General features: G+C 38.9%; 3 protein-coding genes across 8 annotated transcripts in view; 1 reads left to right on the plus strand and 2 right to left on the minus strand.

Moving 5' to 3' along the window:
* Positions 1-1,655: 1,655 nt before the first annotated feature.
* Positions 1,656-13,481, plus strand: CCNE2 (cyclin E2). Of its 3 annotated transcripts, none has more exons than XM_055546631.1 (12): positions 1,656-1,752; positions 2,774-2,813; positions 2,910-3,006; positions 3,088-3,141; positions 4,064-4,215; positions 5,127-5,262; positions 7,366-7,512; positions 8,624-8,719; positions 10,387-10,521; positions 11,520-11,631; positions 12,324-12,481; positions 12,880-13,481. In XM_055546631.1, exons 2-12 carry the CDS (start codon positions 2,800-2,802, stop codon positions 12,991-12,993), a joined length of 1,215 nt encoding a protein of 404 aa, XP_055402606.1. In that variant the 5' UTR covers positions 1,656-1,752; positions 2,774-2,799; the 3' UTR covers positions 12,994-13,481. The 3 variants fall into 3 exon arrangements, with proteins under 3 accessions (XP_055402606.1, XP_055402608.1, XP_055402607.1); XM_055546632.1 differs by having other exon boundaries at positions 1,726-1,760; XM_055546633.1 differs by lacking the exon at positions 7,366-7,512.
* Positions 13,482-14,315: 834 nt separating this feature from the next.
* Positions 14,316-60,036, minus strand: INTS8 (integrator complex subunit 8). 3 transcript variants are annotated; one of them, XM_055546628.1, is made up of 27 exons: positions 59,768-60,036; positions 57,310-57,484; positions 55,538-55,678; positions 55,162-55,233; positions 54,389-54,440; positions 52,842-53,024; positions 49,495-49,602; positions 47,825-47,980; positions 44,603-44,703; positions 44,013-44,154; positions 40,463-40,533; positions 39,902-40,077; positions 38,676-38,809; positions 37,035-37,145; positions 35,048-35,249; positions 31,888-32,009; positions 27,501-27,685; positions 27,079-27,112; positions 26,250-26,306; positions 26,099-26,160; positions 22,910-23,028; positions 21,536-21,639; positions 20,734-20,784; positions 18,405-18,478; positions 18,266-18,330; positions 18,052-18,095; positions 14,316-14,515 (listed from the first exon to the last, which is right to left on the minus strand). In XM_055546628.1, the coding sequence occupies exons 1-27, from the start codon at positions 59,895-59,897 to the stop codon at positions 14,399-14,401; spliced, it is 2,988 nt and encodes a 995-aa protein (XP_055402603.1). In that variant the 5' UTR covers positions 59,898-60,036; the 3' UTR covers positions 14,316-14,398. The 3 variants fall into 3 exon arrangements, with proteins under 3 accessions (XP_055402603.1, XP_055402604.1, XP_055402605.1); XM_055546629.1 differs by lacking the exon at positions 18,266-18,330; XM_055546630.1 differs by lacking the exons at positions 55,162-55,233; positions 55,538-55,678; positions 57,310-57,484; positions 59,768-60,036 and adding an exon at positions 55,029-55,118.
* A 16,016-nt stretch (positions 60,037-76,052) lies between these two features.
* DPY19L4 (dpy-19 like 4) overlaps positions 76,053-144,179 on the minus strand; it is a 68,455-nt gene continuing 328 nt past the window's right edge. Inside the window, exons 1-19 of one of the 2 annotated variants that reach the window (XM_055546639.1) lie at positions 139,887-140,421; positions 139,093-139,203; positions 131,374-131,498; positions 128,744-128,834; positions 128,350-128,471; positions 128,098-128,243; positions 116,537-116,660; positions 112,153-112,287; positions 109,376-109,507; positions 109,178-109,276; positions 108,571-108,644; positions 101,467-101,625; positions 100,643-100,789; positions 97,452-97,572; positions 95,038-95,094; positions 94,234-94,316; positions 90,558-90,690; positions 85,227-85,385; positions 76,053-77,791 (exon numbers count right to left, since the gene is read on the minus strand). In XM_055546639.1, the coding sequence (XP_055402614.1) occupies positions 77,537-77,791; positions 85,227-85,385; positions 90,558-90,690; positions 94,234-94,316; positions 95,038-95,094; positions 97,452-97,572; positions 100,643-100,789; positions 101,467-101,625; positions 108,571-108,644; positions 109,178-109,276; positions 109,376-109,507; positions 112,153-112,287; positions 116,537-116,660; positions 128,098-128,243; positions 128,350-128,471; positions 128,744-128,834; positions 131,374-131,436 (2,100 nt within the window). In that variant the 5' untranslated portion in view covers positions 131,437-131,498; positions 139,093-139,203; positions 139,887-140,421 and the 3' untranslated portion in view covers positions 76,053-77,536. Of the gene's footprint in view, positions 77,792-81,663; positions 83,043-85,226; positions 85,386-90,557; positions 90,691-94,233; positions 94,317-95,037; positions 95,095-97,451; positions 97,573-100,642; positions 100,790-101,466; positions 101,626-108,570; positions 108,645-109,177; positions 109,277-109,375; positions 109,508-112,152; positions 112,288-116,536; positions 116,661-128,097; positions 128,244-128,349; positions 128,472-128,743; positions 128,835-131,373; positions 131,499-139,092; positions 139,204-139,886; positions 140,422-144,179 lie in introns of those variants that run through there. The other variant, XM_055546638.1, reaches the window with a different exon arrangement.

Raw genomic sequence — 144,179 nt, forward strand, 5'->3', positions numbered from 1 at the left:
GGCTTTGCCTGAAGCGCACGCGTGATTTCGAGGCTCCGCGGGCCGCGCGGCACAAAAGGCGCGGAGCCGAGAGCCCGGGGCAGCCGCCTCCCGGTGCATCTCGGGAAGGCCCCGGGCCGCGCCGCCGCGCCGGGGCTCCCGGCCTCCCCCGGCGGCTCCACCCGGGCCCAGGCAGAGAGGCGAGCACGGCCTGCCGGCGTCCGGCGCGAGCCGCCGCGGGGCCCAGGAAGCTTCCGCCAGGCTCCTCCCGCCCCAGGGGTCTTTGTTCCCGCCGGGCGTCCCCCACCCCACTTTCTTGCCCCGCAAATCAGGGCTGCGGGAGGGTCCACGGCTGGTCCTACTTGGAGATACCCCGATCTTGGGGGCGCGCCGGGGCGGACGTTAGCAGAGGCAGCGAAGGGAACCCCAAACTTGGATGCTAGGGGAAAAGGAGGGAAACACGCGCTGGACCGCCTCCTCGCCTGACCGCTCGGAGGCGGGCGGCGAGCTCCCGCGCTGGCGGCTGGCGCGGGCTCCTCAGGGCGCGCTGGCGGCTGCAGCGGCGGGGCGGGGCGCGGCGGGCCGGCCCTGGGCCTGCACGTGGTGGAACCGCTGTCCCCGTCGGGCATGGCCCCCGGAAAGCCACCGTTCTCTTGGGGAAAGGCAATGCCACCCGCCCACCCACACCGGCCCCGTTCCGGAGAGATGTCTACGCTTCCTCTTGAAGAGCTCCAGATTTGGAGGTTGGGAGGAGAGAGGGACCGCGCGGCTCGGCGCGAGCGTTTTGTTTCCTGCGCTGGGACCACTGAATGGGGAAGCTGCCGGCAGGGGCTGGGTGACACGAGATGGAGGGACCCACCCCCACGAAAAGCCGTGACCGAGTCCGCAGAGCAGAGGGCGGGGAAAATGAGGGTTGATGCATACCTCGGCGGGGGCGCTGGAGCAAAGTGCAAGACAGGCATCCCTGAGCGTGGCCGTCGTGGGGCTCCAGGGGTCCCAGCAGGCCCGGGTGGGGCGCGCGGCGACACACGCGGTCCGCGGCGCGCCGCGCTGTGTTTACATTCTGCAGCAGCTCCACGTTGTGCCGCCATCCCCGCCTCCCATTGGCCAGCTCGCCAGGCGGCTCCACGCTGTGCCGCCGTCCCCGCCTCCCATTGGCCAGCTCGCCAGTCCCCCTGGTGCCGCGCTCCGCCCGCAGGGGGCGGGCCCTTCGTGTCCTCGCGTCTCCTTAGAAAACCCGGGTTCCTGGAGGCCTAGGCGGGACAGCCAGCCTGCGCCACAGGATGGCCACTTCCTAGCCGCTCTGTGCCTCCCGCCCCCCATCCCCACCCCCGAGCCACCTCCACAGTGCCGTACGCCGGGGCCGGGGGCTGCGGCCTGACACCCCCGGTCTTCGAGAGTTGAGAGAGGAGGGAGGGAATAGAAACGTACTGGCGGGAGATGACGAAGTCGAGCGGCGGGGAGCAGGGCTGAGGCGGCGGCGGAGGAGCGGAGCCCTCTTGAGAGGGTCTCCCCTGCCGCCGGGCCGCGCGGGCAGGGGAAGGGCAGGGGGCCGCGGTGAGCCAGCCCTGTGGGCCCTCGAGCCGGGCGGGCGCGGACGGAGGCCAGGGCGCGGCGCGGCGCGCGCCGGCGGGTGGCGGGCGCGCGGGGGAGGGGAGCGCGCTGTCCGGAGGTGTCAGTCTGCGGCGCATGCGCGCGGGGCGGGCCCGGCCCGGCCTATATATTGGGTTGGCGCCGGCGCCAGCTGAGAGCCGAGCGGTAGCGGGTCTGGCGGTGAGGAGGTGCCGGGGGCAGGGCGGGATGCGGGAGGAAAGAAACCCCCCCCACCCCTACCCAACTCCTCACCCCCGGGTCGATCCATCTCGCGGGCGGGACCCTGGGGGGCAGGGAAAGCGGGCAGGGCTGAGAAGCAGGCGTCTGGGGACGCCGGGTTCCCGCGTTCCGCGTCCCTGTCAGGACCCTTGGCAGGGGATCTGGGAGGTGGCAGGGGATGGAGGGCTGCCCCTAAGCGGGAGGCCCACGGAGCAGCCCCTCCATCTCGGGGCTTCTCTGTGCCGCCCCCATTGGGGGAGCTATCCCCTTAGGAGAGAGGGTTGAGGGTCAGGGTCTCCTTCACGGGGAGAAGAGTTCCCAGAGCCGACCGGTTTCCCCACACCACCCCGTTTTCTACGCCACCCCCACCCCGACTTTTTAAATGGAACTGCCTTTTCTTCGTCTTCATCTCCCATCTGGAGTCGGGGTCGCACTGCCCCTCCAGGCGGTGGGCAGGGGCCGGCGGGGCCGGGAAGGAGGGAAAGGAGACTGAAGGACGTGACACAAGTTCCCTCCGCCCCCTGCTCCCCCGCCACCGCCGCTCTCCAAATTGGCGCGGAACCGGCTTCTCCTCAGCGTCTCGCCTCCACAACCCCCCTCTCCCCGCGGCTTGTGCAGGGTGGGAGGTGGGGGAAAGTGGGGACGCTGCCCAGGCCCCGCTCGGAGTGGGGGGTGGGGGTCCGGGGGAGAGGGGTGCAGGACGCAGAAAAGATCCCATCTGCTTCCCTGCGCGTTCTGAGTGGCTCTGAGGGAGCTTTGCAAAATGTGTTTTGAAGACACTCCCGTCCGGGCTGTACCTTGAGTTGAGGGAATACAGGCATGTGTCTAATAAATCATGCGCTAATACAGTGCAGAAGTCATCGCGGTAAAATGGCTCAGGTCATCTCCTGAGGAACCCAGGTGTAAGCCTCTCACTGGCACTTGGGAGTATGAATGACACGTATTTGACTCTGGTTTTTCCTCCCCACCCCCGCCCCCCCAGAGGTTTCCTTCACCTGAAAGAAGAGAATGTCAAGACGCAGGTAACATTATTTATCTTGAAAATATGTTTCAAAGTTAGTTGCTGCCTTTGAGACGAATCACTTTCTAATTAAACGTCCTTCTTAAAAACTCTATAGTAGCCGTTTACAAGCTAAACAGCAGCCCCAGGCCAGTCAGACGGATTCCCCGCAAGAAGCCCAGATAATTCAGGCCAAGAAGAGGAAAACGGCCCAGGTGAGTTAAGGAGGGGAAGAGAGGAGAGAGAAAATTCCTTGCTGGGACCTTAGTGTAACCATGACTTTTTTTATTTTCCAGGATGTCAAAAAAAGAAAAGAGGAGGTCACCAAGAAACATCAGTATGAAATAAGGGTAATGCAGAACTGGGCTGGGTTTGGGGGACACAAATGCGGGACAAAAATAAAATTGTGTTATTGCTTTGAGGTAGGAAGATTCCTCTGACACTTTTAATGCCCCTAGGGGTCAGCAGAAAGGCGCTTGTCTTTGGGTGGTTTTTATGTCCCTGAATCCTACTACAGCTGCAGAGTAAGTTTGCCTTGACGCAGCTGGTTCCTCTTTGTAAATCCCTCCCTCTAGGAGCTGCCTGGTGCACCAGGGCCCGCCTAATCTGTCCAATGTAGTGCTCTTTGTTCCCTCTCTGACTATAGTGGAGGGTCCTAATAGTGCTCCTAGGGCATAAATAGGATGTAAAGTCGGTGACAGACTGGCACCCAGCCCTTTGCTATCTACTCTGCCTGTGTGTTGTACAGAAAACACTGTAGAAATAGTGGTCCTCTTTGAAGCCAGCATTGATAGGAGAAAGGGCCCTTTAGATATTTAAGTAATTGTTTCTACTTTCAAGGTTTTGCCTTCCTGTATTCTAAAGTTTAAGGCCTGAAACAGGCCTTAAAGGAGTGGAGAGAGTGGGGAAGTGCCCTGGACACTATTGCTAAATATAGAGGGAGAATTTTATAATATTGAAAGTGGTATTTGACTACAGATGCATTTTGTTGTTCTCCTCTCCCTCAATACCTAATGTCTTGTACTTCCAGAATTGTAATTTGTTGTCTAAAACATCCTGTTACTATTTATGAACACTGATATGAGTTATAGGGCTAATTATTAAATATGAATGTCAGCTTAAATTAACTAGACTGTCAGCACTGTTAGCTAATGATGGTGTTTGGGGAAAACTATAGACTGTTTAGAAGTATTAGCTTTCATTTAGAAAAGATCTCAGACAAATGCTGGTTTCTTACTGTACAAATATATTCTTGTTTTTTTTAAATAACAGAATTGTTGGCCACCTGTATTATCAGGGGGGATCAGTCCTTGCATTATCATTGAAACACCCCACAAAGAAATAGGAACAAGTGACTTCTCCAGATTTACAAATTACAGATTTAAAAATCTTTTTATTAATCCTTCACCTTTACCTGATTTAAGGTAAGAAAAATTTCAGTAATTTAATGTCAAAGATTAAAATTTACTAATGTAATATATGGTGCTATTTTGAGGGGTTTTTTGCCTTCATTGTAAAATATAAAAACTTGTAAAAACTGCTTATTTTAAAACCAGTCTTTAAGCATATGTTTTCTGGCAGTAGTCCTATTGCAGATGACATAGGTATTTAAAACATTGATTGTGTAACATTATTTTCATTGCTTGCTGAAGACTGTAAGCCTTATCAGAACTGAATCACCTTTTTAATAGAGTTTAAGTAATTTATGTACATTAAGTTGGAAGTATTTTAACATGTACAGCATTTTTATTTGATAGATTAGCTCCTCTTATTTCTTACCAAGATTAGTTATTAAGGTCTATACTTTTTTATCGTTAATGAATAAGAGGTACAGCTTATATAAAATATGTAGTAATTTATGTTTGGCTTTAATAAGCAAATTAATGGACTCAGATGTTTAAACTCACCCATCTTCCTTTTGTCCTGTCCCACCTAACTCCCACTGCAGGGTACTGACAATCTGTTTGGAGGTGATTGAGACTATATCTACTGGGATCATATGTTCTAAATATTTACTTTTTTAGTATTATTCTTGATAAGACACAGTTATCTTAAATTGGTGCCTTTGTAAAATATAAGTAAATGGGGACTAGAAGGCATTCTTGCTGCTGCTGCTGCCAAGTCATTCTTGAAATCTGTCAATTTAGATTATCATAGTCCAAGTTCTTTGTATAATTTCATGTTAAAGAAATGGTTTCTTAAAGTAGCAATTTTTCCTAATTTAAGAGCCGTTCCTTCCAATTTCTAATTCAGTGTTTGGAAGTTCAGTTTACTCAATGTGAAACAGGTAGCTGTATATTATGTAGATCACACAATATTTTTCGCCTTTCCATAGCTGGGGATGTTCACAAGATGTTTGGCTAAACATGTTAAAAAAAGAGACCAGATATGTTCACGACAAACATTTTGAAGTTCTGCATTCTGAGTTGGAACCACAGATGAGGTCAATACTTCTAGACTGGCTTTTAGAGGTATGTTCTAGCAGTACAAATTTCCTTTTTCTCTGTATGATGGGAAAGTATTTAAACATAATATGCCTTCCATGTGCCCTAATGGTGTATTACCTATTGCCAGGAGCCCTTTTGTTGTTGTTGTTTAGTACTTATTTGGCTGTACAGGGTCTTAGTTGTGGCATGTAGATCTTCAGTTGCAGTACGTGAACTCTTAGTTGCAGCACGTGGGACCTAGTTCCCTCAAATCCCTGCATTGGGAGCACAGAGTCTTAACCACTGGACCACCAGGAAAGACCCCAGGAAGCATTTTTTGGGTGCTGTTCACCAGCAGATGATACCAAATGATAAGAGTAAAATCTTGACACAGCCACTGTATCCCATACAACCCAAACACAATTTAGAAATCCTGGTATCTGAGTATTGCTGTGTACTAGGCACTGTTCTAGGTGCCAAGGATACTCGAGATGAACAGAATTTGACAAGGTTTTGAATTCTTTCGTGCAAAGTGAAAAGCCAGGACTAGGCTTCAGACCTCAGAAGTCCTTCATCACCAAAATCAAATTATGATTTGGAATCCTAATTTCTATATCCTAAATGATAAGGAGGCTTTTAATATCCAGTAGCCCTAAGCCCACAAGACTCCATGTAACTTCCTTTTATTATATTCCTCTGTTCCTTTCAGAAATAAACTGTACCATTAAAGAAATAATTAGTGATCCAGAAGTCCCTAAAAATCTGTGCCAGAATGTCTATTCTCTTTTAGGCCCCATATCCTTTCTGGATAATAATTCTGAAAGAATCTCAAATTATTATTGAGAAAATGATTACCTGTATTGGTAACAAACTGATTTTCCCACAATCCTTGGATATTTGCTCTGTAATTTCCCTGTTTTGTATAGAGACGGTGATCTTTAAGGGGGAAGTACCACATGGCAGAATAGATCTCAGAAGCTATCAGAAAAGTTCTTACGAGTACAAAATGTTGTCCTTCTGAATCTGGTCATCTTATTCCTTATTCTGACTAGAAGGGAAGATTATATTTCAATCATATGTTTACAAGACTGTAGTTGATTTCTGACTTTTTCTGAATATCTAGTTATCATGAATGCAACTTTTCAGCATAATTATGTTGATTTTATTTTTCCTTTTTATGTTAAATTGATTTTTATTCAGTGGTTGTCTTATCAAATTTATCCCTATTTTCCCTTAAATATATGATTACATATACAAAACCAAATAGAATATAGTAAGTCAAATCCAACAGAGCACTAATCTCTACTCTGTCTTAGTATATTCTTTCAGTCTAGGAATGCAAAAATGGTTCAACATTTGAAACTCTATTTATAGTTTAAGGAAGAAAAATCATAAGGTTATATATCATGGATGTAAAAGGTATTATTTGAAATTCAATATACATTGCTGATTTTAAAATGTGTAATTAACTAGGAATACATTTCCTTAACACGTTATATGTTTATTAGAAACACATTGATGTCTATCCCTGTTTCCTCCCTACTTCATGAAATTATTTTGAGAATTAAAAGCTTTCCCTGTATTGTGGAAATGACAGATACTACTCATTAGTGATAGTAATAGTGTAACATTAGGGGAACTCCCATTACAGTCAGAAACAAGGAATACAATAAAAATTTTGACTATCACCAATGTTATCCATTTCAGTTTTCTTCTTTACTTCTTAATGAGGTAAGAACATTGAAGAAACACCGCTGTCATTTTGTAGTTAAATGTATATCTAGAATGATGAAAGGAATCACTTGGAACTATCAGAAGACAAACTAAGCATCATGAAAACACCCACCCATTTATCATCAATAAAAATTTAAAAGTTAATAGGAAAAAAGTTCTTATCCATAGTTAGCAAAATGTACCTGGAATAAACACATTAAATCCATGTGGGAAAAAAGCCTATGAAACTAATTAAGAGTCAGTGAGGATGGTAATAGATTTATTTATCCTATTAGCACGTTAATTTTTTCCTGCATTTGTGATTTGGTATCCTAAAAAAGTTGGGCTTCAGAAAACCCTGTAGTATGCTAAGAGGAACTTTGTAATGTGGAGAAATTAATGGAATAATATTTAAATGTTTGGATTCTTGTCTAGGTATGTGAAGTATACACACTTCATAGAGAAACATTTTATCTTGCACAAGACTTTTTTGATAGATTTATGTTGACACAAAAGGATATAAATAAAAATATGCTTCAACTGATTGGAATTACCTCATTATTCATTGCTTCCAAACTTGAGGTAAGCTCTCAGAGTTTATCTGTAGATATATTTACCCCAAACTCTTAAATTATAAGTCTCTCTGGTTTGATTCTGGAACTAGATCTAGGTGAAATGTTCCATGACTCACTGTGCCAAACAAAACCACCAATGCTGTCTCTATATACCTAGTTATGGTGCTTGGATTCAATAGAATGGTCTCTGAAACCTACTTAACCAATCAAATGCAATAAATGCTATGTTCAGTTAGAATCATGATCTAAATTCAGCCTAATATTTCTGTATCTGATAATAGTGCCAGGGTAGAAGGAATTAACTTTTTTGCCTGAAATCTTTTTTCACATAGTTTCAATCTACATTTCTTAAATTCAACACAGATCATTAGTAACTTCATCCGATGTTTTCAAAGCCTGTACAGTTTTGAGAATACGGGAGGGACTGAATCATGCATTAATTTCCTTAAGTGTATTTTTCTTCCACATTTTGTCTTTTGAAGTTTACGGGCTATCCCCAAATTTTATAAGTTTATATTTTCAGTATCTCCTTACCTGGAATAATACTGTATGTTTCAAATATTTTTCTAGACTTAATCTTGATCTTTAGCCTGTTCTCACCTCTGGCAGGCATCTCTTCTACTCTTCTGATCATTCTGGTTCTTGTTCTCTGAACTGTTAAGACAGATCTGTCATCAACAAACTGCACAAATTATTGTTTGACTAACCATACTTTTGTACTAGGGTAAGGTTAACATTTTAAGTTTCTAGACTTTGTTGAGTATCCTGTTTTAGTCTAGTATGCTAGGCAGTCCTAAAACAAGTTTGGCTTTCTGTTTTAACCAGTCACTGAAATCACTGGTTAAAATACTCTAATTGTTTATTAACTAAGATTTTAAATCAGTTCTATAAAAATATTTCAATCAATACAAGTTGGCTAATTTAGATACCTAGATATGAAAAATATCATTAAATGTAAGGTTGCTTTGGTCATCATAGAATTATTTTATAAAGATTTATAATCACTTTGTGAAGCTGTCTTTTAAAAACGAAGCCTAGATGTGGTTTGTATGTGTATATATGTGGTTTGTTTTAGTCTGTCTCAACTGTGCTTGATATTAATTAAATCCATTTTAAAGGAAATCTACGCTCCTAAGCTCCAAGAGTTTGCTTATGTCACTGATGGTGCTTGCAGTGAAGAGGATATCTTAAGGATGGAACTTGCTATATTAAAGGTAATAATATCTTTATTATTTCTACTTGCAATTTCATAACTGTAGTTTACTAAATCTCAAAGACTACAATGTAAGTAGTGAAAACTGAGGTTTTAGTATTAGGATCCAGTTCTAAGATGGGAGAGGAATTTGCTTAACCTGTAAACTATTTTTCTGCATCTTTTAAATTTCCCTATATTGAGAATATTATTTGTTAATTTAAAAGTGTTTAACAATATTTTTAAAACTTATAGGTAGTTAGCACACTATGTGTACTAAATGAATCTCAACAATGATTCTCAAATCTTAGTTGTTTTTCCACTTCCAGCAGATAGAGAATGAGAAATATTTTACTGCCTTTTTTTCTTCTCTATATGTATGGCAAGGGCTATTACTAGAAGGGTAGGGGAGAGAAGCATAAAGGTGTTTAATTGGGCCTTGAATTAGAAATTAAAGGGTGAATGTTAGCTACTAGAAAGTATGTTATGAAATTTGAGCATCATGGCTTTATAAATAGGACACAGAGAACACAGTATGACTTTCATTTGTAAGTTATCTATAAACTATATGCATTAAAATATAAATTACAAATTTGTTGTAAAATATTTATAAACATTCAGATTGATAGCTCTATGTTAGAATGTGATCTTGTTGGCATGCTGATTCTGTTCTTTTTAAAAAAATTTTATTGAAGTATAGTTGATTTTCGAATGTTGCTAGTTTTAGCTGTATAGCAAAGGTGATTCAGCTTTATATATATACAGACACACACGTTCATATTATTTTTCAGATTTTCTCCCATTGTAGGTTATTGTATTAGTATAGTTCTGATATGTTCTAATAATAAAGTTATCTAGATTCAGACTTCAAGTATAGTGTATGCATACATGTATGCTAAGTCACTTTAGTCATGTCCAACTCTTTGCAACCCTATGGACTGTAGCCTGCCAGGCTCCTCTGTCCATGAGATTCTCCAGGCAAGAATACTAGAGTGGGTTGCCATGCCCTCCTCCAGGGGATCTTCCCAACCCAGGTCTCTTGCATCTCCTGCATTGGCAGGTGGGTTTTTTACCACTAGCACCACCTAGGAAGCCCGAAGTATATTATAAGAAGGATATATAAAGATAAGATGGAATTCTCTGGGTGGTCCTACAGGCATTAGGACTCTCTGTTCTATCCTAACTATTGTAGACTTATAAATGGTAAAGTCCCAGGGCTTCGTGGAGGGAAAGATATCATAAATTAGGATGTCTTTTTTTTTAACTTTTACACTTTGAATAGAAGCCACTGGAGATCACAGAAAGAAAGAAAAAGTGTAGAATCAGTTCTTGGAAGATTTGAATGGAATTAGCTGTGGAGTCATTGAATACAATTAAAAGGGCAGTTTCAATAAAATAGAGAACACTTTTGGAAGACAAGGGGCTGCAGGAAATGAGAAAAATAGGAATGAAAAATAGGCCCAATGAACTTTGTAAATAAAGATAACTAGAGTATAATAAAGGGGTCTATATCAGTAATAGACAAATACAAGCCACTTTAGATGGTAAGATACCTATAAATATATCCATTAAAATAAGAAGAAATAAGCCTAAAGAAAGTTTCTTAAAACAGCTATTTAAGGAATTACCCATATAATGTGGTGTATATATAACTACACTTATTAACAGGCATTTTAATTTCATTAACAGGCTTTAAAATGGGAACTTTGTCCTGTAACGGTCATCTCCTGGCTAAATCTTTTCCTCCAAGTTGATGCTCTTAAAGATGCTCCTAAAGTTCTTCTACCTCAGTATTCTCAGGAAAAGTTCATTCAAATTGCTCAGGTATTGATATTTTTATTGTTTATATGCTAATGTTATTAATTACAGGTTTTGTTTAATGTATTTCTTTAGTGTTAAATAGGCTATACAACAAAATGACAGCATACTGAATTAAATTCACTCCTTAACTGACTAGAACAAAGCTCCTGATGCATAAAATTCTGTCCCAGTATTTATTTACATTGCTAACTGAAAATTCTAGAAAAGTTTTTAAACTTGAGTTTAAATATATCATGAGCACTTTTCACCAGGAGTATGAATGAGGTAGACAGTTAAATACCTCTTTTTGATTTAACAGAGAAATATTTTTCGGCCAGTTGTTTCAGGTTTTAAATGGTATAAAATGATTGCAATATAATTATCGTACCGTCTTATATTTGAATACATATGGAACCTATTTTACATATTGGAATTAAAATCACCTAGTTATAACATTATTTAAAAATTTAAGTTTAAACTTTCCTAGGCCAGTGTGTAATAAATATTCTAACAAAGTACAGGAGGAGGGTACTATTCTTTCCTGCCTGCTTCTCATAAGTAGAATAATCAGAACTATAAAGGTCTGACTTCTTAAAGACCTTTTCTAGGCCATAACTCTCTAGCAGCTCCCTTTTTAAAAACATGAGGGAAAGATATTCCTCATTTCATATTTTTTGTGTTCTGAAATACTGGAGTTCCACAGAAAATACTTTCTCACTTATCTTTGTAAATTCTGTTTCCTATATCTAGAACATTCTCTCTCTGGCTGCCTCCTCTGTTAAAGACTGATGTAAGCCGAGTCTTCCCTGCTCTGGATGAGGGCACTATAGGATATGCATGCTACATTGTAACAGTCCTTTGTCTGTTAACAAGACTGGAACTTCCTTTGGATGGCGGTTTATTTCTCTTTGGATCCCTGCAGTTTTAGCAATTCTTGGCTTATGGTCCACATCATAAGCACTCTAAAATGCTAGCTGTCTGATGACATGTAGTACTCATTCTTATACTTTTTCCTCTGTTAGCTTTTAGATCTGTGTATTTTAGCCATCGACTCATTAGAGTTCCAGTATAGAATACTGGCTGCTGCTGCCTTATGCCACTTTACCTCTATTGAAGTGGTTAAGAAAGCCTCAGGTAAGACCGTGTATTTTGTTCTTTTCTTACCAATTTACAACTCTTGAAAGGACTATTTATGAACTTAGCATCCTGCTAAACAAGACTTTAAAATTTTAATGGAAAAAAGCAGTTTAGCAATTATCTTCCCTTCTATTATAAGTAGTTTCTAATCCAGTGTATATCCACAAGTAAAAATTAAGGTTGGGACGTCCCTCGTGGTTCAATGGCTAAGATTCCACGTTCCTGATGCAGGGGCCCAGGTGCCTCCCTGGTCAGGGATCTAGATCCCACATGCTGCAACTAAGACACGGGGCAGCCAAATAAGTAAATATTTTATTTAAAAATGAAGTCAAATGGAATTTAAATCCATTTGAAGTTAGTCAGTGTGATTACAGCTCTGCCTTAAGTTTTTGGGTTTTGACAGTTTCAATTCCCTACGTAGCATGTACTGGAGAAAGCTCAAAGTCTTTTTCTCCCTCAAAATAGTCACATTATAAACAGTTTAAGAGGAATAATCTGTTTTGACTTGCTAAACTTGTTGATTTTGGTTTATTTATGTGCTTGTTTTGGTTTCCTTTTTACATGAGTTTTTAATTAACTTGAAATTTTGAAGCACAAGCAAATACAGTAATCATGTTTCTGATATAACAGAAACATATGTATGTATTTTTCTAATGATGCATGTATTTTTCTAACTTTTCTTTATCTAGGTTTGGAATGGGACAACATTTCTGAATGTGTAGACTGGATGGTACCTTTTGTCAGTGTAGTAAAAAGTACTAGCCCAGTGAAGCTTAAGATTTTTAAGAAGATTTCTATGGAAGACAGACACAACATACAGACACATACAAATTATCTGGCTATGCTGGTATGTTTCTTGTATTTTTTGGTCTATTTGATAAGGCATTGAAACTGACAGTAAGGATACTAATGGAATAATATTTCAGGCAGTTATATAAGATAGTAAGGGGATAGAAAGTTCCAGTGAGGACATTGATTTCAAATGTAGAAAACCTAATAAAAATTAGCTTTGAAGTCTAATCAAGATTTGTTAAGTGTCTCAAGATAATACCAGTACTCCAGGTATTTTAAAAATACAAGTCGCAGGCAGTTAATATTGTTGAACCTCTAGAATATAACTAGTCACAGTTGTAAAGACATAAAGAGACCATTACATTAAGCCTAAGAGTCTGGTTTGACTTTGTTTTATCATATCAATGCTTTATGTTAGCTGTTAATCTCTACATGATTTCTTCACATGCATAGGATGAAGTAAATTATGTAAACACCTTCAGAAAGGAGGGACAGTTGTCACCAGTGTGCAATGGAGGCATTATGACACCACCGAAGAGCACTGAAAAACCACCAGGAAAACACTAAGGAAGTTAACTGAGCAAACAACTTGGAACTGATGAAGTGCTGCACAGCACTTCATGGAACTTAACTACTTACGTTTTACAGGAAAATAGTGCTGTGACTGTCTTGCCAATTCTGAAGTTTCACTGCCATTCTTTGATTTAAAAACCACTTAAAATTGGCACTAAGGAGGAAATGTATTTCATTCCCATGTTAGCTGTTTAAAGAAACAGCAGTACTTGTTTACAAAGATGACTTCATTCCCAATACTGGCTGGATAAAAGCCAGCCACGATTTATGCCGTAACAAGTCTTTTGACCCAGTGTTGCTATGTTTATCTTGATAAACTAGGAATTTCATCATTGGAATTTTCAACTAGATAACTGTTACCTTAAAGGGTGTATTAAATGATACAGTACTTTGAATCTAGTTTTTAGATTCTCAAAATTTATAAACTCTTAACTAGTGCAATTTGGTTCCTGAAAATAAAATTTAAACTTGTTTACAAAGGTTTAGTTTTGTAATAAGGTGACTAATTTATCTACAGCTGCTTTAGCAAGCAAGCTATTATAAAACTTGAATTTTTAAAAAATGGTGAACTTTAATCTGTTTGACTATTTTTATTTGCCTTGATATATGTAACATTTTTAACCAGTAAAGCTTAGATGAACATGGTGTTTAAACTGTACTCTGAACAGTGGGAATACCAAAGAAGTTATAAACAAGATAAATGCTGTGGCTCCTACTTGGGGCTTTGACATAAAGGTTGCTTTATAATAACTCTTTGTACATCACAATTGGGGCGAAAAACTTAAGTACCCTTTCAAACTATTTATATGAAAAGTCACTTTATTACTCTAAAAAAAATCTTTAGGGTTATCTTAATTTAGTGTGACTAAGGCTTTATTTATATTTGCAAAACTGCTAAGGTCCTTTTTAAATTCTTACATTATGAGTTAAGGACAGTGTCAAAGTGATAAAGCTTAACACTTGACCTAAACTTCTATTTTCTTAAGGCAGAAAAGCAGTAAATGTATACTGACTCCTAGAAATCTATTTATTTAAAAAAGCAACAAAACCTTGACATAGAACTTACTGTATATAGCTACTCTTACATAAATATTCTAGTTTTTTTAAAAATGAAATGTCAGCCTCAAAAGTCGATTAGAAAATTATCCTAGATTTACTAGTTTATTGTTATTGAACATGTGACTCTTTTTCCTTGGAAGAAATTATAAATTTAAGCTATTGTTATGGTATGAAGTCTTCTGTATAGTTTTCATTTTTAAACTAATATGTTTCAGTATTCTGTCTGAAAAGAAAACGCCACTAAATATGTACATATGTATTATATAAACTTAATCTTTTAATACTGTTTATTTTTAGCCCATCATTTAAAAAATAAAAGTTAAAAATTGTAACTAACTGCTTAAAAGTAAAGTTTCGCCATTGCTTGGAGAAACTTTTTTTTCCTTCTCTGCGCTGCCAGCTGTAACACTTCTTCTGGGTTGCTCGCGTTCAGTTCTGTCTGGCCGATGGCTTTGATCTTCCAAAACAGAAAAGTGATGTTGTTAGAGGTCTGGTCAAAAACAAAGCTTTGCTAGTATACATAATATAAAACTACCTATTTGCTAACAACGATAACTGAACCTCTAATTGTAGACGCTAAGAGGTGTGGAAGAAATTAAGACTGGAAGCACTCAAGGAAAAGACCAATTACTATAGTTTGTGGAATTATATTCAGAATATTAAGTACATTCATTTAAGTTTATCTGACTAAAAATATCACTAAATAAAGTCTGCATGTAATCTGACATATTTTTAAAAGATTCTAAAAAATAATTCAAAAAAATAAAAATTCATGTTTGGGGGCTTCACTTTCTATATATGTAAAAATAGCTAGTTGCTCAGCACTAAATATAGTGACCCATCTCTTTCATGATTAGAAAGAAGTACTTCAGCCTGATAAAAATCTATAGTAGCATTCTGCCATGGAATGTTTTGTGAGAGCATGTTTTAAGATCTTAAAATTACTTTTAAAGAAGTTCTAAGGTTTTTTTTTTTTAAAACAACAGACTATTTGAAAGGTAGCCTGAAGGAAGCCAAGACTATTCAGAAATGATCATCAGGTTAGTGGGTAGGAGGACTTGCTAATAATGCTATTTCAATATGAAAAAATGCATATGAAAAAACCTAGTAGTGAGGAATAACTAGAGTTATTTCGAACAAAATATCCTGAAGACAACTGGCTAAATAAGTCCAAAGTATAAGACAAATCAGACAGAGAACAAACTGATGGATAACGGTGTGGGGGGGATGAATTTGGAGATTGGGACTGACATATATACACTACTGCATATAAAAAAAAATAAGAACCTACTGAATAGCAAGGAAACTACTCAGTGCTCTGTGATGACCTAAATGGAAAAGAAATCTAAAAAAGAGGGAATACACATATAACCGACTGACTCTGCTGTACAGCAGAAACTAACAGAACACTGTAAAGCAATTATATCCCAATAAAAATTTTAAAAAGACAGAAATTGGAATAGGAGGCAGATATTTGAGAGAAATAACACATCTTAAGTGGGTAGTGGTCAAAACCATAAGTGGATGAGGTTACCTAGGGAGAATGAAGGGCAATCATGAAATACCCAAGGACTAACTTCTTGACAAAAACGGAAGTTTCGGGGTAGATGGGGAAATATCCACAAAGAAAAGGCTGAAGAGTCAGGGAAAAGAACTGAGTTAAAAATGGTGTCAAGGAAGCCAAAGGAATAAAGAATTTCAAGGAAGGAAGGAGGTGTAAACAATAGAATAAAGACTGAAAAGTATTCACTGCCTTTGGCATTTGGTGTCCCTTGAAAACAGTGGGGGACAGGAGAAATCAAACTATTGGGTAAAAGAGCTTCGAAAAACTAGGCAGAGGGGACAGAAAGAGAGGCACAGTCAAGAGACGTTTTTATTAAGGATGAAATAGTTCATAGCTTTAATAGGAGTGCCTGACAATTTAAGAGGGGAGATAACCAACTGAAAGGGATAGAATGACTGAAGGGATAGAATCAAAAGCATAAAAACGTATCTTCATAAAGGAGTAGCATAAACATACTGAGTACAGTTGGCGATTATTTCAAAGGTGGAAAGTAGGGATCTGAAACAGGAATTTGAAGCTGGCACTCACAGGGCCGTAACTCCCAAGACTATAACTTTCACAAGGACAGGAACTGATCAGTCTTTTTTTCTTGTCTACTTCAAACACAAGGAAGTTACTGAAAATGGGAAAAGGAGAGAGAGGACAGGGCCTAATAGGGCAAAAATCTAAAATATTCCCTAAAAAGAAGGCAGACCGCTGACTACTGGCAGGTGGACAAAAGAAATCAGGGGCCAACTAAGGCTGCAGGCCATGGAGTACACAAGCCAGGATCTGCGGTACTCCAGGCCAGTAGGAAAGAAGGCAGGTTGGGAAAGGGTTGACAGACTGGGGACTTGGTCATGAAACTTGAACATCTCATGATTATGAGAAATATGAAAGTCAACAGGTAAGAAAGGGACGGATTACTGGCAGATCTTAATAGAGTAACTCTGTCAAAAGGCCTGGCTATGGATACTGGAGGTTGATGAAGAATAAGGTGACAATGAAACTTGGAATGTTGGGGAGCTGGGTAAGTCGATTATACATCTTTTGATGCATGTAGAGGAACAACTAGGTTAGTGTTTAGGTGAGCTAATAAGGAGGTAGGTTTACGCTTCCAAGAAGGGGCTTAAAAAATGATACAAGTAGAGGTAATCTGGAAATCTCATCAGGGTACTGACAAATTTTCAGCATTACCTTCCAACCCTGGTTAAGTTGTAAACAAAAGAATGAGTAGCTTCCAATAAAGTGGAACTGGCACTACATTCCTTGCCTTTCTCTCTTTTTTTTAAAGATGCTGTTGTCACTCTGTGGCCCTAAATAATGGCCATACAGTTTAGTCCAAATAGAAAGCTTTAAAATATCAACAACCTCAGATACACAGATGATACCATTCTAATGGCAGAAAGTGAAGAGGAACTAGATGGCCTCTTGATGAGGGTGAAAGAGGACAGTGAAAAAGCCAGCTTAAAACTCAACATTCAAAAAACTAACATCATAATATCTGATCCCAACACTTCAGGGCAAACAAAAGGGGAAAACATGGAAGCAGTGAAATTTCATTTTCTTGGGCTCCAAAATTACTGTGGATGGTGACTGCAGCCATGAAATTAAAAGACCCTTCCTTCTTGGAAAGAAAGCTATGACAAACCTGGACAATGTATTAAAAAGCAGAGACATCACTTTGCCAACAAAGGTCCTCATAGCCAAAGCTGTGGTTTTTCCAATAGTCAAATATGGATGTGAGAGTTGGACCATAAAGAAGGCTGAGTGCTTAAGAACTGATGCTTTCAAATTGTGATGTTGGAGAAGGCTCTTGAGAGTCCCTTGGACTGCAAGGAGATCCAACCAGTCCATCCTAAAGGAAATCAACCCTGAATATTCATTGGAATGATGCTGAAGCTCTAGTACTTTGGCCACCTGATGGGAAGAGCCAACTCATTAGAAAAGACCCTGATGCTGGGAAAGACTGAAGACAAAAGGAGAAGGGGGCAGAGGATAAGATGATTGGATGGCATCACCGACTCAATGGACATGAACTTGAGCAAATTCCAGGAGACAGTGAAGGACAGAGGAGCCTGGCATGCTGCAGTCCATGGGGTCGCAAAGAGTGGGACACAACTCAGCGACTGAACAACAACAGGAAAATAATGATTTCTAAGAAGGTGACAACTGAGGAGAAACCTGAGCGAAGTTAAAAAAGAATGTTCCTGAAAGAGAAAATTTTATAGACACTTTGGTGGTGAATGTTCTTGGCATGCTCAAAGAAGGGTAGGGGTACTGGGGTAGCAGAAACTAGCAAAGGGGAGTCAAGTGACTAGCTAGAGGTCAGGTCCCTCTCGACCTTGCAGACCATGGTAAGGACACCAACACTGTATTAAGACAAGAAATAGTTTAGTATTAGGGAAATTAAGTATATCATTGAAGAATCAAAGCACAAAATAACTTACTGCAATTTGTCTTTTATCTGTTTCTCCTCTTTTATGATGAAGATCTAAAGGAATCAGTTAAGAATAATAAATTTAATACTATTACATATCATGATATAGAGTCTCTGTTCTGTTCTTCATTTTTTATTTAGAAAATACACAATATTAAATACTTCTTTAATTTACAGAAAATGAACTGTTCTAGTAACACACACATATGTTAATGAAAGGATACAAGTCAAATATTCCAAAATGGTAACATCCCATATGTAGTCATAGTAGGAGTCCATTGCATCATGACTGAAAAACAGAATTCAGTTATTTAATCTTCCTTAAGCAGAAAATTTCAACTCTATTTTAAAAACCATTCATACCTGTTTTGTTCCTGCAGTGATTTAAAGGCTGTTTTGTAGTCAATCTCTCTGAGGAACTGACATAAAATTGCCACCTACATAAACAAAGAATTGAAAATGGTTTCACATACTGAACTTATGGTTGCTGTGGGGAAGGGATAGTTAGGGATTTAGGGAAGGTCATGTACACACTGCTATATTTAAAATGGATAACGAACTACCAAGGACCTATTATACAGCACGTGGAACTCTGCTCGATGGTACGCGCCAGTCTGGATGGGCGGGGGCCTTAGGGGAGAATATATGCATGGCTGAGTCCCTTCACTGTTCACCCGAAACACCACAACGTTGTTAATCAGCTATACCCCAATACAAAATGAAAAGGTTCCAGTTTGGGGAAAAAATAATGACTCCTGGTTTTGCAGGGATAGTTTTTAATGACTCTCATGTCCAGAATGTATGCTTTGTCGCTCAGTCGTGTCCAGCTCTTGGTGACCCCATGGTCTGTAGCCTGCCAGGCTCCTTCCATGGGATTCTCTAGGCAAGAATACTGGAGCGGGTTGCCATGCCCTCCTCCAGGGGATATTCCCAACGCAGGGATTGAATCCTGCTCTCTGGCAGCAGGCGAATTCTTTACCATCTGAGCCACCAGGGAAGCCCTATGTCAAGAATATATTCTCTAACTTAAGAGGCCTTGCAGATCAGGCTGAATAAATGAGCTCGTATGTATGGAATCCATCCAATTTTAATGGTAAAAATCCTTACACATGTCTGTCTGCCCAATATTTTCTTCACCAGTAACTTAAAATCATAAAATTTTCAGAGCTTTACTTGAATGAGAGGCTGACAAAAAGCCAGTTTAGAAAATCAAAGGAATGGAAAACTGACCAAAGTGTTACATGTTCAAGGACATACATCCAATGGATGTTCCTCCAATTAGGCCTTTCACAGCTGGCAAGTACAGAAGCTCATTTGGGCAACATGTAAGCTGCCAGTCTGCTTAAGATTAAAGACAGATCCATTTCAACCGGGTATGTAGGTCATAATGCTGATCTCTTTCTTAAATATTTATAGAAATTTTAAAATTATTATTCACATACCAAAACATGAACCCTTTCAGAGTATAAAATTCAGTGGTTTTTTACTATATTCACAAAATTGTACAACCATCACCACTATCTAATTTCAAAACATTTCATTCCCCTACCCCAGAGAAAAAACTCTATATCCATTAGCAGTCCCTCTCCAGTTCCCTCCCACCTCCTCTCCCAGTCTCTGACAACCACTAACCTACACTGACTCTACCCATTTGCTTATTCTGGACATTTCATATAAAGGGCATCATACAAAACAAAGCTTTTTGTAATCTGGCTATTTTTTCACTCAACATAAAACGTATAGGATTCATCTCTGTTGTAGCATATATCAGTACTTCATCCCTGTTCATGGCTGAATAATATTCCACTATATAAATCTACCAGATTTTGTTTATCCATTCATCAGCAGATGAGCATTTGGGTTGTTTCCACTTTTGTCTATTATGAATAATGAATGTGCTGTGCTATAAACATTTCACATATAAATCCTTTCGTGGACAAATGTTTTCAGTTTTGTTGGTTATATACTTATGAGTGAAACTGCTGGGTCATACGGTAGGGAATTGGATGTTCACTTTCTTGAGCAGGCAGCAAACTGTTTTCCAAAAAGGCTGCCCCAATGTATATTCCTACCAGCCACACGAAGGTTCTAATTTCTCCACAGCCTCACCAATACTTGTTTCTGTCTTTCAATTACTGCCTCCTCATATGTGTGAAGTGATATCTCATTGTGGTATTGATTTACGTTTCCCTAATGATTAATATGGAACTTCCCTGGTGGCTCAGATGGTAAAGAATCTGCCTGCAATGCAAGAGACCCAGGTTCAATCCTTGGGTCAGGAAGATCACTGGAGAAAGCAATGGTTATCCACTCCAGTATTCTTGCCCAGAGAATCCCATGGAGAGAGGAGCCGGGCAAGCTATAGTCCATGGGGTCACAGAGAGTCAGACATGACTGAGAGACTAACACACACACAGTGATTAATGCACATATTACTCTTAAATATTAGATATACTTGAGAATGGCTTTTCTATTTATAAGGTTCAAAGGCCAATGTTTTGTAACCCACACTTTCATTTCGGTTAAAATTCTGTAAACTCTTAAAAAAAATTTAAAGATCATGCCAAATTCTTAAATGCCATAAATTTAAGGAATTATGACATGGAAAATACTTCCCAGTGCAATGCCTTGTATTTACTATAAACTCTAACTTACAAGACAATAGACCAACATCATAATTTTATAAACTAACCTGTGTGTGGCAATTCAGCAAAGAACAGCACTTTATCATTCGTTTTATTACCTATAAAAACAAAATTCTCATTATTTTAAAAAACTAATTGATAAGAATTGTAACAAATGTTCCACTCTGACGTGGGATGTCAATCACCAGGTAGGTTGTACATGTGCAGGGATAGGAAGAATAGAAGAACTCTATTATTTTTCACTCAATTTTGTTGTGAATCTAAAACTACTCTAAAAAACAGAACTTCTAATTTTAAAAACCTAATTATTAAAAGATTTTAAATCCTATTTAAGTCATTATTGTAAGTATTAAAAAATGCCATTTATTACATTATGATATTGGTAGCCTAAGCAGTACAGCATTTTGGGAGAAAATGAGTAAAATTTGAGATTGAAGAGACAGAATCAACATTAAAGGTTGAGTGGATATTGGTGGAAGGATTAGAAAAGAAAAGAGGATGACACTCAGGGTTTATGCTTGGTCAACTCAAAGGGCAAAACAAAGCTGACTGAAATTTCAGTGGGGGGTTATGTTTTTGTTCTGGTGTGGGAAGGTCATCAGGACAGACTGGTAGAGTAAGATGCTGAACCAGCCCTGGAGAGGCGGAGTTTGAGGTGTTTGGGGAAATCAAATCAGCAATGGCTTTGGGCACGGGAACCATGAAGGCGGTCTGACCTGGAGCAATCAATCCATTTGGGAGTTACCACCACATTTATGGAAAAGAAGAAACTCAGGCAAAATGAGGCCCAGGAAAAAGAATGTTTTCAGACACTTCAGAAGCAAGCAAGCGCACAACAACAACTTTTACCTGGTCTGTATAAACATCTGGAGGCACAGCCTTGTTAAAGAAATCAGAGCACACAGCTCCTGCCTGAAGATAATAGTGAAGAGCCGCTGAATACTGATTTGTTGCTTGAAGCAGAAAACAGAGATAAAGATTATCTGTCATTAAATATGCAGCTAAAAAGACAGGGCCTCTTTTGTGAAGGGTCAGGTATTACTACTTCATGTGTGACAAAGCAGATTCAAACCACAGACCTAGGGGTAACGCTTAGCCAGGGCAAGAATGAGAAAAATGGGCTTTATTATTTCAACCACTTTAAAGAAGCCCTATATATAGATTGTTTTCTTCTAAGACTGATTAGCCAAAATTTTACCTCAGATTTCTTGTCAAACTTACTAGTGCAGAACTTAGTACTTGGAGGCATTTATTTCCCAAATGCCTATACTAGAAACAGATCTTATTTTTCTGAGACAGTTTAGAATCAGAAAATTTACTCTGAATAAAGATATTAAGATCCTGAAAATAAATTCTTTGCAGGGCTAGGGTAACCATAAGCATTAAAGCTGGCAATTATTGGGCTTCCTGGTGGTCCAGTAGTTAAGATTCCGCCTTGCAATAATGCAGGGGACACCGGCTCCATCCCGGATCCATGAAGATCCCACATGCCTGGGAGCGACTACGCCCAGGCACCACACACCCACTGAGCCTGAGCTCTGGAACCTGCGGGTCACAGCGCCTGAGCCCGCGTGCAGCACCACTGAAGCCCCCAGGCTCTGGGGCCTGTGCTGTTACAGAAGAAGCCCACGCACTGCAACTGGAGAGCAGCCTCTGCTCTTTGCAAACAGAGAAAAGCCCTCAAATGGCAACGAGGCCCAGCACAGCCATAAACAAAGACCTGTTTGTTAATTGGCCATTGTTTGTTCCAAAAATAATACAGAAGAAAGCAAGGATGATGCAGGTGAGGGTACAGATGAAATAAGACTGGCCCTGAGTTAATTACTGCTAAAACTGGGTGGCAACAAATCTCTTCCCATGAACACAAATAATTATCAAGAGTGCCTGGACACATTTTAGAACCTTTAAAATAGCAATTGTGCAAACTAAACTTAAACCTCCTAAGAATGTTTTACCAACTTTTCAGATGATCACTTACTATGGGGAAAAAAAAAAAAAACCAGAAAAAAGGTGGTCAACATAAAATTAAAAACATCTGAATCAAAGACTCAGAAAAATGCATACATATAACAGTAACAATTACTCTCCATTTCATCTTGGAAGATTTAGAGAATGTCAAAAATAAGACTCAAGTTTAATAAAGTACCGTAATAGTAAGTGTAACATATTTATTTTCACTTCTAAAAGAGTTACAAACACATAGCAGTGACACATGTCACTTACCAAAATAAATGTCCGCCTGAATAATTAACCAGGAGTGGTTGTTTGGGTTTATACTGAGGGCATACCGAACTAGCTCTTTCACTGTGATTGCTACAGCTTCAAAATCCACTGACTGGAGGCTGCAGGAAAAACAATACGCGTAATTTAGGAGTCAACTTCACAAATCTATACACACATTTATTAAAACAAACAAACAAAAGAGTCAAAATTTAAGTGAACATAAATACAATGCTAAATATTACTAGCAGTAAATATTTTAAAACTATCAAAACAACTGAATCAGAGGACGTGTGATCAGCTAACTTTTTATATGGGGCTGAAAACAATCTGATTTTTGTTTCCTTTCCCCAAAATGCCAAAGAAGGTAAACCAGGCCACTCTAAGAGTATCTTTAAACATTTTACAATGTAAAGCACAAAAAGGTGGTATGATATGACCCTATCTCCACTTTTTATGCATAACTTACAGGCAACAAAATTTTAAAGAGATACACTGATAAAAATTTTCCAAATGATTTTTAAGTTCTATTATCTAGAGAAAGCTACAAAAACCAAGGGTTCAAACACCAACAATACTGCTATATGCGGCCTTAAATACATCCTGTGGCTTCTTGTAAGAGTAACTAACTCCTCTGGATTAGATGTTTCACTGGGTTAGGGGCAAGATATGGCAAGTGTCATCTCGGCAATGCATTTGGAAGCAATGAAGAATCCAAAAAACGAGACGGGAATGGGGCCAGCTGCTCTGAGCCTGATTAAACCTGGAAATTCTGAGACACAGAATAAGACGACAGAAGTGTGAGGATAAAAGCCAGGCCAGCACCCAGGAAACACAACCACAGCTCCTACCTCCCGGAAGCAATGAGACCCAACGGTAGGGAAAACAGGCTTTTGATTCAGAAGCATACCACAGTTCAAGTCCCGGCTCTACCATTTACAAGATGAACTTGGACAAGGACAATCTCTGTTGCCCTGAGGAGCTAAATTTTACCATACTTCACCACTGTTCCCAGTGTAGTGGGAAAGTATCATGGTGCTACTAGCAAACACCCAACTGTCTGTTTACAAGTGATTTGTTTCTGGCTGCTCTAGGTCTTCATTTTTGCAAGTCGGCTTTATTTAGCTGCACTGAGCAGGAATTGCTCTGGAGTCAAGGTGCGCGGGCTTCTCCTTGTGCTGGCTTCTCTTGCTGCCTCTTGCAGGCCCCAGAGCACACAGGCTTTCAGCAGTTGCAGCTCGCAGGCTCAGTAGTTTTGGCACACCGGCTTAGTTGCCCTGGGCATGCGGGATCTTCCGGGACCAAGGAACCTTCCTGAACCTTGTCCCCGTGCACTGGCTGGCAGATTTTTAACCACTGGATCACCAGGAAACTCCCTGTGCCAAGTCACTTCAGTCATGTTCGACTCTTGGTGACCATACGGACTGAGCCTGCCAAGCTCCTCAGTCCATGGGATTCTCCAGGCAAGATTACTGGAGTGGATTGCCATGCCCTCCTCCAGAGGATCTTCCCAACCCAGGAGTCAAACCCGTGTCTCCTGCAGCTCCTGCATTGCAGGTACATTCCTTACTGCTGAGCCACCAGGGAAGCCTACAACTAATTTATTTACGATTATTTAAATAAGTTAAGGGCTTCCTTGGTGGCTCAGATGTTAAAGAATCTGCCTGCAATGCGGGAGACCTGGGTTGCAGGAGACCTGGTAAGTGGACAGGCTGGGCCTCAAGCTCTCCGAGTCTGGCTCGGAACCTCTATGACAAACCACTGCCTCATTTATAAACACACACTGAAAAAATCAATCAGTACTTTATAATCTAAACTTAGGCTGAAGTAGTAACACCTAAGACTTATAACCAAAGGCAAACGGGGATTTCCCCAGCGCCCCAAAGTAGGGGACACGGGTTCGATCCCTGGTTGGGGAACTAATCCCACATACCACAGCATAACTAAGCCTCCACGCCACAACTGGTGAGCCCGGGGCTCTGGAGCCCACACTCTGCAACCAGAGCCCCGTCACCACTGGAGAAAGCCTGTGCACCGCAATGAAGACAGCATAGTAAAAAAAAAAAAGCAGTATGATCTCTACCTGATTAATGGACTGCTATTTTACAAATTTTACATAAAAATATCTGCAGTTATTTGCTTCAGGAAGCATGGTGCTGCTTTGGGAACCAAGCCTTGTAAGTGGAGGCAAGGGTCACTCACCACTTTGGGTCCTCCAAAATCCCTGTCCGAGAGAGCTTCCCATCTCTGAGACTGTTTACCTACCTACTACAATCTTTTCTTTTTCAGAGATGCCTTTATTAAGAGCAATAAAATATGCCTAGATTTCTGTGCCTGCCCTTCAGGCACAAAGAAGATGACTAGGGGCTAGGGGAGAAAAGAAGAGTCATTTATGTGAGGAAACAAATGGACTCTCCTGAGTAAGAAGCTGGCATCTGTGGGAAGAGAAAAATGTAAACGGTTTCTTCTTCCACAAAAGGAAGAACATTGTCTTCTCCCCTTAGTTGTCCACCTCTTACTGCGGTTCCCAGGTGATAAAAGGAAGAGAGAAGAGTTCTTAAAGTAATTAAAGAATTTCTTAAGGTAACGAAAAAGAATTGGGGACCTCTGACAATCAGTATTAGAAAAGCCAGGTAGAACGTCATCCTTTTATTAGCCTCCATTTTCTAATTCCACCACTGACAAGAAATCGGGACTACTGAGAGACTGTCTGCTGCATCGCTTCAGTCGCGCCTAACTCTGTGCGACCCCACAGACGGCAGCCCACCAGGCTCCCCCGTCCATGGGATTCTCCAGGCAAGAACACTGGAGTGGGTTGCCATTTCCTTCTCCAATGCATGAAAGTGAAGAGTGAAAGTGAAGTCGCTCAGTCGTGTCCGACTCTTAGTGACCCCATGGACTGCAGCCTACCAGGCTCCTCCGTCCATGGGATTTTCCAGGCAAGAGTACTGGAGTGGGGTGCCACTGATTCAATCTAAGGCTAGTACACTTCAGCTCTTAGTTATGCCTGATGCATAATTTCTAGGAAGCTCATTACTGTAATAGAGAAATATGAAGTTGGCTACAGAGTCGCAACAAATTGCAGTCTTTTAATCAAATTATTCAAGTTTATCTATATCAGTCAGGATAGTTTATATAAATATATATATATATAAAACAATTTAATAAAATGTAAGCTATAATACTTCTTACTTGGGGATGGAGGATGGCCAGATAGAAATATGTTCAGCTGTAATATCATTCACAATGTCCTCCTTATTTAAAAAAAAAAGAAAAAAAAGAGTGTGATTTAAAAAGAACTTTCTTTCAAAAATTTTTTTAGATGAAATTATGAAATACTGACCCGGACGTTGTGAAGTTTCACAAAGAGTGACAAAATAATAGTCAAAACCAATGGTTCCTATGAGAAAGAAAACAAAGAATCCTTAAATATTATATATATCTTAATATTTCTCTATCAGCCTCAAGGATACCAAGTACTTTCCTTCAAAAGATTCTTACCCTTTTGAAAGTTATCACCTGCTTTAGTTAGGAGTACACTAGAGATTAACATTATTTTTAATCTCATGAAAGAAATCACAACACACAATTAACACAAAAATGACCAAATTTAGGTGTCTGTCCTCCCACGTCTTTTGAAATTGAATTAAAAGAACTCCTTCCCACTAGTACTTCCAGCTACCTCTAAAAACAATTGTCTTTTTATTCCTCAAACTAATATTCAGGGACTTCCCTGGTGTTCAGTGGTTAAGACTCCATGCTTCCACTGCAGGGAACACGGGTTTGATCCCTGGTGGGAGAACTAAGATCCCACAAGCTGTGTGGAACAGCTGTTTACAGAATGGAATTTAAAGAGTGGAATCTATGTCCAATAAACAAATATGATATTAAACCTATCAAAAGAATTAAAGTTAGGATTCAGATACCTAGCCCTATAATGAAGACTTCTTTACAATTTAAAAATACCTACTGTACTCACTAAAACAGAGTATGGTAAGTGCAAAATAAACTTCTCCATTCAGACTATCCCATCCTCAAAAAAAATGATCACCAAAGATAAAAAGCACATTAACAGGTTACTTAAATAATCAGCATTTTAACACTCAATAATTTTTTTTATCATATCCTCATAAATCAGCAATAGTAGTTAGACCCACTTTTACAAAACTTACCCTTAATCTTTTGAGGAAAGAAAGCAGTTCACTCCTACAAAGACACAAATTTTTGTATATACATTTAATACCAGAAATTCAAAATAAAAACAAGAAAGTAAATTCTAGGTGAAGTTCTAGTCCTAACTTTTCAGTTCTGTATGTATAAAAGAGTAATAATAGTCTATTGTTATACTAACCTAATAAAATGTCTTTCCTGTTTTAATTACATGTGACATCTTCAGTACTATCCAACCAGACACTGTTGATAGGAAATACACAGGTATTTCCTAAGTTGGTGCTATTAGACAAGTCCATCCCAGATCAGCACCAGAGAATTCTTACATTGTCCATTTTTATGATATACAAGGATAATGACAGGGGTTCTTAAAACAGTACAAAATAGTATAAATAACTTAAAAGATAAACTGATAGAAACATACCGATACATTATACCTAATGTAGATTCCCTCTGCTTTATTAAACTAACTCTGCCATCATTTCCTCGTTTGTGTTGACTGGACACACTACAGATCTGAACCACAACTTCCCAAAGGTCTTTAGCAGTCCGTCTACTTTCTTTAGGGCCCGGAAGTTCTTTGCATGTAGCTGCTAAAAGCTGTCCAAGCTATAACATGAAAAACAGAAAACACACAGAAGATAATCTGTAATGTCATACATGCTATTTCTATTACTGAGAACATCTGAACAAAGATCGAAACTGGCCGCACAGAGGAAGCACAGTTATTTGATGCTGGCCTCTATCTGACCACTGGGGGATTTAGAGCTCCCTGTCCACTGACAGATCTGAATCAGATCTGGGAAAAGGATCCTCTGGTTCCACCACATTACAAACCTTGTTTCTAAACAACCAGTCTAAGGAGAACAAAAACAGCATAGTCTAATGAGGATAAAAGTGAAACAAGGCAGAGAGACATGCTATTAAGTGGGGGGAAAAAGTTGCTAAATACACTTACTATGATCCCATTTGAAAAAAAAAAAAAAGCCTGTAATGGAATATATACATGACAGTGTTAACTATAAAAGCCCAGAGATGAGATTAAAATAGTGGTTAAATTTCACTCACACCCACACATTATTTTTTTTTTTTTTAATGAAAAAAATGAGGAAAAAATATAGACACTGAAGTTGGCAGAACAGAGGAACAAGATTTAGATCAACTTTTCTCTAAGGAAAATGGTAGCAACTGGGGATGTAACTACTGTTGATGTGAGGAGGCACAATTATGGAAGCACAGATTACTGAAAGGGACTGATCTGAACAAAGGAAGCCTTCAGGACCTAAGGTGGAGAAGGATCCAGAATGAACACACACAGCACACACCCCGGCAGAAGTGCAGGAGTATGAGAAAGCACCGTGAGGACGGGGCTGGGAGCGCGCCGGCACCGCGGGCAGGCTGGAGGGCAGGCCAGGAAGGAGAGGCTCCCGCACCTTGAGAGGCCGGTGGGCGCGGCCCAAGCCAGGCCTTTGTCCTGCACCACTGCGACCTAAGTGAGCACCAACCTCTCCTCCTCCTCCCACCAGCCAGCCCCCTATAATCCAAGTGCCCGTCAACGCTGTACATTTTCCTAGACTACACTACCCCCACCCTGATCCGCGAGGGAGGCTGGAGAGTTTTTACTATTTCGAAAGGTCTTTAGTCACGTGCTTAAGAGCTTCTTTCCTTTTTGTGATAAGCAGGTATTTAAAGAAATAAAATACATAAAAGAATGGAAAATAAAATCGATTTAAATCACTTACTGTTTCACTACCCAGGGATAATGACTATTAATACCCTTCCAGACTCTTCCCTATGCATGTGTATTAATATTCCACATGAAATTCAAAGTCTGAAAGGTGCTCTACACTGTATAATTTTTAATACACATCCCACACTCTAGACTTCTTTCTCTACTTTCTCCTCTACGCTAACAAGGGAACAAGGGGCCAGCTAAGGAAGGAGGCACGCAAAACCCTAACCCAGATGAGACAATGGGACGACTGAGTGGCCCTGCAGCAAGGTCACCCCTTACCCTTCCTCCTCTGCAGACAGATAGGGGAAGTGCAGGAAGCAGGGCCTAACCGAGCCCAGGGTTAGGTAACCGACAGCACAGCCTTCTGCACTGCAGGCCCTCAAACACGTGGCCAACCTCTCTGGTGCACGGCTCCACCGAATTCAGTTCTGTATCATCTGCTAAGATGAACAAAGAGAGAAGCTACAGCACCATCTTAATACCAAGCCACCATTCTCAGTGGACATGACCATCTTGAAAAAAAACGGTGCTCTCATCTGAGGGCTTACTAAAGCCTAAAGGACTGCTGGGCATAATTAGAAAAATTCCCTAAATATGAGGAACTCCCATCTCACAAAATTGACTAAAAACACAGGTATAATCCAAAGTCTGAAATTACAAAGAGAAGGATAATTCAGGGACAACAATATATTTTTATGAACAATCAGAAAGAAAACAAAAAAGGAGGGAAAACCAAAAAAATCAGTAACCCTCCAAAGAGCTGAAATAAAATGAGCTGTTTTTCAAAAGACATACATGAAATAAGAAGGAAGAAACAAATAACCGAAGACAAATGTAAAAATCTTGCAAGGTTCCCAGACAGCCATCAATTTAAGGGACTATGTACCAAAGATGAGATGAGGGCAGATAAGAACAACAAAAGGTAATACAAGCACTAAGAAAAGAATAAGGGCGTCCCTGGTGGTCCAGAAGTTAAGAATCTGCCTTGCAATGTAGGGGATACAGGTACGATCCTTGGTCAGGGAAGATCCCACATGCCGCAGGGCACCTAAGCCCACAAGCTGCAATTATGGAAGCCGTGCGCCCTAGAACCTGTGCTCTGCAGCAAGAGAAGCCACCACGATGAGAAGCCCCCAATCGCCATAACCAGAGAAATCCCAAGGGCAGCAACAAAGATAAATAAATAAGCATTTTTACAAAAGAATAAAGAAACTTGGGATGAAATTCATACATAAAGTCTTAAATCATGAAACTTCTTCTTTTTAAACTGTAAGACCAGAAAGGGAGAAACGCTCACTGCTTCTTCAGGGCAAACACAGTATTAACAAATGAGGGAAAACATCTCCGTATTTTTCAAGTTCTCTGCACAGAGAAGTACTTTCAGTGGTACAGGAGAGACGCAATTAAGAAAGAAAAATAAACAACATACCATCAATTCACTGAATGAATTCTTTCACATGGAAATAATTACTAACACCAAACATGCGCACTAATAAGGGGGCTTCCAGTGGTAAAGAATCCACCTGCCAATGCAGGAGACATAAGAGACTCAGGTTCTATCCCTGGGTCGGGAAGATCCCTTGGAGGAGGGCAAGGCAACCCACTCCAGTATTCTTGCCTGGAGGATCCCCATGGACAGAGGAGCCTGGCAGGCTACAGTCCATAGGGTCACAAAGAGTCAGATACAACTAAAGTGACTTTGCAAGCACACTAGTAAGAATCAGGCATCAACTTAAGAGAGTTTAATAGGCTTTGAGGAAGGGTAAGGAGTACGTCAAGGCTGTATATTGTCACCCTGCTTCTTCAACTTCTATGCAGAGTACATCATGAGAAACACTGGGCTGGAAGAAGCACAAGCTGGAATCAAGATTGCCGGGAGAAATATCAATAACCTCAGATATCCAGATGACACGACCCTTACAGCAGAAAGTGAAGAGGAACTAAAAAGCCTCTTGATGAAAGTGAAAGTGGAGAGTGAAAAAGTTGGCTTAAAGCTCAACATTCAGAAAATGAAGATCATGGCATCTGGTCCCATCACATCATGGAAAATAGATGGGGAATCAGAGGAAACAGTGTCAGACTTTATTTTTCTGGGCTCCAAAATCACTGCAGACGGTGATTGCAGCCATGAAATTAAAAGACGCTTACTCCTTGGGAGGAAAGTTATGACCAACCTAGATAGCATATCCAAAAACAGAGGTGTTACTTCGCCAACAAAGGTCCGTCTAGTCAAGGCTATGATTTTTCCTGTGGTCATGTATGGATGTGAGAGTTGGACTGTGAAGAAAGCTGAGAGCCGAAGAATTGACACTTTTGAACTGTGGTGTTGGAGAAGACTCATGAAGTCTCTTGGACTGCAAGGAAATCCAACCAGTCCATCCTAAAGGAGATCAGTCCTGGGCGTCCTTTGGAAGGAATGATGCTAAAGCTGAAACTCCAGTACTTTGGCCACCTCATGCGAAGAGTTAACTCATTGGAAAAGACCCTGATGCTGGGAGGGATTGGGGGCAGGAGGAGAAGGGGACGACAGAGGATGAGATGCCTGGATGGCATCACTGACTCAATGGACATGAATTTGAGTGAACTCCAGGAGTTGGTGATGGACAGGGAGGCCTGGCGTGCTGCAATTCATGGGGTTGCAAAGAGTCAGACACGACTGAGCGACTGAACTGAACTGAAGGTGCTCACATGGAAATGGGTACAGTTCATCCCTGGCGGCTCCCTCAGTTCTACCCCAGGTACTCCAGAGCTAAAGTCAGGGTCTGACTACATCAATCAAGAAAAACTAATTAACTTCTCACTAGTTTAGGATTATACCAAAATGTTGTCTGTTAACGAAATAATTTTTGCTTACATTTTCATAACTATATGTTACTAGAAAAAAAATATTAAGAGAGGGCAAACTCAAATGCCTTAATTATCAAAAACTATACTCTTACCTGCAAACTAATATATTTGTCCACACTTATATTCAAACTTAGAAACTGGATAAGTTCCCTAAGGAGTACAGATCTAAAGAAACTGGTCCAATAATCCCACCCTAATAATTCTTTTATTTAGATTAAACATGAATTACCTTCACAAACGGATTACTCTGGAGTAGAAATGCAGGAACTTGCAGAGTAAGGTATTCATTTTCCCTCCAGTTTAACATAAAAGCCACACACTCCTCAGAAATAACTTGGCGAAAAGGAATATCTAAAAAAGCAAAGAAGAAAGTAGTTAGAATTACTACCATAACATTAAAAGAACAAAGCAAATAGGTGCTCAGATTCCAGTTGAGTAAATGAAAAACAATAGTTACAGATGAAAAAAATAGAAAAACACTAACATTTTATACTTTTCTTCTAGAAAGTCTAATATTTTCCAATAATAGACTGCCACAGTTTCCACTACTAATCAACAAAATTCTCCACTAACACCTTAAGATGCCTAATACTCTACTGTAGAAGTGTAGGAGTTGGTATCTAGCCTCTACAAATTTATAATTTAAATGTGTGAATAACCATACAAACAAAACAAATATATGATGGTACAGTATAACCTTCTAGCATATTTAGAGTGCAGAAACAGGTAAACTATGTGTAAAACCTGCAGTAAGTCTAAACTAATATTTTTCATTTTTAATAGTTTTTCTGAGTATAGCATGATAAATATTCATGACACAAATCATTTACTCATTCAAAAAATATTATACCAGCAACAATTTTAAATAAAGATATGAGGAAAAAAGTCACTCAGAATTGACAATTATTTCCTTTGAAATAAATATAATATTAAATACAACTGAATTTTTATAGCTCAAAGTATATAATAGTCAGGTTTTAATGTATTTCAAGAAAGAGGAAAAGAAACCCACTGAATACTAAATAACAATGTTGACACTTAAAATGGGGAGAGCTAGATTTTTCAGTCTTTCTAAAAAGTCTGTACCTGTGGCTATTAGTTTAATACCTCACTTTATTCCAAAAAGGCAACTGGAAACGACAAAAAAGAGGCATAAGAACACAGAAAAATTAAATAAGAATACACTCTTTGCATTATCTTCTTAAATAAGGAATGAAGACATAAGTAACTTTAATGTCCCAGTGCACAACGCTCCACTGCGCATTGCTCACTACACACTTTGCAGAAGGAACGCCAGACAGCCTCTGGCTCCAGGCTCCCTTTCTTCACTGGGCACTTCTCATTAGAGGGTCCACAACTGTTCTTAGAGAAGAATTAGCATCTAGAGTGGGGATCAATTCTTCCTAACAGTACACCCTTTGCCTTCTCATTTCCAACACTGTTTACAACACAAAGTATGGGAAAAACAGATGAACATTCAATAAATCAAGGGAGGGAAGGAAGGAAGGAAGAAGGGAAGGAAAAGTATGTGAACCCCAAACTATTCAAATAACAACAAGGTAGTACAAAGAGACTGTAATGATATGAAGGCATTTCCAATGATTTCAAAGAGTAAAAGCACAGGGTTAAGGTGGACTGATGAGTTCAAAACACAGTTTTGTCTCTTACTTCATGGCCAAATTCTTTAACCTTCGTTTCTTGATTTACAAAACAGGGATAATTAAAGAAGCAGCTACATCATAGAGATGCCGTGAGGTCTAAATCAGTTATGTACTAAGTTCTTAGAACAATGTCAGACATATAGTTAGCAGCACTCAATAGATGTTAGGATTTTAAAAATTGTTTTTGCTTTTCATTTCAGAGAAATTACATATGACAAAACCAATCTTCAACCTTTAAAATGAAAACACTCTGTTGACAGTATATATTAATTAAATCAATTCTTATTAAGATACTGAAGGGCACTGACATATTAAAACTCAAAGGAATTCTATCTCTAGAGTGCTAAAAGTCACAATGTCTTTAAGAAAACACAATGTTACTAACAATTAATTCAAAAGGCCCAGAAAACCAGTAGCCATTTGTTTGGACACATTATTAGCACCTTCCTTGATACTTCTACAACATAAATTTTACTGTGTATAGTATTAAATGTGTACAGTATGACTGAAATGCTCTGCTAAGCTGCTAAGTCACTTCAGTTGTGTCCGACTCTGTGTGACCCCATAGACGGCAGCCCACCAGGCTCCTTCGTCCTTGGGATTCTCCAGGCAATAACACTAGAGTGGGCTGCCATTTCCTTCTCCAATGCATAAAGTGAAAGTGAAAAGTGAATGTGAAGTCGCTCAGTCGTGTCCAATCCTCAGCGACCCCATGGACTGCAGCCTTCCAGGCTCCTCCATCCATGGGATTTTCCAGGCAAGAGTGCTGGAGTAGGGTGCCATTGCTTTCTCCGTGAAATGCTCTAAATATTATTAAAATATGCAAAATTAAGAAACTTAATTTTACTTAACTAAGCAAGATTATATGTAACACAGATGATAATTCTTATTTAAGCCCCTTTTCATAAGACATTTTTGGACCGGCCAAACCTATTCCTAAAGTGAGCACAAGTGAGTTTCTGACCCACTGGCAATCATTTTGAGGGCTGTCTATGGCAAGCAATGAGGAAATAAACCTTCAACATGCAGCTTCAAGGACATTTTGATTCTTCTAACAGAATATCTTAAAACTGCAATATAATTTCTATAGTGTGCTGAAAGGTGTCCCCTCAGAATTTATGTCCATATGAAACCTCAGAAGGTGATCGTACTCAGAAACTGGGTCTCTGAAGATGTGTTAGTTAAAATGTACAAGTCACACTGTATCGGGGCAGACCCTAAATCCAGTGACTGGTGCCATTATGAGAGGGCAGGTGGGGACAGGGATGAGGACACGGACGGACACACATACGAGAAGGCCACAAAATGCCACACACACACACACACACACACACACACACACACACACACGAGAAGGCCACGTGAAAGAGACAAAGACGAGTGATGCAGCCGCAAGCCCAGGAATGCCAAAGGCTGCTGGGAGCCACTCGAGACTACAGAGGAGCAACAGCCTTCAAAGGAAGCATGGCCCTGCAGACCCCCTGATTTCAAACATCTCATCAGCAGAACTGTACCAAATATATTTTCGGTACTAATATATGGCACTCCTAGAACAGTTTTCTACACCTCCCCCAATGTTCTCGAGTGAACTCCATATCTGAACTGTTTTAAAAGAAAATTAATTTTTTCATTGATGGTTAAAAAGTCCTGTAAATATTCTTTTAGAATCTTCCCCACAGTTACTTGAGTACTAAAGTCCTGAAATTTGGCTTTGTGAAAGTGTCTTACCAGGAAGCCTCATTTCCAGATATCCTCGGACCCTACTAATAAGATCAGAAGGAGGTCTCTCTCCTGACTGCCCTGTTCCAGCTTCATGCGTATAAATATCCAAAAGCAGCATCTCATTCAGCATGACCTGACGAAGTTTTGGTGAGAATTCTGTCACCAACTCCAAACAAGCAGCAAATAGCTGTTTAGCATGGGAAAAGTCCTATAAAAAGAATAGCAGAATGGTCTGAATCACCTTTCCTCTGAAGTGAGAAAAATGTCTTTATAAGTACAGAACAAAGAGAAGAACTGATTTAAATGGTGAACACTGGTTATCTCGAGGAGTGAGGCTAGATTATCACCTTTTTACTTATCATCTCTGCATTACTGATTTATTCCAATAAATATTTAATACTTTATATACATATATTTTTTGGCTTCACCACATGGCATACAGGATGTTAGTTCTCCGTGGTGGTGGTGCAGATATATATCGTGGTTTAGTTACTAAGTCATATCCAACTCTTGCTACCCTGTGGACTGTAGCCCACCAGGCTCCTCTGTCCATGGGATTTGCCAGTCAAGAATTCTGGAGTGGGTTGCCATTTCCTTCTCCAGGGGATCTTCCTGACCAGGCATCAAACGCATGCCTCCTACAGTGGAAGCATAAGTCCAAACCACTGGACCTCCAGGGAATTCCCTGTAATTTTTAAAAAACATTCAATAAATAATCAGTATAATATGCATGATGTATTACTAAAGAAGTTTTACATAAACTATAACAAAACTAAAAGGTTTATATAAATGTTACATACAATATACATATATTATACAGGTATAAAATTCCATGATTAAATACCCTTCACCTAAGACAGTCAGAATTAGACCTTACCCCCTTCCACAAGGTTCCACATTCTAAAATTCTGCACACAACCCTATTAGCCTATATAACTGACTAATACATAAAACAAATAGGATATGATCTAAGCCCTTTCCTACACATCTCCTTCTAATTTTTCCAAAACACAGCCATTACTCATTCTCTCTCTTTCCACATGCTCTTATAATCTGGCTTCTATCCCTCATGTCATGAAGAAGAAATGGCTCTTACTAAATAACTTCTAACAGCACACTCTACTGAGTACCTTCCAGTTACCTAACTAGACTTCGGGGCTACAGCCTAGTACTGTCCATTCCCTCTACCTGACATCCTCTATCCCCTTAGCCATCATGACTCCACCAGTCTGGTTCTCATACTAGACTTTTCCATGCCACTGTTTCTTGGATGCAATGCTAGACACCCTAGTATATCCTCCTAGGGTGATCTATGATGACTCCCAAATCTCTATTTCCAGCTCAGACTACTTCCCAAATAGATTACAAATTCCTTATGTAAAATCTACAGAAGTGATATTAAGGATCTTTGTTTTTAGCTTGAAATACAATCTTTTACTGACGTAATGCTACTGCTGCTACAGCTAAGTCACTTCAGTCGTGTCCAACTCTGTGCGACCCCAGAGATGGCAGCCCACCAGGCTCCCCCGTCCCTGGGATTCTCCAGGCAAGAACACTGGAGTGGGTTGCCATTTCCTTCTCCAATGCATGAAACTGAAAAGTGAAAGTGAAGTCACTCAGTCGTGTCCGACTCTGTGCGACCCCATGGACTGCGGCCTACCAGGCTCCTCCGTCTATGGGATTTTTCAGGCAAGAGTACTGGAGTGGGGTGCCATTGCCTTCTCCACTAACGTAATACTAAATACAAATAAGAACTATTCATGTTGTCTAATTTTTTAAAAGAAATAGAGAAGAAGCCATATGTCCAAGACCATTTTTGTACAGTTATGAGGATAAAAGGAAAAGAATAAACCAAAATGCCTTTTCAGATATCCTTTCACACCTACAATGACGATTTTAAGATCAGAAAAACAAAACTGATCCTGATTTCTGGTTTCATCCTAAATTAATAAAGCATATTCTTAACCAGAGGTCAATGTATACATTTACTCACCTTAACAGTACTGCAGTGTAGACCTTTGGCCATTAGAATGTAAACCAAATCTCTTGTTAAATTGTCTTTAATTCCCAGGATGACACTATTATAGACAAGAGGTAATTCCCACTAGAAGAAATAAAAATACATAAACACACACACAGAAAGCCAAATCTAGATAACAATCCTTCAGTAACAGTCAACTCCATTTAATAAAAGTATTAAAGGTCATTTTTTAAAGAGAAAGGAAAATGATAGCCGCAACGAACTACTAATCAAGATGAACATATTCACTATAATAACCTAGTAATAAACAGTTAAATGGATTGGAACTTTCTGAAGGATAGCCTATAGAAATAAAGAAAAAATCTAGGAGTTTAATATCTATTAATCCATACAATCCTCAGAATAACTCACAAGTTATTATTAAATAGGTACTATATCTCCATTTCACAGATGAGAAAACGGAGGCACACAGAAGTTAAATAACTTGCTGAAGACTGTACAGCTAATTAAGTATAGCACTGGGATTCACACTCAGGTACTTAGTACCAGAACTCTGGCTCATAACTTTTATGCTGTACACTTCCTTATCCATACAAATGAACACAAATAATGATTTCAATGCTACAGAAGCCCAACTAAGATTGAGACCAATTTTTCATTTCACTTCACTTGTAAGTTCAAATCCCACAGAATATACATCAATTTCTAACTGCTTTTTATCACATTCAGTAGTGAGGGAGTATGCAGCTAGCTATATTAGAAACACATTCATATTATTATAGGGGCTTCCCTAGTGGCTCAGCAAGTAAAGAACCCTCCTGCAATGGTGGAGACTTGGGTTTAATCCCTGGGTCAGGAAGATCCCCTGGAGAAGGAAATGGCAACCCACTCCAATATTCTTGCCCGGAAAATCCCATGGACATACGAGCCTGGCGGGCTGCAGTCCATGGGGTTGCAAAGAGTTGGGACACAACAGCATGGATGCACTACGACTACACCTAACAAATAAGATGCACGTGCTAAAGGCAAATTCCCCATATTATTATACTTTAACTTTACCTGCATCTGTGAACTAGTTCCCTTGTATCTCTAGTTATATTTCACTGAATGCTTAAAAAGCTATTTCATTTGCAGTTTCCATGCAGAAAAACTTAGACAACTTCAGAAACATTATCTTGGCATTTTTGGGGGGGTGAGGGGATAATTTTTAAAAATATCTAAAGCTAAAAATTTTCTATAAAGAAGTTTTAATGAGGTGATTCTAACCTGCAGGCTTCAGACTTAGAGAGGACATGAAAAAACTAAACCAAAAATACTCTGTATGGCAAGTGTTAGCTACAGACTGCACAAATATCATACCTAATACACATATTTACAGCTATACTGAAAATGCATGTAGATGCTATAACAAATGAAATATAAACTCATTTTTAGTTGTTATTGATTTAATATCTTTTTTTACCTATTTCACATTTTCTCTGTCAATAGATGTTCAAAATACAATGTCGTGTGAAGGTCTTTCACATTACTGATGAATGATTAACAAATAAAAGGGCTTCTTATTCCCCAAAAGGTCAAGGAACAGCTCTTCTATTACATTACATCAGAAAACAAGGGTAATTTTCTTATCTGTTCTCAACAGAGGTTTCTTACCTTATTAGACACTGTCCAGAATTCACGCTCTGAAGTCATACCATGTAATTCAATTAAAATCTGTCGAATCCTCCATGGATCCACTGACAGTATCAGCTGATGTTCCAACTGGCCAATGTTGACACTTGCTGAGGCTAAGAAAGGAAGAAGAGATTTTCATTTAATAACTATTTGATACGTTATTCATTTGTTACTCATTCACAATCGTAAAAACATGAGAATGGTAATTTACTGACAGAAACTGTGCATGTTTATAAATATTAGAAGTTAAAAGTCTCTCTCATCTTGAAAACTGATTTATCCAACTTAATGCAAACTATGTTTTAACTTTACTCTCATATAAAAAGCCTAACACAACTTGTATTATGTTTTCATTTATCAAATAAAGGTAATGAAAATATAAACCAATAAAAATCAGTAACTTTACATGGAAAGAATTATGTGGGATATATGTAAAAATGTGATTTATTTTTGAACATCCTGTGTTAAAAGCACTTCTAAAATGTTCTGAGTAGTAAACATTAAGAATGTTTTTTGAAGGGAGAGAATGAGAAGGTGGAGGCATTGCCTTCCCAGAGAACCAAGAATTGATCACTAAAATTCCTAATTACAATTCAACTTTCAGATCGTCTTCAATAAGGCATTGCCAGCATTTTATCTGTGGTAATATTACTCTTTTCCTTTACGACTGAGTCAAAGCAGCTTAAATCTAGTGAGGTCCAAAGTAGCTACAAGTTCAGTCAACTGAATTGTCTCCCCTGCATATTGAAGTGTTGAAGCTTGTATTTATTAACAAGCAGCACTATATTTTATTACATTTATAAAATAAGAGAAAACAATGGAAGAAATAATCAAATAAATAAGGCAAAAATGGCATGTTGCCAAAGCTGAATGTTTAGCTAGCAGACAGTGATATAAAGTCTGAAATGCATGCAAGCCTGCCCCATTTTCTGCTTGTAAACCCTCCTCTTCGCTCTTGGTTTATACCTTCAAGAACACAGCAGCAGATCTATTTCCGCAGCTAAACTCTCTTATGTATCCAGGCCTGCATCTCCACTAACCATACTCAGCAGGCTCCCAAGACTTAACTGCTCACAGGAATACATGGCCTCAGAAGACAGGCTTTCTATCAGTTACCAGCGCTAGTGTAAACAGAAAAGAATAAGAAGACAGCCTCAATATCCTGAGGGACAAAGTATGCCAAAATTTGAGCTAGGAAATCTAACCTGGGATATCATAAAATGAAGTTACGGGTTTAATGCACAGATTGACTCTAGGGGACCTCTTCCTCATCTGATCAACAAGTAGCTTTCGTTCTTCATCTTTCAGTAATGTGATGAAAAGCTCGTGTGAAGAAATCATGAAAACATACTGCAGGTCTTCCAAACCCAGACACACATTCCTAGATCAGTAAGAAATATTATAAAACAAAGAAGTGAATAATTTTAGTTTGGGGATAAAAATCATATAACCAATTTTTATTAATAAGCTGTTTAAAAGCCACTATTCAGTAACTGCACAACAATAATTTGAACAGTTTTTAAAATTTCTCTTTGGTCCTTAGCTAAGTTATAATTTCACTGCTACAATATACAAAGAGAGTAACAGCAAGAATCCTAAGTTTTATGTGGCTACACAAATTCAAACTGTAAGCGTTCTCAACTGCCAATTACTACCTGGTTATACGAAGACAGGCAAGGTAAATGTAAAGTGATACGGAATAAAAGATATTCTTCTCACAGACCTAAGCTCAAAATTAAGAAAAAGAAGAAAAGAAAGGTACTTACTTCAAAAAAGCAGCCATGTTTCCTTTCAAAGTATCTGAAGCTTTTTCTAAATTTATTGATCTTGAACAAACCTAGGAATTTGAGCAATTTTTATTTGAATATGGGTACTTCAAAATAATTATACTACAGTTTGAAAGTTTAGATTTAAAAACAATCAAATTGTCCTTTCAGACATGGATCAGTCACAGATTTGGTTAAGAAATTTAAGAAATGAGACCAAAGAATAAGAATGCATTACGGGAAGAGGGAGTGGAATGTGACCATTTCAAGAATTGCAGGTAAAGAATAATCTTATGAATTATGCAGTAAAGAATAATCTATTTAGCATATGAACAAGTCCTGCTGAAATTTACAAAGTATGGACCCAAATTAAATGGAGTGATAAACTTTAAGAATCAGTAGTTCTTGTCAGAAAAGTGAGCAGACTCATCTTGGATAGCTGAAAAGAATGATCGATAATAGCTAAAGAACACAGAACCAATGGTTAAGGAGGTAACCAAGGTTTAAAAAATAAACAATGAAAACAAAGAGCAACTTAGCTATGAAAATATTAGTCATCTAAAAATAATATCATTTAAATATAATTGTGAATTTATTAGGTTAGGCTTCCCACATATTTACAAGAAGTCAAAAAATTATTAGTATAAAAGATCCTAACCTCAACAAATTGTCAATATTCTCTAATATGCTGACACAAAAGCTAAAATTATATAATGTGTACAGCAGTACTATTCATAAGAGCCAAAAAGTAGAAACAACACTAACGTCCATCAAGTGATGAATGGACACTCAAAACAGACACTGAAGAGTAAGTATATCCATTCAGTAGGACACTATTCACCTATAAAAAGGAATCAAGTATGACGGACACTCCAACATGGATGAAATGTCTTCAATACCAAGTGAAAGAAGTCAGTTACAAAAGACCGTATGTTTTATGAGTTCATTTATATGACATGTCCAGAATAGGCAAACCTACAGACACAAAAAATACATCAATAGTTGCCTGGGGTTGCAGGGATTGAGAGGAAAATGAGAAATGACTGCTGATGGTTAAGAAGTTTTCTTACAGGGGCAGACAGGAATGAAATGTTGGCAAACTGGCTGAGGTGATGGCTGCACAACTCTACAAGCATACTAAACATCACTGAACCGTACTCTTCAAATGATGAGTTGTATATTACTAGCTGGAAACAAAGTCAATTATACAAATTCAATTATAGTTCATAAAAATAAATAAAAGACTTCTATGGAAAAATTATAAAGCTTTAAAGGATTTTAAAGGGCACCAAAATAAATCAAGAGCCATACCAGTTCATGGATTAGGATACTCAATATAGTAATGCTACTAATTTTTCACAAACTGGCTTTTAAGTGTATGTAATTTCAAACAAAAAATCCAACAGGCTTACTTCTGAAACTTGACAATCTGAGTCTACTGTCTACAAGAAAATGTAAAAAGATAAGCAGAACCAATACAACTTTGGAAAACAAGGTTTGTGCTTCAGATGATACCAAGCCAGGGTAAGGGTGTGATGGATGGGTAAACAAACAGAAAAGCTGTTACAGAATAGCCCAGAGACAGGCCCACACACACATGTATGTCTGACACTCGGAATTCAACGGAGGCAGCACTACACACCAGTAGGAAAAAGAGGAAATTTTCAACAACTGGTACTGAAACAAGTGAGGGAAAAAATGACACTAGATACCCTACTTCCCATGATACACAAAATTTAATCATAGGTGGATTAAAGACCTAAGTGTGAAAAGAAGGCTAAGTTCTAGAGGTTTTAGAAGATAAAATACAGGACAATTTTCACAACTACACGATATGAAAAGCTTTCTTAAGCAACACACAGAAATTCACTAATCTCTTCTTTTATGAGAAAGACTGGTAAATTTTATTATATTAAAATTAAGAACTTTTAATAATAAAAGTTAAAAGTGAACCTCAGAAAACATACTTGCAATACTTAAAACTACTAAAGGACAGGATATATTAAAAACTCCTGCCAAAAAAAAAATAAAAGACAATTCTACAGAAAACTGAGGCATACCACTTGGAACAGGCACCTCAAAAGATGAAATCTGTATATGCAAAAAAAATAAATGAAAAGCTGTTAAACTCATCAGTAAAAAAGGAAAAGGAAGGAAAATAAAATAAAGAAACAAAAAATAAAGGGAAAGGAAAAGGACATTAAAACCTCAATGGGGGCCTTCCTGGTGATCCAGTGGTTCAATCCCTGGTTCAGGAAGATCCCCCATGCTGCAGAGCAGCTAAGTCCCCGCCCCACAACTACTGAGCCTGTGCACCTAGAGCCTGCGCTCCGCAAAAAGAGAAGCCACGGTGAGAAGCCCAGCAATGCAGGGCTAGAACTGCACTGCAGCTGAACTGCAATGAACACACTGCAATCAAGAGTAGACCCCACCAGCTGCAGCCAGAGAAAGCCCACGCAGCAACAAAGACCCGATGCAGCCAACAAATAAGTAAATAAAATCACCTCAACGAGATACCATTACACAATAACCCAGACTGGAAATCTGACAGTGAGATCCCGACCAACAAAAACTCTCATACATGCAGTGGCAGAAACACTTTGAAACTTTATGGTAAAATTGCAGATATACTTTCTCCAGGAATGTAACATAAATGGTATGTGGGTGTACCAGGATATAAGCACAAGAATGTTCAAGCAGCAAAATAACCCCAACCTGTAAATAACACAAATGTCCATAATCATAAGAATAAATAAATTGTGGCATGGTTATATACTGTTGTAACATCTTACAGCAATGGGGAAAAAATAACTATATCTGCATACAACTTGAAAAAACATCTCACAAATATGTTCCCTGAAAGACAACTTATTTTGTATGATTTCATTTATATGGAGGTGAAAACAGGCAAATTTAAGAATATTCTTTAAGGGTACATACAGAGGGGATACAACTGTAATGAGAAATGAGGAAATACTATCACAAAAAAAGCAGGGTAGTGATGTCCTCAAGGAGTAGCAGAGAGGCTGTGGGAAGACACATTAAGGACTTTAAGAGCACTGGCGATATCGTATTTTTGGAACAAAATGGTATTATCTCTATTCTATGTACTTCTCTCAAGGTCTGTTACATAAAGAATATTACAGAGAGAGAGAGGTCCGGTAGAAACACAAATTATGGAGCTCACATGAGAGGCAAGAGGTATGATCTGAGCGTTTTTAGTGAGCAGATGACTGAAGTTTTGGAAGAGAATAAAAGTGGTGAAGAATAAAAGAAGCTGAGTGAGCCAAGGACAAAACTTTAGTAAAGAAAAATATTAAAGGGGGATCAAAGGAGAAGTCAATGGAGAACTAAGGAAAACCCGGTGATGGCGGAGAAGCAGAAGCGAGCTCCAGCAGCAGACACGGCGGGCAAGCGTGCTCTGTCGGCCGCACCGCCTGAGCTCGAGAGGCAGTGGGAAGACAGTGAAGAGGGCTCCAGACGTGGCAGCTAGGAGGCCACTGGAAAACCCAAAGCGAAATTATAAACCAAAGGGGGGAAAATGTCTTACCTCAAGAAGAAAGTCTATTTTCTCTTTATTAGGTCTAAGAAATAGCTGGTTAAATTGAACACTAATCGTTCTACCTTCTAATACATCACGGACTGTGTTACAGGCACAGACTTTAAAACAGATTTCATCCAGGGCTTCATTTCTGTCAAATACAAAAGTAGATACACTCATTTATTTTTTAACAGAAAGGCATATATTATAAAACTAAATCACAAGAATGGGCCATTTATTCTTGAGAGGTAAGACTTTTACAATATTCAGGCACATTAATAATTACCTAAGTCAATGGGGAAAAAAAATAAACAGGAAAGTTTTAAATTTACCAAGGGATTATTTAGGTATGCAGATTAATCTGAATCAAACTAACAGAATCAAACTCTGCTGTGTACATTTTTTTACCCAAGCACTTTAAAAAAAAAGAATTAGATGAAAATTAAAGTGGCTCCTCTAACCATGTTAATTCTCCATACAGTAAAAATAAAGTGAAAGCATAGTGACAGACATACAGGTAATCTGGAGGGACATTTTTGATAAGTCGGAAATGCACACTTACTCTTACATAAAAATCAAAAAGTAATTCACTTACTTACCCCTGTTGAGCTTTCTGAAAGAGTTCCCTTAGGACCGACTGCCGGAACTGGATAGGTAAACTGAAGGTTAAGTTGTCTTCAACAAAGATCTTTATTACCTCCTGGAACACAGACAAAAAATAGCAACTATTTCAAAAATCTTGAAAGTCTCTTAAAAAAAAGTTTTTTAAATAAAATTTTAAGTCTTTCTGTAATAGAAATTACACAGTGAAGAAAATCATTAAAATATCTTGCTAGGAAAATCTCTTCCTAAAATTTTAAAATTACATTAAGGGTAAAAATAGCACCCCCCTCATTCAATTCAGTGGCTCAAGTCATGTCCTACTCTTTGCAACCCCATGGACTGCAGCATGCCAGGCCTCCCTGTCCATTACCAACTCCCGGAGCTTGCTCAAATTCATGTCCATTGAGTCAGTGATACCATCCAACCTGTAATTCCATCCAACCAATCTGCTGACCCCTTCTCCTCCAGCCCTCAATCTTTCCCAGCATCAGGGTCTCTTCCATTGAGTCAGTTCTTCGCATCAGGTGGCCAAAGGACGAGTTTCAGCTTCAGCATCAGTCCTTCCAATGAATATTCAGGGTTGATTTCCTTTAGGATTGACAGGTTTAATCTCCTTGCAGTCCAAGGGACTCTCAAGAGTCTTCTCCAACACCATAGTTCAAAAGCATCAAATCTTCGGCACTCAGCTTTCTTTATGGTCCAACTCTCACACACATACATGCCTATGTGAGGAGCAGTGTCCCCACAAGAGACTGATCAAGACTTGCCTGTGAGTGTCCAGGAGTCTCTGGTGGAGGTGTGGGTCAACAGTCTGGCCTCAGGCCAAACAAGAGGGAGGGAACACAGCCCCGCCCATCAACAGAATATTAAAGATTTACTGAGCATGGCCCCGCCCATCAGAATAAGACCCAGGTTCCCCCTCAGTCAGTCTCTCCCATTAGGAAGCTTCCATAAGCCTCTTATCCTTATTCAACAAAGGGCAGACAGAATGAAAACCACAATCATAGAAAACTAACCAAACTGATCACATGGACCACAGCCTTGTCTAACTCAATGAAACTATGGACCATGCTGTGTAGGGCCACCTAAGATAGATGGGTAATGGTGGAGAGTTCTGACAAAACGTGGTCCACTGGGGAAGGGAATGGCAAACCACTTCAGTATTTTTGCCTTGAGAACCCCATGAACAGTACGAAATGGCAAAAGCACCCCACTATCCTTCTTTAAAATTGGAGATCATGGGCCAAAAGTGAGAGGTGAGAAAAGAATCATTAAGTAGTAATTCAGCTATGTTATTAGAGACTTTTAAAATTCCTCTCCTCCACTTTAAACGTGATTTCATACAACAAACTTTTAAAACGCTAAAACAGAGAAATATTTCAGCTAAAAAAGTGTGCTAAGAAACTAGTCTAATCAAGTTAAATGGTTTAAAATGTATTAGTGAACTGTACAAAATTTATCATTCTAATAAATGATATTATCATAGTGTTTTTACAGTCTTTTTTCTCAGTTGTTTATCAGCTCTTTATCAAGCAATGGAAGAAAGTAGGGGTGACAGTGTGGGGATTTTTGGAAACAGCTGAATCAGCTCTACAACAAGAGCACTGACAAAAATGGTTTCAAAACCACAGAGCGACCACTATTTCACTTTCATAGCAAAACATGAGCTCATCGGAGCAAGAAAGTCACTTTCCAAATGTTAGAACACCGATTTGTTACAGCTGTTCAATAACTCATCAGCTACAGAGAGAATCCTATCCCCCCACCCCCAAAAAAGCTAAATATGATTTCTAAGATACTCCTGCATAAATAGCTAAAATGATAAAATTTGAGTGTTGCAACAAAATCGCTCTTTCCCCTCTCCTAGCTATCCATTACACTACTTCCTGAGTTATACATTTGGCCCTTTATTATATCTATGGTAACATGCAGGCTTCCCTGATGGCTCAGCTGGTAAAGAATCCACCTGCAAGGCAGGAGACCTGGGTTCAATCCCTGGGTTGGGAAGATCCCCTGGATAAGGGCATGGCAACCTACTCCAGTATCCTTGCCTGGAGAATCCCCATGGACAGAAGAGCCTGGAGGGCTACAGTCCATGGGGTCGCAAAGAGTCAGACACAACTGAGTGACTAAGCATGGCACACATGGTAACATGTGCCAATCTGTGACTAACATTCTTGCCTGCATGGGTCTTACTATGCCAGGAACCGTCTTAAAGATTCTACATCTTATCATAATTGATTACCACTCCCCATAAGCCTGTACTAGGGATATGTAACTGAAAGATCTCTTGTGTTTGATAACTTCATCTATATCTGAAATCCACCTTCAAGAAAGTTTACTTTTCTTCCCTAGGGCAAATCAGAATTGACAAAAAAGGGGCCAGAGGGCAGGGGAGGGAGCACTATCCCCTCTCTTCTATTTTCTCTGAAGAAAAAAAAACAACCCAAAACTCTAGTTGAGAAAAGGGAACTAAAAACCTAGGCTAAAAGTCCACTGTGGAGACACAAAACTAAAGGTATGTTATAGCACTGTCATTCCATAATTTGTTTTGAATTTAATAAGATGAAGGCACTGTTCACTTTCTAGAATGAAGGCTTTTTTAAAAAGTACAAATTCTAACTCCCAGTGATTTTCATTACAAAGCTACAGATATATACTCAGAGGGGGCAACAAAAAAATCTCAACAGACTAATTCAAGCTCTTTTCATGAGTAAAACTGAGATGACGACCAGCCTCCCTAGAAAAGTGGGCTGTGTAACAAACCATCCAAACCGACCAAAACTGCTCTGCTCACCCTCTCCTTCAGTCTTACTGTTCGCAGAGACTAATAAGGTCAGGCTGGAAGACTGTACTTTCAGATCTTTAGCCTCCATAAAACCAAAAGTTCTCTACCTGTAATTTTAAAAGTTAAAAGTTCTGCCTGCAGAGTTTCTTATAGAATGTACTTAAAATGGGCAAATTTTATACCTTCAAGAAAGGATAATTATCAGTCATATGAGTCAACATCTATCCAGTGCTCTGCCTTAAGAGTTTATCAACTATAACTTTTCGTTTGATTCTCATAAAAAGCTTAATTATTACAACTATTTATAGGCCAATCTGTCTGACGTGCCCCAAACAGCACAACTGTAAATGGTGATGTCAGGATTTGAACTCTGCTGTCTGGCTTCCAGGGCTTTCCAATGACACTACCGTATCCCCGTCATACATCTTACCTGATAGTTGCCAGATCTCAGACAAATATGGACCTGACTATATGGAGTCAATTGCTGAGATGTACTATCAGAGGATGGTACGAGAACATCACATGCTTGACAATAGCCAGCTAACCGCTTCTCATCTATGGTACAATGAAGAGATAATGAACCTATCTGTAAAGTAAGAGGTATATATCATTATCCATCAGTGTAATAGAAACAATAGTCTAGCACCCATTTATTGCACTTTAACAGTATAAGAAAATGCCAATGGAAAATAGGAACCATAAAAAATGAAAAAGTTAAAGGTTTAGAGCAGGGGTCAGCAAACTATTGCTCACAGGCCAAAACCAGCCCATGTCCTGTTTTTATAGATTCCATGACCTAAGAATAATCCTAATGTTGTAAAGGGCAGAAAGAAAAAAACAAACAAGAAACCAACAAATTAGACTATGCCACAGAAACTGTATATGGCCCACAAAGCCTAAAATATTTATTATTTAGCCTTTTACAAAAAAGTTTGCTGACTCCTGGTTTAGAGTTCTCAGGCCAACATAAAAATGTAGACATTATTATCACTCTCTGTAGGTATAACAACAATTAAGATACTAACAAAGAATGAAAACTGTTAAAAAAAAAAAGATTAAAATACTTTAAAATATTGATACATATACTTGGCAGAGATTTAAAGGGGGACAACAAAGAAAACTCAATCTTCACTCAACCAGAAAAAATAGAAATGCTTCTACCAAAACAGAAAAAAAATTTTTAAAGACATACTTTTTAAAAATATTAAAGTTTTAAATTACTATATCCAAAATGCCATAAAATTAGAAATCTGATGAGTTCCCCAGGCAAATTAAAATGAGAATTCCCAATAAAAGATATCTCTAGTGTATTTATTCAGTGTTTCTGGTGAAGAAAGGCAAGATTGAAGTGGGAATTTTTCTGGCCACCAGGCATATAAAAACCTAGTTATATACTTTAAAATTCAATTGTGTGAATCATAAAAAGAAAAATGCAAACAATAAACACATGAAAATGTTTACCCTCCTAGGAATTAAGGGAACACAACTTTTTAAAAGATATTCTAGATAAATATCAAATTAGCAATTAAAAAAACTTCACTAATAGCAGAGCCCTCAGAAATCAATTTGTACATAGAAATGTACCTAGAAATCAATTTGTATATTACATCCTTTAAAAAAATTAATGACCACTGACATTGTAATTCTACTTGCAGGAATTTAACTCTATCTAAAGTCCAAACAAAAATTTATGCTTGGAGATATAAATTTTGCAACTTTATAATAAATAAGAACAGCAAACTATCTAAATGCTCAACCATTAGAAAAATAAAATCAGAGCACATCTATATATAACAGAATAGGATAGATATATTTAAAATATCTATTCTAACATTTTAGCAAGATACAAAATAGCATGAGCTTAACTGTATAAAAACATAAAGAACAAAAACTGTAAAATAAAAAAAAAAAAGCTAAAACTGCAAAAGGGATTATTTCTAGGCAGTAGTATTACAGATTTTTAAAAATATTTCCATTAGTTTTTTGAACTATCATATTTACTAAATGAACAGTTTTTTAATCATCAGGAAAATGAAAGCCAAAAAATATATAGATGTTTTAAAGGACTGAAAATCGTGTGACTGTTATGACTGTATTTACCTCTGCAATTAGTTCTTTGGTTCTAAAAAATTTTTCTCTGGCATTTTCATAGACAGCTGGATTTGTAGAGCCTTGCTGGAAATATGCTGCACCCAAATCATAACACACCTAAAATGGTAATGAATAGCAATTTGCACAGTGATTTTTCATGAACTTAAGAGCTAACAAAACTCAAAATCACCTTTATCTCAGCAACATAGTTACACATGTAGCAAAAAAGAAAAACATTTTAATGAGCAGTGAAACAGTCAACGTTCTTAGTCACAAGCAACAGAAATCAACTCTGACTGACTTAAGGGGACTTACTGGTAAGACGTCAGGCGGCCTACAGAATTATTGGGAAAGCCAAAGAATCAGGCCTGGAAAACAAACGGGGATAGAAGGCAAGCAGCCAGAACAAGAGCCGCAACTGATGCAGTGAAACACCGCACAGCCATCTCAACAGCCAACGCCACAGATCCTGGCAACTGCAGCCAGCAGGACCAGACACTGAAAGCAGCAGCTCCGCTCCTGCCAGGGCTGCCCAGGAACTAGACTTTCCTGTCACTGTTGGAGTTACTCACCATCACAGTGGATGCTCCATCATCCCACTTCGCTGACCACTAGCAAGCTCCTGCGTATGTGCTACGTCGCTTCAGTCGTGTCTGACTCTTCGCGACCCCGTGGACTGTAGCCCTCCAGGCTCCTCTGTCCCTGGGATTCTCCAGGCAAGAGTACTGGAGTGGGTAGCCATGCCCTTCTCTGGGGGAGCTTCCCAACCCAGGGATCAAATTCACATCTCCTGTGGCTTCTGCATTTGCAGGCAGATTCTTTGCTGCTGAGCCACCAGGCAAGCCCAGCCAGCTCCTAATTCAGTCTAAATGTCTCTGTCACACCGATGTGACGTGCCTGTCCTCCAGCAGGATAAGGCTAGAGAACACGAATATTTGGAGTTGTCAGTTTTATTATAGGAAACAGGGTCTCCCTCCCATCAAGTCTTAGAAGGTAGGGGATTCTTCTAACAACGAAAAAGGGGACAGCCACAGGGGTGTCTCCAAAAGGGTAGGAGGGCCTAATGAATAAAGAACTGGCAAGAATAAAATATTGAGAAATCTGAACGAATGAGTATAAAATGACAGCTCATTTCCAGCTGTCTTTTTCTAACAGAATCTGCATATTTTTCCAGGAGCATTCTTAAACAGACACCTAGATTTACCTAATGCAGAATTCAAAGACTGAGTTGAACTTGGCCATTTTATGAACAAGAATACCAAGGCCCAGAAAGCGACATTTCTACTTGAAACCATACTTGAAGCCAGACCCTTAGGTTCCTAATATTCTATCTCAAATTTACTCCTCACAAGGCTGACTGCTCTGTCTTCTCGATCTGACTTTTTAAAAAAGCCTTCAACTTATTTCCCCAAGGAGGAGAAAGTTCAAACCCCATGGGCTGATTTTCAAGGATCTCAGAATCTGGACTACCTTCTCTCTCCAAACCTCTCTATTCTTCTCTATTTCAAACCCACCAGTCTTCTCAACTCCCCATTCACATCAGATGTAGAAATAAATTTCATTCCACACTGTTTATTTCCATTTGCACCAAACCAACCTGAGCCAACAGATACTCATTCCTCTTTCAAATTCCTAAGTCTCTGATATTCCTGACCAAACTACTCTTCACTGATACCAGACTATAGATACTATTCTGTCCTGTTCAACAAATCAAGATTAATTCTTCCTCAGCCTCTAGAATACTGCTTTACACTATTTAATCCATACTTAATGTTGGGCAGATTTTCATTCTAAAGTGCTTCCTTCCATCTAGGATAAAGGAGTGCTAAAGTTTAAAATAAAGTATGTATATGTATATAATAAAGATTTATATACACACAAGCACACCTATATATGCACACATATTATAGATACATATAATTCCCTTTTCCAGGCAAAGACAGAGTTGTTGTTGTTGTATAGTTGCTAAGTTGTGTCCAACTCTTTCGCAACCCCATGGACTGTAGCCCACCAAGCTCCTCTGTCCATGGGATTCTCCAGGCAAGAATACGGGAGTGGGTTGCCATTTCCTTCTCCAGCGGATCTTCCTGACCCAGAGACCGAATCTGCATCTTCTGCATTGGCAGATAGATTCTTTACTGCTGAGCCACTGGGGGAGCACTTGAAGTGGTTACCAACTGCCAATGCTTCATGACTCCTACTCCTAGTCTATGAGACTCCATCTCAGCAAGTCTTGAAAAGGGATTATCTTTAACTCCAGAACCAGCTAATCTGGAAAGGTACCTCTCAACCCTTTTTTAAGTCAGAGGTATTTCTGCTCTTTCAAGACTGGGAAATAGTGATGAAAGAAGTCATGCCAGACATCCCTGGTGGCCCCGTGGTTAAGAACCCATCTGCCAATGCAGGGGATGTGGGTTGGATCCCTGGTTCAGGAAGATTCCACATGCCTTGGGGCAACTAAGCCCATGCACCACAACTACTGAGCCTGTGCTCTAGAGGCTATGAGCCACAACCACTAAAGCCCAAGAGCCCAAGCTCCGCAAGAAGAGAAGCCACCGTAAGTAGAGAGTAGCCTCCACTCAGCATAACTAGAGAAGGCCTGCAAGCAGCTACAATGAACCAGCGCAGCCAAAAAGATTAATTTTTTTTAAATGTTATGCCAATTCACACAATGAAGAAAATATAAAACATAAAAGGCTCTATCGTAGTGGCCCTCTGTAGGCAATCATTAATTCTTTTAAAATTTCTATTATACTCAAGATTCTGTGCTAATAAGTACAGAAGATGCAAAATACAAATATATTTTAAAAAAGAGAGAGACCTCAAAGAGTTTACAATCAAGCAGGGAAAAAGAAGCTATCAACACATAAAATACCTAACAACAAAAAACAACTGAAAGCAACAAAGGAACTAGGGTACAGAGTTACGGAGAGCAGGCAGCTTAAGATCCTTGAAAAACTAGGTATTTCTCTAGGAGCCTACATTTTTCAAAATCTAGCACAATATCAGTTTTGTTTTGTTTTCTCAGTCTGATTAGATTTCTTATAATGTGAATGAACTGCTGGTCAGTTCATTCATATTATTACTCCCTGCATTGTCAGTCTCTTAAATATAACAAGAAAACTAGTTTGGAAACAAAAGATCATATGAAATTTTCCTTCCATTTCTTTCAGAAAAATTTCAAGGGGGGGTCTTTTAAAATTCACAATTAACTATAATGCAAAGTTTTAATAAACATAGGAAGTAAAATCAAAGGGACAAGGGCAGAAATAAGCTCTAATTAAAAATACAAGGATGATTTTATGTAAGATTTTCCAAAAATGTGCCATGCATTGATTAAACACTGAAATAAATACCTGGCACTGCATCTCCTCGGTTTTGATCTTCAATCCAGCAGTGGAACTCTCAGTTTCTCCGTTTACCATGCCTGGCTCCACGGCCAGTAAGTCCAGTGTTCTCATCGTGTGGACATAAAGATCCTTGTTTAACTTAAGGGCTGCCTCTAGTACCAGGATAGAATCAGAAGCTTGTTCTTTTAGCTACAAAAGTTCAATAAGCAAATTTTTAAAATACAACAATGGCAATACTGGACTATATCAACCAAAAAATATTTACAGGATACTTAGCAGCTTAATGTACTAGTCCATTTTAAAACTGCATCTAACATAGCAAGAGTGAAATTATATTTGTCAAAATTATTTTAAGATTTTAAAATTCACAAGGTTCCTATTGTGAAACTGAAAACACAAACACAAACTGGAAAAGATTGACATCTTTCTTTTATATAAAAGTTACTGATGAAAAATGTTTAAGATTTGCACCGTTCCATTGATGTATTCAAGAAATGTTTTGTATGCTTTGATGTGCCAGTCATTTTTACTAGGCATTAGATAATAATAATAAAATGACACATTTTTTGCTTCCACATTCAAAATACAGTATCTATTGTATATAGATACAGATGGTTACCTTCCTTCTCCTTTTCTAGCCTCTGCACTTTGGGTGGTATCTCTGATACATTGTATATTAAATAAAGAACTAAAGAGATCATTTTTAAATTATGGTTTCTACTTTTATGTTGACTAAAGAATTTAAATTTAATTTAAATTTTAAAAGTAACTGTATTTTTCTGAATATAAAAGTAGTTTTAGGGAATTTCTGACAGTCCAGTAGTTAGCACTTGGCACTTTCACTGCAGCGGCCTGGATTCAATCTGATTGGGAAACTGAGATCCCAAACCCCGCACAGCATGGCCAAAAAAAAAGTAAAAATAAACTAAAATTTGTAAAAATCATTTTTAAAATAAAAGTAATTTTAAAATACATGTTTACTATAGAATTTCGGGAGGATATAAAATAATATAAAGAAAACACCTGTAAGAGTGACTTCTCACATCTGCTAAAGCACTATGAAATATCCGACAACAAAACTAGTGGCAAAGTACTCTCATTAACATTAAAAAGTGTCAATTTAGAATATTATCAAATTATGTTCTGCTGCTGCTGCTGCTAAGTCGCTTCAGTCGTGTCCGACTCTGTGCGACCCCATAAACGGCAGCCCACCAGGCTCCCCGTCCCTGGGATTCTCCAGGCAAGAACAGTGGAGTGGGTTGCCATTTCCTTCTCAAAGGCATGATAGTGAAAAGTGAAAGTGAAGTCACTCAGTCCTGTCCGACTCTTAGTGACCCCATGGACTTCAGCCCACCAGGCTCCTCCGTCCATAGGATTTTCCAGGCAAGAGTACTGGAGTAGGATGCCATTGCCTTCTCCAAAGTCTAAATGTCGTCACATCTAAACCAAGCCAACTAACTCTTAATATATATAAGATTAGAAGAAGCACCTATACATGCTCTAAATATAATACATCCCAGAAAAGTTACAGTGTAACCTATACCAATACTCACCACTTTCAAAATATTTTCCGTTAGCTCTTTCTCCTGTTGCATCTGATTCATACTAAAAGAGAAATGATAGAAGAGTACCAAATATTACTTGAAAGACTGAAAATTCAAAACTTAAAGATCATTCTTGACAGTGAGGCTGAATTTAAATAAATAAAAATGCTTTTAATGCTATTTCTGTTCATGCTTAAAAAATAAACTCAATTATGATGATGCTCCTTTATCTACCATTATTTTTTCATTTGCTTTGCATTAAAAAAAAAAAGCAAACCCTCAATTTAAAAATAAAACTTTCTGGCAGCAAAAACTTATTTACATCAAGTTAGAAACTACACTCTAGCTCCAAAGTTGGGTAAGGTGCTACTACTTGGAATTTAAGAACAAGGTTTAAAACTCCAGACCTGATCAAACTATTGTACTTAACTTTTGCACTCTAAATTAAAATTTCCCATATACAGAACAAACATATTTTTCAAGTAAATTTAATTAAATGAAAACAATCTTAATTCCTAGAACCAGGTCAGTTAACATTAAGATGAAAGGCACAGTTTACAAAGTGCTCCCCTCCTTTTTCAGAGCTCTCTACTCTAGTTATCCAAAACCCTGTCTGAGTCTCTCACCCTTCTACCCCCTCCAAACCTACCTGCATGCAGGCCTTCTGCCCTCTGATTTCTGCTTTATTCCTTCTGTACCAAGAGTTCTTAAAAACTTGCAAAATTAAAAAAAAAAAAACTGACAAAAAAGTGCCAAGTAAGGGTCTTTATTGGCCAACTTACACACTTAACTGAGGAGGTCCAGGTTTTGCCTGTTTAACAGGAAAACTACTTTGAACAATTGTCCTAATTGCCCTTAAAAAAAAAAGACAAAAACAAAATTTAACACATTATGAATGTCACTTCAAGTACTTTTTTAGTATTTCCTAGAAGACTTATAAACTATCCAAAATTCTGACATATAATAAAAACTATCTAAGTCATCCACTTCTCTATCAGAATGCTTTTCGTCCATGCAGTCATAATTTTCTCCACCATGAGATTCACTATTCCCAAGATCCTCTGAGAGATCCCTGAATGACTTAAAAGCACATCCCTGAAGTTATAATGCAATTAAAGAAAGGCTGCCCAACATATTTTAGGTTTATGAAAAATTTACCATCTATTGTAGAGAAGTATGGCCATGGCAGTGGTTGGAGGTAAAGTGGCCAGATCCATATCTATGTGCTTTGTCCCGGGAGGAACTTTACTGATGCACAACAGTTCATTCAACAACATATTCAATACTGGAACAGACAAACTTAAAAAGGAAGAATCAAAAGACACGTAAGTTGTGCAAGTACACAATGCACAATTCAGTACTTTGCTAAAAATAATTATTTTAGTAGTAAATCCACAGAGCCATTCTATTAACCTGTCTCAACAACGTAAATGAAAATTTACCAAAAGATCTTTTAAGCTTTTCTTACAAAAACAATTTAAATAGATACAAAAGTAGACAGAATAATATAATACACACCAATGTGCCCATCATCCAGCTTCAACAGTTATCAACTGATGGCCAATCTTGTTTCATCTCTACTCTCACCCACTTCCCTCCTTTCCATATTACTGTAAAGCAAATTCCCAATAGTAAATCATTTCTTCCCAAGTATTTCAGAACATATCTCCAAAAAATTACCTCCTAACATAATGACAGTATTATTTCACATCTAAGAAATTATTGTTTATCATCAAATATCCAGCAAGTGCTCAATTTTCCAACTCTAACATATACATCATACTGTTTTGCACACATTGCTATCTGGTGATAAGCCTTGAGTCTATTAACAGATAAGCTCCCCCTTAAGAACAAACCTTTTTTTTAATCCTAATATTTAATGCTGGAAAATATATGGTGAAAAAAGTGTTCAAGTACTAGTAGTGTGAATATAAACGAATGTAACTCTCTGGAAATGCAATCCAGTATACGCATAATGAGCTTTATCAACGTTTACACCACTTGACCTGGCAATTTAACAATCTATACCAAGGACACGCAACTCACAATTCATACAAAGCTTATGGACAAAGACATTTTAAAGCTCTATGATTTATAAAAGTGAAAAACTAGAGAAAAACTAAAAACCTGTCAATAGAGGAACAATTAATAAATTATCTATACAATGGATAATCTCCAAAAACCAAACTGGGGAAATGCTCATGATATCCTGCTATATGAAATAAAACAAAAATCAAAAGAGTATACAAGGTATGTTCACAACTTTGTTTAAAAATATAGGGAGGAAAACAACAAAAATTACACAAAAATGTTAAAAACACTTCTTTCCCCTCCCCTATTATTTCTTATTTTCTGAATTTCTCCAAATATTCTATAAGGTATTTCTCTTTAAATTGTGAGAAGGGAGTGAAAACAAATCATTATATCATGATGCATTTGAAATACTTATTTATAAACAAATAACCACTGACTCTAATAAGATAGTTTAAAAGTTTAAGAGACAGTGACTGATTTATGACCAGTAAAATTAAATGAATTATTCAACAAAGATAATATGTACCATAATATTATGTACGATTCATTAATTTTTATTTTCTTCAGATATGTAAAAGTAAAATGAAGATTTAAAACTGTTTAGTCATGGATTTTCTCTACTTATCACGTCAAAAAAATAAGAATAATAATAAACTGGTTCATTATTGATAACACCAAGTTTATACTTTAAAAGGTGATTTAAATTCAACAGTAAAATATTTTCTTACACTTTTTGAAAAATACTTGCATATTTTACCAAGAACACACAGAAAAATAGTTTTCACTTTAGGGGCCCATATTATAAGAACACATACTGAAATAAACCAAAATATCTAACAGTTCCTAAAATAAATTCATTTAAATCTTTTTTTTTAATTCATTTAAATCTTGTATACCTTTTCTCTAATATGTCTAAGTCCCATTTCAAATGTGCAGCAACTTTAAGAGCAAGTAGCTTTAAAACACGATTTCTCTTGTTGTCAGGTGGAGGTTGAACTTGGTTTTGCTCATTAACTGAAGGTTTGGAAGCCTGTTCCAAAAACTGGACTATAAGCTGAACTGGTGCAGGATCTAGGATTTAAAAGAAAGCAATTCTTGAACTTAAGGTCTAATTACGAAGATGCAAAAGGATTCACTATATTGGTTTCTGCCCACAAAAGGAACCCAAATAGGCCAATAGGCACATAAAAAGATGCTCCGTATGGCTATCTGAGAAATGCAAATCAAACTACACAGAGTAATTAATCACCTCACAATGGTGAGAATGGCCATTGTCTAAAAGTCTACAAATATGAAAAAAATGCAGAGGTTAGTTTAAAAATTAATTAATTTTTATTAATTAATTAATTTTATTATTGGAATGGAAATAACAACCTATAATGGCAAACAATTTTAATTAATATTATCCAGCAATCTCACTCCTGGGCATATGTCAAGAAAAGATGAAAACTCTAACTCAAAAAGATACATGCACACCAGTGTTCACAGTGGCACTGCTTACAACAGCCAATGCGCTGAAGAACCTAAATGTCCACTGACAGATGAATGCATGAAGAATGTGCAGTACATATGCACAGTGAAACACTACCTGGCCATAAAAAAGAATGCGATTATACCATTTGCAGCAATGTGGATGGATCTAGAGATTATCAGACTAAGTCAAGTCAGAGAAACACATATGTCATATGACATCACTTTCATGTGGAATCAAAAAAAAAAAATACAAATGAACTTACTTACAAAATAGTCAGAAAGAAAACAAATTTATGGTTACCAAAGGGGCTGGGGGGCAGGGATAAATCAGGAACTTGGGACTAACAGATACACACGAATATACATAAGGCAGACAACAAGGACCTACTATATAGCACAGGGAACTATATCCAGTATCAATATATTGAACTATATTCAATATCAATGTATCACAACTACATAGCACAGGGAACTATACTTGATACTGAACTATACTCCAATAGGTTATTTTAATAACCTGTAACAACCCACTCCAGTGTTCTTGCCTGGAGAATCTCATGGACTGAGCAAATAAGCACATAAACAATGGAAAACAATCTGAAAAGGAACAGGTGTACACATATAACTGAATCACTTCACTGTATACCTAAAACATTATAAATCAACTATTCTTCAATTTTTTTTGAAAGTTAAGGGATTAAAAAAGGGGATCCAAACAGTTGTGTAGTTACAATGACTAAGGATTATGATTCACAAGAAGTGAGCCTGGCTATTAAAACGAAAGATCAGGAAGGATGTAAGAAGAGAAGATAACAGATTACTGCAGACAAAAGCACTTTAGACGACAGAACATAATGGTTACAGATTTCAGTTCGGCAAACAACAACTGTCAAATTAGGAGAAAGAAATGCCATGTTTAAAATTATTGCTTTAAGGCTTAATTAGTGGGACTTGCATCAAGTTACGTCTCTGCACCTGTTTCTGTCAATGCAAAATAGAGGATCACCTACCTCACAGGATTATCATGAAGACGGAATTAAACGAGAATGCAGCTGTGAAGCATGAAGCACAGAGCTTGGCACCCAGAAACACTCAACAAACGTTAATCAAAAGCACTGAATTAAAAGCACATTAATACTATATAGTGGTAAAACCGCCCACGTGAAGTACACCAACTTCTGGCACAGGAGTCTCCACCAGTTCATTAGTGGTGGATTAGTCTAATCACCAGTGGATTAGACTGAACAAGCACATCTGGATTCGAACTCTTGTCAGCAATTTATCATCCAAGGAACTTACCTTTTCATGCCAGCACCTCTTTCCAGAAATATCTGTTATTCCCCACCCTCCCTGAACAGCACTCCTGAACTGCGGTATCAATCATAAACATCATTATACAATAACCATCTTGCAACTGTGATAGCATTTTCTGCTTTCAGAAGTTTTCGCTTCGATTTACAACCCAACTTTGGAATAACTGAGTCAGCAGAATCCGTTCGTAGAGGAATCGAACAGATAAAATACGGACCTAAGATATTCAGCGTCAGGACCAGCCTCTGAACAGCTGATGTCTCCGCAGACCGCACCCCCCGCCCAAACTGTCCGGGGTTCAGCCAACCCGAGTACGGTCACAAGGCCACCTGAGAGGCGACAAGACGGCAAACTCTAATAGGGGGCGGGAGCGGGAGGGGTCTGTTTCCCGCTTTTCTTAGGCCTCCCGGAGCGGCGTCCCGCGCCGGCAGGTTTGATGCCCAGTCAGAGACGGGGCGGCGCCAGGGCTCGGCCCCGAGGCCCGCCTACCCGGGCCGCGGGGTAGCGGCAGAAGGCGCGGGGCGGCGGGAGCCCCGAGGGCAATCCTTGGGCCGCGGGCGCCGCGCTTACCCGGGAAGGGCTTGCGCAGGTGTTTCTCCAACAGCGACTCCTGCAGCAGGAACTCGAACCAGGAGGTCTGCGGCGGGGTGCAGGGGCGGCTGGAGGTGGCCGCCTCCCGGTCCGCCGCCTCCGCGCTCATCCTGCCCCCGCCGCCGCTACCCCCAGGGACGTTTCCCGGCTCCAACCTGACGCTCGGACGCGGGCCCCGGGGGCCTCTGACGTGCGGAACTGCCCGGAAGCGAGGAGGCACGCGGAACGTCCCGGAAACCCACACAACCCAAAATGGCGGCCTGACCCCCCGCCGGGGCGGGGCGTCCTGGTTGCGTCCCCAACCCACCCCCGCCGCGCCTCCAGGCCAATCGTTATTCGAGTTGGAGGAGGGCGGGGCCGATGTCCCGGCCACGCCTCCTCCCAGTTATCCTAGGAGACGGCTTGCTGGTGAACTACGTCGCTCAGTTTGCTTTCCCTGTTCCCTTGGCCAGCCGACAGAACAGCCTCATCGGCAGGCCTGAGAGTCTTCGGAAAATTTAGTGAACCCTACAGGTTCAGACTGTGATCTAGGCAAATCTGTCTTTGTTGATTTCAATTTTCCGACGTCCGTTTCTGAGATTTCAGTTCAGTTCAGTCCCTCAGTCGCGTCCGACTCTTTGCGACCCCATGGACTGCAGCACACCAGGCCTCCTTGTCCATCACCAACTCCTGGAGTTTACTCAAACTCATGTGCATGGTGGAGAAGGCAGTGGCACCCCACTCCAGTACTCTTGCCTGGAAAATCCCATGGACGGAGGAGCCTGGTAGGCTGCAGACCATGGGGTCGCGAAGAATCGGACACGACTGAGCGACTTCACTTTCACTTTTCCCTTTCATGCATTGGAGAAGGAAATGGCAACCCACTCCAGTGTTCTTGCCTGGAGAATCCCAGGGACGGGGGAGCCTGGTGGGCTGCCGTCTATGGGGTCGCACAGAGTCGGACACAACTGAAGCGACTTAGCAGCAGCAGCAGCATGTGCATGGATTCAGTGAGGCCATCCAACCATCTCATTCTCTGTCATCCCCTTCTCCTGCCTTCAATCTTTCCCAGAATCAGGGTCTTTTCAAATGAGTCAGTTCTTCGCATCAGGTGGCCAAAGTTTTTGGAGTTTCAGCTTCAACATCAGTCCTTCCAATGAATATTCAGTACTGATTTCCTTTAGGATGGACTGGTTGGATCTCCTTGCAGTCCAAGGAACTTTCAACAGTCTTCTCCAATACCACAGTTCAAAAGCATCAAGTCTTCAGCGATCAGTTTTCTTTATACTCCAACTCACATCCATACATGACTACTGGAAAAACCATAGCCTTGACTAGATAGACCTTTGTCAGCAAAGTAATGTCTCTGCTTTTTAGTATGCTATCTAGGTTGTTCATAACTTTTCTTCCAAGGAACGTGCGTCCTTTAATTTCTTGGCTGCAATCACCATCTGCAGTGATTTTGGAGCCCCCCAAAATAAAGTCTGACACTGTTTCTACTGTTTCCCCATCTATTTCCCATGAAGTGATGGAACCAGATACCATGATCTTCGTTTTCTGAATGTTGAGCTTTAAACCAACTTTTTCACTCTCCTCTTTCACTTTCATCAAGAGGCTCTTTAGTTCTTCACTTTCTGCCATAAGGGTGCATATCTGAGGTTATTGATATTTCTCCTGGCAATCTTGATTCCAGCTTGTGCTTCCTCCAGCCCAGCGTCTCTTATGATGTATTCTGCATATAAGTTAAATAACCAGGGTGACAATATACAGCCTTGACGTACTCCTTTTCCTATTTGGAACCAGCCTGTTGTTCCATGTCCAGTTCGAACTGTTGCTTCCTGACCTGCATACAGATTTCTCAGGAGGCAGGTCAGGTGGTCTGGTATTCCCATCTCTTCCAGAATTTTCCACAGTTTATTGTGAAGGCTTTGAAAGGCTTTGAAATAGATGCTTTTCTGCAACTGTCTTGCTTTTTCCATAATCCAACAGATGTTGGCAATCACACATCTAGTTAGTATTAAAATAGGGACTTGAGTTTCCATTTTATCTGATCCCAGAGGCCAAACTTAGCATTCTGCTTCATAAAGAAGACACCTGGCGTGCTGCGGTTCATTGGGTGGCAGAGAGTTGTACACGACTGAGCGACTGAACTGAACTGCAGGAATTACCTGGCAGCTCAGTGGTTAGGCTCAGCACTTTCATCGCTGCGTGTCATGAGCCCAGAGTTCGACCCCTGGTCGAAGAACTAAGATCCCACAAGCCGCACAGCATGGCCAAAAAGAAGATACCTTGCTGATGGTTTTTTTGTTTTTTAAATAGTTGTAAACCTACAGGGTGGTTGCAAGAACAGTGTACAGACTTCTCACACCCCTTTTGCCCAGATGCCTCGATTGTTAATATTTTGCCACACTTCCTCCATTATTCTCTCTCCACAACACCTTCTTGGATTACCCTGTTTCCTTTGGACACCAGTAGAAGGACCAGCTTCTCCTGGTTTGGCCAGGACTGTCCCAGTTTTAAAGTGAAGTCCTGCAACCTAACAAGGCCCGCCCCCTTCCCGGCAAACCATAACAGTAGGCAAGTCAACGTGGATGCAACAGCCCCTCGCTTTGCCCGGATGCTGGATGCTACATCTCCCCTTCGAGAAGGAATACGGAAAGGGAAAGGAAGATGGGATGAGAAGCTTGTAGTAATTATTAATAAAAGGGCCTGAAGGCTGTCACAGGGCCTGAAAGGCACTGGGGTGCTTAACTTTATGTCAAGAAAAAAATTCAGGAAAGACATGGTACCAGATGTAGCAATATCAGGAAAGTAAGTAGAATCCTAGCAAACATTGTTACAATGATGGTTACCTGTTACAGAGTATCTTGCAAGGGTAGCATTCTGTAGGTGCTCAACAGTGACTCAAGTAGGAGTTTCTGTTTTATGCTGATGGTAACAGCAGTAGCTGGTCATAGTCTCCCCACGAAAGCTTCATGATACTTACATCATGAAGACTTTACGAGAGCTTAAAATATTTTCTCTTATATCCTCCCAGCACTCTCGGTTTTCCAGTAAATTATTAACTTTTCCCTTCTGAAATCAGTCCTCCCCACTAGGAAAATAGAGTTATAATGGGGGAAAAAAAGGCATAGAGATATTATTACTACTTTGTACCCAGGCGGCACTAGTGGTAAACAATGGGCCTGCCAATCTAGGGACGCAAGAGACGTGGATTCGATCCCTGGGTTGGGAAGATCCCCTGGAGGAGGAAATGGCAACCCACTCCAGTATTCTTGCCTGGAGAATCCTATGGACAGAGTAGCCTGGTGGGCTACAGACCCTGGGGTCCCAAAGAGTCAGACACGACTGAGCACACAACAGTGTACCCTAAAGATTTTTTCATAAAGGGTCTCTAAAAAATCATATAAATATAAATAAATTTAAATTCAGTTCATATTTATCTGAAAATTTTTAAAAAGCCAACACTGCTAAGTCGCTTCAGTCGTGTCTGGCTCTGTGAGACCCCATTGACAGCAGCCCACCAGGCTCCGCCATCCCTGGGATTCTCCAAGCAAGACTGGAGTGGGTTGCCATTTCTTTCTCCAATGCATGAAAGTGAAAAGTGAAAGTGAAGTCGCTCAGTCGCCTCCAACTCTTAGCGACCCCATGGACTGCAGCCTACCAGGCTCCTCCGTCCATGGGGTTTTCCAAGCAAGAGTGCTGGAGTGGGGTGCCATTGCCTTCTCCAACATACTATGATTCAATTATGAATGCATATTTAAGTATTCAGTTAAGTATTTTGCTGATGGATGCACTGCCATCTTGTGGCCGTTTGTGGGTAGTACATCTACCAGTGGCGTAGATCCCCCGGCTTTTGATGCTTTGCTGTGAGGAAGAAGGCATGTAACAAGAGGCTGGTGATTGGAGGTCATCTGTTCTTTACATAAGCTATCCTGCTACAGTTAACTGAATCACATCTTCATAGAGGCTTCCAAAAACAGAACTCGGGAGAGATAAGAAGTGAGTCCTATAGCTACCTAACACATTCCTGATGCTTCCATTGACTTTCTCCGAGGCCTTCCCTGAGCCCTGTTCCCTGCTGCCATAGCACTGTGCATCCCCATTGGGGCACTCACCTCATCTCCTTGCAATTCCTGAACAGGCTAACTTTGCTGCTAGACTACGCTCGTGAAGGTAGGTGGGAAGGAGCAGGACAGTGGTTGCACTGTTTACCTAGTACAGTCCCTGGCACACGACAGGCACCCAATAAATATTTGCTAACTAAATAAGCAAATAACCTCAGATATGCAGATGACACCACCATTATGGCAGAAAGTGAAGAAGAACTAAAGAGCCTATTGATGAAAATGAACGAGGAGAGTGAAAAAGTTGGCTTAAAGCTCAACATTCAGAAAACGAAGATCATGGCATCCAGTCCCATCACTTCATGGGAAATAGATGGGGAGACAGTAGAAACAGTGGCTGACTTTATTTTGGGGGGCTCCAAAATCACTGTAGATGGTGATTGCAGCCATGAAATTAAAAGACACTTACTCCTTGGAAGACAAGTTATGACAAACTTAGATAGCATATTGGAAAGCAGAGACATTACTTTGCCAACAAAGGTCCGTCTAGTCAAGGCTATAGTTTTTCCAGTGGTCGTGTATGGATGTGAGAGTTGGACTGTGAAGAAAGCTGAGCGCCGAAGAACTGATGCTTTTGAACTGTGGTGTTGGAGAAAACTCTTGAGAGTCCCTTGGACTGCAAGGAGATCCAACCAGTTCATTCTGAAGGAGATCAGTCCTGGGTGTTCATTAGAAGGACTGATGTTGAAGCTGAAACTCCAATACTTTGGCCACCTGATGTGACTCATTTGAAAAGACCCTGATGCTGGGAAAGATTGAGGGCAGGAGGAGAAGGGGACGACAGAGGATGAGATGGTTGGATGGCATCACTGACTCAATGGACATGAGTTTGGGTGAACTCCAGGAGTTGGTGATGGACAGGGAGGCCTGGTGTGCTGCAGTCCATGGAGTTGCAAAGAGTCGGACACGACTAAATGACTGAACTGAGCTGAACTGATAGAATTATGCACAATGCAAACATGTCTAAAAATGGGAGAGAGAAAACAACAAGGGCAAAAAAAATTTTGAATCAAGTTGTAGAAAAAAGACTGAAATGGGGCACCAGAGATGAACACAATTTACCTGCCTCTCACTGGCTCCAGGACTGCCTGTGCTACAGCTATGCCCCCATCACCACCTCCACCACCACAATACCACCTGGAGGATCCCTTGTGTTCAAGGGGACTGACCACCGGGGTCTGAGAGATAATCAGCAATATTGAGCTCATTGCTGCCATTTCCCAAGTCCCTATCCCTCTTGCAAGTAATACTTTCAGTTCAGTCAGTTCAGTCACTCAGTTGTGTCCAACTCTTTGTGACCCCATGAATCGAAGCACGCCAGGCCTCCCTGTCCATCACCAACTCCCGGAGTTTACTCAGACTCACGTCCATCGAGTTGGTGATGCCACCCAGCCATCTCATCCTCTGTCGTCCCCTTTTCCTCCTGCCCCCAATCCCTTCCAGCATCGGGGTCTTTTCCAATGAGTTAACTCTTCGCATGAGGTGGCCAAAGTATTGGAGTTTCAGCTTCAGCATCAGTCCTTCCAATGAACACCCAGGAGAACCCCATGAACAGTATGAAAAGGCAAAATGATAGGATACTGAAAGGGGAACTCCCCAGGTTGGTAGGTGCCCAATATGCTACTGGAGATCAGTGGAGAAATAACTCCAGAAAGAATGAAGGGATGGAGCCAAAGCAAAAACAGTACCCGGTTGTGGATGTGACTGGTGATAGAAGCAAGGTTTGATGCTGTAAAGAGCAATATTGCATAGGAACCTGGAATGTCAGGTCCATGAATCAAGGCAAATTGGAAGTGGTCAAACAGAAGATGGCAAGAGTGAACGTCGACATTCTAGGAATCAGCGAACTAAAATGGGCTGGATTGGGTGAATTTAACTCAGACGACCATTATATCTACTACTGTGGGCAAGTGGTGCTTTACATTTCATTAAATTATAGGAGCTGGCTTTTCTTACTCAGGGTAACAGGTTGCCTAGCAACAGCATACTGTCAGGAACTCACACTGCCTGAGAAAAGATGGCATTTCATCATCCACATTGGCCTAACAGAACTGGGAGGAGGTGGTACCTATCTGTGCGGAGGTGGGGGAGGCCCACTGCTCCATCACTAAGAAAACAAACTAAGTGCTAAGGGGTGGTTTCGACCTGGACGCCCTTGCCCTTGGCTTCCAGTTAGATTCACTCAGTGGGAAGCTGGGCAGGAGAGGAGAGCGCGAGTGGGGAGAGGTCAAGAACCCCCTTCCTGCCCATACCGATGGTTTGGCCTCTTCAGGACTAACAGCAGCAGCCCTGGGTGATTCCCCATCCATTGTGGACCCCTCGTGGCCGCCCACATCTCTTGGAGTATGCTGCTCATCTGTTATCTAGTTCCTGCTGGGATCTTGACTGCCACACTTAAGGCTCCTTTGCTGGAGTGCTTTCTGGAGGAAGAACTCTGTGAACCACACTCTTAAATGGGGAAGCCTGGGTGGAGAGGGGTGCAATCGGGCCTCTGCTGCCAATCTTGTCAGTGGACTGGCTGCTAGCCACACACTACAGGTTCCAGGAAATAGCAGCCAGTCAGTTATGGCAATGGCCCTGGAGCAGCCAGCCACTTTATTTTTTTTTTTTTTTTTTTTTTTTTTTTTTTTTTAATTTTATTTTATTTTTAAACTTTACATAACTGTATTAGATTTGCCAAATATCAAAATGAATCCGCCACAGGTATACATGTGTTCCCCATCCTGAACCCTCCTCCCTCCTCCCTCCCCATTCCATCCCTCTGGGTCGTCCCAGTGCACCAGCCCCAAGCATCCAGTATCGTGCATCGAACCTGGACTGGCAACTCATTTCATACATGATATTTACATGTTTCAATGCCATTCTCCCAAATCTTCCCACCCTCTCCCTCTCCCACAGAGTCCATAAGACTGTTCTATACATCAGTGTCTCTTTTGCTGTCTCGTACACAGGGTTATTGTTACCATCTTTCTAAATTCCATATATATGCGTTAGTATACTGTATTGGTGTTTTTCTTTCTGCAGCCAGCCACTTTAAATCACACCTTGCCCCCTCAAGAGGAAAGTCAGATCCCAGAATAGACTACCCCCACAGACTTAAAAAGGATGGGTTTAGATGTGGAATCATAGCTGTTAATTATAACTTGCCTATTTTTCAGCAGTTCTCAGAGGTTTTTTTTTTTTTTTTTTTTTTAAGACAAAAACATTTAACACTTAATGTTTAGAGACAGTGCAATGGAAGAGTCTCAGGAATGCAAAATACATATATGTTTTTTTTCTGTGGGTTCTTCTCAGTTATATCATGCTGGCTTTTCTTCCCTCCAGCTTTGAGATATAATTGACAAAACTGTATAAATTTAAAATGTATAATATGATGATCTGATCCATATATATTTGTGAAATGATTACCACAGTGAAGTTAGTTGACACATCCATTAGCTCACATAGTTACCTTTTCTGTTTATGGGGTTTTAAGACTTAGCCTCTCAACAAATTTCAACAACATATATAATTTCAAGGAAATATTGTTAGTTGCAGTCACCATGCTGTAGTAAGATCCTCAGAGCTTATTTATCTTCTGATGAAAGTGTGGTCAACATTTCCTCATATCTCTCACCCACCCCATCCCTGGCAACCACATTTCTATTGTTTTTATGAGTATGACTTTTGAAGATTCCACATATAAGTCAGACCTTGCAGTATTTTTCCGTGTCTGACTTATTTCACTCAGCGTAATGCCCTCAAGGTCGATCCATGTTGTCAAAAATGGCAGGATTTCCTTCTTTTTTATGGCTAAATAATATTCAATTGAATATATATACACCACATGATGGACAGTTAGACTGTTTCCATGTCTTGACTATTGTGAATAAGGCTGCAATGGACACAGGGGTGCAGATATCTCTTCCAGATAGGGATTTCTTTCACATTAACTACACTGACCATATGCTGGTCAAAAATTAAAAATTAAGAGACTTAATAAAAGAGAGATGAAGTCCATATAGCTCTTGCAGGAAAGAGACCCAGAGGTAATATGTCAGAAACCCAGGCTCCTTTTGTCTTTGTAGCTCTGCTTATCCTCAGCATCCGGTATTCACCTCCTGGTACAGAATGTCTGCACCATCTCCAACCATCCTGTTCACATTCCAGCTACCAGAAGCGGGAAGGGGGGCGGTAAGTGGGACACAGCAGGGTGCATTCCACTTCATTTGAGGACATACTAAGAAGTTGCACACACCACTTCTCCTCATATCCCATTGGCCAGCACTTAGTTATTTGGCTGCTGTGCCAGGCGGCAAGGGAGGCTAGAAAATGTAGACATGTTTGTGGGTAACCACGTGCCCGGCTGAAGTACTTGCATCTGATATCTCTGCTTTTTAATACGCAGTCTACCTTTGTCACTGCAATAAGTAAGTGCACCCAAGAGCCAGAGTCCCTGACGCCTCCCGCGGCACGTTTTACTCCATTTGTCTTTGCAGCTCTGCCCCGAATTGCTGGCTACTTGCATCTGCCTCATACAATAAAAAACAAGGCGAGCGAACATTAGTGCCTCTGGACGGACTCGAGAAAGGGCACGAGCATCACCCACAGGACCCCAGAACCCTCATCCCGAGGCCCCAGGCTCTCTCCCTCTCGGCATCCCCGGCGCCCGGACGTCGAGCTACACCGTCAACCACCTCCACTCCCCAGGCGGCGGCGGCGCAGGCTGCAGCCTGGGGGACTGACCGGAGCCGCGGAGCTGGGACGCCGGGGCCCGCGCGGGGAACGGTGCGCCATCTGCTCCGCCCGCCGGCGGGATTACAGTGTCCACTTGGCGGGGGCACCTTCACGCGCACTTTGGCACCCCCGGGGCCGCCGCTGCCGACCGAGCAATTCAAACACGGCGCGCCCCGAACAGCGCGGACCCGGGGGCACCGCGAGCAGCTGGTCGCCAGGCTGAGCTCCCGAGGCCAACAGCACGCCCTCCAAGGGTTCCGTGGAGGCGACGAGGAGGCGTGGGGCCGCGGCCCTGCGAAGCCTTCTAGTGGGGCGCGGGGGTCTCTGAAGCCCGGTGGGAAGGAAGCAGTAGCGGCCGGGGGGCGGCAGGCTGGGGAGCCGTGGCTCCGGGGAGCCAGGAGAGGACTCCGTCCCTGACCCTCAGCAGCCAGTCCGCCCCCCTCGGTGGGCGGTGGCCCCAGCTCTCTCTCTAGTTCACTTCAGTTCAGTCGCTCCGTCGCGTCCGAGTCTTTGAGACCCCATGGACTGCAGCACGCCAGATCTTCCTGTCCATCACCAACTGCTGGAGCTTACTCAAACTCATGTCCATTGAGTCGGTAATGCCATCCAACCATCTCATCCTCTGTCCTCCCTTTCTCCTCCTGCCTTCAATCTTTCCCAGCATCAGGGTCTTTTCAAATGAGTCAGTTCTTCGCATCAGGTGGCCAAAGTACTGGAGTTTCAGCTTCAGCATCAGTCCTTCCAATGAATAGTCAGGGCTGATTTCCTTTAGGATGGACTGGTTAGATCTTCTTGCAGTCCAAGGAACTCTCAAGAGCCTTCTCCAACACCATAGTTCAAAAGCATAAATTCTTCGGCTCTCAGCTTTCTTTGTAGTCCAACTCTCACATCCATACATGACTACTGGAGAAACCATAGCCTTGACTACACGGGCCTTTGTTGCCAAAGTAATATCTCTGCTTTTTAATATGCTGTCTAGGTTGATCATAACCAACTAGGTTGGTCATAACTCTGTTAGCTTGGGGCTCAATTGGCCACCAAGGCTCTGCAGGTATTTGTTGCGGGAGGGCTGCTGCTGCTGCTAAGTCGCTTCAGTCGTGTCCTACTCTGTGCGACCCCATAGACGGCAGCCCACCAGGCTTCCCCGTCCCTGGGATTGACTCCCTTTATTTGGTTGACTTGGTTTCCATTCATCAGTGTCAGGCAGTATTCTCCAAATACTCCTCAGAGTCAGGATGCCTCCCTGTGTGAACCCGACTCCAGGGTCTTGGCCTCAACATAGGCCAGCCACTGCGGTGCCCATCCTTGCTACAGTAGCTTGGATTCCGGACAAGGGTCCTTTGTACACTGTGCACTCGGGGCTCTAGAACTGCCATGCCAAACCCTCACATTAGACTCTATTCCATGCTCTCTTGGCTTCTGTCTCCTTGAAAGAAACTAGAATAATCTGGAAATGACATTGACCAGGTTTCTTGGCCCTCCTCAGTCAACAGAAATTGACCAGAGGCCAGTCAAGAAATCTCGGCAAGGCTCTTTCAGGGCCCCACTGCAGCAGAGGGGAGCTATAACAAGCAACAGGTTCCTTACATGGGGTGATGGTAGGAGTGTGTCCACATATGGGGCCGGAGGGGTGGCTCAGGTGTATTGCCCATCCCTTTGGTGGTGGTGTGTGCAGGGCGCATGTGGAGTACACTGTTTTTGCTCCAGGGTCTTTAGAAGTGGCAGTTTGGTGTGTGGGTTTTTTTGGTTTTTGTTTTGTCTTTTTGTATCTTTTTGTCCATAATTTGCCCCAACTTGCATGCACATATGGAGAAGGCAATGGCACCCCACTCCAGTACTCTTGCCTGGAAAATCCTATGGATGGAGAAGCCTGGTAGGCCGCAGTCCTTGGGGTCACTAAGAGTCGGACATGATTGAGCGACTTCACTTTCACTTTTCACTTTCATGCATTGGAGCAGGAAATGGCAACCCACTCCAGTGTTCTTGCCTGGAGAATACCAGGGACGGGGGAGCCTGATGGGCTGCCGTCTATGGGGTCACACAGAGTCGGACACGACTGAAGCGACTTAGCAGCAGCAGCAGCATACACATAGTTGTTCTTAGTTGCTTATAATTTCTTTGTGTTTTGTAGTTGAAGTAGATATTTGTCCAGGTACAAGCATTACAACACTGCAGCAAAAGGTCCAAGGTCCCAGACTCAGAACCTCTTTCACCAAGGCTGCTGCCTGGTTCTGCCAAGAGGTCCCCATCTCCTAGATTTCCCATTTCCATAAACCTGTGCTGCTGCTGCTAAGTCGCTTCAGTCGTGTCCAACTCTGTGCGACCCCATAGACGGCAGCCCAACAGGCTCCCCCGTCCCTGGGATTCTCCAGGCAAGAATACTGGAGTGGATTGCCATTTCCTCCTCCAATGCTTGAAAGTGAAAAGTGAAAGTGAAGTCGCTAAGTTGTGTCTGACTCATAGCGACCCCATGGACTGCAGCCCACCAGGCTCCTCCATCCATGGGATTTTCCAGGCAAGAGTATTGGAATGGGATGCCATTGCCTTCTCCGCCATAAACCTGTGGTAAGTGCCAAAAGCCAGCCAAGGGAGCAAACCTAGCCTTAAATCCTAGTTATGACAATTATTTGCTGTATGACCATCTAGGTATGCCTGGTGGTCTAGTCCAAAAACTCAAGCTGGGCCAGATTCCCTCTCTCAGAAACTTGAAATAAGTAGTAACAGATCAAGGAAATTTAAAAAATTTGAGGCTGAAATGATGTCATGACCCAGATTTAGGAACGGGCCAAACCAAAGTAAATGATCAAAAAGCAAGAAATGAATAAGCAGAGCTAACTAACCGGTTTTGTGTTTTTTTTTTCAGTCTTTCAGTCGTGTCTGACTCTTTGCGACCCCATGGGCTGCAGCACACCAGGCTTCCCTGTTCTTCACCATCTCACAGAGCTTGCTCAAACTCATGTCCTTTGAGTCGGTGATGCCACCCAACCATCTTGTCCTCTGTCGTCCCCTTCTCCCCCTGCCTTCAGTCTTTCCCAGCATCAGGGTCTTTTCCAATGAGTTAGCTCATTGGTAACTGTTACCATGGCAATATGTTGACATGTTACCATGTTACATATCCAGTGAGGCATCATACAGCAAATGAGAGATACTGCTTAGTTAAGAGGTCTTGACTCCTGACATTTTTTTCCTACAATGAAACTCTTCTCACCTTAACTTTTATTAAGGGAAGTTAACTGCTGCTCTTTTCAAGTGGAAGCATTTAACTAGAAGATTCCCCAGCTATGGTTGGAAAAAAAATGACATGACATCCCTTTGTTTCTCTGCTTTCATCTGGATTAAGCTAGCAGCTATAAAACCACAGTTTCCAGCTGGTTCTGTGCTCCAGGAAAGCACGTCATGATGGAAAGAAACCAGACCCTGATTCTGGTCATAGGTACATCTTTCATGTGACTAAAGCAGGATTAATTTCAGAGCTAGTCTTATAAAGTATGACCGTGAAAATTCTTTGCATTTCACCATTAAAGATGACTCAAAATTCCAATAAAATTATATAAGGTAATAATTAAATGGTTGAGATATATTTATATTAATGATCACAGAGTGGGGAGTAAGAAAGGATCTCAAAGTTTTTAAAAAGTATATATGTACGTATGTGTGTGTATCACTTCTTTTTGGTTATAAGAATTATTAGCCCTTAGAATCTTGTAAATATATATTGCTAATTACTCCAATATATTTTGTTTAATAAGCTCATACTTTAGGGCTAACTCTTAGAGCATTAATTTCTAATGCAATACTTAATGCTTTTAAAAAGACAATACTGTATATATAGGGGCTGTAAAAGTACTTACATTGCTATGTATTAGGAACTGGACAAAAACTTAATGTGAGATAGTAATACCTTACATTTACAAAACACTAGCTACATATCAGGAACTTAGAATGCTTTACTTAAAATCTAATTTCTCTTTCCCACCAATGACCCAATTATCCTCATTTCCCTGTACTTTGTCACTGTGGTTATGAAACCCACTAAATAGTATTATAACTGAGTATTTGCAGCAATTACTTGAGCCTATTTTTTCATTTCTATAGGACATTTACCAGACTGACAAATAGCCGTTCCCTCATTCAATACTTTCAGCCACAAGTTTTCAGGTAAGCAATAATTCTATGAATTTCATTTCTTTACCAATGATACTGCCAGGAGAGAAAGTTGATTTAAATTGTTGTAAATTTTTCTGTGGTCATTGATAGCTTTTAAGTTTACAATATATACTCCCACAGTTGGAATGGCAGTATGACGAGGCCCCTGAGAAACAAATTTAACCGATGACAATTAAAAAAAAAAACCAGCCACTTAAGTCTATGGAAATTGACCTAAGGGCATATAGCAAATGAAGAAATATTTATTCAAAAAACTTTGCTGGAACTCCATAAAAACAGCCAGTCTGTAGCATTTGAACTCAGGTGGCACTGGATTCCTCCCACTTCCCTCCAGCTCAGAATGATGGAAGCACCACTCCAGGGGAGAACAGCCCCTCGGTAACCACCCAAGGGCTACAGTATCTTCCTGAGAGGAGCAGACCACCAGAATTTCTCATCTCCCTCAGTCATGTGTTGTAGAGGGTAAATTCCAAGCAAGTGAAGCCAAGAAGTGAGGCGCTCACTACCTTCTTTCACTTAGTCCCCACTCTCAGAAGAGACTCTACCTCAGGCATGGCACATGAGAACAGTGGGTCCCTGACCCCCCTCGCCCCAGCTACTCTGTAAGTTCAGTTCAGTTCAGTCGCTCAGTCATGTCTGACTCTGCGACACCATGAATCACAGCACACCAGGCCTCCCTGTCCATCACCAACTCCCGGAGTTCACTCAGACTCAGGTCCATCAAGTCAGTGATGCCATCTAGCCAACTCGTCCTCTGTCATCCCCTTCTCCTCCTGCCCCCAATCCCTCCCAGCATCAGGATCTTTTCCAATGAGTCAACTCTTTGCATGAGGTAGCCAAAAAAGTACTGGAGTTTCAGCTTTAGCATCATTCCTTCCAAAGAAATCCCAGGGCTCATCTCCTTCAGAATGGACTGATTGGATCCCCTTGCAGTCCAACGGACTCTCAAGAGTCTTCTCCAACACCACAGTTCAAAAGCATCAATTCTTCGGTGCTCGGCCTTCTTTACAGTCCAACTCTCACATCCATACATGACCACAGGAAAAACCAGAGCCTTGACTAGACGGACCTTTGTTGGCAAAGTAATGTCTCTGCTTTTGAATATGCTATCTAGGTTGGTCATAACTTTCCTTCCAAGGAGTAAGCATCTTTTAATCTCATGGCTGCAGTCACCATCTGCAGTGATTTTGGAGCCCCAAAAAATAAAGTCTGACACTGTTTCCACTGTTTCCCCATCTATTTCCCATGAAGTGATGGGACCAGATGCCATGATCTTTGTTTTCTGAATGTTGAGCTTTAAGCCAACTTTTTCACTCTCCACTTTCACTTTCATCAAGAGGCTTTTTAGTTCCTCTTCACTTTCTGCCATAAGGGTGGTGTCATCTGCATCTGAGGTTATTGATATTTCTCCTAGCAGTCTTGATTCCAGCTTGTGTTTCTTCCAGTCCAGCGTTTCTCATGATGTACTCTGCATATAAGTTAAATAAGCAGGGTACAATATACAGCCTTGACGTACTCCTTTTCCTATTTGGAACCAGTCTGTTGTTCCATGTCCAGTTCTAACTATTGCTTCCTGTCCTGCATACAGATTTCTCAAGAGGCAGGTCAGGTGGTCTGGTATTCCCATCTCTTTCAGAATTTTCCACAGTCGATTGTGATCCACACAGTCAAAGGCTTTGGCATAGTCAATAAAGCAGAAATAGATGTTTTTCTGGAACTCTCTTGCTTTTTCCATGATCCAGAGGATGTTGGCAATTTGATCTCTGGTTCCTCTGCCTTTTCTAAAACCAGCTTGAACATCATGAAGTTCATGGTTCACGTATTGCTGAAGCCTGGCTTGGAGAATTTTGAGCATTACTTTACTAGCATGTGAGATGAGGGCAATTGTGCGGTAGTTTGAGCATTCTTTGGCATTGCCTTTCTTTGGGATTGGAATGAAAACTGACCTTTTCCAGTCCTGTGGCCACTGCTGAGTTTTCCAAATTTGCTGGCATATTGAGTGCAGCACTTTCACAGCATCATCTTTCAGGATTTGAAATAGCTCAACTGGAATTCCATCACCTCCACTAGCTTTGTTCGTAATGATGCTTTCTAAGGCCTACTTGACTTCACATTCCAGGATGTCTGGCTCTAGGTGAGTGATCACACCATCGTGATTATCTGAGTCATGAAGATCTTTTTTGTACAGTTCTTCTGTGTATTCTTGCCACCTCTTCTTAATATCTTCTGCTTCTGTTAGGTCCATACCATTTGTCCTTTATCTAGCCCATCTTTGCATGAAATGTTCCCTTGGTATCTCTAATTTTCTTGAAGAGATCTCTAGTCTTTCCCATTCTGTTGTTTTCCTCTATTTCTTTTCATTGATCGCTGAGGAAGGCTTTCTTTCCTTGCTATTCTTTGGAACTCTGCATTCAGATGCTGCTATCTTTCCTTTTCTCCTTTGCTTTTTTTTTGGTCCTCTAACACTATCCTTCAAAGAGCCAGGATTTAATTGGTTGTGGAGATTTATACCCCAGGGATTGTTGAAAACTAAATACAGCAATCAGCTCTATTTAGATGACGAGGGGAACTTAACAGCTGGATAGGGTCAAGGAAAGATGGTAAGGAGCCCTACAAAAATAAATGTCATACAAGACTATCTGTGTACATGCCTAAGGCAGTGACATGTGAGACCAGTAACAGACTCCACTATGTGGAGGAAACAGATGTCATTAAAACAGTCCAGCTAACAATAAAGAAATAAACAAGCCATTTATAATTAACAAGCTCCAAGGGACAGTGAGTGAAGTGAAAGTCACTCAGTTGTGTCCGACTCTTTGCGACCCCATGGACTATATATTCCATGGGATTCTCCAGGCCAGAATACTGGAATGGGTAGCCTTTCCCTTCTCCAGGGGATCTTCACAACCCAGGGATTGAACCCAGTCCTCCTGCATTGCAGGCGGATTCTTTACCAGCTGAGCCTTTACCAGGGGACAGGGGGTTGTCAATTTCCAGAGTTGCTATAGACAAAGCTTATCAAAGAGAAAGATGTTACCTTTAGAAAGAACCAAATGAAAATTCTGAAGTTGAAAAATACAATAACTGAAATGAAAAACACAGCAGAGGGGCTCACAGTAGATTTGAACTGACAGAAGAATTAAAAAACAATAGAGATTATGCATCCAAAGAACATAGAGAAAAACAAATTGAAGAAAATGGAAGAGAACCTCAGAGAAACATAGGTCACCATTAAACACACCAACATATGTATAATGGGAGTATAAAAAGTTCCAACTTTTTTTTTTCTTCCAGCTTTATTAAGATGTAACTGACAACACTGTAGGAGTTTAAAGTGCATAATATAGTGATTATATATAAGTACATGTTGCAAAAATGATTACCACAATAAGGTTAGTTAACATCTCCACCACCTCACAGAGTTTCAATGTTTTTTAGCTTCATCTTAACAACTTTGATTAAAAAAAAAACCAACAAAAAAACTCTTAATGTATATAACCAAGAAGCTCGACAAATTCCAAATAAGATACATGCAAGGTGATCTACTTCAAACACATCAAAGTACAAATGCTATGATCAGTAACAAGTGTGAAAATAATGCAATCAAAATGAAAAGCATTTGTGCACTATCAGTGTAGTGAAATGAACCCACTGATTGGAAGGAAATACAACTGGCCCTCCATATCCACAGGCTCCTCATCCCTGGATTCAACCAAGCCGTGACTGACTGAGTATGCAGATGCTAGATCCACAGATACACAAGGCTGACTGTTTTATGCTATTTTATACAAGGGACTTACTTGAGCATCCTGTGGATTTGGGTACCTGCACAGTTCCTGGAACCAATTCCCCAGTGGATATCAAGGAACAACTATACACTCGACCCTTGAAAACATGAGTCTGAATTATGCAGGTCCATTTATATGCAGATTTTATTTTCAATAACTATAGTACTATGTTTATGTTCTGCAGTTAGCTGAATCCATAGATGTAGAACCTGAGGATAAGGAAACCTACAGGTCTCCTGGATCTGTCCACAGATTCAATACACATGGGTAACGAGGGGAGAGGGTGAGGTCCTGGCACAAAATCCTTGTGGATACCAAGGGACAACTGTATTCCCAAATTACGTATCTGTTAAGTGATTTATAATCTAGAATTATTAACACCTTTACAATTCAATAATAAAAAGACAAGCCAATTTAAAAAAGGGCAATTTCTAAATAAACATTACTCCAAAGAAGATATTCAGATGACCAGTAAACACAAGAAAAGATGTTCAAAATAATTAGATATGATGAAAATGGAAATTAAAAATAGAATGACATGCCCCACTTCACACCTTACTAGAATGCCTATAATCAAGAAGAAAGATAATAGCAAGTGATGGCGAGGATGCAAAGAAATTGGAAACCTTATACATTGTCAGAATTGTAAAATAATACAGCCACTTTGATAATAAGTCTGGCAGTTCCTCAGTTACCACATGACTAAGAAATTCTAGACATATATCCAAAAAAAAGAAAACATATGTCCATCTAAAAACTTGTATATGAATATTCATAGAGCATAATTCATAACAGCCAAAAAAAGTGGAAACCACCCAAATGTCCATCAATGGATGGATGCACAAAATGGATAGATGTATACCCATACCGTGGAATATCGTTTGGCAATGAAAGAGGATACACGCAACAACATGAATGGACTTTGAAAACACTATGTTAAACAAAAGAAGTCAGTCACAAAAGACCACATGTTATATGATTCCATTTATGTGAAATGTTAAAAGTAGAACATTCTGCCCAGAGACGGAAAGTAAATTGGTAGAAGTTATCTGATGACCAAGTGGTTGGGGGTGGCAGACAGAAGGTGTGAGTTTCATCCTGGGGTGATGAGCACATTCTAATCTCGACTGTGGCGACAGTCGCACGCCTCTGCTGGCACTAAAGCTGTCCGGTGCTGCACTGTAAATGGCGAGCTGTACGGTACACAATACGCCCCAAAGCTGTAGCTAAAAAAGACTGATATATTAATAAAAGACTATTTAAAATTCTAAGAATTTTATTATAGAAACAAAACAAGGGGTATAATTAAGCATGAAATAAATAATTTCATTCTTGATAAAAGTATTTAATACTATAAACTAGTTTATAACCCAACTTTCTTAAAGGATTTATGTTTACTGAAATTAACTTTTATTCTTTTGTGAAGATGTATCCTTAGTTACAGGAAGAACACAATCTAAATATACATTGTTGTAGACACCATTCTAAAGTCAATATACACAAAATCAATTGTATTAGATGGCTAATAAACACATGAAAAAAATGCTCAACAATGCTAATTATTAGAGAAATGCAAATCAAAATGACAATGAGGTATCACCTCAGACTGGTCAGAATGGCCATCATCAAAAAATCCACAAACAATAAATGCTGAGGAGGATGTGGAGAAAAGGGAACTCTTGCACTGCTGGCAGGAATGTAAATTGATACAGCCACTATGGAGAACAGTGGCTATACAGAACAGTATGGAGATTTCTTTAAAAACTAGCAATGACCAGAAATGACTCAGAAATCCCACTACTGGGCATCTACCCTGAGAAAACCACAATTCTAAAAGACACATGTACCCTAAGGTTCACTGCAGCACTAGACAGATTAGCTGGGACATGGAAGCAACCTAGATGTTCACTGAGAGATGAATGGATAAAGAAGTTGTGAGAGAGAGATATATATATATATATATATATATATATAATGGAATATTAGCCATAAAAAGGAACAAATTTGGGTTCGTTCTCGAGAGGTGGATGAACCCAGAGCCTATTATACAGAGTGAAGTATAAGTGAGAAAAACAAATATAGTACATGAATGTATATATAGGGAATCTAGAAAGATGGTACGGATGAACCTGTTTGTAGTATAGCAATAGAGGCGCAGACATAGGGGACAGATGTATGGACATAGCACGGGAAGGAGAGGGTGGAAAATTAAGAGAAGCATTGAAACATATCCATTACCACATGTAAAACAGATGAAAAGTGAAAGTGAAAGTTGCTCAGTAATGTCCGACTTTTGGCCACACCGTGGACTATACAGTCCGTGGAATTCTCCAGGCCAGAATACTGGAGTGGGTAGCCGTTCCCTTCTCCAGGGGATTTTCCCAGCCCAGGTCTCCCGCATTGCAAGTAGATTCTTTACCATCTGAGCCACCAAAACAGACAGCCAGTGGGAATTTGCTGTATGATGCAGGGAGCTCAACCCAATGCTCTGTGACAACCTAGAGGGTTGGGATGGGGTGGAAGGTGGGAGGGCAGTTTAAGAAGGAGGGATATATGTGTACCTATGATTGATTCATGATGCTGTACAGCAGAAACCAACACAGCATTCTAAAGCAATTATCCTCCAATTAAAAGCAAATTTAAAAAAAAGAAAAAAATTCAGTTGTATTCATCTTTGTTAAATAGCTGTACAAAGCTATTAATTTAAAATATGAAAGGGTTATTTATGAGATATCGTACATTAGAAGTATGGAATGCATGTTTCTTTTTGATACTATTATTCCACTAAATATAGTGGTCAGATGTTCAATGTATCTCTTATAAAACTGCACATAAGATTATATTTGCCAAAATTAGAATGTGCAAATTCTAAGAGACTTACAAAACAGAAATGACTCAGGAAGTCCTTTATTCTAAATTCAGCAAATCTGGTTCAAAAGTGTCCTTTTTTAAAATTATGGTAAACAAATATATTGTTTAGAAATCTTAACGGATGGAAAATAGTTGAATCAAATATATTTCTTTGCAATTTTCACATTTAATTTTATTTAAATTATTAATTTTATACATTCAAAAACTAAATAATGAGCTATTATTTCAATAAGAAATTGTTCAATTTTAATTGCAACTTTTCAGGGCTCTAATTTTAATATATATTGGGATCTAAAACTATCAGCAAACAGTAATAATAGAGAAAGTATATTTTAAAAACTGGGACAAATGAGAAAATAGATTGAGATGCAGTAGTCATTTTGCTTTACAATAGGTTCTTAAATGCACAGAATAGTTCATTTAAATGCCCTTTAAACATTCATACACTTAAGTAAATTTACAAATAAAACTGATTAACCTACAACTTTTAAAAACCCAATAATTTTACAGAGACACTACTTTTACCCCTAAAAGGCATCCAAATGTTTTAACAGCTCAAAAATAGAAAAAGGCAAAAAGCAATTGATTTCCCCAAAATGACAAAGTTTAATAAGATGGCTATTTGCTGTTCAATAAATTAATAGCCTATCTTTTAAAGCATATTTTTCAGCCCCAACTTGTAACAGACTTTGACCTCCATTTCTACTTTTCCTTTAGTCAATCTAGACTGTATGGAAGAGTGTCATATTATGCTTTTTAGCAATTTGAGTTAATGTCCCCAAAAACATGCTGTTTATATACTCAGAAAGTAATGAAGAAAAAAATTTATAAGTGCAATGCATACTCCCTAGGTTGTAAAACTCTACCAGTCTAACACAGATGCCAAAGTCAGAAAACATATACACCAGCACAGTCAATATCATACATCTTATCAAGTAAGTTTTATCTGTTGGATTGTTCGGCATTTGGGAAGCTTATTTAGCTTAATTAACTTATTTAATTAATTTAGCAGGCTAGAAATCCCATCACTACCTTTAACAAAGATTTGGTTACTAATGAATTAAAGTTAACAGTGAAAATAGCATACTGAGGATTCTTTCTCTGTGCTTAATGGTGAGGGAAAAGGTACCAAAATTTTTTTATGAAAATGAAAGAAATGGGTCATTTTTTAATAGTAAAAAGTAAACTTTGAAATAAGGTTAAGGCACTTATTTCCATGGTGTTGCAACATCAAGGGCAAAGTATGTTTTGTATTTCTTTAAGAAATTCTTTCAACCCCAAGCCCATAAACTTTGCCCCTTTCACAGTAGATCTAATTCTAATCATTTGTTACTCTACAAATAAGTAAGGAAATTAATTAAATGCTCAAGTTTTCTAGCACTACTGTTCTAACTAGAGCTAAAATAGAAGCAAATGAGCTTATCTTCCATACCCAGTATTATTATTTCTATAATAAAGCTCACATTTTTCTTTTCAACTGATGCTAAATGAAAAATTCATTATTTAAAATATTCAATTAAAAGCTGCTCCAAACCTATTTTATTTAAGAAATAAGTTGATAGAAGCAAAAGCAACTTACTAATGTCAAAAATAAAAAACACACAACAATCAAAATTCAGCATATTTGATCATAAATCAGTAAAAATTAAATTAAGTATTTCATGCTACATAGAAAGTAGGTTGTTCTATCTCCCTTTCAAAATATGCAAGCCATCTTTTCAATTGCATTGTTTTACATGCTGCATCTAATCGTAAGTACTACCATGTACTTCTGTACACTGTGTTCTTAGGTAACTAAGGTAATATTTTTATAAGGCTTGAAGCTAAATACTAGTGACTATTAAGATGTCCAGAGAAGCTGAAATAGCCTGCCTGTAGCTATCTTAATATAGTTGCTAAACATTACATAAAAGCATGACATGAGAACCAATAAAACTAATGCACCAGACATATGATACTGCCATCAAACAATTCTTAAGCTCCAAAAGAACAAAACATCTGAGTTAGTCTAAGAATGCATGAGCTCTTGTAGTTTTAAAAGATATATTACAGAACATAAAGATAATGGAAAGATGCTCCTTTCCATTATCTAAATATTTCCAATATCTAAATATTTCCATTTCTAAATATAGTAATTTAGAGTGATGAAACTGCAATTTTTGCAGCACTCTAACCAGTGAAAATATTTTAAATCTGTTCACTTAACAGGTGTATAAGGTAAAACTAAACCTGCATCCTGTCTTATTAAAGTGATACACCCATCCTGAAACTCTTTGTAAGGCCAAATTAATCATTTTAGAATTTCTTTTAAATATGATTAAAAATAGGAAAAGGAACACAAACTGTGGAACTGTGCTGCGAATTTTATGATAATTGTCATTTTGTTCTTAACGCTGAAAACCGTATCACCATTTCACAAGGAACAGCACTTGTGTTTTACCACAAATGCTTCTCTATGCAGAGGCATGTTGAACAGCATCTACACACATCTCCAGAAACTGCTGCTCACTTTAGTGGACATGTTCTCATTCTGATAAAGATTTAAGTTTTTACTTCATACTTCAATAGAAAACACATGAATAGATTATATACTCCATATCCATATTTTTAAAACCCTTGAACATTCTTTTGTTTTTTTCCTTATTTTTTAACTTAAAGCAATATTCTTTTAAATGTCTGTTTTAAAAAAATACATAGGTAACAAGAGTTAACTGTTTTATCATGATTAAGTTGGTATCTAATTTATGGGCATAAGTGAAAAAACCAACCACTTAATAGTCATAATGTAGTGAAATGCAATATCAAGCACTATATATTATTAAGAAAGTGCTCACATATAAGCAGCAGATGATGAAAACTATACCATGGAAAATCTGGATATATCTTAATGTATATCCTTAAAAATCACTTTCCTTTATATAATTTCCATTTTAATTTAAATGCCACAAATTCTCAGTGAACATTTAAATTAGTTTTTTACTTCAGCTCTATTATACATCATGAAATACCTTCAGAAACTGCCTTGAGGGTAAGGATAATTCTTTCCTTCTATTTTGTAATTATATCACATTAAGTATTTGCTAAATGTTATGTTTGAGACATACTCTGACCCTGAACATATTCAAATTCAAGACTAATGTTATGATGGAAAGATTTATGAGGAAAATTTTACAACAGTTTGGAAGGTAAAATTATAGCAATAAGGAAGACACCTGGCTGGAATACTGCAGAGTGGCAGATCTGACATTTTACCAAAGGACAGTAATGTTTGATCTTCTTTCCTCCACAGAACTCTAGATCCAGTTAACAGCAGGAGAGAAAATCAGCAGCAACATTTCAATGTCCACACTCTGATTTCCAAAAGATACCACATAGGTAGGAGAAAATTGTATTTTACTTCAGGTGGTATATAAGTCTTTGAAATGAAGGCTCTGCTATTTTTCAAGACTGAAAGGATATCACAGTGTTGATTTTATATACAAAGTAGGATCTGTTCCAGTATACTCTAGTGAAATAATTCACATAGGGAGAATAGTTAATTTTGACCTCATGACAAAATCGTCCATGTTTTGAGTAGGTTAACTTGTCACCTTCTTCACAAACCACCTAGCAAATGATATGAAACATAATGTTAAAAAAGTTATAGGAGAAATGCAATCAAGGTACAAGTGACTATATTTATATAAAATATATATATTTTTGTTAAATATGGAGTATTTCACATTGGTTAGCAAACATCTCATATTGTTCAGCAAATAAAAGCCTCTTCATATGAGTTACCATGTTCACTAAATTCTTGAGCTTCCCACTGAGATTGAGAAACAAGCATAAAGCATTTTCCAATTTTTTAAAGATTTAATCCTAAAATTTAGAAGGCTGTGTCTCCATAGTCTATTATCATTCATCTGAAGAATCTTATGGAGCCTACCGAAGCTGAGAAATGGACATATATTCTTAATGTATGTTCATATTCTTCTCCTTGTGCAGGACTGACTCACAACAGTAAGTTTCTGTGACTAATCAGTAAATCCTTTACATTTTCATTTTAATGAGGTTCACTAAGATAGCTTAGCTAGCTCAAAGAGTTTTCTACAATAAAAACACTAAATATTATGCTAATGCTTTGGAGACATGTCAGAGAATCAACTTTAAGAATCAAAGAAGAGATTAGCTTTAAGCCTGTGCCTGGAATTACATGAAAGTAGTAACCTGACCTTCAAAATGGAGCAAGAGGGTGTCCAAGAGCAGAATAAAACTCTAGACAGTAGACAACAATACAGCTGCTGCTGCTGCTGCTAAGTCGCTTCAGTCGCGTCCGACTCTGTGCGACCCCATAAATGGCAGCCCACCAGGCTCCCCCGTCCCTGGGATTCTCCAGGCAAGAACACTGGAGTGGGTTGCTATTTCCTTCTCCAGTGCGTGAAAGTGAAGTCACTCAGTCATGTCCGACTCTGTGAGACCCCATGGACTGTAGCCCACCAGGCTCCTCCATCCATGGGATTTTCCAGGCAAGAGTACTGGAGTGGGGTGCCATTTAATTACTAAATGCGTGTGTTCCGTTCAGTTGTGTCTGACTCTTTGCGACCCCACGGACTGTTGCCTGCCAGGCTCCTCTGTCCATGGGATTTTTCAGGCAAGGATACTGGAGTGGGCTGCCATCTCCTACTCTTATTACCAAATACCTGATGTTTAATAAAATTCCATTTTGTCACCAATTAAGCCAAAGATCACAGACATCAAGTACCAAGAGAGAAAATTCAAAATACATGTAGCAGAAAACAGAATAAGTTTATAAGATTAAGAGGTCATTTCTCTAGACTCTCCTGGCAAGGGCACAGGTTTGGTAGGTGGGGAACTAAGATCCCATATGCCTTGCAGCATGGCCAAAAAACCCCCAGAGCAACAAACTAATTTCTCACCTCCAAACTGGTCTGGGATGATTATGACAAAGCTATTTAATTAGGAAGAAATAAAGAAGTCTTGGCTGCAGTTTGAATAGAATATGCAATCTAAATAAGAATGACCTACTAAACTTTAAGATCCTCCACCCCCAACTTTCCCAGGAGTACAGGTACCCTTTCTAGTGCCTCATTACCAGATATACAAACACTAATTACGAAATATTAACAAATTCCCCTGTCAGTCTTAGTTGCCAGGTATATAGTATATACACTGCAGGCTGAGAATTAACACAGCTTGGTAAAATAGAAAATCAATGAAGACTGAAAATACAGTTAAATCCTAACAACTAAAGTAATTCTGAATACACTAATTTTGTGGATAACAGGGGCTCAATGTACAAGACTATGTTAATTTAATAAACAATTTTTCTAGATATGAATCAAATTATAAGAAATTTATCAACATAAGAATATAACAATCAGCTGCTCTTTATATTACAATGTTAAAATAAAATCATAATTCAAAACAAATTATCTTTTGTTCATGAATGTAGAACATGTACAAGTACAGGCAACTAATGAGTCCAGGTATTGATAAAATTGTGGGTTTTTTTGTAAAATTGTCCAACTTTTCTTTTGTACATTGCAAAAACACTTCAAACTACTTTTAATAAGTTCCCCCACTGTTACATCTCTAGAGAAGGAAATGGCAACCCACTCCAGTATTCTTGCCTGGAAATCCCATGGCCAGAGGAGCCTGGTAGGCTACAGTCCACAGGGTTGCAAAGTCGGGCATGACTGAGCACACGCACACACTGTTACTATTATAAGTTTAAATAAAGTCATTTTTCTCAAAACAATAATTAAAACTTTACAAATGGTTACTTACATGGCCATTCGCAATGTCTAATAAATCTTTAACCCGACAGCCTCTCATGGTTCCCACTTCATTGCAGATAGCATCTTCTACTATTAGGTAACTAGCCTTGTATGATGTTAGTATTTTATAAATATCCTCAGCAGATCGCTTTGAATAGATTTGATAGATCTGAAAGAAAATAATTAAAACAACAACTTTAAAAAACATTTAAAACTTCTATTTATCAAACACTGAGCATCTATTATGTTCTTACTACTATCTGTGCAAAATAAAGCTATTCACTAAGACTTGATTCCTGTCCTCAGCAAGCTTATGTTCATCTGCTCTTGGCTACTTGCATATCTTCTTTACAGAAATATACATTCAAGTGCTTTGTCCATTTTCCTCCAATGCTACTGAGATATAATTGACATACAGTATTGTGTATGAGTTTAAGGTATACAACATGTTCATTTGATAAGCTCATATGCTGCAAAATAATTTAGCACCATAGCTTTAGCTAATATTTGTATCATGTTACATAATCACCATTTTTTGTGTGTGGGGGGGAAAACATCTAAGATCTATTCCCAACAACTTTCAAATCTACAATACAGTTTTATTAACTCCATTCACCATGCTGTACATTAGATCCCTAAAATTTATTCATCTTTTAACTAGAAGTTTGTACTCTTTGACCAATATCTCATTTCTCGAGGTCTCTCAACCCCTGGCAACCACAACTCTTCTCTATTTCTATGAGGTCAGCTTTTTTAGATTCCATAAATAAGTGATATCATACAGTATTTATCTTTTTCTATCTGACTTACTTCACTTAGCATAATGCCCTCAATGTTTATCCATGTTGTTGCAAATGGCCTTTGTCCACTTTTTAATTGGGTGGTCTTTTTATTAGTGAGTTGTAATACTTCAATATTTTTATTACCATGTATCAAAGTATTTAATACTCATTTTATACACGAGATAAAGTCAGTGAGGTTAAAAATAATTTGACCCTTGTCACAATACTGAAACAATCAGTTCAGTTCAGTTCAGTCACTCACTCGTGTCTGACTCTTTGCGACCCCGTGAATGGCAGCACGCCAGGCCTCCCTGTCCATCACCAACTCCTGGAGTTCACTCAGACTCACGTCCATCGAGTCAGTGATGCCATCCAGCCATCTCATCCTCTGTCGTCCCCTTCTCCTCCTGCCCCCAATTCCTCCCAGCATCAGGGTCTATTCCAATGAGTCAACTCTTCGCATGAGGTGCCAAAGTATTGGAGTTTCAGCTTCAGCATCAGTCCTTTCAATGAACTGAATGGTTCATTCATTAGGATGGACTGGTTGGATCTCCTTGCAGTCCAAGGGGCTCTCAAGAGTCTTCTCCAACACCACAGTTCAAAAGCATCAATTCTTCAGCGCTCAGCTTTCTTCACAGTTCAACTCTCACATCCATACATGACCACAGGAAAAACCAGAGCCTTGACTAGACGGACCTTTGTTGACAAAGTAATGTCTCTGCTTTTGAATATGCTATCTAGGTTGGTCATGACTTTCCTTCCAAGGAGTAAGCGTCTTTTAATTTCATGGCTGCAGTCACCATCTGCAGTGATTTTGGAGCCCCCAAAAATAAAGTCAGCCACTGTTTCCATTGTTTCCCCATCTATTTCCCATGAAGTGATGGGACCAGATGCCATGATCTTTGTTTTCTGAATGTTGAGCTTTAAGCCAACTTTTTCACTCTCCTCTTTTACTTTCATCAAGAGGCTTTTTAGTTCCTCTTCACTTTCTGCCATAAGGGTGGTATCATCTGCATATCTGAGGTTATTGATAATTCTCCAGGCAATCTTGATTCCAGCTTGTGCTTCCTCCAGCCCAGCGTTTCTCATGATGTACTCTTGCATATAAGTTAAATAAGCACGGTGACAGTATACAGCCTTGACGTACTCCTTTTCCTATTTGGAACCAGTCTGTTGTTCCATGTCCAGTTCTAAATGTTGCTTCCTGACCTGCATACAGGTTTCTCAAGAGGCAGGTCAGGTGGTCTGGTATTCCTATCTCTTTCAGAATTTTCCACAGTTGATTGTGATCCACACAGTCAAAGGCTTTGGCATAGTCAACAAAGCAAAAATAGATGTTTTTCTGGAACTCTCTTGCTTTTTCAGTGATCCAGCAGATGTTGGCAATTTGATCTCTGGTTCCTCTGCCTTTTCTAAAACCAGCTTGAACATCTGGAATTTCATGGTTCACGTATTGCTGAAGCCTGGCTTGGAGATTTTTGAGCATTACTTTACTAGCGTGTGAGATAACTGAAAGAATAGGCATGCTTAAAACCCATGCCTTGATCACATGGTGTTTTTCATTATAATTTTGCTGACCTTATTAGATAATAAGCTCTGGATCTTATTAAAATAGATATTACATTTTTTTCAGTTTTTCTGAAATGCTAAACTTGGAAAAGCCATAAAAATTAGGCCAAAAGTATCACGGACTGTCCTGAAAATCCTGAGGTTTGTAATCCAGACTGGACAAGATCCCAGTCTATCTGCAGCTGCTGATGACATGTTTTGGTTGTTGTCTGTCCAGCAATTTCAGGTCCAATGTCCACTGACATGTTAGATACTCATTCTGTGGGGATACAGAATGTGACTACAACAAGAGGAAGTTTCTCACTCACTTCACCTGCTAAGTAAGTTCATGTGAATGGTTCTATCCTATTCAGTTTAATAATTACTTGTGTATTTTATATAATTTTTATTTATTTTCAAATCTGGGGAAACTGTAATATACTACTGGGGCATATATTAAAAAAAAAAAAAGACTTTGATGCAATGGCAATAACATTACTGTTAGACTAGGGTGCGATTTCTCAACCTTGGTGCTATTAACATTTTGGGCCACATAATTCTTTATTGGGACCAAACGGAGGCCATTCTGCACACTGAAGGATGTTTAGGCATTCCCTGGTCTCTACCCTCAAGGTGCCTGTAGAACCCCTCCTCCAGCTGTAACAACAGAAAATGTCTCCAGACACTGCCAAATGTCCTGTGGGGGCATCGTCATTCCAGGTTTGAGAATCAGTGGTCTAGGAGATTATACAAAAATTAGTCACGTGTTATGAATTATAGATAGTGGTGTCTAATTCAAATGATATGATCTCATTTATGGACTTCAATTTGAATTTTAATTTAAAAACAAATTTATTCAGTACTTTGCTCTGTACTAGACACCACAGAGGAGAAGGCAATGGCACCCCCACTCCAGTACTTTTGCCTAGAAAATCCCATGGACGGAGGAGCCTGGTAGGCTACACCATGGGGTCGCTAGAGTCGGACACGACTGAGTGACTTCACTTTCACTTTTCACATTCATGCATTGGACAAGGAAATGGCAACCCACTCCAATGTTCTTGTCTGGAGGATCCCAGGGGCAGGGAAGCCTGGTGGGCTGCCGTCTATGGGGTTGCACAGAGTCAGACACGACTAAAGTGATGCCAGCAGCAGCAGACACCACAGAGAAAGATGAAGTTTTGGGAAAAAACTGGTTCCTACTCATATAAAACTGAAAACTCTAAAATGTTTAAATTTAATTCGAACTAGAATGTAATTTGAACTCTGACCTAATTACGTGTGATTCTGAAATTCTATATTAGAATTCAAAAAACAATCAAAATTGTTAAAAAACAATAAAAAAACAACAAAGAAAACAAAGATATGTTAGAGTCTGTTGGTTTACATCCACAAAAAATAAAGTCTAGGAAGGAGCTTCCTAGTGGCACTTCCAGGTGGCACTAGTGGTAAAGAATCTGCCTGCCAATACAGGAGACCTAAGAGACACAGGTTTGATCCCTGGAGTACGAAATGGCAACCCACTCTAGTATTCTTGCCTGGAAAAATTCCATGGACAGAGGAGCCTGGCAGGCCCCAGTCCATGGGGCTGCAAAGAGTCAGACACGACTGAGCAACTGAACATACACTAAGTTTAGGAATATGCTGTGATAATCTTCTAAGCAGCACTACCTTTTCAAGTGCAACAAATATTAATCAGAGGTGGCTGTTGTCCCTTAGATAAATCACTCCCAGGTAGACCTCCCCATCTCTGACCTCTCCCTTGCTTCAACTGTTCTATGACCTTAATAACTCCTAAGCATTCCATTCCTAGGTTTATAAAAGGTCTTTGATAACTCCCAAATGCCTTGAGGGTAAGTCTAAATTTTAAGTATGACCTTCCAGGTCCTTCAGAATTTGGCCTCTTATTTTCTAGTTTCATGGCCAAACAAATTTCATGGCTCTTGTGACTTTTTCAATCTGGAATTGTATTCTTTTTCCAAACAAGTTTCTAAGTGATCCTTCAAATCTGCGATCAAAGGAATGCCCTTTATGAAGACTTGGATTTTTGTAGGCAGAACTGACTTGCTTCTGCTTTTGAACTCCTCTCTGTACTTTCTGTGATTATATGTGAATGTGTGTGTACACAAAGAATTATAATAGTACATAATTATAATAATAGCTAACATTTAAATTTTACTGTTTCAGACAGAGTGTATTATCTTATTTAATTCTCCTAAGTAGAGGGTCAGAACTATTATTTCCAGATTCAAAAACTTGTTCAAGGTCACAAAGCTAGTACATGGCAGAGGTATCATTTGAGTTCAGATACTCTAATTCTAGAGACTGGATTCTTAAGAGTCTAACCTCTGTATTGAAGTCTAACTTCTATACTGCTATACTTCCCACTTAGCATAGAGTATACTTAAAAACTATGTGAAATTCTCTCCAATTGAAAAACAGAATATTTACAATTCAAGTTCAATTGGTTATTACCTTCAGATATGAAGTTACATTTACATCCAAACAAAACATTCAAAATTATAAATTCTCTGAAAGAGAAGCAATTAGATACCATACAAATGTTATATATTCTAAGTTATTAACAACAGCCCATACTGAAAACTAAATCAGTGCTTTATAAGCAATAACAGAACTTTGGTTTAGAAATACAAAGTGTATAAAGACAGTAACTGAAAGCCTTCCTTCAATAATTTGATTGAGAATAATGATATTCTCAAAGAGAATGTTTTCCTTTGTAAATGATTACATATTAGTCCCTTGGAGCCTTGTGGGAAATGAAATGTTTCTCCTAGAAATATATCAATACTTTTCATAAAAGAATTTCATATTCTAATGTTGGTCCCTTGTGGTTAAATGTACTATACAGCTTTTTAAAAACTTAAAACTAATTGACTCTTCTAAAATTGTCTGGATTTTCCTAGCTAACCCAAGGAACATATACATCATTATAATACTATACTAAAAAGTCATATAAAAAAGATCTTAATGTAGAACATAAAATGCCTTACGTTTTCATTTCTCTTGAGAAGATCATCATCATTGTAAAGAGGCAAGCTTGTCACCATCCATCCGGTGCATAATTTAATCACACCCATTAATTGTGGACTTCCTGCAAACACAGCTGCAACTGGAGCTTGCCTTCTGCAAAGAACCACAAAGATTCACACACTGAAAAGGTAAGTATACTATTTAGTTCACTGATTTATATCAATTCTGAAATACCAAGGAACTTAAAATGGGTTGTACACTTAAGTTTTAATGTCAGTTCTAATTTCATTTCATTTTTGGCTCCATTTAAAAAAATGAGCAATTATTATGTGCCAGAAATTGTTTAGAGTGTAAAGATAAATATTTTAAAAAGAGAGGTGGGAGGAGAAGGTCACTGCTTTCAAGACAGAGAGGGGAAGAGGATAAACACATCTATTGCCATCTAGGTCAGGTGGCGATAATGCAGGGTAATGGGACAGTGACAGTTCAATGGTGATGCTGTGAATTCTCAAATTCATCTTTGGCAAATACTAACCACCATAACCCAGCTCCTCCCAGATCCATCTATCCTCCTGCTCCTTCCCTGCCTTTACCCGTGTGTCTGTCTCCAGTTAACACATGAAGGACTTCTCTTCTCTAAATCATAATTCCAAAGTCCCAGATAGATTCCCCTCACAAGACAGATCCCAAAGGGCTGCTCTAATGTCTTGACTTATTTATTCCCTCCCTGTATTCAATATTCAGCAGCCACCTACCGTGTCAAACTCTGAAAGTAAAGAGGACACAGCCACTGTCCTCAAGGAGCACCCAGTAATGGGGAAACAAAAATGAAACAGAAAAATCACATCACAGTAACATAAATGCCCAATCATTTGATGTAAAAGGTCCAATGGTTAGGCCTTTGCTGTTTTTGAAAATATTGTGGTAAATCATACATGTAAACGTGACTTCCTCTTTTATTAACAACAGAAGGCTATACAGTCAGTGTTCCACAAAGGTAAATATAATTCACAAAAAAATATTAATAGGCAGTAGTTAAGGATGATCTAAAATAATAATCTTTATACATACAAGAGGTGTCATCATAATAATGAGACCTTCAGTTCAGTTCAGTTCAGTCGCTCAGTCGTGTCTGACTCTTTGCAACCCCATGAATCGCAGCATGCCAAGGCCTCCCTATCCATCACCAACTCCCGGAGTTCACTCAGACTCACGTCCATCAAGTCAGTGATGCCATCCAGCCATCTCAGCCTCTGTCGTCCCCTTCTCCTCCTGCCCCCAATCCCTCCCAGCATCAGGGTCTTTTCCAGTGAATCAACTCTTCGCATGAGGTGGCCAAAGTACTGGAGTTTCAGCTTTAGCATCATTCCTTCCAAAGAAATCCCAGGGCTGATCTCCTTCAGAATGGACTGGTTGGATCTCCTTGCAGTCCAAGGGACTCTCAAGAGTCTTCTCCAACACCACAGTTCAAAAGCATCAATTCTTCGGCGCTCAGCCTTCTTCACAGTCCAACTCTCACATCCATACATGACCACAGGAAAAACCAGAGCCTTGACTAGACAGACCTTTGTTGGCAAAGTAATGTCTCTGCTTTTGAATATGCTATCTAGGTTGGTCATAACTTTCCTTCCAAGGAGTAAGCGTCTTTTAATTTCATGGCTGCAGTCACCATCTGCAGTGATTTTGGAGCCCCAAAAATAAAGTCTGACACTGTTTCCACTGTTTCCCCATCTATTTCCCATGAAGTGATGGGACCGGATGCCATGATCTTTGACCTTACATAAGACCTATTCTCACTTTCAAATTGTGGTGTTGGAGAAGACTCTTGAGAGTCCCTTGGGCTGCAAGGAGATCAAACTATTAATCCTAAAGGAAATCAACCCTGAATATTCACCAGAAGGACTGATGCTGAAGCTCCAATACTTCGGCCACAAGCTAAGAGCCTGAAAAGACCCTGATGCTGGGAAAATTGAGGGCAAGAGGAGAAGAGTGTGACAGAGGTTAAGATGGTTGGATGGCATCACTGACTCAATGGTCATGAGTTTGAGGAAATTCAGGGAGATAGTGATGGACAGAGAAGCCTGGCATGCTGCAGTTCATGGGGTCGCAGAGTTGGACACGACTTAGCAGCTGAACAATAACAACAGTTCTCACTTCTATTCACCTATTCTATGAAATTAATTCTTCATTTCTAGAAATAGTTTAAATCTTTTTCTCCCTTTTCTCCTGGTCTTTTCTGATAGTATTTTATTCCCTTTTCAAGTATTAGTTTCTTAATCTATGTGTTTAAATTTTTTCATATTATTTACCAGTCTCTATTCATGGGGTAGACTGGCTGAAAAAAAATGGTTGCAATGATTCTTTTCTCATAGTCATTCTCTCAGAAGAAACTCTAGTTTCCATCATGTGACTTGCTTTGGCCAATAGGACATTAGCAAACACAACGTGAACGGACTTAAAACATGCTTACACTGAGACTTGTCCTCTCATGCAGCTCTAGGGAGCTCTACAACCACCACCTTGTGAATGAGCCCAGTCTCACCTGGGCTGGATGACAAGAAGCAAGTGGCTAAGTCAATTCCATGCCCTCAGCTGACACTACCCAGCCACAGACATGTGGGAGAGGTCAGGCCAGACTACCCAGTTTCACATGAGCTGGCCCAGACCAGAAGGATCCTACCCATTGCTTCCACTCAGCTGATCACGGAAGTGGTGCAAAATAACATGTTTATTGCTTGTAAGTCACTAAGTTTTCTGAGAGTCCACTGTGCAGCAAAACCTGACACAAATTTTATTACCAGAAATTGCTAGAGGTCTAGTTCTATTGTTTATCATAAATGACAGCAATATGTCTTGCTGTGTCAAACTGTTTCTTCATGTGTTGTGTAACTTTAGAACTTATCTCCATGAAGCTTTATTTGTGAAATCCTGGGTAGCCTGGGTTGAAGATTATATTAGGCACTCCAGACCATCCCAGAACTACTTTTTATGCTAATTTCTTGATACAGGGTTCCCTGGATTAAACAAGTGTAATTTCAAGCTACAGACATGTGAATTCAGATGGATTGCTACAAATTCAGAGGAAACACCTTATTTTTGACCAAGAGCTGAGGCCAAGGAAGACATGCTTTCTCATCATCTTTTTCTACCACTTGCTGGATATTTTGAGTTCATCCTTTCACTGACAGTATGGCCCTTTGAGGGTCCTTTAGTTCTGTATGTATTAATATGTTACAGGAGGGAATAGGGTGTTTCAATTACAAGTCCCCACTTGCATAGGTCGAAGAGCACATCTCCTGTCATATTAAAATCTGTGTGAGTATCAAAATTAAAAATCATGTTAACCTTGGTTACCCATACTATAAACCCACTGTTCATTCACCTCCAACTCTGGTTAAAAGAAGCATCTCTTGACTATCTAAATAAAAGGACATTGGTTCCTTTTTATTCCACATTTCTAGATGCTTAATAGCTAGAGTTTCATATTTCAACTTATCAATACTGTACTTTTGATGGAAATGAGTTCAATTATAAAATTAGAATTATATGTCTAATTAAAAAACTGTCCCTAAAAATACAGGGTAAAATTTCTGAGTTTCATGGGAAAAGGATTACATTATTCCCCCTGAATCCATTAAATAGCATGCAATGATTAATTAATAGCTTAACAGTAGTCTCAGGCAATTCAGTTCTTACTTTATCCAGGTCATAAGTTCCACCGTATCTGGGTCATAAAATTCTTGTAGTTCCATTAGTTCTGTCATTAATCTTGGAAAAAACTAAAATACAAAACAAAATCCCCGAAACCTGTGTGTAAGTATTTACAAAGTTTAAAGCTGTTTCAAAGTATTTCCAAAGACTAACAGGCCTACTTGTGACAAACAATATTACAACACTGTTCTCACAGAAAAAATGGCACGGATCACTTTACTATCTTTTAGTTTCTTGTTCATTCTTCTCAGTCCAAATAAACTACTGACTGTTTGGTTAATTTACTACCTATACTCAATACATAATTTTAGCATCACCAATTAATCATTAGTTGTATCTTTCATGCACATACACACTGAAAAAATAAGTAAACAAATAAATTTCAGGTTACGTCAAATAATTCACAGGTTTACTGGCAATTAATTTCATGTTACATTATGATAAGGTAAAGAATTTATATTACTTTGTAAATATTTAAATTTTGGGATTGCCAAAATGCTTTTTACTCTTTACTAGTAAATACTATTTATTCAGCTATTTCCTTTGTCAAATGTAATAGTCTAACAATATTAGACTATAGAAAACTGCACTAGACTATAGAAAATGGCACTCTAAAAATGTTTTAGCTCTTCTATCCTGGTCCTATTGGTAGAAAATTAAGTATTATTTAGTATATCACATTTTGTTAAAATACTGTCCCAATATAAGTATACTACACACACATAAAAATTTATCACTACCTTATAAACAACATATATTTTAACCTTATGAAAAATCTAACTTTCTTACCTCTTTCCATAAGCTGAGACCTATTATAGTGGGCACAGCCATGCTCAAAATAAGAGCCTAAAATGTTAAAGCAAAAAGGGTTATGGATAAATATACCTTAGAGATACTAGACAATGACTCAATGACCAATCAAATATTCTCACAGTTATAACAATTTTAGAGAAATTGAAGTCAGCATGGAACCTAGTTCACAGAGTAAGATGGTGATGACTAATGGTGGCACAGACGGTAAAGCCTCTGCCTTCAGTGCAGGAGACCTGGGTTTGATCCCTGGGTAGGGAAGATCCCCCGGAAAAGGGAATGGTAACCTACTCCAGCAATCTTGCCATAAGAGTTCCATGGACAGAGGAACCTGGTGGGCTATAGTCCATGGGTTGCAAAGAGTCAGACACAATTGAGGGACTACCAGAAAAACAATGGATTTAAAACATAACAAGCTGGCAGCAAAGTTAGACATACATATCTACTATACAAATTTAAGGCAGAACATAATGCTCATCACAACATTTCAAACAGCAAGTTAGTACCTGATAATTTCCCCAGGAATCTAACTTAGGAAGAGCTTACAAAAAACACTGAGCTGCAAATAAATAAATAGCTATGTGAATAGCTAACAACAGCAAAAAGACAATGAATGAACACAGGAAAGATAGTCAATACATACCAGTATGTGTGTGTGCTCAGTTGTGTTCAACTCTTTGCGACTCCATGGACTGTAGCCCACCAGGCTCCTCTGTCCATGGAATTTTCCAGGCAAGAATACTGGAGTGGGTTGCCATTTCCTTCTCCAGGGGATCTTCCTGACCCAGGGACTGAACTTGCATCTTCTGTGTCTCCAGCCTGCATTGGCAGGCAGGTTCTTTAACACCAGTATACTACTATGCTAAGAATATATAAATTCCTCTGGAAAAAGGTTGGCAAAATACGAGACTACCAGTAGAGATAATAATTTATCAGCTTTCTGCCAAAACCTGTTCTTTGTACCATCCCATCGTGATTGGTGACCCCACAATCTAGTCATGCAAACTTCAAACCTAGGAAACATCTATGATTTCTCCCTATTCTTCATTTACCCATACTTTATGAGGCACCAAATTTTCTATTTTTTTCACTTCAGTACAGAACAATATTAATTAAATGGGCTTTGGAGCTAAAAGAACTCCAAAGTGGGTATGAATCATGATTTTATTACACTTATAAAGTTATACGATATTGGGCAAGTTATTTAATCATTTTTTAAGCCTTCGTTTCCTTGTCTATAAAATACAGATAATGAAACTTAGCTAACAAGGTCTTTGTAAACTTTGAATAGCATATGAAGTGCTTCAAACAGTACCTGACACATAGCAAGCTCTCATCGCTTCCTCCTCCGTGGCCTGTACCTGGTTCAAGGAGGTTCAATCCTCCTTCCTGGTTCAAGTCTATCACCCTTAAGCCTATCCTTCATAGAACTTTAAGGGTGAGCTGAGAGAAAAGGTAAGGCTGACTTTCTCCCACCTCAGCACAAACATGTCAATGTGTTCTGACTGCCTGTGGGATAACACCAAGTTCAGCAGAATACTCAAAGGCCTCAATGAGCTTACCCTCCTTGATTTCTCCAGTCTCATTTCTTAACCACCCCTACCTCACATTTTATGTGCCAACAAAATTAAATATTTCATGCTTTTTCTTTGCCTCTGATTTTACTCCCTTTGACTGTCATGTGCTTTGCAACCTGTGTTTCTTCCCTCTACCCTCCCTTTTTTACCCTTTATTTGACTAATACCTCATCTTTCAAATCTCAGAACTGAAGTTCTCTTTGAATCCCTAAAAAACTGAATTAAAGCAGGCCTTCTCTGTTCCAACAGCACCCTATTAATGCTTCTTATTATCTCTTTTTATGACCAGAAAATGGTAATCCACCTAAGGAAATTAATCTTTTTTTTTTTAACTATACTACACAATATGCAAAATCTTAGTTCCCCAACCAGTAATCGAACCCATGCCCCTGGCAGTGAAAGCTTGGGGTCCTAACCACTGAACCATCAGGGAAGGCCCCGAATCATGTTTTATTTATCTTTTAATTTCAAGCACGTTATTCATAGCAGGTATAATGTAAATGTTCCATTCACACTGAAAACATCCCATAGTTCTAAGTCAAACCAAGAAAAATGTTATAAAAATTAATTTTTGATAGCCTCTCAAATTATTGATTCACTTAATATTTTTACCTTCTATTTTTTAAGGATTTTGCATTGAAACACACTGCTTTTATAATCAGAAAGTACAAAAAAAAATTTTTCCACAGAATCTTTTTCTCTACCTATAAATCATACATAATATGATCTACTCACGCTATTTCAATTGTATTCAACATGATTTCCATTCATATACTTGAAAGAGAAACAAGAACTTAACACAAAACAATGACTCACCAACAATACTGGGTGTACAGTTCGTAATCGAAGCCACTTGAAAAGTGTCATCCAAAGTTCAGGAGAACATACACCAAACGCTGCTAACATGCACACATAAGGAGTCCACAGGTATTTCAAGCTGGAAAAGACAAAAAAGAGTCATACATTAGCTATTCTATGAGCATCATTATTATATGATTTCTCTATTCTGAGTTGTTTCCTAACACTCATGAAAACACCACAATGTTAAGGCAGAATGAAAAAGCTTACCCTCTAATTTTCAGCAACAGATTGTTACTTCTTAAATAATCAAGAGACATGTGGGTTACTAAAATGAAGATTAGACATTAATATAGATGAGGTGTAGTAAAACTGTACTCCTGGAGAGAATATAAACTGTTTCACTTTCTCAGAAGGCAATGTGGCAGAACCTATAAAAATTTTATATAGCCCAAGACAATGCCATTTCTAGTAATCTAGTTTATAGATATATTAGCATAAATGTTAAAAATGTTGTTTTAATTACAAAAATAATAGAAACCTAACTATCCTTTAATAGATACTGATTAAACAAATCTTTATGAAAAATAAAAAAGTGAACTGCAAAATTTTATGTATACTGTTACCCTAGTTTTTTGGTGACTTTTTCCCCCTAATGTACCTATATATACTATAGTCAAAAGATAACATCTGGAAAGATACTGCTGACAGTTGTGGCCTTTGAGGAGTGAGATGGAAGGATTTTAATTTTTTAATTCATACATTTCTATACTCGTGTTTGTTACATGGTCTGCAGTGTATTACTTTTGAGATTAACTTTTTAAAAACAGGATTGAAAAACTGGGGCTTTTAACTTAAAAACATTACAATTCCAGGTGTACAGAAAAATCAACTTGCTTAAATAAAAGATAGAACATTACTGTAAGTTGTAACTTGTAGTTGTAAGAGGTAATGGTAAAAGCTGAAGACAGAAGAGGAAGAGTTGAGAAAAATTTGTGGACATCATTGCTTCACACAGATTATCAAAGAAAAACAACATCTCAAAGGATAACTTTTGTAGTTAATACTAGGAAATCAAAAATACCTTTCCAAGCAATATTCTTTGATGACAAACTCTAAAGAGACTAGAAGAATATGAGGCCAGAGTATAAATGTGAACTATTTTGGTTTTACAAAATAGCAAAGCTATGAAATGGGGAAAACAAAGTAACATTCATTCATCTGATGAGTTATTAATCATGTACTTCAGGGTGACCAAAGTACTAGAGAGGAAAAAGACAAGACGTGGCTACAGCTCTCAAGGAAGTCTTTATCAAGATGGAATAAAACTGAACATATCCATTTCTTACATGGATGCCCAGTCGTGTCTGACTCTGTGACCCCATGGATTGTAGCCTGCCAGGCTCCTCTGTCCATGGAATTTTACAGGCAAGAATACTGGAGTAGGTTGCCATTTCCTACTCCAGGAGGCCTTCCTGACCCAGGGATCGAACCCACATCTCTTGCATCTCCTGCATTGGCAGGTGGGTTCTTTACCACTGAGCCACCTGGGAAGCAGCTAATGTGGCACTTGAACACATGGGAAACCATTAGAAAATAAGTATTAAAAAAATTTTTTATAAGGTCTAGGGTTATGTGCAGAGAAGGCAATGGCATCCCACTCCAGTACTCTTGCCTGGAAAATCCCATGGACGGAGGAGCCTGGAGGGCTGCAGTCCATGGGGTCGCTGAGGGTCGGACACGCCTGAGTGACTTCACTTTCACTTTTCACTTTCATGCATTGGAGAAGGAAATGGCAACCCACTCCAGTGTTCTTGCCTGGAGAATCCCAGGGACGGGGGAGCCTGGTAGGCTGCCGTTTATGGGGTTGCACAGAGTCGGACACGACTGAAGTGACTTAGCAGCAGCAGCAAGGTTATGCGAAAGCAAAATGATCGATTTGAGACTGTATTGTATTTAAGGTTTAAAAAAATGAATACTGAATCAGGCTCTGAGAGAGGTAGTGGATGCATACAGAGTACATTTTGTTAAGACAGAGGAATCGCGTTAGTTTCCCCAGTTAACTAATATTTCCTCCTAACAACCCCATTTCAGAATACCAAACCGGATGTTCCAGTCAGCCGGAATCAACACTAAAGTCTAATCTGTAACTTGAAGAAACATTGATTCACGCTGAACTACATGTATATGACATCCCTTGGAACACAAACTCTACTGGAGACACTGTACCATTATGCCAATCCACTGACTTCTTAGCATCCAACCCTTCCTTACCATTTATTTCACCTAGCCAGCTAATTAACATTTCAACCTTCAAATTCTCTTCCAATTCAAAGAGATGCCAGATGAATCCTTTTCAAACATAACCATGGGAAGACATATTCTGTTTAAAAATCTTTAGTTTCCCAGTACCTACAGAGATAAATGGAAACTCATCTAAATGGTTTTCAAGGCCAAGATATGGCCCTGACACATCTTTTCAGTTTTTCTCCTACTACTTCTTGAAGTGACTAGTGTTCCAGCCAGAGTTTGGGACACTCTGGTCAGTTCATCAGAAACAGGTAATAACCTGGACTTCTAATTGGTGTCTGAAGAGGTAACAAGGGAGTCTTTTAAGACTGAACCCTACACCTGTGGATTCTGATGGTCCTGGCAGACAAGTGTCAAAACTGAGTTGAACTATAGGATACCCAGCTGGTGTCCAGAGAATTGTCTGTTGGTATAAAGAAACCTCCTACCTACATTGAAACCAGGTGCTCAGAACCCTTTCATACTCTTATGTCTTATTTTTCACCTAAGTCAAACTTCAAAGAAAAGGGTATCATTTATTGAACCCTCACTCTCAAAACACCATTTGCCTCTCCTTCACTTAGCAAAGTTGTGATTTTATTTTTGTGTGGTTAGTGTCTGTCACCTTTACTAGGCCATAAATCACATAAGGTTAGAGACTTTTGCTGTCTACTTTTGTTCACCAGTGTACCCCTAGCAGCGAGCACAATGCTGGATCCTTTGAAGACATTCAAAAGTTTTTGAACAAATTAATGCATAAGTAAATACTGATTCATTATAAATACCTCTCTAAACCCCAGTTATATTAAGGTTTTTTGAGTTTTTGTAGTGTTTTACAAATGTATTCTGGAAAGTATATGCTAACTACCATTATAAAGGACAATTCTTTGTTAAAACAAATGGATCAAATACACACTTACCCTTCTATAATCATTGCAAGAGAACCCAGTAAAATAGTGTGAATCACATGATAAATTATTTCTGGCCTTTCTCCAATTCGTCCATCTTCAAGCGTGACAGTCTCTTTCAGGGACTTATCACTACCGAAAGAAATGTGTTTTTCACTACTGTGAAAAATCAAAGATCTTTAGTATCCTCATAAAAAACACACAGGTAGTTTTTAAAATTTGAAAGTACTTTCTGCTGGTCAAACACCTCTTATATAATTCCAAGTCTTTGAAAGAGGCTTTTCAAATTTGGAAGACAACTGACTCAATGAAGATGAAACATGAAAGTTCAAGACTGTAATAAAAAAGAGATACTTAGGTTCCTTGTCCATTATCACTGAACTAGTGGTTGATAAATCAATATAGTTAAATCATAATTAGAGTAATTTCTCAAAATTAAGATACTATATACAACCTCCTTTCAAACAGTATAAAAATACTTTTAAACAGTCAAACTTTATAATTTAAAATCACTTTTACTACTAGTTTCATTTATTTAGAAGAGATTATTCTTACAATAACTAAAAATCCTGAGTAAATTAGTGAATGAGTCTTTAAAAGTTTAACTGATTATTTAGTATTATTCCTGCATTAAAAATGGACATTACATATTTAGATATATATGCTTAAATCTGAATTTTATCTGGTCAACTTATAATGATATTTTACATAGTGATAAAAAGAGAATTAAATTAGAAGCTATAAAACAAATACATAAATATTGGAAAGATATTAAATGTTTTATGTATTTCATAATTTATTAATTAGTAATATGATTGGTTTTCTTAGGTACTTACTTAATTCTCCTAAAAATAACTTGAATCATAGAAAGAAAACAAATAATTAACACTAAAATATAGAAAGGTAGTAAAGAAGACTGTGTCAATCGTAAAAAAAAATCTTGAGATGGTGCCTGAAGGGATTCTTGACATAGGAGCCAATTCATTGTAAAATTCCTACAGAAAACAAAAAGCATGATATTAAAATTACAGATGTTTTAAAAAACTGAACATAAAAGTTATTTTTTATCTCAGTAAAAACTAAGACAAAACACATTTCTTTAGTCTACCAACTTACAACAACAAGGTCATAACCTTTACAAATGAAAGTAACAGCAGTAGTAACCCTCCTCAACAAACTGCCCTAAAAAATTTAAACTTGCTACATTTTAATGATACAGCAATATGACAATCAATATATATATGCAGTCCAATATACATAGGACTCAATATAGTTTTAAGGTAGTTTTATTTTCTATTTTTACCTGGAAGAAAACAAAAAATTTAGCTGTCTAGCCTCAACCAGCACAATCCAATACGATAGTCACTAGTTACATGCAGCTATCAGCACATGCAACGTGGCAAGTGCAAGTGAAAATATTCTTCAGGCACAAAATATACACTGCACTTCAAAGATAAAAACAGCTGAAAAAAGGAATTTAAAAAATACAAAATATATCTCAGTAATTTTATATTGTTTACACATTAATTAAATTCACTTGTTTCTTTTTACTTTTTTTTAATGTGACTACTAGAAAATTATGTATGTGACTAATGTTACATTGTTATTGGACACTCTTGTTTATATTAGATAGCTCTATCAGATAAACTGCTTTTTTTAATCCACACTAAATATAACCAAGACTCCTAGTTATAGGTAGATTTATCAGCATTCTCACTCCCAAACCATCTTTAACTTCCATTTAATCCTTAAATTCCCAGCCCGGGGGAAGGAGATAAGTGATAAAGTGATGTTTAGGAATGCTCATAGATGGACCAGGAATGCTTCACAAATCACTGGGTTTAAACTAAAAGATTCAAAATGCGCCAAACAGCAATAAAACTGTATCAAAGAGGCTGTCATCAAAATCTTTTGTACCCAGGACAAATGCATCTTGTTTTTAAATACACCTATTAAACCTACTAATTCGTTAAGGTCTAATTCAAATTCCCTATTTAATGATCTTCTTTCCATAATCCTAATCTCAATCTTTCCTTCCCCATATTCCCATGGCAGTTTAATTATTGCTTTATTATAGTGCTTAATGCAATCTGCTATGTGTCAGATTGGCTTCCCAGGTGGCACTAGTGATAAAGAACCCGCCTGCCAATGCAGGAGACATAAGAGACACTGTTCGATCCCTGGGTCAGGAAGATTCCCTAGAGAAGAAAATGGCAACCCACTCCAGTATTCTTGCCTGGGGAATCCCATGGACAGAGGCGCCTGGAGTGCTACAGTTCATAGGGTCACAAGGAGTCAGACACAACTGAAGCAACTTAGAACGCATGTGTCAGACTGTAGACATTTTTGTATCCCAAAGAGTACCTGGCCCAGTATCTTGCACATTAAATAAATATTTATTAACACTTCTTTAGTGATTCTTAAAAGTTTCTCTCAACAGAAATGCTTCCTGAAATTCTGATCAACATTACAAACCCTGATATCCAACTGTTATATCTGAATATAAGGCACTTAACAATTTGTACCACCTATATGCCATTAATTCTATAAAAACTACCTAATGAGCTGGCAATATCCTTAAGGACAAGGACTAAGTTTTAATATTAAAATACCAAGTGTATTACCTTGTGAAGCAAATCTAGTACCTGACATGCAGAACAAAGGAGCACTATACAAGATCAACTAAGAAATACTGAACAAAGAAGCCCTTAATGCCAGGTTCATTCTATAGTCTTCCCAGTGACAGAGGAAGTCGGTGAAAAGGTCAGTCGATTATGGACATCTACAACCAATTTTTACTAGTCGCCTACTGAGTTTCAGGCCTACAAATACACCTTTAAAAGACACGGTCCCTAGCTTTATCAAGCACAGTTCAGTTCAGTTCAGTTGCTCAGTCGTGTCCGACTCTTCGTGACCACTTGAATCGCAGCATGCCAGGCCTCCCTGTCCATCATCAACTCCCAAAGTTCACTCAGACTCACGTCCATCGAGTCAGTGATGCCATTCAGCCATCTCAGCCACTGTCGTCCCCTTTTCCTCCCACCCCCAATCCCTCCCAGCATCAGAGTCTTTTCCAATGAGTCAACTCTTTGCATGAGGTGGCCAAAGTACTGGGGTTTCAGCTTTAGCATCATTCCTTCCAAAGAAATCCCAGGGCTGATCTCCTTCAGAATGGACTGGTTGGATCTCACTGCAGTCCAACGGACTCGCAAGAGTCTTCTCCAACACCACAGTTCAATAGCATCAATTCTTCGGCGCTCAGCCTTCTTCACAGTCCAACTCTCACATCCATACATGACCACAGGAAAAACCAGAGCCTTGACTAGATGGACCTTTGTTGGCAAAGTAATGTCTCTGCTTTTGAATATGCTATCTAGGTTGGTCATAACTTTCCTTCCAAGGAGTAAGCATCTTTTAATTTCATGGCTGCAGTCACCATCTGCAGTGATTTTGGAGCCCCAAAAATAAAGTCTGACACTGTTTCCACTGTTTCCCCATCTATTTCCCATGAAGTGATGGGACCAGATGCCATGATCTTCGTTTTCTGAATGTTGAGCTTTAAGCCAACTTTTTCACTCTCCACTTTCATCAAGAGGCTTTTTAGTTCCTCTTCACTTTCTGCCATAAGGGTGGTGTCATCTGCATATCTGAGGTTGTTGATATTTCTCCCAGCAATCTTGATTCCAGCTTGTGCTTCTTCCAGCCCAGCATTTCTCATGATGTGCTCTGCACAGAAGTTAAATAAGCAGGGTGACAGTATACAGCCTTGACGTACTCCTTTTCCTATTTGGAACCAGTCTGTTGTTCCATGTCCAGTTCTAACTGTTGCTTCCTGACCTGCATACAGATTTCTCAAGAGGCAGGTCAGGTGGTCTGGTATTCTCATCTCTTTCAGAATTTTCCACAGTTGATTGTGATCCACACAGTCAAAGGCTTTGGCATAGTCAATAAAGCAGAAATAGATGTTTTTCTGGAACTCTCTTGCTTTTTCCATGATCCAGAGGATGTTGGCAATTTGATCTCTGGTTCCTCTGCCTTTTCTAAAACCAGCTTGAACATCAGGAAGTTCACGGTTCACGTATTGCTGAAGCCTGGCTTGGAGAATTTTGAGCATTACTTTACTAGCGTGTGAGATGAGTGCAATTGTGCGGTAGTTTGAGCATTCTTTGGCATTGCCTTTCTTTGGGATTGGAATGAAAACTGACCTTTTCCAGTCCTGTGGCCACTGCTGAGTTTTCCAAATTTGCTGCCATATTGAGTGCAGCACTTTCACAGCATCATCTTTCAGGATTTGAAATAGCTCCACTGGAATTCCATCACCTCCACTAGCTTTGTTCGTAGTCATGTTTCCTAAGGCCCACTTGACTTCACATTCCAGGATGTCTGGCTCTAGGTGAGTGATCACACCATCGTGATTATCTGGGTCGTGAAGATCTTTTTTGTACAGTTCTTCTGTGTATTCTTGCCACCTCTTCTTCATATCTTCTGCTTCTGTTAGGTCCATACCATTTCTGTCCTTTATCGAGCCCATCTTTGCATGAAATGTTCCCTTGGTATCTCTAATTTTCTTGAAGAGATCTCTAGTCTTTCCCATTCTGTTGTTTTCCTCTATTTCTTTGTATTGATCGCTGAGGAAGGCTTTCTTATCTCTCCTTGCTATTCTTTGGAACTCTGCATTCAGATGCTTATATCTTTCCTTTTCTCCTTTGCTTTTTGCTTCTCTTCTTTTCACAGCTATTTGTAAGGCCTCCCTAGACAGCCATTTTGCTTTTTTGCATTTCTTTTCCATGGGGATGGTCTTGATCCCTGTCTCCTGGACAGAGTCACGAACCTCATTCCATAGTTCATCAGGCACTCTATCAGATCTAGGCCCTTAAATCTATTTCTCACTTCCACGGTATAATGATAAGGGATTTGATTTAGGTCATACCTGAATGGTCTAGTGGTTTTCCCTACTTTCTTCAATTTAAGTCTGAATTTGGCAGTAAGGATTTCATGATCTGAGCCACAGTCAGCCCAAGTAAGATGGTAGATGTTGCAAGAGGGCATTAGAGGGCAGATACACTGAAACCATACTCACAGAAAACTAGTCAATCTAATCATACTAGGACCACAGCCTTGTCTAACTCAATGAAACTACACCATGCCCGTGGGGCAACCCAAGACAGGCGGGTCATGGTGGAGAGATCTGACAGAATGTCGTCCACTGAAGAAGGGAATGGCAAACCACTTCAGTATTCTTGCCTTGAGAACCCCATGAACAGTATGAAAAGGCAAAATGATAGGATACTGAAAGGGGAACTCCCCAGGTCAGTAGGTGCCCAATATGCTACTGGAGATCAGTGGAGAAATAAATCCAGAAAGAATGAAGGGATGGAGCCAAAGCAAAAACAATACCCAGTTGTGGATGTGACTGGTGATAGAAGCAAGGTCCGATGCTGTAAACAGCAATACTGCATAGGAACCTAGAATGTCAGATCCATGAATCAAGGCAAATTGGAAGTGGTCAAACAAGAGATGGCAAGAGTGAATGTCGACATTCTAGGAATCAGCGAACTAAAATGGACTGGAATGGGTGAATTTAACTCAGATGACCATTATATCTACTACTGTGGGCAGGATTCCCTCAGAAGAAATGGAGTAGCCATCATGGTCAACAAAAGAGTCCGAAATGCAGTACTTGGATGCAGTCTCAAAAACGACAGAATGATCTCTGTTCGTTTCCAAGGCAAACCATTCAATATCACAGTAATCCAAGTCTATGCCCCAACCAGTAACACTGAAGAAGCTGAATGGTTCTATGAAGACCCACAAGACCTTTTAGAACTAACACCCAAAAAAGATGTCCTTTTCATTATAGGGGACTGGAATGCAAAAGTAGGAAGTCAAGAAACACCTGGAATAACAGGCAAATTTGGCCTTGGAATATGGAATGAAGCAGGGCAAAGACTAATAGAGTTTTGCCAAGAAAATGCACTGGTCCTATCAAACACCCTCTTCCAACAACACAAGAGAAGACTCTATACATGGACATCACCAGATGGTCAACACCGAAATCAGACTGATTATATTCTTTGCAGCCAAAGATGGAGAAGCTCTATACAGTCAGCAAAAACAAGACCAGGAGCTGACTGTGGCTCAGATCATGAACTCCTTATTGCCAAATTCAGACTTAAATTATCAAGCACACTGCCTCTTAAAGGATTCTTTTATCTTAGTAGATAGGTATGATTCATGCTCCAGAAGACTTCTCTAGTGTTTAAGCCACGTAAAACGTTTGGTTAACTGATACATCACAACATTAAATTTTATGCATGGTATCTAAAATCCCATGTAATCGCAGCAAATGATGATAAGGTTCTAGGGTCTACTTATGAACTAGAGAAGTCTTCCTGACTGAGGGATCGAAAAGATCCCCTGGAGAATATTTACCTATACATTTCGCTAGATTACATGGAATTTTAGATACTGTGCATGAAGTTTCATGCTGTGATGTATTAGTTAACCAAGTGTTTGACATGGATTAAACACTACAGAAGTCTTCTGAATCATATCTATCTACTAAGATAAAAGAATCCTTTAAGAGGCTGTGTGCTTCATAAAGCTAGGGACCATATCTTTATAAGGTATATACATAGGCCTGAAACTCAGCAGGCAACTAGTCAAAGTTGGTTGTAGACCTCCATAATCGACTGGCCTTTTTACTGACTTTCTCTGTAACCTTGGAAGACTCTAGAATGAACCTGGCATTAAGGGCTTCCCTGGTAGCTCAGTTGGTAAAGAGCCTGCCTGCAGTGCAGGAGACCTAGGTTTGATCCCTGGGTCAGGAAGATTCCCTGGAGAAGGAAATGGCAAACCATTCCTGTATCCTTGCCTGGAAAATCCCATGGACAGAAGAGCCTGGTGGGCTGCAGTCCATGGGTTGCAAAGTTAGGCACGACTGAGCGACTAACACTTTCATAGGTAAATATATGTTTTCTGTTATGCAAATGGATTCTACCAGTATATAAAATCATTTATTTCATTTTAGATTTTAAAAATGCACTTAACCAACAAACGAAAGTATACTATTTTTGAATTTAAAAAGTCAGCTTCTGGCACAATCCACTATTATGACCAAAGGTGAGACTCTTTGCTAAGAAATAAATATCTTACTGACCACCTCATTTTTATGCCCAGACCCCATTTTTATTAACGCACAGATTTGTAATATGCCATGAACCTTTTTTTAATTGAATTACAGTGACTTCATACTGTTTTTTTGGCTGCACTGGGTCTTTGTTGCTTTGTGTGGGCTTTCTCTAGTTGCATGAGCGGGGGCTACTCTGCTGCAGCGTGCAGTCTTCTCATCGCGGCAGCTTCTCTTACTGCGGAGCGCAGCTCTAGGTGTGAGGGCTTCGTAGCTGCAGCACACAGGCTCAGTAGTTGTAGCTCGGGTTCTAGAGTGTGCAGGCTCAGTAGCTATGGCAGGTGGGCTCAGTTGTTCTGCAACATGTGGGATCTTCCTGGACCAAGGATCAAACCCATGTCCCCTACATTGGCAGGCAAATTTCCTATCCACTGTGCCACCAAGGAAATCCCCATGTTCTTTTAAATATTAGCATTTTGCTGGTTAGAGGTTAAGATTTCCTTGGTTCTTTATTCATTTTAAATCTTTAATTTGTCCTGACCTTAGATTGTATAATCATTCCTCATTAAGGGAGAAAGTAGTTACTGTGATGCTACTGAGGTTTAAGTATATCTAATTTTAAAAGACCTAAATGAGATATTTTTTAAAATAAGAGAAGTATTAATGTCATATTTCTTCTAGATATTATAATATCCCAGATTATTTTCTGAGTGGTATGTAATGAGATGCCTACTACCTCCTTTGATTATTTTTGCTCTTTATCTTCTAAGTAGTATAGAGTTAGGTAAAACTTACATAATCTAAAACTTACTTAGTCATATTTAGTCCAAATTTTACTTCAAGGAACTTCAGCATATGTCCATTTTCTTTGTGTGGGACAAACATCTGGAGGATAAAGACACTAGTTAGAACTATTAGTTGTAGAACTAACAATATGCTTTTGTCCAATACTAGAACTAGAAAACATAGCAAGATTATGAAACAAAAAATGTGAATTAAAAATGCATGGTATAACTATGAAGCAAGGAGATTTATTGGCATAAGTCAATCACATTACCTTATAGTTAAGCATAAAAGTATAATGGGGTAGTAAGAAAATTTTAACCTTTTTCCAACTAGCATAAACAACTTACCCACTCTTTTGAATGTCTTTTACTCATCTGAATTTATTCTACATATTACTTAATGCTAATTTGGGTAATGATGACATTTTAAATTAAATGAAAAATAAAGTAGAATTTTTAAAAGTGTATCTAGAAAAAATTCAGAATCCTATTTTCCCACCTAATATACTAGGTATGATTACTGTTCAACTAAAAATATTACTGTATAAACTCTATTGTTATCCCATTATTCTAATTAAAATTAAATTATTCAAATTGCTTTACTACATGAATCTCCAACACAGAGTTACTTACCTTCATTATAATATTCAATGTCACTGTCAGAGTACACACCAAGTAAAAATTAATCACTTTCATTATTTTAGCCACAAAAGTTCCTTTCTTCACATTCAGCTATGGGGAGGAGGAACCATATGAACAAATAAGTGAGATTTTTTAAAAAAATTAACAATTTAAAAATTCACCCCAAGAATGATAGTCAATTCTACTTACCTGAAGGCACTTAGCAAGCATTAAGGCTACTACTAAACTTAATAAAGGAGATACCAATAAAGCTGAATTCTCAAACTGCAGTAAATATCCCAGAAAGAGAGAAAATATATAGATTTTATAAACTTCATGAACCTATTGGGACAAAAATGAGAATAAAATGAATTTTACTGTACATTTTTTCCATTAGATAAAGTTTGACTACAATTATAAAGTAAATGCTCTACTATAATTTTGGACAGTGTTGTACAACCATTCAATTTTAATTTCTTTTACTTTTATGTCACTTTACTTTATTTATACTTTTACTCTTTTATATATATATACTATAAGTATATATAAATATACTTATATATTTTTACTTCTTTATACTTTTATGTCATTTTACTTTAATTACTTTTAATTTTATGTACTTTTAATGTCATGGAATATAGTTCTTTCTTTTTAGAAAGAACTCTCCAGAAACAAAGTAAAAAGCTTTGAAATCATGGATGTCTAAATCAAACTAAAAGAACCTTCTTTAATCCCAGGCTCTGACTTCATTTCACTTGGTTTGTCATGTCCACCTGAGCAATGTCAAGCTATGTAAGTAAAAAATCATAATCTTTAGCAGTAGTCCCCAAAACCTACCCAAGGAAAATATATTGCCATGAAATACGGCACCAGCGAAAAGTATTTTTGTACTTGGTCCATTTAACAGTGACAATAAGAAAGCTAAATTTAATTTCCTAATAGAAGAAGACCTCCTAGTTCTTCTACAAAGTTATGTCTTACTAGGTTTCTTTTCTAAACTTCAATAGTATAATTTAATCTACCATAAAACAGATTCCTTTTATTGAATAGAAAGGGGAGAACTAAGACAAAATATAGACATTAGTTGGGGTGAGGGGGAGGAATCAAAAGGTAGAGTGATCTTAAAAAAAAAACACAGAAAGAAAAAACATCCCTAAAAGGCCAGAGCCATTTTTTAAAAAAATACCTCACTGTTGGGAGACTGACACAGTCACAAGGAGAGGGCTCTACTGATTTTCTGGGTGCTAGTAATATCCTATTTTTTCATTTTGGCTGCTGGTTCTCTTAGTCCAAACCTATGCCTCTATCCCAGATTCATAATGCTGGGGCCAACCTTATCATCTATATTTCTGCTTTTCCATTTGGCTCCCTATTAAGCTCTGCCAATCTGTGTTCCTGAGAGGTAAGGCTGGAGGACAGAGCAGAGATGTATTCCTTCCTGCAGCCTGCAGTTCCTGGGTGGACCACCTTAGCAAGGCTTCTTCACTCCAACGGAGTAATTCCTTCCTGTAACAGCAGTTCCATGCAGCTGCAGTTTTCTTAAGCTTCAAGAATCAGCTTTATCATGTCTTCTTACCCCAGAGACGATGGGATCAGCTGGCCAGAGTACCATTCTCAGAAGTCTGGGTCCCTTTTCCAGAGAGCCCTTCTTTCCAGTACAGAGACACCAGCAAAGTGGAGCAGTGGCTCTTTATCAGAGGTCTATTTCAGCTCCATGGGGGTCCCTCCTCTAACCTCTAAACTTCTAAGTTTTAATAATTTCCAGTTCTTCCACAGCTTCTAGGGTGGTAGCTGCTTCCTGAAGCTTTACCTCTGTAATACTTTTAGGTACTTATTACCCTTTCACTTAACAAGTTAACAACTTTATACTTGGTTAATGATTATTTAAATAACCTAATCACCAGGATTCTGGACCAAGCGGAGGAAAAAGGATGAGCATGAAGATTCCCAAATTTCTAGATAAGATAATATATTAAAAACTCAATAAATGTTTATAAATAAGGAAAAGAAAGATAACAAAGCAAAAAAATAAAAAGATAAAGGGACTGAATGTCTATGGGAAACTACTGCTGACAGGAGTATAATCAATATAACTCTTCTGGGGAAAGGCTTGGTATCTCTAGTTAGATTGAATATGCACTATCCTTTGACTTCTAATTCCACTATGAGGTATATCTTCTAGAAAAATCTTCTGAGCAGGGTGATATGTATATGAATGCTTATAGCAGCACTAGTCATATGAACAATAAACTGGAAAAAAGCTGAAATGTTATTTAGCAGCAGAATATATTAATAAATAAAAATGAATGAAATATAGCTCTATATATCACCATGGATGAATCTCAAAAGCAAATCAGGCAAAAGTAAACAATACATTATAATTTAACAACATATTTTTAGGAATACATAGATAGGTGGTAAAAAAAAATAAAGAAAAAGAAGGAAAGGATTAACAAAATTCAGGATAGTTAGCCTCTGTTGGAGAGGGAGCAGGATATGACTGGGAAAAAGGGGCTTCCAGGGTATTGAAATGCTCCAATTCTTGGCCTGGGTGTTCAATTACTCATATTTTTTCTATACATTATATGTGTGCTCAGTTGCTCAGTCATGTCCAACTCTTTGTGACCCCTTGGCCTGGATACTCAGCCCATGGGATATATATAGCATACATAGACTCTTGAACATGTCCTATATTTCACTTTTTCTTTTTTTTAAGAAACTGGGAAGATGGGAGAAATGGCTAGAAATAGAGAGGAAGCACAGGGGTGACTTTGGTTAAACAGCCCAGGCTTAAGGGACTCTCAAAGTGCTTCTAAAAGGACTAGGGAAGAATGAGTTTAACAACCTTTTAAGTAGAAGTATAAATCAGAGCCTATTAAAGCATTTCAAAGTAAGTTTAAAAGCTAAATGGTTTTTATGCAACCCTATAAACACTAGATTTAAAATTCTGCAGATTTAAAGTCATAATTTTGAAATGCCATTAATACCTTGTCACTCTGCTCCAGTGAAAAACTATCTAGCAAGAAGAGAGATATTGCTTGAAGAAACAGGAGATAGTGGCTGTACTCCCACACCATCATAAAGGTGTAAGTTGAAGCACTCATCAACAAATAGCAAAACCTCTAGGGAAAACAAAAGCAAGAAACTAAGTGTTAACAGCTTTGTTACTATACAAACCCATAAGGTTGTTACCTGAACTTCTGCAGCCGTTACTGGTTCTATTTTAAAGCAACTCTTAAAACTTTTTTTAAAGATCACATAATTATGATTAAATCTTTACATAAACAATAAGATCTTAAATCAAATGTTCTACAAAGAAATCAACCACTTGCCCTTCATGTTCAACATCATATTGAGAACCTCAGGAAGATAAAAAAAAGAAAAGAAGAAAATTCAGTAAAATTTTCTTTCATTCTAAGAGATAAGGTAGTAAGTATTTTTAAATGGTGGCTTTTACTAGACTTGACTGCTGGGTGGTCACTACTACTGATTCAGGTTGATTCAGGTGCAAATCTTCTTTCAAACACACACACACACACACACACACACACACAATGTGTATGTATAGTGTGAATTCAAGGGGAAGCAAACATAATGGAATGACAGTTTACATATATATATATATATATATATGTGTGTGTGTGTATGTATGTATCTATTTGGTTTCTAAATTTTAGTGAAGAACTGATACAAAATTGGGCCTTCCAGGTGGCTCGGTGGTAAAGAATCCACCTGCCAATGCAGAAGATACAGTTTCAGCCCCTGGGTCAGGAAGTTCCCCTGGAGAAGGAAATGGCAACCCACTCCAGTATTCTTGCCTGGAGAATCCCACAGACAGAGCAGCCGGGTGGGCCGGGCTACAGTCAATGGGGTCGCAAAGAATCCGACACAACAAAAGAGCAACAACATACAAAATACTCCAGATAACTGAATTTTAATCTTTCTCTTCCTCATCTTGATTAATTACTTAGCAGCAACACAATTTGTAACCTTTTTAGTTTTTTGCTCTTAGCAACTACACAGGTTATTCTTCAAATATTTTTTGGTGAGATATTTCAAATACCTTTTGGAAAAAGGTACCTCAGATGTTACAGTAATCTTGCTTTTGCTTCTTTCAATTATTACAACACCTCCAAGATTCCCAGGCATCATGGCGGCAGAAAGTGCAATTTTGTTTTCTTAAAAAATTGAGTTTTAAGCTGAAGGGTTAAGAATACACCACAGTAAAAACTTGCTCTTTTTTAACCGCCATGTTTTTATACAATCCCTAATATTGCTACTGCTTTAATATTTGAATAGATATTTTGCTCTTCTTGTGTACTCTTGAGTACCAGACATGTGTGTCAGTTGCTTAGTTGTGTCCGACTCTTTGTGACCTTATAGACTGTAGCCCACCAGGTTCCTCTGTCCATGGGATTCTCCAGCCAAGAATACTGGAGTAGTTTGCCATTGCCTTCTCCACCAGATCTTCCCAACCCAGCAGAGATCAAACTCGGGTCTCCTGCACTGCAGGGTGGACTGTCTATTATCTGAGCCACCAGTGAAGCCCAGTACCAGATGAGTGGTTACAAATAATCAAATAACTGCTAAACATAATTTACTTCCTTTATGTTAATATTGAGAGGAAAAAAATGAAAGAGGATGGGAGAGGAGGAGGGAGAAACTCATGGAATACTTTCAAAATACAGAAAAATAATTGCGCTTAAATAAACAAGGAGAAAAACATGTAAACAAAAATAGGAGTATAAGCTATTATATCCCTCCAAAAAGCACCAGGTCTTTGGTAAACAATAGTGAACTGAAGGGAAATATACTTTTCACTGTGTATCTATCCATTTACACTGAATTTTTTTTTTTAACCATCTGTATAACATAGATGCGGAGAAGGCAATGGCACCCCACTCCAGTACTCTTGCCTGGAAAATCCCATGGATGGAGGAGCCTGGTAGGCTGCAGTCCATAGGGTCGCTGGGAGTCGGACATGACTGAGCAACTTCACTTTCACTTTTCACTCTCATGCATTGGAGAAGGAAATGGCAACCCACTCCAGTGTTCTTGCCTGGAGAATCCCAGGGACAGGGGAGCCTGGTGGGCTGCCGTCTATGGGGTCGCAGAGTCTGACACGACTGAAGCAACTTAGCAGCAGCAGCATAACGTAGATGTCTTTATTACTTTTTAAATGTATGTATTTTATTATTATTATATATATGAGTGCATTTCGGCTGCACTGGGTCCCCGCGGCCTCTGTGCAGGCCTCCTCTGTTTGCAGCGAGCCGGGGCTACTCTCGAGCTGCAGTGCACAGGCATCTCTTCGTGGTGGTCTCCCTTCTCACAGCACACGGGCTCTACAGCACAGGCTCAGTAGCCGTGGTGCACGGGCTTAGTTGCCCCGCACCGTGTGGAATCTTCCTGGACCAGGGATTGAACCCGTATCCTCTGCCTTGGCAGGTGGACTCTTAACCACTGGACCACCAGGGAAGTCCTTTTTTAATTAAAACAATTTTTTAAAGTACTAGGAAGAATACACAACATGGCAATGAAACAATGATATTCAGAAAAATATAGAATATGGTATAGAAGGGAAAAATAAATTTACACTTCATTCTACCTCTTCTGAAACACCTTTTAAAATAAATAATTTTATTTTTTTTTTAAAGAAACTTTTCTGACATGGGCTATTTCTTAAAATGTTTATTATTAGTAATATACTTCCTGATGATTTTTTTTCATTTTTGTTTCCTTTTTTTGGCTGTACTGGGTCTTTGTGGCTGTGTGTGTGCTTTCTCTGGTTTCAGAGAATGGGGGCTGCTCTTCCTTGCGGAGTCTGGGCGTCTCATTGTAGTAGTTTCTCTTGTTGCAGCATTCAGGCTCTCAGGTGCACAGGCCTGGTTGTTCCAAGGCATGTGGGATCTTTCTGGACCAAGGATCAAACCCGTGTCCCTTGCTTGGCAGGCAGATTCTTAACCACTAGACCACCAGGGAAACCCTGATGTGGACTATTTTTAAAGTCTTTTATTGAATTTGTTACAATATTGCTTGTGTTTTATATTTTCATTTTTTTGGCAGCAGAGTACATGGAATCTTAGCTCCCAGACCAGGGATCGAACCCATGCACCCTGCCTTGGAGGGTGAAGTCTAAACCACTGCACCACCAGCGAAGTTCCAGAAGAATGATTTTATTAAAAATCATTTTATCTTTGATAGGGAATTCCCTGGCAGTCTAGTGGTTAGGACTTCACTACCACTAAAGAAGGCATGGGCTTCATCCCCGCTAGGGAACCTAAGATGCCTTGAGGCATGGCCAAAAAAAACCCAAACACATCTTTTTTTGTGCCAACAAAATTTTCACTTTAATTCAAAATAATGGTAAATATAAAGAAGCTTAGGCAGTTCATTTTGCTATGTTACACTTTTAAACAAAAACTGAAGAACTATTCTTCCCTAGAAGGCTGCACAATCTAACAGGAAAACATTCAATTAAAGACTTCCTATTGTAGAAAATATTCCTCCTCGAAAAGGTCTTTACACAAGCCCAGCAAAAGAAAAATTACAAATCTAAAATGTTTTAGATAAATTATTTTAGATAAAAAAGGAAATTCTAGTACTACAGAAAATGAAATAAAGTTTGCTATGCTCAGGACATCTGACATCCCTGAAAGAAGAGTATTTTTCAGAGATTTCACAAAGGAACCTTAAGCGAATCCTATTTCCTAGCCAACCAGGTCCCTGTAGTCAGTCCCTTTTTCAGGCTGAGATTTCTTAATCCAAGACAGGCAGACAGACTGTCAAAAGATTACTACATTGAAGTCAAGTTCAATATAATTGGTTGCCTTTTATAATCATATTTATTTTATTTTATGCATTTAAAATCATTATTCTGAGATGGAGTATCTAAGCTTCACCTGATTCCTCAAAGGGTTTACGGCAGTAACAACAACAAAAGTTAAGAATCTAAACCACCCAGGACAGTCTCCTGAAGCTTACCTATACCTCAGTCACAGAAAACGTAAAGGCAAACAAAATGTAAAATGTAAACAAAATGTGCATTGCCACCACTGCTGTCACTTGCGGTCACTTTCTAACTTCATTAATATTCTTCAACTCGTGATGAGTAAAGGCCATGAATGTCCCCAAAGTGAGAGAAATAGCAAAATAAAATATTCTTCATATTTGTCAAGTAACTGCACTAAAAGTAACATCTCCCTTCTCCTAAGTATACTGTCAGACTACAGAAAAAGTTATAACAAGATTATCTATCATGTAGTAACTAGATTTCACTGAATATAACTTAACTTTTCATATGAATAGCTTTAAAATTATATACCACATTTGCAATATATCAGAATGGTGACAAATAAATTTGCATCTTACCTCTCCATAAGAATTTAAGTTGCTTTTTAAATAGCCTGTAAGTGCAGCAACTTGGCATGCAAAATACGGTAGTGCCCAGTTTTCTCTTAAAGGAATGGAGTGTTCAATTCTTGTTGTATCTACCCTAAAATAAACCACAGATGAACAGCAAAAGAGCAAGACATTGTATTTGTGTAACACTACACTTTTCAAGGCACTTTCACACACATCTCATTGTTCTCCATATCCTGTGAGGTAGGCATGGACAAAGCCACCATTACCTAGGCAGCATCTTACAACAAATTCATTGTTTCACTACTACCTGACCTCCCACCCAGGAAAACCCAGTGCTGCTGTGTCTGCTTGATGAATAGATGGGCCTTTGTGAGAATTTGAAAAGGCATCTCTGCTCGGGGCAAATACAGCCTCATGCTACAACACACAACTTGTTGCAAGTACATTGGAGTTCAACCCCCATCTTCCCTTCCCTTAGAAAAGACATGGTTATCCCTCTCTAGAGGGATATCTCTAGACATGGTTATCTCTCTAGAGCACAATGTGCACTATGGAATTAGCAGTTCTTATACTAACTTTTATGTAAAAGGAATAAGAAGCTCAGAGAAGTGGTGACTTAATCAAGTCATTTAGCTGGAAGATGACACAATTAGGATTACAATGCGTGTCTTCTAATATCTACTTAATACTCCTTCCAGAATTAACATTACAACAGCCCTGTATATGATAGATCTAGAGAGCTCTGAAAATTTCCAGAATCACAAACACAATGTTTTTGGAGGTGCCTCCTAAGTTTCTCCTGTATCAATCTTCATTGAGTGTTGTCTCCTATGCATATCCTCCCTTCCTAACACACCGGACTCTGTTCATAACAATTAATTTGGATCTCCATAAATTCAATGGCTATTTCTGTGCCCCTCCCCTGCCACACAAACACAATGGTGCTACTGCTTTAAAATACTTCATGAAAATTGCTGCATAATTCTCCTAATGGAGACAAACATGCTTGCATTTATTTTGGTTCAATCAAACTGTGGTACAGGGACTTCCCTGGTGCCAGAGTGGTTAAGAATCCACCTGCCAATCCAGGGGACAGGGGTTCAATCCCTGGTCCGGGAAGATCCCATATGCTGCAGAGCAACTAAACCCGTGCACCTCAACTACTGAGCCTGTGAGCTTCAACTACCAAGCCCGAGTGCTCTCAGGGGCCCGAGCAACTACTGAGCCTGTGGGCTGCAAGGACTGAAGCCCACGTGCCTAGAGCCTGACCTCTGCAACTAGAGAAGCCATCACAAAGAGAAGCCCGAGCACCACAATGAAGAGGAAAGCCACACAAAGCAATGAAGACCCAGCACAGCCATAAATAAGTAAGTAAAATTATTTTTTTTTAAATTGTGGTACAGGGAATTCCAGGTAAGAGAAACCCAAGTAAGATGGTAGGTGTTGCAAGAGGGCATCAGAGGGCAGACACACTGAAACCATACTCACAGAAAACTAGTCAATCTAATCACACTAGGACCACAGCCTTGTCTAACTCAATGAAACTACACCATGCCTGTGGGGCAACCCAAGACGGGTGGGTCATGGTGGAGAGATCTGACAAAATGTGGTCCACTGGAGAAGGGAATGGCAAACCACTTCAGTATTCTTGCCTTGAGAACCCCATGAACAGTATGAAAAGGCAAAATGATAGGATACTGAAAGAGGAACTCCCCAGGACAGTAGGTGCTCAATATACTACTGGAGATCAGTGGAGAAATAAATCCAGAAAGAATGAAGGGATGGAGCCAAAGCAAAAACAATACCCAGTTGTGGATGTGACTGGTGATAGAAGCAAGGTCCGATGCTGTAAACAGCAATACTGCATAGGAACCTGGAATGTCAGGTCCATGAATCAAGGCAAATTGGAAGTGGTCAAACAAGAGATGGCAAGAGTGAATGTCGACATTCTAGGAATCAGCGAACTAAAATGGACTGGAATGGGTGAATTTAACTCAGATGACCATTATATCTACTACTGAGGACAGGAATCCCTCAGAAGAAATGGAGTAGCCATCATGGTCAACAAAAGAGTCCGAAATGCAGTACTTGGATGCAGTCTCAAAAACGACAGAATGATCTCTGTTCGTTTCCAAGGCAAACCCTTCAATATCACAGTAATCCAAGTCTAGCCCCAACCAGTAACGCTGAAGAAGCTGAAGTTGAATGGTTCTATGAAGACCTATAAGACCTTTTAGAACTAACACCCAAAAAAGATGTCCTTCTCATTATAGGGGACTGGAATGCAAAAGTAGGAAGTCAAGAAACACCTGGAGTAACAGGCAAATTTGGCCTTGGAATACAGAATAAAGCAGGGCAAAGACTAATAGAGTTTTGCCAAGAAAATGCATTGGTCATAGCAAACACCCTCTTTCAACAACATAAGAGAAGACTCTACACATGGACATCACCAGATGGTCAACACCGAAATCAGATTGATTATATTCTTTGCAGCCAAAGATGGAGAAGCTCTATACAGTCAACAAAAGCAAGACCAGGAGCTGACTGTGGCTCAGATCATGAACTCCTTATTGCCAAATTCAGACTTAAATTGAAGAAAGTAGGGAAAACCACTAGACCATTCAGGTATGACCTTAATCAAATCCCTTTTGATTATACAGTGAAAGTGAGAAATAGATTTAAGGGCCTAGATCTGATAGAGTGCCTGATGAACTATGGAATGAGGTTCGTGACACTGTCCAGGAGACAGGGATCAAGACCATCCCCATGGAAAAGAAATGCAAAAAAGCAAAATGGCTGTCTGGGGAGGCCTTACAAATAGCTGTGAAAAGAAGAGAAGTGAAAAGCAAAGGAGAAAAGGAAAGATATAAGCATCTGAATGCAGAGTTCCAAAGAATAGCAAGAAGAGATAAGAAAGCCTTCCTCAGCGATCAATGCAAAGAAATAGAGGAAAACAACAGAATGGGAAAGACTAGAGATCTCTTCAAGAAAATTAGAGATATCAAGAGAACATTTCATGCAAAGATGGGCTAGATAAAGGACAGAAATGGTATGGACCTAACAGAAGCAGAAGATATGAAGAAGAGGTGGCAAGAATACACAGAAGAACTGTACAAAAAAGATCTTCACGACCCAGATAATCACGATGGTGTGATCACTCACCTAGAGCCAGACATCCTGGAATGTGAAGTCAAGTGGGCCTTAGAAAGCATGACTACGAACAAAGCTAGTGGAGGTGATGGAATTCCAGTGGAGCTATTTCAAATCCTGAAAGATGATGCTGTGAAAGTGCTGCACTCAATATGGCAGCAAATTTGGAAAACTCAGCAGTGGCCACAGGACTGGAAAAGGTCAGTTTTCATTCCAATCCCAAAGAAAGGCAATGCCAAAGAATGCTCAAACTACCGCACAATTGCACTCATCTCACACGCTAGTAAAGTAATGCTCAAAATTCTCCAAGCCAGGCTTCAGCAATACGTGAACCGTGAACTTCCTGATGTTCAAGCTGGTTTTAGAAAAGGCAGAGGAACCAGAGATCAAATTGCCAACATCCTCTGGATCATGGAAAAAGCAAGAGAGTTCCAGAAAAACATCTATTTCTGCTTTATTGACTATGCCAAAGCCTTTGACTGTGTGGATCACAATCAACTGTGGAAAATTCTGAAAGAGATGGGTATATCAGATCACCTGACCTGCCTCTTGAGAAATCTGTATGCAGGTCAGGAAGCAACCGTTAGAACTGGACATGGAACCAATACAATATTGTAAAGTTTAAAAATAAAAAAAATAAAAAAAAAAAGAACTGGACATGGAACAACAGACTGGTTCCAAATAGGACAAGGAGTACGTCAAGGCTGCATATTATCACCCTGCTTATTTAACTTATATGCAGAGTACATCATGAGAAATGCTGGGCTGGAAGAAGCACAAGCTGGAATCAAGATTGCCGGGAGAAATATCAATAACCTCAGATATGCACATGATACCACCCTTATGGCAGAAAGTGAAGAGGAACTAAAAAGCCTCTTGATGAAAGTGAAAGTGGAGAGTGAAAAAGTTGGCTTAAAGCTCAACATTCAGAAAACGAAGATCATGGCATCCGGTCCCATGAGTTCATGGGAAATAGATGGGGAAACAGTGGAAACAGTGTCAGACTTTATTTTTTGGGGGCTCCAAAATCACTGCAGATGGTGACTGCAGCCATGAAATTAAAAGACACTTACTCCTTGGAAGGAAAGTTATGACCAACCTAGATAGCATATTTAAAAGCAGAGACATTACTTTGCCAACAAAGGTCCGTCTAATCAAGGCTCTGGTTTTTCCTGTGGTCATGTATGGATGTGAGAGTTGGACTGTGAAGAAGGCTGAGCGCCGAAGAATTGATGCTTCTGAACTGTGGTGTTGGAGAAGACTCTTTAGAGTCCTTTGTACTGCAAGGAGATCCAACCAGTCCATTCTGAAGGAGATCAGCCCTGGGATTTCTTTGGAGGGAATGATGCGGAAGCCGAAACTCCAGTACTTTGGCCACCTCATGCGAAGAGTTGACTCATTGGAAAAGACTCTGATGCTGGGAGGGATTGGGGGCAGGAGGAGAAGTGGACGACAGAGGCTGAGATGGCTGGATGGCATCACTGACTCGATGGATGTTGAGTCTGAGTGAACTCTGGGAGCTGGTGATGGACAGGGAGTCCTGGTGTGCTGAGATTCATGGGGTCGCAAAGAGTCGGACACGACTGAGCGACTGAACTGAACTGACAGGGAATTCCCTGGCAGTCCAGTGGGTGGGACTCTGCCGTTTCACTGCCGAGTGCGCAGGTTCAATCCCTGGCTGGGGAACTTTTTTTTAATGTGGCACAGCCATACAATAGGCTACTTACTACTTAGCAACAAAAAGGGATGAACTATTGATACACTCAACATACATGAATCTCAAAATGACTCTGCTAAGTGGAAGAAAAAAACAAAAAATATATGCCGTATGACTCCATTTATATAAATTTCTAGAAACTGCAAACTAATTTACAGTGACAGAAAGCAAATCATCAGTTTCCTGAAGACAGTGGAATAGCGGTAGAGGTGGGGTAAGAAGAGGAACAAGGGAGAGATTTCCAGATAGCACATCTAAACTCTGGGTGGTGATAACATTATACTGATTTTGTTGATGGTTTCACAAGTGTGTCTAAACATCTAAAATTATCAACTGGTACATTTTAAATATGTACAGCTTATTCTATGTCAATTATACCTCAAAACTGCTATAAAGTATTAGAAAATAACCTGTGTTCTATGAATGTATATGTAATTGAAAGTATATATACACACATATTAAAAACATGAAGATCAAATGAAATACAAGCTGAAAAACACTTAATACATTTTCTAAAACCTAGTCAACAGTATTAGATCTTTCCTCTTTTATAACTCTGTATGATCTATTTTTACTTAACAATATGAGCATCCTTCTATAATATATACGCCCATAAACTTCAAGAACATTGAATGGTCATGGTACATAACTATACATGTTTATCATAATCTAACCAGTTCCTCCCTATTGTTATATACTTACCTTGTTTTTGACTTTACCTACTACAGTTTTTAAAAACAGGAACCAATGGTTTTGTATAGAGATCATTGGTCTCATTGTTTACTTTTAATTCTTTAACCCAATTGGAATTTATTTTATTGTATATGGAGTATTTCTTTTCCAGATGTGACTGCTGCAATACCATTTTGTGAATATCATGTATTCTAAAGACCACCTATTCTCATACAATATTACTTCTGAAAATTTGTTGTGAAAGTTGGCTTTCTAAAACACAAAACAAGATATTCACTATGTCATTAGTCAACAAACAGGAAGGAGAGGATGTCTATTCTCAAGTCAGGACTTTACCAACCACTCTACCAGCCCAGAATTGGGAAGCTGAACCTGTAATCCTCATTCCAAAGACTCATTCACTACCCCTACCCAACGCACAGATCGGTACAGTGAAACCTACAAAACTGTGCACCAGAAACACTGTCTGGGAAGGGATGAGGGAACCTTCTTAGTCATTGCAGCAAAAACTGAGCAACTCTGCCAGTTATTCTCTACATGAACAAGCCTCCTCACAGCCCCAGTCCTGAATGCCTGGGTTACTCAACGTTCTTCCCCACACCACCATCCCTGGTGGTTGTAAGCACCAGAAGGATAACAATGGGATGTGACAAAATCCAGTGAGACTTACTTTTTCTCCCCAGTGGCAGAGCCGAGCAGAGAGCAGAACAAACCAGCAGTTCAAATAATAACTACTTTTATCAACCGGGCCTACGGATATATTCCCAGAGACAGCCAACTCTGAGTTTTTGTGTTTTCATTTCAAATACATCATAGTATAAACATAACCTGAATCAACTGGATGACCACTTTGTAACTCATTATTGCCAAAAGATTTCAGGACTCACTTTCATGTTTGTGTTAATAATCCAATTGGTTACACGTACTACTTCAACTGCCTTGGGTTAATCAGGAAAAAAAAAAAACATGACATGGTTTTCTTAATACTAAGTGATGTATTGCCAAGTAAAAACAAAATGTACAGATCACTATGGCAAAAAAAAAAAAAAATTTTCATAATGGATAACAGAGCAACATGAGATCTGAGTCATCTTACAGTATCCAGTCATGTAGGTTTGCCATACTCAAAAGAACCTAGTGAACTGGTATATGTTCTTCAGTCGTGTCTGATTGTTTGTAACCCCATGGACCGTAGACTGCTAGGCTACTCTGTCCATGGGACTTCCCAGGCAAGAATACTGGCGTGAACTGTATTTTCTTTCTCCAGATGATCTTCCTGACCCACAGACTGAACCCGTATCTCCTACATTAGCAGGTGGATTCTTCACCATTGAGCCACCAGGGAAGCTCCGGTACTATATACATGCTGAGTAGAAATTTGGCTTTAGCAAAATATCATTTTTCACATTAATGTTTCTAGTTAATATTTTACTGGTTTGTTACTTCATTAGTAAATTGGTTTCAATACTATCATAAATGTTTTCATCACAAGGAGTTGGAAACATAGTTTTATGTTTTATATTTAAGTAACATCATCATTCAAATTGGGCTTCCCAGTGGTGCTAGTGGTAAAGAACCCAGCTGCCAATGCAGGAGACACGGGTTCAATCCCTGGGTCGAGAAGATCCCCTAGAGGAGGGCATGGCAACCCACTCCAGCATTCTTGCCTGGAGAATCCTACAGACAGAGGAGCCTGGCGGGCTGCAGTCTATGGGGTCACCAAGTCGGAAACAACTGAAGCGACTGAGCACACATCCATGCATCATTCAGGTTATTTAAGTCAACACACGAAATCCATGATTATAAAGTTTTAAATATACATATGTGAAGCTTGAGAAACACTGACGTTTTTATTTATTTGCTTTTGGCTGTGCTGGGTCTTTGCCTGCATGGGCTTTTCTCTAGTCGTGGGGGCCACTGTCCAGGTGTGGTGTGTGGACTTCTTGTTACAGAGCAAAGACTCTAGGATGAACAGGCTCCGGCAGTTGCAGCAGGCGGGCTCACAAGCTGTGGATCCAGGCTCTGGAGCACAGGCTCAACAGCTGTGGCCCACCGGTTTCCGGGACAGGGATGGAACCCATGTCTCCTGCACTGGCAGGTGGATTCTTTACCACTGAGCCAAAAGGGAAGCTCACAAACACTGATTTAGATTAGATGTGAAAAACAGCCTGGCATGTCTATGTATCATGTGTGAAAGTTGAAAAATACCTATGCAATATTAGTATCATTTCAAATAGCTATATGTTCTCTTGCATCGACATATTATAGTTTACCTATTAGTTCCCTTATATTTAGGTTGTTTTCTAATCTTTCATTTTATTACAAATAATACTACTGAGGCAGTGAAATCTTCCCTTATTTTTAAAATTACTTTTTTGGATAAAATGAAATTCCTCAGAAAAACTGGAATCTAAAATTGAAAACCTTATAATTCCACAAGTATCTGGAGTATTCCAATAAGATTATTATAGATACAGCACCACATGTTACCACTGTTTTCTGTCATCTCCGCTACATGTGCATTCCTTGCATTTTACCTTTTATTAATCACCAATGTGTTTAGTAATCTTTTTTTGGCCAAAGATTAAACTTAGTATAGACTTTTAATCAGATATAATTTTTTTGCTCTTCAAATACAAAGTTGGGTCCACTGAAAGTGATTTTCTGGTATATATTTGAGATGAGAAGATTAGTGAGGACCAAGAGCAATTTCTGTATTCTTTATACATGAAGATTGGATTCATATTACCCCATTTTGGTGATAAGACTATTCAGAGGGAATCATCTTACTTCTCCCCACTACTGTATACACAGTGCTACTTCCTGAAATTGTCTTGAATTTTCTAGTATGCCTACATCCTTCAATTTGAACAAACAGGAGCTTTTTTACTATCCTGCCTTCTAATTCTAATATTAAGGAACACAAAATGTCATTAAGAACACAACTAATACTCAAAATACAGTGGAATAACTCATGTCTTTTTATACTTTTCCAGGCAATCATATATAAACCAAAGCTGATGAATAAAAAAGATAGCATATTCTTTCTTGGCATTAAAATATATTTTGCCATATAAAATATATACCAACGTGGGACTTCCCTGGTGGTCCAGGGACTCTGCTTCCACTGCAGGGGAGGTGGGTTCAATCTCTGGTCAGGGAACTAAGATCCCAAAGCCACGCAACATGTGGCCAAAAAAACAGAAGAAAAATATATACCAAAAAATAAACAACACAAAACAAACATATAGAAAAACTACTTGCTAAGAATTTCTAAATTGCTAAAAGATACATTTTAACAGAGATATATCAGATTAATTTTTCTACCTAACTCCTGGTCCAGCTACCTAGGATATATTTATTGTGTCATTAAATAAGGCAACTGAATTATAATAAGGCAATTTTGTTACAATTCTCACTAAGATGTTTAAAATATTTTGACAGGGAGTCTTATTTATTTTTTAATTGCTGTTATTTTTACATGGAAAAGTTGCCTGGTCTTTCTCTTTGAACTTCTGATGAAGAAAGATCTAGGGATTAAATGAAATGAGTATTAAAGCCAGTCTCCAACATGGTTCACAACAGCCCCTGCCTCCTAGGTCAGGAAGATCCCCTGGAGAAGGAAATGGCAACCTCCTTCACTATTCTTGCCTGGGAAATCCTATGGACAAAGGAGCCTGGCAGGCTACAGTCCATGGTGTCACGATAGTCAGACACAACTTAGCGACTGAACAGCAACCCGGTATTAACAACCCATGTAGCCACTTCCCACGTTGTGCCATGGGCAATCTATATGACCAACAGAATATGGCAGAATGATGTTCTATCATTTCTGAGGTTAGGTTACAAAAGACACCTGGCTTCCACTATGACACATTCACCCCCACTCTTTCTTGCATCATTCACCTTAAACCAAGTTGTGACCAGCCCTCTGCAGAGGTCCACATGATGAGAAACTAAGGCCTTCCAAGACAACACCCAGTGAGGGACTGAGGCTTCCTGCAAAAGCCACATGAGTGAAAAGTAAAAATGGTCTAGGCCGGTCAAACCTTCAGATTACTACAGCCCCAACCAATTACTGACTCAATCTCACATGGAACCCTGAGCCAGAACCACCCAGATAAGCCGCTCTGGATTCCTGACCCTCAGAAACGGTGAGAGAGAATGTTTGTTGTTCTTAAGTTTGGGGCTGATCTATTTATACATCAGATAGCCTAGAAAGCAATCCTTTTAGAAGGTCTCTATTTTAAATAATTGTTGTTTTGTTGCTAAGTTGTGTCCAACTATCCAATTCTTTTGCAATGCCAAGGACTACATGGCCCACCGGACTCCTCTGTCCATGGGATTTCCCAGGCAAGGATACTGTAATGGGTTCCCATTTCCTTCTCCAAAGGATCTTCCTGACCCAAAGATCAAACCCCGGACTCTGGCATTAGTAGGTGGGTTCTTACCACTGAGCCACCAGGAAAGCCCCCCATCCCTGTACTTTTAAGAAGAAACATACCTGACTCATAAAGCTGGCAAGTTATACTTGAAAACCACTAAGGAAGGTTGTTTGGTTTTGGCTATGCTGGGTTTTCACTGCTGCATGGGCTTTCTCTAGCTGTGGTGCACAGGGGCTGCTCTCTAGTTGTGGTGCACGGGCTTTCCACTGCGGTAGCACTTCCCTGTTGTGGAGCATGGGCTCCAGGACACATGGGCTCAGTAGTTTCAGCTCCTGGCCCTGAGCACAAACTCAGTAGCTACAGTGCAAGGGCTTAGTTGCTCGGCGGCATGTGGGATCTTCCCAGATCAGGGATCAAACCCATGTCTCCTGCATTGGTAGGCAGATTCTTTACCACTGAGCCACCAGGGAAGGCTCTAAGGAAGATTTTTCAAATCCCTTACATCAACTGTTGCCAGCATATGACCCTAAACAAAGCCCAGTTATAAATATAGCCCATATCTGAATCTCAATAACATGGAAGTATCATATTTTTCATTTGGCAGTTGCCAAAGGAAAATGTATAACAAAAGAAATGTCTCATATTCTAAAATTTAATCACATTAAGTATTAAGGGGAGAAAATGCTGTGTAGAGGAAGTACTTTTCAAAAGCAAAACAAGGGTCATTGAAAAAACAAGTTTTTGACACTGACCAATGCCAAGAAAACTTTAGCCCTCTAATTCAAAGAAACCCAATCCCCTTCTCTCTTTGTACTTCACTATTAAAGAAGTGGTACTCCTCTGATCACCAAAAGGAATAGAGTTATTAATCTAAAGCACACATTAATCCAAATTAATGGATTTATTAATTTATAAATTAATAAAGTGGTTGGCTTAAAACTGATATAGCTGATGCCTCTTCCTTCTTTTCATGAAGCCATGTCATCAATTTTAAATAAATGAAGAAAGAGGAGGTGTATCCATGTATGCCAATGTTGCTATGTTTGAAAAAAAAGAGAGGTAGAGGTGAGTGTTTTATTTTTCAGCTGTTGCATGACAAATGACCAGAAATGTAGTGGCTGAAAGAACACAGATTTATTAGCTCACAAACCCAGCACAGTGTGGCTGGATTCTCTGTTCTGCTAAGGCTAAGTCTAAGGCTAAGGCTACCATCTCCTAAGGCTAAAATCAAAGCAGCATTTGGGGGTGTAGTTCTCACCCAGGCCTTGTAGTCCTTCTACAAGCTCAATGGTTGTTGGCAGAATTCATTTCCTCCTCACTTCAATCCAGCAACAAGGCATCAAATTCTCACGTTTCAAGTATCTCTGACTTCCCTTCTGTACCAGCTACAGAAAGCTGCTCACTTTTTAAGGGCTCACACGATTAGAACAGGCCCACCAGGTAATCATCCCACCTTAAGGTCAACTCTGCTGTACAACATAACACAACCACAGGAACGATATCGCATATTCACAGGTAGGAATTAGGGGCATGTAAAGTTTGGAGGGGGGGAGCCATTTTTAGAATTCTGACTACTGCAGTCACAAAAAATTGTAAAGTTTCGTTATAAACACCTTTCTTACCTGTTAATAATGAACCATGCAACTGTTAGCATTCCTGCTAGCCAAGTTCCACTCATAAGCCAACTTGTAACAAATAAAGCAGTAACATATATTCCTTGCAATCCAAAAACAATGCCAATATAGAAATATACTGGCTCAATAATCTCCTAATTGGGGAAAAAAAGAGGAGACGACAACAGGATGACAGTATATAATTTTGAATATTCATAAATATGTGAGAAAATGAATATTAAAGTCAAAAGAGACACATACACTGCTACCAGTTGCCTGATATAAAACGCTGGCCATAAGTTCTGGATATAGAGACATTTGCTGAACTGCATTTATAGTCTTCAGAGATACAGTTTTGTTATTGTGCGTCAGTTCATACACACCTAAAGTCAGAAAAATTTTTCTCCAGGTTATTTATTCTGCTTTTATGAAAATTGAACATGTTATTCAGAGGTCATTAAATACTTTATTATCAAGAAGGATATCAAAATATAATACTCTGTGCCTTCTTTTTACAATTTTTAAATTAACTACATAAAAAGCACAGTATCTATACTCTGAGACAAACCTCCACATTCAAGAGCTTCCACACAGAAGAACAATGCTTTATTTTAGGAAAACACTGTTATTAAATATACAAATGTAGTTATCATACCTCTTTCAAATGAAGGTGCTTTTAACATATCTTTATAGTAAGAGTAATAAATGGCACTATCACCCTGAAATGTGATTTCCCGTTCAAGCTCCTAAAAAAAAATTAAATGATTATTTAAATACTCAGTGACTTAAATTTCAACTGCGATCTTTTTCTCTCTTCATATTCCAAATTAATGTTATTTATTTATCCTTTTATCCAAAGACATATTTGAATTTTCCTTTAATCACTAGTGGCCATATTAATAAGGTTAAACTTTTCCATAATCTGGCAATCACTTTAATGAAACACCTAAGGTTTAAACTGGATTGTAACTCATAAGTTATCTGCCTATTATATATAAGAAAAATCTAGAAGGAAAACCCAAAGTATTATCATAGGAGCACAAGAATAGTATGGCAGGTAATAAAAAATGACAGCTGAGGTGTCACAAGTCCATAATAAAAATATAAGTTTAAGAAGAAAGTATTATTTTTCTATTACTATTCCATTTCCCTATGTATCCAGAAAAGCAAGCCCATAATTAGGGGTTTAGAAGAGCAGCAGATAACTAATCCGTGATTTTCAAATGAACTTCCAGAAAAGTAAATAAACAAACCAAGAATATAGCTAGTCAAAAACACTGAAATCTGTGCTTTTCATGCTGAATCAAACTTTCACAAATCAATAATCTTTTAAACGAAAGTTATTTTCACGCATAATTTTATCATAATTTGATAAAATTGTATCATATCATTTGTATGATACAAACAATATCAGAGCAGTTTCCCCAAAGTTTGATCAATAGAACTTCTTAAGATTAAAGGAGTGTTATCTCAAAAGATTCCTGTGGTTAAATAAGTCGTGTAAAGCTAGATTAAAGAAAGTCAAATGAATTTCTTAATTGCAAGACTCTTCAGAATTTAGGTGGTCATTATGCACTGTGAATCTCATATAAAATCTTTTCTAGATCTGTTTGACCAGGTCTAGAGCCCTTTTATCGAGCTCTTTTTTTCTCATTTAGAGTTTACTAGTTTAAATAAATTTCCTGAAAATCATTTTTTATGAATGGATACAGGATTTTCTTTGTACAATTTCAAAGATGTAAACTCTTAATCAGTGCTTCTCAAATTAAATGTGCATATAAATTCCTAAAGATCTTATTCAAAGACAGATTCTGATTCTAAAGTGTGGCCTGAGAATCTGCAACTCTGAAAAAGCTCCCAGATGATGCCAATACCCCTGACTCATCACAATGCTCTGGAAAACAAAGTTCTTTATGAATGACTTCTAGATTACCAAACCCTTGTTGTTCTCAATTCTGCCTACGTAACAGAATCACGTGGAAAGACTCTGTGCAATATTGACCCCAGATACTCTCTCCGCTTCACCTAAGAATCTGTGAGTTAGTTTTTAAATCATCCCAGATGAATCTAATGCACATCCAGTGTTGAAAACTACTATTTTCAAGGAAACAGGCCTTGCAAAAGTCTTGGTCAAATCAATACAGTTAAATGTTTAGGTGTTGTTAGATAAATCAATGTCTGAAAAACATATACTCAGCTTGACTACTCGCTCAAAAATAAGAACACCAACAAAAGAGTTTCCCCTAAAACAAAAACAAAAAATCTTTAAAGTCAAGTAGTAACACTGTGAACTTTGCCAATGCATATTACAAATATATGTGACTGCAAAGGTAAGTCTGAAAACAAACTTATTCAAAGGCCAAATGAATTATGAATATAACCATAGCAAATGTCTATGGGTTACACATGATTTAAAACCAAACATAAAACATACTAATATGAGGCAACATTTTAATAAATACCATTATGTCTGCTAATCATTTTCAGCACCCCCATTCTAATCATGTAATCAAAAAATTAAAATATTTTGATGCTGAAACCTCCACAGAATGTTATATAAACTACCAAAACTACTAAAAAGCTGACTAGACTTTATAACATTTCACTGTCATCAAAAAAGTTCCTGATATTGGAGAAGGAAATGGCAACCCACTCCAGTATTCTTGCCTGGAAAAGTCCATGGACAGAGGAGCCTGGCTGGCTGCAGTCCATGGGGTTACATGACTGAGCATGTGTGCATGAGGGTGGAGGGTCACGGGTTGGTAGCAATAAACTGGTAGAACTAAAAAAAAAAAAAAAAAAAAAAAAAAAGTTCCTGATAAATTTGTTGTGTGACTCAGGAACAGGGACTCTGAGACAGGCTGAAGGGTGGGATGGGGAGGGAGATGAGAGGGAGGTTCAGGAGGGAGGGGACATGGGTGTACCTATGGCTGATTCATGTTGGTATATGACAGAAAACAACAAAATTCTGTAAGGCAATTATCCTTCAATTAAAAAAATTTTTTTAAAAGTCCCTGATGATAAATCAACTGTATGAAGAAAAACACCCTCATTGTTTCTATTCTATGACCTTGAAATACAATCTATTATACCTTTCAGGTTGATACCATGACTCAAAATAGCTTCTATACCATTTTGTTCCTAATGGCTTATAGCCACAACATAAGAAAACACTTGTCATATTACCATGTGTTTTTATGTTTTGGCTCCCTTGAAAACACATTTTTTAAATTAATATTAAATACTGTAGCAAATGTTCATATGCTCTAAATTTTTTCCTCTTACCTGCCTGTTTGAAAACCAGAATTTCCGTTCATGATACGCTGATAAATAGAGAGCATACATCATACCACTAGTAACTGCTGCAAGACAGCCAATGAATATCTTTGCAAAGCGCTGAAATAATATATCTGAAAAGGCATATTAAAAGTAATCAGTGATGGATGACATTTATACGTATGTAATTCTATTAAAAAGAAAAAGTAATCAAAGGTAGTATGCATCCTTGATGTGGTTTGACAAAAATGGCATTCTAACTCTGTGGTCTTCCTACCCAAAACACATAATCCCAGTCTAATCACTAGAAAAACGGCAAATTCCAATACGGGGGTATCCTACAATAAACCTGGTCAGTACTCTGCCAAACTGTCAAGGTCATCAAAAATAAGGGAAGTCTGAGAAATTGTCACAGCCAAGAAAAGTCTACGGAGACATTATAACTACATGTAATGTGGTATCCTGAATGTGATCCCTTATTTTTTAACAGAAAAGGACATTATGTGAACACTAAGGAAAGTATGGACTTTAGTTAATGTATTGAGGGCTCCCCAGGTGGTGCAGTGGTAAAGAACCTGCCTGCCAACGCAAGAGAGGCGGGTTTGATCCCTTGGCTGGGAATATCTCCTAGAAGAGGAAATGGCAAGCCACTCCAGTATTCTTGCCTGGGAAATCTCATGGACAGAAGAGCCTGGTGGGTTACAGTCCATACAGTTGCAGAGAGTCAGACACAATTGAGCACACAAGATAGTATATGGAATATTCTATCAACCACTTAAAAAAAAAAAAGTATCTAAAGCGACTGAAAGCAAGTATACTCTAATAAAATTAATAATATATATTATTGATGCTAAAACAAAAATAATGTATCAATAAAATGATTCATTATTTGTACCAAATGAACCATACTAATATAAAATGTTACTAATAGGGAAAATTCTTATGGGAGGTGTGCAAGATAGGAACTCTGTACTATACTATCTACTCAATTCTTCTATAAATTAAAAAGTTTTAAAAATTAAATAATATACAATGGATTCATGTATATTATGGCTGAATTTCCTCAGTATTCACCTGAAACTATAACAATATTGTTTGTTAGTTGGCTATACTCCAATACAAAAGAAAAAGTTTAAAAAAATAAATAAAATAAAAGTCTATCAATTTAAAAAAAGGAGTAAAAGGAATGTACTACCAAATATCTACAGAAAAAAATTCAGGTTCATTTAGAATTACTATTGTTATTTTTTTCCCTTATCAAGTAATTTTGTATTGAGGAATACTTTACATACTACAAATTATAGCTCTTTGAATTATACAAGGTAATGACCATTGATGATTATATATTTAAAACAGCATACACAACTGTTACATATATATGTATGTAAATACTTCTTGTCAAAAGCAGAGAACACGTGAATTTTCTACACACAGGATGATTAACCCTTCTACAGCTATTAAGATTCAGTATAATAATAATAAATACCATATGATTTCACCTATATGTGTTATCTAAAAAAACCAAACGAACAACATAACAAAGCAGAAAGAAAGTCAGGTACAGAAAACAAACAGGTGGTTGCCAGACAGCAGAGAAGTGGGGGGATGAAGAAATAGGTGAAGGGGATTATGACGTACAAACTTCTAGCTGCAAAATAAATGAATCACAGGTATGAAATGGACAGTGTGGGGACTATAGTCAATAATTATATCTCTTTTTTTAAAAAAACTTTTAATTTTACTTTGGAGTATAGGCAATTAACAATGCTTTGATGGTTTCAGTTACACAGCAAAGCAACTCAGCTGTACATATACATGTATCTGCTCTCCCCCAAACCCCCCTCCCATTCAGGCTGCCACATAACACTGAGCAGGGTTCCCAGTGATATGCTGTAGGTCTTTGTTGGTTATTCATTTTAAACACAGCAGTGTGTACACATCAATCTCAAACTCGATAACAATTCCTCCCGGCCACTGTCCCCCTGGTAGACAGAATACATCTTTGTATGCTAACAGATGGCAAGGCGACTTACGGGGGTCACCATTTTGAAATCTACAGAACTATCGATTCACTATGTTTGGTAACAGGAACAAACATATTGTTGTAGGTCAATTATACTTCAAAAACAAACTCAGAGAGAAAAAGATCAGACTTGTGGTTACCAGAGGTGAGAGGTGGGGAAGAGGGAACTGAATGAAGGTAGTCAAAATGTACAAACTTTTCAGCTGTAAGATAAATAAGTATTAGGGATGCAATGCACTATATGATAAATATAATTAATACTGCTATGTTATATATGAAAGCTGTTAAGAAAGTAAAGCTTAAGAGTTCTCAAGGAAAAAATTTTTTATATTTCTTTAATTCTGTATCTAATGAACTTTTGTGATAATTATTCCATGATGTATGCAAGTTAAATCATTATGCATATACAGTGCTGTATGTCAATTATATCTCAATAAAACTATAGGGGAAAAAAAAAGATTCAGTAAATTAAACCCAGGCCTCAAGGTCCAATGCCCAGTGTTATGTTACTGAATGACTGACAGGTTTGTAAAAACAAACCTGTTAACTTACGAATTTAGCTAAACTAAAACTGCAGCTTAATAAATTATTTAATAAATACTGGTATGCATAGCACATCAGAGACATTAAATACTAGCTGCTGCTGCTAAGGCACTTCAGTCACGTCCGACTCTGTGCGACCCCATAGACCGCAGCCCAACAGGCTCCCCCGTCCCTGGGATTCTCCAGGCAAGAACACTGGAGTGGGTTGCCATTTCCTTCTCCAATGCATGAAAGTGAAAAGTGAAAGTGAAGTTGCTCAGTCGTGTCAGACTCTTAGCGACCCCATGGACTGCAGCCTACCAGGCTCCTCTATCCATGGGATTTTCCAGGCAAGAGTACTGGAGTGGGGTGCCATTGCCTTCTCCGAAAATACTAGCTAGATATCAGTAAATTAATAAAAACTATATTAAAAATGCTTGAAAGATACTACCCAATAAATCAAATATTAGAATCAGAGAATTTCCTGGCGATTCAGTGGTTGACTTTGTTTTCACTGCCAAGGGCGAGGGTTCAATCCCCGGTCAGGGAACCAAGATTCCACAAGTCATTCGACTTGGCCAAAGATGAAAATAAATATGCAAATAAATGCTTTTTAAAAAGAATCAGCATGACACAATTATTTTACAATTACTGTTTCCAATAGCAAATGGAAAGCATTTGCCCCGGCACAAAGCAAGAGCTTAAGTAAATAATAGTTATTATTATTGGGCTAAAAAGCATACTTGCAAAAATATATCAGATAGTTAATTAAAGTAGTGTTGACACAACATAACCTATAAAAAGGCTACAAGAAAACTTACCTAACATGGTAATTTGGTAAAAGTACTATACAGTTTCTAAACATGTATCTTTTCCTTTATCTTTTAAATTAATTCCTGGACAATGCAAGTTAATCCTGATAATCAAGGGCTATTACAAAAAATATATTCAACCAAATCCTACATATAAATGCCTTACCTTAGTACTATTTTGTTTGTGAAGATTCTGTAGAGTCAAAGCTGGAATCAAGCTATCACTGTTCAGTGTGTAAGTATATATGTTTTAGAGAAAATAGAGAGCTCTGGGTCCTGGAAATTATTTATTTAAAAATTATCATGGGAGTTCCCTGGTGGTCTAGTGGTTAGAATTTCGGGCTTTCACTGCCATGGCCCAACCAGGGTTCAATTCCTGGTTAGGGAACTGAGATCCAGCAAGCTGTGTAGCATGGCCAAAAAAAAAAAAAAAAAAAAAAATTACCATTTAAAATTGGAAAACTGGAAAGTAAAGGACTGATTTCCAGTTAAGTTACATTAGTCACAAACAGGCCTAATCAAAAAACTTCTGTATGTTTCAACCCCAAATTAACTCCCTTGTAGGGAACTGAGATCCCATAAGCCACACAGCCAAAAAAAAAAAAAAAAGAAACATAGTATTCAATTTCACAAAAAGTAAAATAAACAAAAGGAAAAAGTACAAATACATGGAAAAAATATAAGCAGTACTTGTTAAAATTTTAATAGCTATTATCTAGTAGAATTATGCATATATTTTATTTTTATTATACTTTTCTCTATTTTCACATTTTTGATCCTAAAAACACATTTTTGTAGTTGGGGGAAAATACTGTTCTATAGTAGCTATCTCTAAATTGCTTAATAGAACAATTGCTTATACTGTATTTTCCAAAACATTAAATGATCACTGTATTAGCTGGCTTTGCTGTAGGTAAAGAAGTGACCCCCATACTTTCAATGGCTTAGAAAACAAATATTTGTTTCTCACTCATGTTACTATGGATTTTGGATCAGCAGTCACTCTCCACTCAATTCCAGATTTTAGATTAGCTGTGGCTCTTCTTGTATCTTCAGAGTTCCAGAACGGAATCAGTCCCTATTTGGGACATGCTTTTCTCATTACAGAGGAAAAGATCAGAACAGGCAAAAACATACAATGCCTCTTCCAATTTCTGATTAGAACAAGTACACTGCTACTTTAACTCACAGTCCATTGGCTCAGGGAAGTCACATATATAAATCTGACAATGAGGTAGGGAAGTACACTCTGTTTCAGAGAGGCACTCCAAATCAACACAGTAATGGGAAAGAACATATAACGCATTTTCAGGGAAGGGAGAAAATATTTGTGAACTGAAGAATCCATCAGGGTTTGCCCCGTTCATCACAAATATCTACTTCCCTTCAAAGGCAAAAAACACTTACTCCTCAAGAAAGATACCCTAAGAGCAGCCTATTCGGCCTGCTTCCTGGATGTACAAAGTTGGGAATTCAAACACCATTTCAAGACATGAATAGTTGGGTTCTTCTTAACCTAGGCTGGCAGCTCTGTTGACAGTATGTCTCTCTCTAAGCTTAGCAGACAATTTGCCTAGGTATTTACCTAAGAGAAATAAAAATTGTTGTTGCTGTTGTTTAGTTGCTAAGTCATGTCTGAATCTTTGTGACCTCGTGGTCTGTAACCCACCAAGCTACTCTGTCCATGGGATTTCCCAGACAATACTGGAGTAGCTTGACATTTCCTTCTCCAAGAGAAATAAAAATAGATGTCCACAAAAAGACCAGTACAAGTTTTCATAGCAGCCTTATTCATAATAGCTAAATCCTGGAAATTACTCAAATATCCAACTAGAAAAGCAGGAATAAACTCTTACAGCAAGATGAATGAATCTCAAAATGATTACATTTTAAGAATAACATTGAACTAAGTAAAAGAATCCAGACACAAAGGCATGTATGTTGTGTGATTCTATTTACATAAAATTCTATAACATGCAAAGTTAATCAATATTGAAAAATATCAGAAGAGTGGTTGTTTTAGGGGGCACAGGGGAACTCTACTGGAAAGGGATACAAAAGAATTTTCTGGGATAAGAGAAATGTTACGTATCTTAATTGTATTCAAGTACTAAAATTCACTTAATACCTATGATTCTGTGCATTTTATTGTAAGTTGTACCTTAATTTTACAAAATTAAATCATTCATTTTTGCAAAGAAAAAACCAATTTTATTGGTTTTTTACCTACTTGATTCCAGTCAGCTCTGTTCTCCAATAACTATACCCCAAATTTTTCTTCTAGATATGCCTCTCTCAGAGATTTAACTACATGTATTTTGAACTAATCAAGCTTTGCTTATTTGTCACAAAAACCACACCTTTTGTTCTTTTCCTCTGAGTGCTTTATTCAACTGAAAGGAGTTACTAGGAACTACTTTAAACCTCATATGTTTTAACAGACTATGTGACCGGTCATGCCCTTGATTTGGTCATTGCCCTAAGGATTCGTCTTTATCAGCCTTTGTTACTTAAAGTATTTCTCAATTTTATGATTTACTAGTTGAAAAGACTAACAATACTAACTTCAACACTACAGCTCAGACTCCTATTTTCCTCTTCATGTCTGCTGGCAAATGGGCCAGTTCTGTTCTAATCGAAGCAGTTCATAATCAAGGTACTCTAGTAATAATCTCTTTTGTGATCCTGTTATCTAAAGTAATAAAAACAAAAGTTAGTACTAAAATTGCAACTATTCACAGGAAACAGTTTTATAAAATGATTTATCACATATATGACAGATTATTATTTTCCATCTCCCAAAATGTTTATCTTATTTTAACAAATTTATATAAATTGGCTTTGAACTCCCTTTGGGAAGAATCTATTTGTAAAAGCTGTTCAGCTCCTAAGGATGGCATATTCTCCAAAGCCACTTTCAGATATGGTTCAGGAGGATAATGGAAAAGAAAGGACCTTCAGAGGATAAAGCCAAGGTCCACAAAGAACAATGAACTGGGCAACTACCCCCAAGAAAAATAGCTAGTGACTAATCAAGAAACATTCCCTTCCCCAGAGGAGGAAGACCTCATATTTACCTAGTAGGATTTAAAAGTTGCTGTGGACCAGTGTTTAATGTGTCTCCTACTCTTCCTCTTTCTGAATGGAAGCATTTATTTTGGTTATCCTGTCTCCAACCAAAAATGTATAACGGAAAAGGGGACATGTACAGAAAAGATTACCATAGCAGGCTTATAACTGCTTTGCTAAGAAAAGCCTGCTTAAAAGCTAGGCTCTTGGTAGGTCTCTGGGAACCTGGATTTCCAAAGGTTTCCCATCATTTTCTAATGAGTGGTTTACTGTGTCTAACTTATTAGTGCAAACAGTATGCTTCACACCTACTGCTTTCTTTCTAGGAGTCTAGAACTTTTGCATGTATTAAGCAGAGGTTACATGATCAGCCACACTAAAAACCCTGAGCAGAGTTGTTAATAAGCTTCCCAGGCAGACAAAACTACAAATCCCACAAATTGAGGTTGAAGGAATTATACATGTCCTCTGTGTCCTGGAAGCTTTTGCCCAGTTTCTTTTCACCCATATGCCTTTTCTCTTTGCTGATTTTGTTTTATATTGTTCAATCTCTGAACATAGGACTGGGTTTGGGGACCCCTGACACAGAGCAAGTAACTTGTTTTCAGTTCTTCTGGATCAGAATGAGTCAGAGCTGACCCTGAATAGACCCTGATAAGATGACCTTAGGTTCAAGACTGATGCCCTCACTAGGTAAGACTGAGTGTCTTCCTTGGAGTCAGGAGGTACCAAGTGTATTTTGTCTGAGAGAGAGAAATAAATATTTATGACCAAAAGGCCAGAATGTGGTAGACTATTATTATTACTCCCAACTACTTTGTCCTTTCCTGTAAAGATTTTTCATCCCTGCCCATTACCACGTGACTTGCCATGCATCCTGAGTCAGAATAAACTTCTCCATCCTATTGCCTGGACTGACTGGATGACTTCTTTGGGCCAACAGAATGCAAGTACAAGTGACAGTGTGCAGTTCAGCAAAACCTTTAGGAGGTTCTGCATGACTCCGCCTGTCTCCTGATCTTGTTCTCTGCCACAAGAACACATCCCAAATAGAGACTGTTCCTTCAGGACACATGACGCTTCACCAGCCAACCGACAGCCACAATATGCAAGTTAATCAGAAATAAACGCTTTCTGTAAGCCAGTGACACTTAGGAATTGTTCTACAGCAAAACCTAATGAAAGCTGACTGATATCACCACATACTTAAGACAAAATTAATTTATAATTTAAAATATTACTGTAAAATATACTAATGTAACTATTTTTATAATAGTAAAAAAACCTCCAAATCTAACTTACATTTTGGAGCTCTTTCAGGAACTGGAGTGTCACTGATATTTTCTTCTTTGGCAGATTCTTTATTTTCTGCAGACTTTGGCTTTTTTCTTTGGCGCAGTTCTATAGTTGGTCCTTAAAATATTTGAGATGTTATTACAATGTGTGTAACAAATTATTCTGTCTGTATCTTGAACTGATTTACCTTTATTTTACTAAGGCAAAAGTCCGATGAAGAACTATTAGTGCCAAAGATAACTCTTTTCATAACTATTTTAGCACTCCCTGCAAAACAAACATTCCTACAAACCAAAAGACAATATAAGTTCTGCCTCCAATCCATGCTTTCAGAGTCTTATTGATAAACTGAGCTCTTCTCTTGAGATGATGCTATTTTCAAAACATCCTAAAATAAGTAAACTCTTTTCCAGAATGACTGGAGAACAAAGTGTTATTTAATAAATTGGCTTATTTTTCAAGTTACCTGAGAGTATCATATGCATTATTCATGAATTAACAATTTTTAAAAAAATAAAAATATAATAAAATAAATTGATCATAAAATTATACTTCATTTGTTTAAAATCCTGAAGGTTCTACAGAATTTCACAGTGCTGTGTTATCATTATCATTCAACAGACTTAGAGATTTAGGTATCAGAAAATAGGCTGAACCTACAAAAATCCCTGTATTTGGGAAGCTCTCAGAAATTTTTCCAATATTACACTACCTACTATTTCTACAACCGATTAAAAAAAATGTAATGCAGAAAGTACTTTCAAATCAGTAAACCAATTCCAAATTAAACAAGAACTTACTATATTCTCCCTAATTACTCCTCCTCCCTAGTTAATTATGAGGTAGACTGTGTCATGTAGGTATAGAACACTATCATGAAGGTGGTACAAGAATTTATCTCTTTTCTATAGAAGCAGGGTTTTTTTCTTTTCTCTTCATAATGGCTTAAGGATAGAAAAATGAGTCTAAAAAGAGAAGTCAAAAAAGGAGAAATGAATCAGCTACTATTGCTGATATTGGGTGGCTAATTCTAACTTTACTGTGGAAAATGAATAAAATTTATTTTAAAAGAGCTTCAAAGCAAATTCGTATGTTTGTTAAAATGTCTTTCAACAACAAACAAAAAAAAATGTCTCTCAACACTGACATACTGAGGGAAAAAAATACCATATACTTAGTGGCTTCTGTCTGACTAGTCTAAATTTTAACCATTTTTATATCATTTATTCTTTATTTTATAATCATGTTAAGTAGCAAAGTCAGTGAACAGATTAGAAAATGACATTATTAGAAAAGTCATACCATGGATATTGAGCATTTTTACATACAAATCTGGGACAATTAATAAATACTATTATGTTCCTCATTTATGATTTCCTTTTAATTTTGCTATGGATTAAAGCAAAAGTTAGAAGCAGTCAACAAGAATGAAAATTTATGTAAAGCCAAACAAAGTCTTTTGATGCAAGCGATCATTTTAAATTTTATTGAAAAAGAACACAGGGCTTCCCTGGTGGTCCAGTGGTTAAGAATCTGCCTGCCAGTGAAGGGGACGTGGATTCGATCCCTGGTCCAGGAAGATTCCGCATGCCGCGAGGTAACTAAGGCCGTGCACAACTACTGAAGCCTGAGCACCACAGAGCCTATGCCCCACAACAAGGGAAGTCACCTCAATGCGAGGCCTGTGCACCACAACTGGAGAGTAGTCCTCCACCCCACAACCACAGAAAGCCCAGCAACGAAGAACCAACACAGCCAAAAATAAAATACATAGAAAATTTTTTAAAAGAATTTAAGAAAAAATTATAACCACAAGACATTTACTTAGTAGACACACATCCATGATTAAACACATTAATAGTATTAGATTTTTTTAAAAATGTACTTGGTAATTTCAGAAATCAAGTAAATAAATCTACTGAAAGTTAAAGTGTTAGTCGCTCATTGTATCCAACGCTTTGCGGCATGGTGGACTAGAGCCCGCCAGGTTCCTCTGTCCATGGGATTCTCCAGGCAAGAATACTGGAGTGCTTTGCCATTTCCTTCTCCAGGGGATCTTCCTGACCCAGGGATCAAACTCAGGTCTCCTGCACTGCAGGCTGATTCTTTACTGTCTGAGCAACCAGGCAAGCCAAACAAAATATGTGACCAATGGGTTAGATGGGGCTTTTTTTTATTACACAGAGTCTAATAAAAGTATGCATTTAAGATAACAAGGATGAGGATATTCACAGAAAAGTGTTCTTCACAAAGGGCTACCTTTTTCTTTAAAAAAAAATTTCTCTATAAAATGAATCACTTTACTGAGATTTTCATAGCGTATGCACACATATGGGGTTTTTTGTTTTGTTTTTTTGCATCCATGCTGCACAGGATGCGGGATCTTAGTTCTCTAGAGATCAAACCCATTACCCCTGAAGTGGACACTCAGAGTCCTAAGCAATGAACCGCCAGGGAATTCCAGTACTATTTTCTTGATTCTAAAATGTCATATATTTTAAGACACTATTTAATAAGTTTCTCAAGAGGAAAACAAAACAAAACACTAACATATTAAATACCTGATTTTAAGACATGCCAATTTCAGTGGCATTAAATTGTGGGAGCAAAAAGTACTACTTAGGAAATACAGTAACCTTTTTAACCAATCTCTTCCATCTTGTTCCTAAACTTTTTGCCTGTGACTATAAAACAAAACTGACTGGATGCAAATTTTACCTCATTTTCTTTATGTTGATCTTTTAACTTCATAATTGACAAACAAAGCCCAGAATCCCTAGGTGGATAAGCAACAAAGACCAATGCAGTGGATAAACCAGATTATTCATTCTGACAGGAAAGCTCTGGGTTAGAATTCAAGTTTTCTTTTCGCTATCTTATAATTTTAGCATTGTAAAGAAAAAGTCCAGTAAATAAAAATGATAACACAGCCACAGGAACAACCTATTTCAGTCTCTGGCTCTGTGATCTTCACATCATACAGTTAACAGGGCTACAAATAGGCTTTCAAATGTCCATCTAGACTATACATAGCAATTTTCAAGAGAAGTGTGAATACTGCTTTACTCAAGGCTGTCACTTTCTTTGCTCTAACATTTGTTCCAAGATATACAAATATAATACCATGACTCTCTACAGCATCAAGAGAAGATGAGATTCCCAAAGAGTATTTACTTAGAGAAAGCGTGGGACAAAGAAAAGGGTCCAAGTGAAGTGAATGATAAGCAAAAAAGCAATATAGAAAACATGTGGATACAAGTAAAATAGACTAGTCAAATTTTAATACAGTGAATACAAATAACATGCATTTTGAAAAAAAGTATGGAATGCCTAATAAACATACTCAGAATAATGCCTAGCACACAGACATGTTTACTATAAATAACATTACTAGATTACAATAAATAAGAATTTAATTACTAGTTGTTGCTGTGCTCAGTCATGTCTGACTCTCTGCAACCCTTTGGGCTGTAGCCCTCCAGGCTCCTCTGTCCATAGGATTTTTTCAGGCAAGAATATTGGAGTGGGTTGTTATTTCCTCCTCCAGGGGATCTTCCCAACCCAGAGATCGAACCCGTATCACCTGTGTCCTGCATTGCAGGCATATTCTTTACCTGCTGAGCCATTGGGGAAGCACAGCTAACACATTAGACAGCCAAATATTTATGGAATTAAAAGTCTGTTGAATGAAACTATAACTTAACAATACTTCAATGCATTAATCATTCCAAGTAAGACGTGTATCATTCCTTTGGATTATCTGTCGTTTTACAAACAAAAGTCATTTTTCACTTTATATCATGGAAGTAAATTTCACAAACTTGTATGGCTTATGAAATCATAACTGGTTCCACATCATATCTGTTTAGTTAGGTCTAACTTTAACCTGTTAAAACAATTCCTCATTAGCATGATATATAATATTAAAGACTTTTAGTACTGCAGTTTTAATTTTTTTATGCTTTAAGTGCTCATGGAAACATATAAGTGAGCTTATCAACCCACCCCCAGAGATTTGCAGGTAGTTAGAAAAGTAAAAAATAGGAAAAAATGTATCACATATACTGGAACCAAAGATAAAACCAAGGCAACAAAGAGAAATACATTCTTCCTTACCAACTACAAAGAGTTTAGTTTTGAAGCTGCTTTTAGGTACAGTGTCTTAAATTAGACCAGTTTTAACCCAGAAAACTAAAAGAGGAGGAGGAGGCAAATATGAAGCAAGAGTGAGAGCAGGAACAGAGCAGCAAGTCACAGAACAAACAATTCTTAAAACTAATTTTTTTTTAAACTGTTTTCCACTGAATTCTTCAGACTCCCTTCTTGCATTCCTGGTTTAGCAAGGCTTCAGTCTAAACAGATCACGTTCACAACCCTCCTCAACAAGGTTAAAAATCCTATTTTCCAGAATGAAAAGTCTAACTGCTCAGTCAGGCGATATCATTATATCTATGCTTGAAAGTACCGTGCCTATTATGAACATGTGACACAAATATTTCCTAGAACCTCTCTCGCTGGCGAAGTTCCGCCCAGCTCCCCATTTTTCTCTCATACCTATCAACTTCTGTGGATCAACACGGAGTGAGTTGTCTTGGCAGTGGCCCTGAAGAGGTGAAAAGCTTTCTCCAGCCCACCAACTTTCACCCTCAAAGCACTCCGGGCTTCCGGATCCCCCAAAGCCACCCATTCCTTCTCCCTGTGCCGTCGCCCCCTAAACCTGTAAATGAAATTGACTGACCTTCACTCTTCCGTTTCTGCTTCTTCGTCTCCTCCCAATCCACCTCACTTACCCCTTTCATCCCAAACCCAAGCCTCTTTCTGTCCCCCCACTTGGCGTGCGGCTCCTCTTACCCGGGGGTGACCTGGTCAGCACCCACAAACCTCTCAGGAGCGCACTCAGCCTGAGGGGCACTCGGCTACAAGACTTTCACTCCCGAAAGCACTCGCACCTACATCACAACCCGAGTCCGTCCCCCGCTCCGCTCACCAGCAGCTCCGGGCCCTTCCTCTCAGCCACTCCCCCCTCGGCGTTCTCTCCCGCGACCCGATTTCCAACTTCAAGCTCCACTTCTGCCTCCCACTCGAGCCGGCAC

This window comes from Bubalus kerabau, chromosome 14 (genome assembly GCF_029407905.1).
Source record: "Bubalus kerabau isolate K-KA32 ecotype Philippines breed swamp buffalo chromosome 14, PCC_UOA_SB_1v2, whole genome shotgun sequence".
NCBI lineage: Eukaryota > Metazoa > Chordata > Mammalia > Artiodactyla > Bovidae > Bubalus > Bubalus kerabau.

What these genes read in the sequence shown, in the direction of transcription:
- CCNE2 (XM_055546631.1), top strand. An exon ending in TTCTAGACTGGCTTTTAGAG is followed by an intron (nt 5,263 to 7,365) that starts GTATGTTCTAGC and finishes ATTCTTGTCTAG; the next exon opens with GTATGTGAAGTATACACACT. An exon ending in CAAATTATCTGGCTATGCTG is followed by an intron (nt 12,482 to 12,879) that starts GTATGTTTCTTG and finishes TCACATGCATAG; the next exon opens with GATGAAGTAAATTATGTAAA.
- INTS8 (XM_055546628.1), bottom strand. Translation starts at nt 59,897, where the DNA reads ATGAGCGCGGAGGCGGCGGACCGGGAGGCGGCCACCTCCAGCCGCCCC. An exon ending in ACATTAGGTATAATGTATCG is followed by an intron (nt 27,113 to 27,500) that starts GTATGTTTCTAT and finishes GTGTCTTTGTAG; the next exon opens with GAGTGAACTGCTTTCTTTCC. An exon ending in CAGATAAAAGACAAATTGCA is followed by an intron (nt 14,516 to 18,051) that starts GTAAGTTATTTT and finishes CTGTTTTGGAAG; the next exon opens with ATCAAAGCCATCGGCCAGAC.